Raw genomic sequence first — 144,179 nt, 5'->3', positions numbered from 1 at the left:
TTGCCAGAACCTTCCAGAGGTCTGAGAAAACAAATCTGTGAAATTCTTCCTTCTGTAAACAGTCGGGTTTTTTGGACCTTTGTCATCCAGACCCAACTGTGTTAAAGAAATCCTAAAGTGCCCTCTGCTGGAGAAACTGAGGAATCTATTTACATGTGGGATGCTCCCCTCCCCCCACCCCCCACCCCCAAGTTTTAGCAACACCAATCATTTTCACCTTGGTATTTGCTTATTTTCTTGGTGTTTGCGATTGCCATCACTTTCCATGTTTGCTGAAAAATTCCAAGTTCAGATGCTATTTCCACCACTCAGAAACCAAAATCTCTAGTTGGAGCACTCTGTCACCATTTAATTAATCTGCTAATATATTTTAATATCCTGTTGGTGCCAAGCACCGCACCAGCTCCAGGGAAGCAAGATGGTAGAAACCAATGGCGTATATACAACACTTTGGTTTCCTTCCTGCTATCTCAGCTGAAATTCATATTTTATCTCCGTTCCAGAATGCAATCCTTTTTAAAGAAGATAAAATGGCCATTAACCTGAAAACACTACAAGTTTTGAAATCTCGTTTCATGTGGTGCTTTTCCTTCTCACTTTTTCAAGCTCCAGTTCCTAGTTATTGTGACCATTTTCCAGATTATAATGGAGAAGCGAGGAAGTTTTGCATCTTTCCATTTGTTCTCTCTTGTTCTCTCAAAGCTACTCCTGGACTACTCCAGAGTTTCCCCTTTCGCTTGATTCCAAAGCTCCCGCCATCTTCCTCAGCCTGCAGCTAAAATCTGGCTTTCTCTCCAGGAGAGAGAACTTTCTAAGACCATGACTCAAGTAATTCAATTTTCCTCTTCAATCTGTCTGCTTTCTCTCTTGCTCTCGCTCTCTCTCTCTCTCTTCCCATGAGTTAGAAACAAAATGATTACATTCACAAGCCCTTTCCCTTCCTTATAGTGTGTTTCCTCATGACTGATTGTTCTCAGTTGGATATGTCTCCATTCATTTTGATTATATGGTCCTGCTTGCTTTTTTTTGTTGTTGTTGTTTTTTAACCTTTCAGGGGAAGATGCCTCTCTGATTTGCACCCCTCTCTCCAGATGGCCACCTTCCTTTCTAGCAGACAGTATTTTTTCACCTTCATTGCCCCTGGCAGCATACCAAAATGTAAACTAGCACCGCAGCAAAGTCCATGTGATACATTACTAACAGAGTTTGTTTAAAAGAGGGGGATGGGGTGGGGAAGGGGCTTTCTAAAGCTTAATACTAACCTAAGTTCAAGAAATAATCCAATTTATACCTATAACTTTTTTCTCAAAACCTGAATGGAAAAATGACTGAAAGGAAGGAATAAACAATCAAAACCATATAAACATCCTCTATAACCTCAGGAGTTTGGGTGTGTGATTCTCTTTCTGGACCAGCTCAAATTCCAGCCTGCAGTTTGTCACCAAATGTCCAATTGTTAACCGTGAACATCTTGACTTTACACAAATAAACTGTACAATAACTCTTAACATCAGAATATTTCTGACCAACTATCTAGATAAGTGATTAATATATATTAATATGTGTGTGTGATTTTATCTCTGCCCCTTTACACATTTGATGTTCTTTTCCTGTGCTTATGCTGACTTCACAATAAGACTGTAATTTTCCTCTTTATAAACTCCTGGGACCTAACTCAGTACCCAGACTGGTCAGGTCCCTCAATAAATGTGAGGAAAATGAATAGCCTCAGAATTATTTTATGTCTCATCTACCTCAAGTGTTTACAGAAAGTGGCTGTCTGGATCCTGAGAAAGAATAGCATTGTCCCACGGTTATGATTGAGCTGAGCCAGAAGTGGGCATTCAGGGTGGGAGGTCACTTCCCCTGGTCTGGGTCTCTGGCTCCCTCTGCTGGTGCTCTTTCCACTTGTCCACGAATAAGGCAAATCAAGACTTGGCCTTCTAGGCATGGCCAACCTCAAAGTTTCCTTGGTATGAAGACTTCACACCTGAATCTCAGAAAAAGATTCTGTCTTAGGAATCAGACAGAAAACATTATTTTAGAACATATTAGAGATAGCTGTTGAAAAGAAGCATCTTGAGCATCCCACGTCTTAGAGGAGCCAGAGGGCATGAGCGGTAAATTAAATGAGCCTGTGCAGATCTGTCCTTCCCTAGACCTATTTGAAAAATCCCCAAATAATTGGAAAACTAAGCAGCATTTTACTAAATATCTCATGAATCAAAAAAAAAAAAAAATCAAGGGGAAATTAGAAAATATTTCAAGCCAAGCGAAATGGATGATATATCAAAATTTGTGATATTCCAATTAATGCAATAATTAGAGTTTGGGAAATTTGCTTTAAATATTTATACTGTAAAGGACTAAAATTCCAAAATAAATTTTATAATCTTCTACGTTAAAAACTTAGAAAAAAGAGGGGCACCTGGGTGGCTCACTCCATTACGTGACTATTGATTTCAGCTCAGGTCATGATCTCACAGTTTGTGAGATTGAGGTCCACATCAGGCTCTGTGCTGACAGCATGGAGCCTGCTTGGGATTCTCTCTCTCCTTCTCTCTCTACCCCTCCCCTGCTCACACTCTCTCTCTCAAGATTAATAAATAAACATTTTTTTTAAAAGAAAGAAAAAAGAGCAAAATACCTGATATAAGCAGAAGGAGGTAAATAATAAATATTAACACAAAAATCAATTAAATAGAAACAAAAACCATCGAGAAAATCAATGATACTGAAAGTAAGTTAATTGGAAAGATCAGTAAAATTGATTGATAAGCCTCTAGCTAAAATGATCAGTTAAAGAGAAAGAGGGAGATTACACAAATTACCAACAGCAGGAATGAATGGGAGGGGCGCCTGGCTGGGTGAGTCAGTAGAACATGTGACTCTTGATCTCTGGATTGTAAATTCGAGTCCAATGTTGGGGTAGGGGTTACTTAACTAAATAAAATCTTAAAAAAATAAAAATAAAAGTACTGAATGGGAGCAGCACTATAGATTCCTACAGAAGTGATAATAATGGAACATTATGAAAAAACTCAAATCTAAATTTGACAATTTAGATGAAGTGGAAAAATTCCTTGAAACACAGAGATTATTGAAACTGACTAAACAAAAACAAAATCTAAGTAACTGTAGGTACTACAGAAATTGAATTCTTAGTTAAAAGCCTTCCTACAAAGAAAACTCCAGGCCTCATTGGTCTCATCAGTGAATGCTTTCAAATAGAAAGAAAAAGAAGACCGTTTTATGCAGTTTTTCAGAGGATAAAGGAGAACATATTTTCCTACTCATTTTATGAGAACTTCATTATTCTGAAATCAAAACTGGACAAAGACTTACAAAAAGAAAATAGAAAAGTATAGATTAATATCTCTCATTAAAAAAATACTAGCAAACTCAATGTAGCAATATACAAAAAATAAGATTTATCCCAGCTATTCAAGGTTGACTAAGATTCAAAAATCAGGGACACCTGGGTGTCCACCACAGGGTGGCTTAGTCAGTTGAGAGCCTGACTCTTGATTTCAGCTCAGGTCACGATCTCAGAGTTGTGGGATCGAGCCCTGCATTGGGCTCCATGCTGAGCACGGAGCCTGCTGAAGATTCTCTCTCTCTCTCTCTCTCTCTGTCTCTCCCCCTTTGTTCTCCCCAACTCACACTCTCTCTAAAATAAAATTTAAAAAAATTAATTCATATAGTTCACCATAACAGGATAATTTACAAAAAAAAAAAAAAAGATCTTCTTTGGGGCACCTGTGTGGCTCAGTTAAGCCTCCCACTCTTGATTTTGGCTCAGTTCATGATCTCATGGTTCATGGGTTGGAGCCCCATGTCAGGCTGTCCTGCTTGGGATTCTCTGTCTCCCTCTATCTCTCTGCCCTTCCCCGCTCACACTTTATCTCTCTCTTTCTGTCAAAATGAATAAACATTTTTTTAAAAAAGACCATCTTCACAGATGTAGGAGAAAAATTGAAAAGTTTCTATTTTCTTTCTTTTTAATGTTTACTTATTTTTGAGAGAGAGAGCTTGTGCATATGTGTGATGGAGAGAGGGGTGGGGGAGGGGCAGAGAGAGAGGAGAGAGAAAATCCCAAGCATGCTCCGTGCTATCAGCATGGAGCCCAAAGGGGAGCTCCATCTCACGCATTGTGAGATCATGACCTGAGCTGTAATCAAGATTTGGACATCTAAATGACTGAGCCACCCAGGAGCCCCCAAAAATTCTATTTTCATCAATGCTAAAATCTCTTAGCAAATTAAGAATAGAAGACTTCTTCAAACGGATGAAGAAACATGAAAAACCTAGAGCTGACCTCATTCTTCATGGCAAAAGACTGAATGCTTTCATCCTCAGTTTGAAAACAGGTAAGAAATGCTCTCATAGCTTCTTTTCATCACTAAACTGGAAATTCTAGCCTATGTAATCAGGAAAGAAAAAGAAATAAAAGGCAGAAAAAGTGGAAAGTAAAATTGTCTTTAGTGCAAAGTACATGATCATGTATACAGAAACCCCCAAAAAACCTACCAAAAAGCTATTAGGACTAATAAATGAGATTAACAATGTCTCAAGTTACAAAGTCAATATACAGGGGGGCCTGGGTGGCTCAGTCGGTTGAGTGGCCGACTTCGGCTCAGGTCATGATCTCACGGTCCCTGAGTTCAAGCCCCGCGTCGGGCTCTGTGCTGACAGCTCAGAGCCTGGAGCCTGTTTCCGATTCTGTGTCTCCCTCTCTCTCTGCCCCTTCCCCTTTCATGCTCTGTCTCTCTCTGTCCCAAAAATAAATAAAAAACATTGAAAAAAAAAAATTTAAAAAAATAAATAAACGTTAAAAAAAATTTTTTTTAAATAAAAAAAATTAAAAAAACAAAGTCAATATACAAAAGTCAATTGTATTTCTATATATTAACAATCAGAACTTGAAAAAGTTTTAATAGGCATCCCAAAACATGAATAATTAGGGATAAATTTAAATATAAATATATTAAATATAAATATAAATAAGATTTATAACTGAGAAATATAAAACATTGTTAAGAGAAACCAAAGAGGCCCAGAATAAATGGAGACACATACCATTTTAATGGACTGGAAGACTCAATCTCCCTAACAGGTATCTACAGATATGATACAACTCCAGACAAAATTCCAGGAGGGTTTTCTTGCAGAAATCGACAAGTTGATTCTGAAATTTACAAGAAAATACAAAGGACTTAGAAGCACCAAAATAAACGTAGAAGTACAAAGTTAGAGGCCCTCACTATCTGATTTCAAGACATTATGCAGTAACAGTAATTAAGACATTGTAGTACCAGTGTAAGGATAGACATATAGATCAATGGACAGAAGAGAGAGTACAAAAATTGACCCCCACATATATGATTAGTTGATTTTCAACAACTTGGCAAAGCAATTCAGTGGGGGAAAGTGTAGCCTTTTCAAAAAATTGGACTGGAACAACTGGATACTCCTATTATTCATACGGAAAAAAAGTGAACCCTAGCCTTCACATATACATAAAAATCAACTTGAAGTAAAGCATAGACCTAATACAAACGCTAAAAGCATAGCACCTTTAAAAGAAAACATAAGAGAAAATATCTATGACCTTCAAGGAAGCAAAGATTATTTAGAAAAACAACACAAAAGGCATAAACCGAAAAAAAGAAAAAAAAAAAAAAAAAGAACTAATTGGACTTCATCAAAATTTAAAACTTCTGCTCTTTGAAAGGTATTGTTAATGGAAAGGTAAACCACGGTCTGGGAGAACATATTCTTCATATATGTGTCTGATAAAGAATTGGTATCCAGAAAATATAAACATAAAAATATAAACTTTTAGAAAACATTTTCGTGGGGGCTGGGGGGGGTGACTGGGTGACTCAGTCGCTGAAGCGTTCACCTTTAGCTCAGGTCATGATCTCATGGTTCATGAGTTCAAGCCCCACATCCAGCTCACTGCTGTCAGCACAGAGCCCACTTTGGAACCTCTGTCCGCCTCTCTCTGTGCCCCTCCCTCTCTTGCACTCTCTCTCTCAAAAATGAATAAACATTAAGGAAAAAAAAGACATTTTGGGAATTTCTTACGTTGTTGAGCATATACTTACCATGTGACCCAGCAACTCTACTCCTAAGTGTATATGCCCAAGAGATAGGAAAACAGATTTCCACACAAAGACTCGTACATCAATGCTCATAGCATCTTTGTTCATAATAGCAAAAAAAACACAAAAAACAAAAAACAAACCTAGAAACAACCTAAAATGCCCTTTAGTAAATGAATGGATAAAAAATTGTGGTATATATATACAATCGAACAGTATTCAGCAATCAAAGGAATGAGCTACTGATACAGTAGCATACATGAATCTCAAAAAGATGATGCTGACCCAGACCATACTACACACTGTAAGTTAGCCAATTTGGCAATAAATTATATTTTTAAAAAAAAAAGTGATGCTGAACAGAAGAAGTGAAACATTAAAGAGTACATGCTGTATAATTTCATTTCCAAAAGACAAATTCAATTTACAAAAGACTTCACTTGAATTTACAAAAGACAAATTCAAAAGTCCATGCTAGACTCTCCTGATCCGCTCAGGACAGTTTTCTCCTGGGTGTGGTCCTAACACCAACTATTATTTCCTTCTGAAATCCTGTGAGATCACTCACAGACAGAAAGCAGATCAGCGGTTACCTGGATCAGAGGCAGGGGTTGAGTGGGGATGAGACACAGGGGATTTGGGAGGTAATAGGAATATCCTGTATCTTGGATGTGGTTGTATGAATGTATCAATTTGTTTGAGCTCATTGAAATGGGGTTTGGTGGCATAATAAATTATACCTCAGTAAATTATAACTCAATGAAGTTAATTAAAAAAAAAAAAAAACCCTAAGCAGTCTGGGAAAAAAGAAGGTTTAGAAAACACTAACAAATAACATGAAAAGGAAAAGCACCACTTTATGGAGTCCTGGAGACAGGGGCCAGAAGAAAGGAGACGTAAAGCAAGTGAAGTTCTGTGAAACTCCTTTCCCCTCTCTTGGCCTCAGTCATACCCATGGCACAAGGGACAGGATCTGTGTGCGGTCATCTGTGTAGGTTCTGCTTTTTCTCCATTATCAGGAGATAATGTGTGCCTACACACAGTTACAATCACCATCACCATGAGCCTTTCATAGCTGCATTGGACGGGATGGTCTGTGGCCAGACGTCTTCACCGATGCTTCTTATTCAACCCTCATGTCCACTCTTGGCTAAGAGGCTGTGTGGTCTCCATTACTACAGGAAACGAGACTGAGGCTCGGAGAAATTAATGATTTTCCCTAGATCACACAGAACACGGCAGACCCTGGATTCAATTCCGAGTGCCAAGGAACTTTGTTTTCCATTTTCTCTCACGCTTCGCTGCCCATCATTTTGTCCCTGGAAAAAGTAACTCAGTTGTTATGTAATTGACTAGAATCATCAGAAGCAACAACGTATCATTAACAGAACAGAGTGATAACAGATCTAAGAAGTAGTACTGTGATGTAAGGTTCATTTTCTTGTTCATCCCATTATTTCCCAAAGAACCGAGCGGCTATGACTCTGCTTGTTGTGTTTAACTATGCTTTACTTAGTATTTCAGTTCAACAAATATTCTGCGAGTGAGGCATTATTAGAAAGAAGCTGGGCAGTCAACAATGAATGAGACATGGTCTTTGCCTTCTGAGAGCTCAAAAGTCAGTGCTAGACTCTCCTGATCAGCTCAGGACAGTTTTCTCCTGGGTGTGGCCCTAACACCAACTATTATTTGCTTCTGAAATCCCGCAGAGTCACTCCCAGTGACTCACAGAACACAAGGGGAAGATAAGGGTCCACGTCCGGATTTTCTGTTTTCTAAGAAGTACAACACAGGCAGGATCTGACAAGTGCCAGAGCACTGGTGGCCACCATAGGACAGAGTAATTTAAATCAGACCTAGCGTGCAGAATCCAGAACAAAATGCTGTCCTGTACGGGGCTGTAAGCCTCAAGTCTGACATCCTCAAGCTACTTGAGAATTTCTAATGTTACTTTACAGTTTGGGGTGGTTTTTGTTTAATGTTTATTTATTTTTGAGAGGAGAGCGCATGAGCAGGGGAGGGTCAGAGAGAGGGAGACAGAGGCTCCAAAGCTGGCTCTGAGCCAGATGCAAGGCTCAAACTCATGAATCGAAAGATCATGATCTGAGCCAAAGTCTGATGCTCAATCTACTGAGCCACCCAGGCACCCTGAGGTTGTTTTTTAACATAACCGCCAAATCAAGCAAACACAGTCCACAGGTCTCCTTATGTCTTCCCCTACAAATTTTAAAACACCCATTTCAAATCACAAACATTTCTCTGGGAAAGGAGGTGGTGTAGAGAGAGACACCTTTGTGATAAGCACCATTCCCTTTATTTATGGCCAGGCTTCTGAAGGCAGGGGGAGGAAAGCAGAGGTTGTTATTCTTGTTGTCCAGGGTGAGAAGCTCACATACCAAGAGGTAGTACCATCAGGACAGAATGGACACCCCTTGCTTTTGAGATCCTCGATCCTTTTTAAAGTTTTTACACATTCATCTTTTATTCTCTGATGCCACATCACACACATTCATTTGAAAAATTAAAAAAGTGAACTATACCTAACTTTTTTCCTGTCATAACCTGTAACATTGATAACCTTCAGTGCATTTTCTTCATGTGAAACACATATGGAGAAGACAGCATGACACAGACCTGAGTTTTGGCTTCCTCGGACACACATGGTCCCTGCATAAATGACCCCTTGCTCATGAAACACAAAATTACCTTTGCCTGTCTTCTCACAGCCAAGTTCGGCAAACACCAACCCATTAAATGCTTTTTCCAGTTGGGTCTACCTGATCCACGCTGGGGTGCCCTCTGATGGCAGAGATTTGTATAACTGTCGAACACCAAACTGTTCACTTTTTAAAGTCACTCCGTATTTGATTATGTCCTCCGCCTTGATGTAAGGTCCATGAAAGACATAATCTTTACCTTCTTAGCTCCCTGAAGTATCCCTTACAGTTAAAACAGTGTCTGGCACGCAGTAGGTGTTCTATAAATATTCATTGAACGAGTAACTGAAAGGATGAGTAAGTTCTCCTGCCCGCACTAGGCTGTCTAGTAGGCTCTTTTGTGTTTTGTTTTTTTAATGTTTATTTATTTTTGAGACAGGGAGAGACAGCATGAACGGGGGAGGGTCAGAGAGAGAGGGAGACACAGAATCTGAAACAGGCTCCAGGCTCTGAGCCATCAGCACAGAGCCCGACGTGGGGCTCGAACTCACGAACTGAGAGATCATGACCTGAGCTGAAGTCGGACACTTAACCGACTGAGCCACCCAGGCGCCCCCAGTTCTTTCATGTTTTTGCTCGTATTCATGTGCAGTGTGTAGCTGAAGCCCATCTCCTAACTTGTCAATTGAAACTCAGCCCCAGCCTCTCCACAATGAGACGAGCTTCCCATGCAGCTGCAGTCTGAAAGTACTTAACAGAGAGAATGATCATGTAAATCATATGCAAATCAAATCAGCAAAAATACTTTTCTGTTTCATATCTAAACAAACTGAATTATATGGATACCACAATGGCTTATCAAGAGATATAACTTATTATGAAAATAAACCATCAAATCATTCTAGTAGTTTCCAAATCATGTCTTCATTTTTAGAAGTTTTTGCAGTAATTTCCTTTTTTTTTTTTTTTTAATGGCTACCAGATGACACTCTTGCCTGAGCTATAATTCAACTTAGGGAATCACATGAAACTCTTTCAACAACTTCCACATTAGATTGATATTTGGTGGTGGGTTTTTGTCTTAAAAAGTACATTTCTTGGGGCTCCTGGGTGGCTCAGTCAAATGTCCGACTCTTGATTTCGGTTCAGGTTCATGATCACAGGGTCATGGGATCAAGTCTGCATGGAGCTCCACACTGTGCGTGGAGCCTGCTTAAAACTCTCTCTCTCTCCCTCTGCCCCTCTCCCCTACTTCTGTGCTCTCTCTCTCTCTCAAAAAAAAAAGTACATTTCTCTTAGCATCAACAATTTAGTTTTTGGTGCTGACTGTTCTCTTGGCTTCTACCAAACTAATGGCAACTTCACTAAAGAACTTCTTAGCACATGTAATACTATTTGATATTCCTATTTATTCAATATTTCTATTATCAAACAGCTCATAAAAATGTTTATTGAATTGTCATATTAAAGATTTCGTTTAATTTTGTCAACCATGTTCATCAGCGATTCCCAGAGCTTTGTGAACATTAATCAGCCACACTGAGAGAATTTAAATTCATTACGACTTTTACTTTTGTCATCAAAAATGCATTTACATATAATTCAAGATTAATAATATTTCTCTTATAATTGATAGTTTCTTTTATCTTAAAATGACATACCTCTTCACTGTTTCCTCATTTGTTATATCTTCTGCTTCTCTTATTATCTCTATTTAGATTGACAGGTTAATTATTTTATCATTCATCAAAATAGTCTATCAGCTTTAATACTGGAAATACTTTCCTTATATAGCTGAACAAAGTTTTGAGTTTTGGTACAATATTATTTACTTAAGTCAAATCGCTGATTATAAAAAAAATTTTTTTCCAGGGCACCTGTGAGTAGCTCAGTCAGTTAAGTGTCCGACTCTTGATTTTGGCTCAGGTCATGATCTTGCCATTCATGAGATCGAGCCCTGTGTCAGGCTCCATGCTGCTGACAGGGCTGACTGCCTGGGATTCTCTTTCTGCCCCTCCCCTGCTCGTGCACATGAGCTCTCTCTGTCTCTCTGTCTCTGTCTCTCTTTCTCTCTCAAAATAAATAAACTTTAAAAACTTGTAACCACTCCTATTTCACAGTTTCTATGTAAGTGACTATTTGTACATCTAAATGTGATTTCCAGCCTGCTCTGCAACACTAACAAGTCAGATTATCCCTTAAGGTTATTAAACACTTCAAATATCCCCTCTGCTTGTTAGGAAATTTAAGCACATTATCTGTAGGTCCATGCATTGGAAAAGATTTCTGCTCTGTAGGAACAGTGTAAGTTTCACATTTAGCTCCAGAGTCCTCAGCTGTTAAAGCCAAAGAATCTTTCCCTCCATAAATTGTCTCATCACCAAGCAGTACTCAAAAGCACGGGGCCAGGCCATTTGTATCCACTGCCCTTGCAATAGGCACTGTGCCAATGGACCGATGCTAGGTACCCAGCACCTGGATGTGCCTGATTGCCCTCATATTCGTTCCTCACCCTCTCCCTGCTCTGCTGTGTATTAAGGGGGCATCCTGAAGCCTGCAAGCTTCCTTCTCCACTGTCAGCTGGGTTTACCCCAATGGGAGGCACTAGTAGGGACAGAAAGGTGGGAGAAGAGAGAAGCCAGAGTATTTCTTTCCCTCCATCTCTGCCTCCGGTGCATCTCTAGAAGCACCTGCATCTCATCAGCTGTTCTAGTCCCTCTGGGGCTCAGATTCTGCCAGGGGACCTGAGCCCCTGGCTCTGAGGACCCTCATCACCTCTTCCTTCTGTCCCTTCAGCTAGGGATGGAATGCCTTTCTGCCGTTCCTGTTCTTGTACTGCCCTGCTTCATTTTGAGCCGCTCCATCACCTGGATAACCAATTTTTAAATCTGCATTAAATCTCCTTTACAATACATGCGTTTTCCTGGTTAATCTTTGATGTGTTGCCATTTCAGAGCCAAATAATAACATTCCAGGAGGAGGCTCCGCCTCTCTCCCCTATTGGCCTCATGCTCTCCCTTCCACATCTCCCACAGCTTGAGTCTGCCCATTTACCATTTCTTTCCAACTCTGCCTTCAGCAACATCATGTTTGTGGTTTGAAGCCACCCGTGAAGAGAACAGTCACACCATGGAAACCTGCAAGCGCTATGAACCCGGCCCACGCCGCCCACCCCATTCCACCCCGAGCCAGTTGTTGAACATTTACCAGCACACCGCTAGTGGAGTGCTTGATGAGTAGCATAATGGACACTTGGCCATTTAACTAGGGACAGGGCTTCTCTGTGAAGGTAGGTTTCCAGCTTGCCCCACCTCGTCTTAATTTTTTTTTTTTAACGTTTATTTATTTTTGAGACAGAGACAGAGCATGAACGGGGGAGGGGCAGAGAGAGAGGGAGACACAGAATCCGAAGCAGGCTCCAGGCTCCCAGCTGTCAGCACAGAGCCAGACGCAGGTCTCGAACTCACGGACCGCGAGATCACGACCTGAGCCGAAGTTGGACGGCCAACCGACTGAGCCACCCAGGCACCCCACCCCACTTAGTCTTAAAAGAGAACTGGCCCAGTATGAACACAACTGTATGGCTCTGGGAAGCCTTGGCTAAGTGCTGTCTCTGGAGCAGGGTTGGCACTATGGTGAGATGAGGCAGGAATTTGCTTCAGGCACAAAATTTTAGGAGGCATCCAAAAACTCAGTAACCAAGATGACTGGTATTTTAATGCAATATTTTTCAAAGATCAAAATGAATATCCCCAAGCCCATGATGAACAAAGTAAAAAAATTTTAGGTAAGAACGGGATTGGACAGGTCTGACATTGGGTGAGGTGAGTAGGGTGAGTGATGCTGAGTCTAGGTAGATTTTTGTGTTGGTTATCTTTCGATAGTTGATTCATACAGGGTTTTTTGCATTAATTTTGATTTCCTAGTTGCATTAGCAATGATTTCTTGGCTATGACACCAACAGCACAGAGAACAAATAGATAGAATAGATAAATTAGGGCTCATCAAAATAAAAAACTTTTGTACATCCAAGTACACCATTAATGAGATTAAAAAGACATGCAAAGGGGCGGCTAGGTGGCTCAGTCAGTAAGCATCCGACTTCGGCTGAGGTCATGATTTCACGGTTTGTGGGACTGAGCCCCGCGTCGGGCTCTGTGCTGACAGCTCAGAGCCTGGAGCCTGCTTCGGGTTCTGTGTCTCCCTCTCTCTCTCTCTGCTCCTCCCCCCCTCACACTCTGTCTCTCTCTCTCAAAAATAAATAAACGTTAAAAAAAAAAAAAGACATGCAAAATGGGAGAAAATACTTGCAAATTACATATCTGATAAGGAATTAATATCTACAATATATAAAGAGCTCCTAAAACTCGACAACAATCAACCCAATTTAAAAAAAGGAGCAAAAGACTTGAATAGACTTTTCTCCAAAGAGGCTATACAAATGGCCAAATAAACACATGAAAAGATACTCAGCATCACCAATCATCAGGGAAATGCAAATCAAACTGAAAATGAGATACCACCTCACACCCATTGATTGAGATGACCAGGATTAATAAAGCGATTTTAAAAAAGAAAAAAACAAGTTTTGGAGAGGTGGAGAGATTGGAATACATGTATCGCTGATGGCAATACGGTACAGCTGCTGTGGGAAGCAGTGTGGCAGTTCCTCAAAAAATTAAAACTAGAACTACCAGATGATCCAGCACCTCTGCTTCTGGGTCTGTAGCCAAAAGAGTGGAAAGCAGGGACTCAAACAGATATCTGTACCCCCATGTTCACGGCAGCGCTATTGATGATGGCCAAAAGCCGGAAGCAACCAAGTGTCCATGGACAGATGTGGAAATAAACAAGATGTGGAATATTATTCAGCCTTAAATAGGAAGGACACGCTGCCACACACGGCAACATGAATGAACCTTGAGGACATTATGCTAAGTTACACAAACCAGTCACAAAAAGTCAAATACTGTTTGATTCCATTCATGTAAAGTTCCTGGAGTAATCACATTCATAGGGACAAATCAGAATGGTGGTCTCCAGGGGATGGGAGTGGGCTGTTCGTGTTTAATGGGTACAAAGTTTCAGTTTAGGAAGACGAAAATGTTCTTCACATGGTGGTGGTGATGATTGCACAACAACGTGAAATGTACTGGAAGCCATTGAACTATACACTTTTTACCACAATCTTTTAAATACGTCATTAAAATATGATTCACGTTGGCACTTAAGGGGTTTTTGGCTCCTCCTTAAATTCTGCACCTGAGAAGAGTACTTCATTTACCTCACCCCAGTCCTAGGCCTGCTCTTGAACATATGTCAGGCAAGTGGAAACAATTTTCTGGTTTTCTTGTTAGTAGAATGACACCTCTCCTCTACATGAGCATGGCCATGGCTGCTGGTAACATTCTGCCCCTGATTCCAGCAGCTGGAGAGGAGGACCTGGTTTAGGGTGGGGGCGGGGAGGCAGAGTGTGGCTATGGATTTGGAATGCTGAGTGATGGACTAGCCATGGAGAAATCTTTGAGGCAAGATATAAGGCGCCGAGAAAAGAATGGGCCCATGGGAAGTGACCCATTACAAATGGCAGCGGAAAAGTGGTCTTCAGAGAGCAAGCATGCTGGCCACACAGTGTGGTCAGGACTTTCTCTCAGCCTCAAGCCACTCCAAGAGGTGCTGGAGAGCATGTAGGATTGAAGGAAGGGCTCAGGGACAGGGCCTCAGGGACAGGAAAGGCCTTAGAGCTTCTAGGCCTTTCCCCCTCCATCCATCTCTTACCTCTGTCTACCTGGCTCAGTTCTGAAGACAGCTTTTCTTCCCACATCTGGGAAAGAAACCTCCAACACCGTGGTTCACATTCCTCCAGCTTAGCAAGTTTAACAAACAAAGAATATTCTCTTTCCATTGTCCACTTGCCTTCTTCAAAAAAGGAATTATTAGTTTGCTCAGGTTGCCTTAAAAAAGCACTGCAAACCATGGAAAGAGCCCAAATGTCCATTGACAAGTGAATGGATAAAGAAGATGTGGTATATATATATATATATATATATATATATATATACACACACCCACACACATACCATGGAGTATTACTCGGCAAACAGAAAGAATGAAATCTTGCCATTTGCAACCATGTGGATGGAACTAGAGGGTATTATGCTAAGCGAAATAAGTCAGTCAGAGAAAGACAAATATCACATGACTTCACTCATGTGTGGAATTTAGGGTACAAAACAGATGAACATAAGGGAAGGGAAGCAAAAATAATACAAAAACAGGTAGGGGGACAAAACATAAGAGACTCTTAAACACAGAGATCTAACTGAGGGTTGCTGGAGGGGCTGTAGGTGGGGGGATGGGCCAAATGGGTGAGGGGCATTAAGGAAGACACTTGTTGGGATGAGCACTGGGTGTTATACCTAGGGGATGAATCACTGGAATCTACTCCTGAAATCATTATTGCACTCTATGCTAACTAACTTGGATATAAATTAAAAATAAATAAATGAATAAATAAATAAACAAGAACAGCCAATAATAAATTCAAAAGAAAATAAAAACAAAAGCACTGCAAAACAAGGACCTGGAATAACAGAAATATACGGTCTCCCTGTCCTGGAGACCAGAAGTCCAAGATCAAGATATCAATGGATGGGCGCCTGGGTGGCTCAGCTGGTTAAGCATCCGACTCCCGCTCAGGTCATGATCTCACGGCTTGTGAGTTTGAGCCCCACATCAGGCTCTGTGCTGACAGCTCAGAACCTGCAGCCTGCTTCAGATTCTGTGTCTCCTTCTCTCGCTCTCTGCCCCTCCCCCACCCACAATCTGTCTCTCTCTGTCTCTCAAAAATAAATGAACATTAAAAAAAAAAAAAAGATATCAATGGGGTTGGTTCCCTGTGAGGGAAGGGTCTGTGTCAGGCCCCTCTCCTTGGCTTGTAGATGACCGTCTTCTCCCTGTGTCTCCACATCATCTTCCTTCGATACATGTCTTTCTCTGTCCAGTTTTCCCCATCTTAAAAGGATATCATTCATATTGGATTCGAGCCCACCTTTACGATTGTATTATAATTTGATTATCTAAAGACCCTACCTCCAAATAAGGTCACATTCTAAGGTGCTATACACTAGGACTTCAACATAAAATTTTTTAGGGGGGACCCAATTCAACCTATAACAGATATCATTGGACACCACTGTTGCCAAGGAGACAAGGACACTAAAATGGATCACACAGCATCCCCATGGCAAGAGGTGAGGTACTATGCAAATTCTCCCTTCTTCCCCCAAAGAAGGAACATCGTGACGATAATAAAAACATTGGCCAGTACATTCAACAATAAAGTTTATTGAGCAAATCCTCCCTTTACACTGAGTTAAGGAGATTTTATGCTTTGACTCTGTTACAATGTGAAATAAAATGCACATAAATTATGAGGTGCCTGTCCCGTCTGTCATGTTTGAATTCATAGCCGCTTTTACCCTGCGTCACTATTGGGGGGGTGGGGGCGGGGAACAGCAAAGGAGAGTAGAGCTCTGAGGTGGAAACATTTCCAATTTCCTCATTTTCACTTATTCAGAGATTGGTATCTTTTAGGCCCTGAGCTTGTGAACCAGTATTAATTTTAATATAAATAAGAGAATGCCTGGAAAAAAACAGCATACTAGAAAAAACACTGGTCTGGGGGTAGGAGGCCTGTCTGGAGGCCCAGCTCCAGTGTCAACAACATTTCTTTCTCCAGGACTCAGACTTTTCGTGTATAACACGGGTCTTACGCTGTTCAGGAAGTATCTGGAAGATGCCGTTGGATTAAAAAAAGCAAGGTGCATATCTACAAAAAGAATTGAAAGCAGGGACTCAAGCAGATATCTGTACACCCATGTTCACAGCAGCATTATGCACAAGTCACCCACCTGAGTGGACGCGACCCAAGTGCCCATCACGGGTGAATGGATAAGCAAAATACATACAAATGAGTATTATCCAGCCTTAAAAGGGAAGGAAAGACTGACACAAGCAACAGCATGGATGAACTCTGAGGATATTATGCTAAGTGACATGAGCCAGTCACAGAAGGGCAAATATTGTTCGATTCCACTTACGTGAGGCCCCGAGAGCAGTCAAATTCGTAGAGACAGAAAGTGGAATGGCGGTGGCCATGGGCTGAGGAGGGGAGGGAAGAATGGGGAGCTGTCGTTTAGTGCGTCGAGCATCGGTTTTGCACGATGGAGACAGCTAGGAGATGGATGGTGGTGATGGTGGCAAACCATACGAATGTACCTAATACCACTGAACTATACATCAGAACACGGTTGTGAAAATACAGGAAATCTCATTTGAAATGACTCCGGAAGCCCTGACCTGGGCACTGTCATGCATATACCACTCCCGCATTCTGTACAACCAGCAGGAAGAAGGAAGGTAACTGTCTTGATTAAGGAAGACATTTTTACATAGGAATTTTATCTCCTGATTTTAAGGGGGGAAAAAAAGGAAAATCCACCACCCCCTGCTCCAGCAACAGGGCACTCACCACCGCCGGCAGTCCATGGAAACTGCTACAACCTTGAACTCTGGTTCTTCCCCTATGAACTTGTGATTAAAGCAACCTTCCCCTAATGTCTTCCTAAAACCTAATAAATCTGACCTTCCCTTTGCCTCTTCAGGCCTCCCTATGGTTCTCCAGAGTTTGCTTGTCCCAGAGTGTAATTCCTCTACTATTCCTACATAAGCTCATTTCACTGGTAAAATAACTGGCTATTTTATTGTTAAGATCGACATGGTTGAGATGATAAATTTTATGTTATGTGTATTTTTGCAGTTTTTTTTAAATTGAGGAATAAATGAAAGGTGCAAACCAGTATATGTTAATGGATTACTTTTAGGTTTAAAAAAAGTGTGTCAGGAAGTGGGTAAGAATCTAGTATTTGATTTGCTTGGATTTGCATTTTTTTAATTTTTTTTTCATTTTAGAGAGAGTGTGTGTGTAAGTAGGGGAGAGGGGCAGAGGGAGAGAGAGAGAATGTTTTTTTTTGTTTTTTTTTTTTTTTTGAGAGAGAGAGTGAGAGAGCACAAGTGGAGTGAAGGCCAATGGGGGAGAGAGAGGATCCCAAGCAGGCTCAGCACTAACAGTTCAGAGCCTGATGCGGGGCTCCATCCCATGACCCTGGGATCATGACCTGAGCTGACATCAAGAGTCAGATGCTCAACCAACTGAGCCACCCAGGCGCCCCTGGACTTGCATTTTTAAACCTCTGGAAAGATGCCTACGAAACGGAGAATAAAGTTTACCTAGGGAGGTGTGGGAACTGGGCAGCTGGAGGACCAGGGCAGATATGACACTTGTCACAGTATCCTTTCTGAGAAGTCCTAGTTCTATATAAACAGGTCTCAGAAATCCCCAGCTGCTTATGGAAAAGCAGAAATACCCTAACTCGAGTGTTATATAATGATCACATGGTCTCAGAATGCTAACACTTTCTGGCAGGGGTTTACCTTGACCTGTCATTGCCCAGTGCCTTGTTTTCTACCTTATCTCACTTGAAAACCAGAACGAGCCTTCAAGCCAACCCAGCAAAGCACTTTTCTCTGGAAAGAGTCCCACTCCCTTGAGAGGCGTGGGGCCAGGGGGCACTGAGCTAGCTCAGCCGGGAACCTTCTCTCTGGGGGTAGTTCCATCTTTCTCCTTGCCTTTCTGTCATCTCCATGGACATCTTGCATTCGGGGATCCTGTGCTGGCCAGTTCCCTGCCCTGCTTGCCAAGCTCCTCTTGGACTACTAGGAAGGTTCCAGGGAGCCCTGTCTCGAGTTTTACTGAAGGTTGACCACACCTGTGGTCAGGAAGCAATGAGAAGCCATGCTGAGAACGGACATGCTCGGGGGCGTGCTCCCTTTGCTCCGAAGTAGCTGCTTTTTACCTCTCCCCTCATCTTTCCCTGCTCAGGGAGAGAACCCAAGGCCCCAAGTCCTATTCCACGCCGCCCACCTCTTCTGGGGCCTGGACCTCCAGTCTTGCCCTCCACCTCCCACACTGGAGCCCTGCCCGGTTAGCACCGTCCTGCAGTCAGGAGCTTGCACATGGGTTTGAATTCTGCTTACCAGCTGTGTGTGACCCTGAGGGAGGTATTACCCTACTCGTGCCTGGGGTCCCCCTGTGTAAAATCATAATAAAGTACCATGAATATGTGCACTCTCCTGGAAGGAGAGTTTCTGGGTAATGGCATGGTTCTTCTTGAGCTAGTTGGTGGCCTTGCAGGACTTTTCTTTATAATTATTAAACTACATTTTTGTTTTACGCACGTTTCTAATACGTACGTTCTATTGTACAGTTTCCCCAAAAAAGTGATTCAAGAAAGGCGGACCTACAGAAGAAAATGTTCAGTGTTGAATGAATGCCAGTTTAGTCACCCTCCCTCCCGCTCCATACCAACTCAGTTCTCGTCCTTCTTAAATCCCTTTGATTCTCCACTATTGCAAGTCTCTTCTTTTTCCCAGCCACGCTCCTCAGATGGCTAATCCAAACCTGCCACCGGCACTTGTCTCTCCCCTGTCTTCTTGATGAGCCAATCATGGGCGGCAGGCCATGCCTTGACGCATCTGATTCCCCACCACATTGCTCTCGGCCATGGCTGTCAGGAGAGTGTCTCTTTCCCAACGCTAGTCAGCCTCATCCAGATGTACAAGGGTATTCTCGGGCACAATTCCAGGGGTTAGGCTCTGTAAGTGATATGAAGCAGTATCACCTGCCCTCGCATCAGAATTACCTGGGTGCTTTTTTTTTTTCTGAAAGAGAGAGAGACAAACCAAAAAACCCTCTTTTTTTTTTCTTTTTTTTTTTTTTTTTTTGATTTGTTTATTAATTTTTCAGAGAGAGAGATAGCACATTCAGGGGAGGGGCAGAAGGAGAGGGAGAGAGGGAGAAGTTCCCAAGCAGGCTCCACACTGTTAGCATGGAGCCCAACGTGGGACTCGAACTCACAAATTGTGAGACTATGACCTGAGCAGAAATCAAGAGTCGGTGGCTTAACTGACTGAGCCACCCAAGCGCCCCTACCTGGGTGCTTTTAAAGACACTGATTTCTCAAGACCCACCAGGGAGGGACATGCCAAGAAGAAAACCCAAAAAGAAAATTCTCATCCACCAGACACCTACTATGGTACCAGGTACTTCCATACATCAGCCTAATTCTTCCTTTAGTTCCATGAAGTTGGTGCCATGATTGTCCTCATTCTGCAGGTGAGGAAACTGAGGCTCAGAGAAGGTGAGTAATTTGCAGTGGGTCACATGGGTGGGAGCAGTGGAGTCAGGATGTGAAACCACGACCGTGTGGCTCCCTGGGCCATTTTTCCCCCTGGGAAAAATTCCCTGAGAATTTTTCCCCCATGAAACCATGCTTTTCCATATCACTAACTTAGTATCTGGTAAAGCAGCGTTTCTCAAAAACATTCGCATGCCCTTGATTTGCCTGGGAGCTTGCTAATTCTGACTTGGTGGGTGTGGGGTGAGGCCTGAGAGTCTGCATTTATAACAAGATCCCAGGCGGTCGTGGTCGGTGCACCTTGCTGTGAGTAGTAACACAGGAGAAGAGGCAAAAGTGCACATTACTGGGACCCAGGCAATCACTGGTGTTTCCATTTTAAGGGCGGGTAAGCTAAGGTGCTATAGACTGAATGTGTCCCCGCCAAAATGCATCTGTTAAAAACCTGTCTCACAATATGACAGTATTAGGAGGTGGGGCCTCCCAGAAGTAATTAGGTCATGGGAGTGGAGCCCTCATGAACGGGATTGGTGTCCCTGTAAAGAGACCCCAGAGAGCTCCCTCTCCCCATCTGCTGTGTGAGGACACAGAAAGAAGATGCCACCCGTGAACCAGGAAGAGGGCTCTCACCAGACAGGGAATTTGCCTTGATCTTGGACTTTCGGCTTCCAGAACTGTGAAAAACAAGTATGTGTTGTTTAAGCCACCCAGCCCATGGTATTCTGTTATACAGCCGGATCAGATGAAGACGTAAGGGCAGGGTAACTAGATGATCCCCCTCAGCCTGGTGGTGCCCTCACCATGCTGCCTCTGTTCTGCCAGTTCAATCACACAAAGCCCAGCCCTCTCCCCACTTTCCCTGAGGACTTGAGACCTTGGGAACTTCACTATAGATGTGAGAGGCGACAGGGAGCAAGCTCGTCTCAGGCCACATGCCAGCGTCTCCCTCAGCTCTGCTGCCTTTCTGGAAGGCCACACTTGGGACCTGTAGTCCCCTGGGAGGCATGGTCAAGTCCCTGCTCCCGGAAGTTTCTCTCTCAGGGAGCATCTGCCCTGACTAGGTCTCTGACGTCCTGGGGAATAAATGCTCTTGGTTACCTCTTCCACTAAGAAAAATATTGACAGCCCTTTGCAAATGTTTGTCCTTGTTGTTTTTAATGTAAATTTTCTCTCCCTACATGCCACAGAAAGAGACCAAACACGATCCTTACTTGTCTCTTCCAGGCTTTCTCCAACTCCTTGTCCCATTCCTAAAGATTCCATGGGGCCCTTCTATGAAGCACCTTTTGCGGTATGGCTTCCCGGCTTAGTCTAGGATCAGTGTCGCCCCACTGTTTCCACCTTGTGGCACACAAAGGAGACGAGAATACGCGTGCCACATGGATGCACCCACCGCAGCTGAGGTGTGCTTGCCCCGAGGGTCCCCAAGGGTCCCTGAGGGCCGTGGGTATCCGTATCTCTGCCCATTTGTGTCGCATTTACAACACCTCAGCTGAGAAGCCCTGGGTGGAGATTCTTGCCCTCCCTTTGAGGACACTGGTTTCCCACACATTCTACTGATGCCATCTGTCCTAGTGGTAACTGGTTAAAGCCCACATTTTTAGGGCTTTATGGTGACCTGGAGGTGGATCTGAGTTCCAAGCTCGGTTCACAGAACACAAACCCACCCCGTACCACAGAGAGGGAGCCCTGCCTGCCCTTGTACCCCCTCGGGGGACAGAGAATAGTGAGCTAGAATGGTGAGCTCTGTCTCACCACCCCCCACCAGAATTGTTCATCACTCTGTCCCCTCTCTTGTACCCTGGCCTGAGGCCCTGGTTCTCCACATCTGTGCAACCTGCTACGAGATGCCACACAGCAATGGGCAGGAGCTTCTTCTCTGGGTCCCGGGCGGCCCCTATTTCTAACCCTGCCCCTCCAGGGCCTGCCCGGCGTCAGCAGGAGAGTCTGCCCACAGGCACATTTGCAGGCACAGTCATCAATGTCATCGACCAAAGCAGCAGACAGGCTCAGGCTTCGGGAGGGTTGCTTTCAGACCAGAGGTGGGGACCTGCTGGTCCTCGCTCCCTGAGGCTACCCATTCAGTCCCACTCCAGGAAGCTGAGTATCTTCCACTGCACCTGCCCCCACCCAGCCTGAGCTGGAACCATCCATTCCAAATGGGTCGTTTGGTCTCATTTCCCAGCGACAACCAGTGCAGCCTCCCTCTCTCCCCCTTATGAACTGAGTTTCACAAAGAATGAGAAGTCAGGGCCCTCTCAGATCTCTAAGTTCCGGAGCTATGATTTTGCCACAAATCACTCCCGCGATAACTCGCCCATCCGTGCTGGTGTGTAGCCTACATTCCCCTCAGATGCCTTTGCGGTCAGAACTTGCTTCTTCCTTCTGGCGGCATGGGGTAGGGTCTCTGGTGTGGACTCCTGGCAAACATCCGTCATGTGCTGTGGGACGTGCACGCAGCTGAAGGCCTCTGCAGCGCTGACACCACAGAGACCCCTGAGTCTGCCAATGCTCAGCTAATGTCCGTCTCTTCATCTGCAGCCTGCCCCTGTCACAGTCCAGGGACTTTTGCCAACCATGGGTTCAAAGCTTCCTGCCCAGGTGCCGAGCTGCATTCCTGCATGTGGCTTAGGTGTCTGGAAGCACAGGGCCCTACCAGGGTTCCTGCCAGGGAGGAGAAATGTCCATGGGGCCAAGATTAGAAGAACGGTGATCTTCCTTGACAACAGACCCAAGAGAGCCCGAGGCAGGAAAGAGATGCTGCCCTTGGATCTGCTGTAGGGTCTGGAGGATCAAAAATGAGGAGAGAAGCCAACGGCCCTGCCGAGATGAAGGCCAAACACACCTGCTGCCTTAGCAACACAGCGGCCTTCAACCCCCTCTCCAGGAGCTGCCACCAGCTTCACAGGCCCCCGGCCGTGTTGACTCTGGCAGTAGGGGAGGATGCTATCAGCTCTCAAGGTCTGAGCCTCAAGGCAAGGGCAGAGTGGCTGATAAGCTAAGTGGGGCTTGGGAACCACTCCAGGCACAGGCACACGACCCACCACCTTGCTTTTCTCTGTCCAACAGCTGGGGCTGTGGAGGATCGTCCAGCCTAGGCCTGAGGCCCCGACCAGAGGGTGGGAGAAGACAGCCGTACGTGCCCCTAAACATGAGCTGTCTGAATTTTCTTCCAAATGTACAGGTGAGGATCCCCGAACACCACGTTCTCTACCTTCCGGGGTAGAGGGGGACCTTTGAGAACCTGAGGAAAGCCAACATCTTCTGCCTGAAAAGTGTTGCATCTAATGTGCAGCTGAGTTTGGTTTTCAACTCGTTTGAGACCTGGTTGATACACAGACAGGGTCAAGGGGTGGGAAGGCTACTTGGAGGGTGGGGCAAGAAGCTGGCAAAGGTCTCGGAGAGCCTGGAGAAGGGGGAGTGAAACTGGGAGAAGCCTTAACTAAGGTTAAACCCCGAGACGACAGGAAAGATGGCATTAAAGATGTGAGTAAATTTAAAGATCTAGTTGGCTTAATTCAACCATTCCTGAACCCAGCAGCTTCCCATCTAACAAACAGAAGGCTGCTCTGAGGAGTTCAAACTGGAAGGCTTTTATAGGCAGAAACGAGGACAAGAAAGTAAAGAGCCAAATGAAGGAAAGATTATTTCAGGTGAGCTCACCTTCCCTTAGGGGGAAAGGCAGGGGTCTTATCAAGCAGATGATCTCACTCCTCACTCACGCGGATCAGGAAATTCTGGAGTGTTGGGTTTAAAATTCCTCTCTCCTGGGAGAGGCTAAAACTGCAGTTGGGTAAGATAGGAAGTCTTTCTTTTTAACAATGGGAAGGACTATTTCTCTGACATGGCTGAGAAATAATACAAAATAATAATATAGAAAGGATACTATATCCTAAAATGGTGGGGTTAGGTGTTAGCAAAGCATTTTTGGATGGTCCTCACCTGATCACCTGGCCAGGGAAGACTCCAGCAGAAGATGAAGAAGAACATAATTCAAGAAAGGCTTTGGGAGTAACATGAAGTATCTCTACTTCCTTTTCTCTTTGGGTCTTAGTAAATAATTTATCACGTCACGTTGAACTCCCTATTGTGGCTTTCAAACTTGGCCATTGTAATGGACAGACTATAAGGTGGTACCCACAATCCATGCCTCCTGGGGGAAAACCTCTCCCCTTGAATGTAAGCAAGATCTTGCTTCTAGCCAATAGAAAGCAAGCAAAGATGAAGGAATGTCACTTCCTTAATTAGGTTACATTATGTAAGACTCCAGCTTGCTAGCAGACTTATTCTAGAGACTCTTCCTTACTGGCTGGATGAAATAAGTGGCCATGTTGGGGAAGCCTATGCGGCAAGAAACTTCCCGAAGTCTCTAGGAGCTGGGAGTGCCTTCTGGGAGCTAAGGGTGACCGTTAGCAACAGCTCACAAAAAGCCAGGGCCCTTGGAGATATAATCTCAAGGAAATGAATTCTGCCAGCCATCTGAGCTCAGAAGCAAATTCCTTCCCAGTCAGGCTTCCCAACGAGAACCCAGCCCTGGACAACACCTTGTTTGCAGCTTTGTGTGACCCTAAGCAGAGATCTTTACCTGGACTCCTGACCCACAGAAACTACAAGATAATAACGATGCCTTGTTTTAGCCACTAAGTTTGTTACACGACAATAGATAACCAATATGGCCATGGCCTGAGAAAATAGATAAATGGCTTTCTGTACCTGGGTTGTAGTGATTGGAAGTGTCCATATCAGTTGACAAAAGCAGAGAGATTCCAGGACGCGGATAAATGGTCTCTCATTGTGTCTCAGGAGTCACTATGTTGGCCTTGAGCTTAGCATTTATAAAGTCCTGGACATTATACTGGAAGAGAATTCCTTTTATCCTATGCATTCATTCTATATCTAAACCTTCTCCCTGAAACCTGTTATTACAAGCCACTATCTAGACTTCAGGGGACCTGGATTTGTTTCATCCTTGGAAGAACCCAAGATAGAGATGAGATGTGCAGGAATTACTGATGGTTGCAGAAGCACAGCCCGCAAAACCTGTTCAGGTACTTCAGTAGAGTCTGAGTTGTCCAGATTGAGTAACCCTACCCATCTGGAGAGCTTTTATGTAACTTTGGATTACTTGCGTCAACCTGAATTCTGGCTACCAAATCCTTCTCTGATCTGGCAGTTTTCCCCTTAACTTTCGATTCATGGCATTAATTATTACATAAAGCTAACATCTGTGTAATACTCAGTGATGTATTTCTTCTCTTCTATTCAGCTAGCGTTTATTAGGCATCAACTGTCATGCCAACGACCAGGGGAGTTGACAGATGATGGAAAGTAACCCAGGTTGTTTATATGACTTGCTCGCTCACATAGGTCACAAGTGACAGGGCTGAGGCTCGACTCTGGTCTTCTGGCTGCAGAATGCTTCTGGTCATAATGTGATATTGCAGGAAGATCCCTAACCCCTTTCCTTCAAGGCTGTCCTTAATCTTTCCAAGAACATTCCTTCTTGCTCCTATTCAATTCAATCCAGTAGACAATCATTGAACACCTACCATTACAGTCTCAGAGACAAATACTGGGCTGAATGGACCACCTAAGGAACCTCTTAAGTCTGAATATCAAGGCTTTTGAGAGGCTGTGAAGATGGCAAATGGGAGCTTGTGTCCCTACACATGCCCTGTCTGGTTTTCAGGGCTCCATGTGTGGGTGGAAGACTCCACCCTTGGATGCCCTCGGGCTCTGTTGATCAAGATCAGGCCTTCCATGACAAGTTCCTGAGAGCAAAGATCTTGTGACTGACTGGGTTTATACAAGAGCCAAGGAGAACTAGGACTCTGTGCTGGGCGTCAGGGTAGGGCAGTACGATACTGTGATATGACAAATATATATATATAGAGAGAGAGAGAGAGACCTTCATCCCCAGACCTTGGCCAGAGTTCCTAAAACCCTCATAATTTCCTAGGTGACAAGAGTGACGGGAGCATCTTATTGGTTATAATATTTCATTTTTGTCCTTAGCTCCTGAGATAGCTCTAGACTGATAAAGATGAAAGACACAACTTTTGTTATTTGCAACATGCCCCTGTCAATGCCACCTGAGTTTATGTGAATGACGTGGCTTTTGGGAAACCCCTCAAGATGGGGTTGCTGGCCAGGGAAACCAACCTGTGTCCAGAGGGTTGGAACCTTCGGCCCCACCCAACTTCCAAGGAGGGGACAGGGACTGCAGCTGGAATTGATCACCAACAGTCAATGATTGAATCAGTCATACCTGCAAAATGAAGCCTCGATAAACACCCTACCTGAAGGAGTCTGGAGAGCTTCGTGGTTGGTGAGCATGTGGAGGTCCCGGGAGGGCAGCATGGCTGGAGAGGGCATGGAAGCCGTGCACCCCTTGCCCATACCTTGTCCGCTGCATCCCTTCCATGTGGCTGCTTCTGAGTTGTATCCTTTGTAATAAACCACTAAGAGTAAGTAAAGTGCATTCCTGAGTTTTGCGAGCTATGCTAGCAATTATCAAACCCAAGGATGGGGTTGGGAGAGACCCTTGAAGTCTGGACTTACACTTGACGTCTGAAGTGAGGGCAGGATTGTGGGAGTGGGTGCTTAACCTGTGGGGTCTACACCAACTCTGGGTAGTGTCAGAATTGAACTAAATCATAGGACACCCAGTTGGTCCACAGAGAACTGCAGAGGTACTTGGTGTGGAAAACCCATCTATTTGGTGTCAGAAGTGTTGAGAGTAGAGGAGACAATGTTTTCCCTTGTTGGAGGTTTTTACTTTTATGAAGACATTCCTCCACCATCACCACTCCCGCCAGGCTCAGCTTGCTCTCCTAGAGTTCATTCTATCAGGAACTTTGTCCACAAGAGTGGCAGGGACCTTGGAAGGTTGTTTGGGGTTGAGCACCCAGGGCTACTTCTCCCTTTCCTGCTTCCTGAGCTCCCACAAATCCTCCTGAGTCTCCTTTCCTCCATCTACTGCCTGGCCCCCACCTCCTCCGGGTCCATCCCTTATGCCTCCTGCCTCCTGATACCGATCCCCACTTTGGAGCACCCTCTCTCCTCTTTCTTCCCTGAGCACAGTGCCAGCAAGGACGACATCCTTTTTGGAGCTGCTCTCCTTAAGCCGCTCATCAGGGTGTTGCCTGAGCCTTGCCCCCTCCTGGATGGCTCCTAGAACACCTTTGCACAGGTCCTTGGTTCTGGGGACAGACCTGGAGGACTTCACCGAGTTCTCTCTCCTTTTCCTGAATGTCCCCCTGCCTGTGCAACCCGATCCTGGCCCTTCATCACCTGCCCCACTGCATGCTCCAGGGCTGCCTCCTGTGCTGACACCCTAGACCAAGGGATGGGTACTCCTAAGACCCACATTCTCCTTTATACAGACCTCCTCAGCAGCACCTGCAGCCCAGGCTCTGTGTGGTGCTGGCCGCTATGGGAGGCTGGGAGCAGGTTTCTCCACCTTTCTTTTCTTTTTAATGTTTATTCATTTTTTGAGAGACAGAGAGAGACAAAGCTCGAGCAGGGGTGGGGCAGAGAAAGAGGGAGACACAGAATCCGAAGCAGGCTCCAGGCTCTGAGCTGTCAGCACAGAGCCCGACGCGGGGTTCGAAATCACAAACTGCGAGATCATGACCTGAGCCGAAGTCGGACGCTTAACCGACTGAGCCACCCAGGTGATCCTCTCCAGCTTTCTTAAGGAATCCTGGTGTCTTGACTCCTGTGGCGATAAGTACAAGCCAGCTGTTCCCGAGCATCGCAGAGAGAGTATCAGCACATGGCCAAGGATGAGAGCCCTTGGTGAGGCAGTACCTGGATGGACTTGTTCCCAGGGGCGGAGGGCTGTACAGATAGAGCCTGGCAACCTGTCGCCAAAGGCGGGCAGGAAGAAATATACCCAGACTCTGCCACATCAGACTGGACAAGACTGGCCCTCCTCGCCTCTGAATGCATCCTTTCCATCCTGGCTGAATCAGGTTCGTTGAGAGGCAAAAGTCTTGAAATGCCCCTTTTGGATCCTGCCCTCAGAATTTCACTGGCTCCACTTGGAGGCTGGTGAGTGCCCAGGCTTCCAAAGAACTAACACTTAACTTACGTGCATCTGCTCCGTGGCAGGCACTGTGCTCTCGCAACACTTTTGCATTCCTTTCCCACAGCAATCCTCTCAAACAAATACTATTTTACACGATGTTCATGTAGCACGCCTGTTTCCTGGCATCTAGTTCAATAATGCGTAAATGTGTTTTGGGGGGACTGAGAACACTCAGCTATCAGAGAGCTAGCTCACAGCTCAACAGGAGGCACACTTGTGAATAATAACAATGCTTTTCTTGGGAAGAAGGGCCCATGGTAGTCTGGGTCCTCTGAGCATCTGATATCAAGATGGGATTAGATGTGTAAGAGATGTATTGTGCGGGGGAGGCGATGCCTGTGAGGAAAACAGGGGCTCCCAAGAAGTTTGAGAATCACTGCTTTAGGGAGGAAAATGCTCTTTCCTTGAAAAAACAAAAGCCAAGCATAGTTGTATTTCTCTGGCCCTATTTCTCCATGTAGGGCCCCAACCATCAGGTTACTTTTATAACTTTAACTGAAATAGAAGGCACAGAGGAAACTTCTATTTCACTGAGGAAACTGGGTGGGGTGGGGGAAGGATGGGGAGAAAGGAAGGTAAGAGAGACCTGTTTGTCTTACACAAGCATGTGAGCAGAATGGCAAAGCCCACAACCACACATAATGCAACGTTCTGCAGCCACACGTGTCCCGTTTACGTCTTCAAACAGCAAAAATGAACTCAGCCATTAATATGACCCCAAGATACAGACTCTCTATAGCATAAAAATAAGAAGCAACAGCATATAAAACTAAAATTATGTCAGTGATCAATGTTTGGGTATTTTATTGTGTTTAGACATTATCTAGATATCCAATGGTTATCACTAAACTAATTCAACAATATCAGTCCAAGGTTGTAGATTGCCTTAAAATCTTGGAAAGTTATCTTTCCCTTACAAAAACTTAATTGCAGTTGGAAGAAACAGTTTTTCAGAATAATGATTGAATGTAGTTGAACACAAATCTACATATTTAATAATCCTGTTAAGTAACATTAAATATTAGATTATTTAATAAGTAAGCTTATCTACATTTGGGAAAGATAAAGTAAAATAAAATGTATGCTTGCACTACACCCTGATAAATAAGTGAAGTGACATGCTATTTTTTAAATAAAAATGATTAAGGGCACATGGGTGGCTCAGTCGGTTAAGCGTCTGATTTCAGCTCAGGTCACGATCTCACAATTCTTGGGTTCGAGCCCCGCATCGGGCTCTGTGCTGTCAGTGCAGAGTCAGCTTCAGATCCTCTGTCCCCCTCTCTCTCTGCTCTCTCTCCCTCTCTCTCTCAAAAATAAACTTTTGGGACGCCTGGGTGGCTCAGTGGGTTAACTGTCCAACTTCGGCTCAGGTCATGATCTCACGGTTTGCGAGTTCGAGCCCCGTGTCAGGCTCGGTGCTGACAGCTCAGAGCCTGGAGCCTGCTTCATATTCTGTGTCTCCCTCTCTCTCTGCCCCTACCCTGTCCATGCTCTGTCTCTCTTCGTCTCAAAAATAAATAAACGTTAAAAAAATTTTTTAAAAGATAAAAAAATAAAAAAATAAACTTTCAACAAAAATGATTAAACTAGTCTCATTTGCCAAAGATTAATTTTAATTATACAAATGTGGATTCTAAAATGCTTCTTCTGAATTGGTATTAGATACTCAATTTCCTTATTTACAACAACAACAAACATACAGAGAGCTGATAGGGTTTTTTTGTTTGTTTCCACAATTTCAGTTACAGGTCAAGATCAAATTGCACAAACACAAGAGTATCACTTAACCTTGTACAAAATATTAAAGGGCTGTTCTTCCCAATGATCACAGAATTCTTGACCGACTTGAGCGAAAAAGAGACAAACAGAAAAACTAGAAAAAGACGAACAAACCAGATTCTCTGTTGTCTTTTACTCACTAGAGAACAGATTCAAAAAACTCACAAAATCAAATTCCCTCATTGCTGCTACTTGGGGGAATTGTTTACAGGCCACATGGAAATCAGAAATAAAAAGAAAACACAAGATCAATAGAGAGGAGAAAAAATAAAACTCAAGAAACAAAGAATCACCACAGTTACAGTTCTGTTGCTGTTTGGATTTCCTGGAGAAATCTGGAAAAGACATGCCCAGGCTTATGTCAGCAGAGAGGTACCCTTCTCTGGCTACACAGTTCACCTTGCTCTGTCACGTGGATACGTTGTACATCTAGGTGGATGGCCTTTGATACGATTGAAAGATTTTTTTTTAAAAAGATTAAATTATGACTCTCATACAAACATAAAATACACAAAGATTATGTTTAACTCATTAATGAATGAGGGAACCAGTAAGGTGTTACAGGTGACTCAAAAGAGGGCACACACACACACACACACACGTGTGCATGCACAATAAAGAATGCCAAAATGAATTTAATAGATGCAAAACTGGCTTCCTTTTTTTTTTTTTAACTGGCTTCTTGATGAAGGAACCCAATTGTAACTCCAAGTAAAATCCATTTGCATTTCTATGGACAAGAATAATCTGCATCACTTGCAGTTAATTTACAGAGCTGTGAAATAACTAAAAAGAAATGAAAGGCACAGATAACCCAGAAGAGTGTGCTAATAATCTTCTTGCCCATTTCCAGTCCTTTCACAAATTTTCCTGACAGCAACAAGAGATCTATTGTGGACAATCCAAGTTTGAGATGCCATTTGTATGCCCAACTGGAGATGTTAAAAATTCAGTTAGATGTACAAGTTCGCAGCACCGAGGCTAAGTATTATGTTTCACCTCTTTTTAAAAATGTTTTTATAGGGGCGCCTGGGTGGCTCAGTTGGTTAAACGGCCGACTTTGGCTCAGGTCATGATCTTGTGGTCCGTGAGTTCGAGCCCCGCGTCGGACTCTGTGCTGACAGCTCAGAGCCGGGAGCCTGTTTCAGATTCTGTGTCTCCTTCTGTCTGACCCTCCCCCGTTCGTGCTCTGTCTCTCTCTCTGTCTCAAAAATAAATAAACGTTAAAAAAATTTTTTTTAAAAATGTTTTTATATATTTTTGAGAAAGAGAGCATGATCAGGGAGGGACAGAGAGAGGGAGACAGAGCATCTGAAGCGGGCTCTGCAGTGACAGCAGTGAGCCCAACTCGGGGCTCGAACTCACAAACTGTGAGATCATGACCTGAGCCAAAGTTGGACACTCAACAGACTGAGCCACACGGGTGGGTGTTAGATTTCACCTCTTGAGGAAAAGGCTTCTGACCAACATCCCCCTGGAACCCACCTCACCACAAGACTATATACTCCTTCCTATAAATCATATGTGAACTTTTTTTTTTTTTTGAAAGAGAGTACACAAGCAGGGGAGAGGGAGAGAGGGGCAGAGGGAGAGAGAGAGAGAGAGAGAGAGAGCGAATTTTAAGCAGACTCCAAGTCCAGCATGAAGCCCGATGTGGGCTTGATCCCAACACCCTGGGATCATGAGTCGGACGCTCAACCCATCCAGGAGCCCCATATGTGAACTTAAAAAAGAAAACTATTATTTAGTACCTATTATAGCTTTTTGTAACCGCCTTTTGACTTGTTCCTGTTTCTCTCCACTAGACTCTCAGGCACTCAGGAGAGGGCCCATTTCTTTTTTTAGTGTAGGATCCCCAGCACCCAGCAGAAACCCTTGCCAAGAAAACAATTAAGAGAGATAGGGTTGCAGCCACACTGTTCTACCATTCTGAGGTCTACCTAAGTGTTTGATAAGGAACTTGATAATCCCGTGCTGACGTCACGGTCCTCTGTGTCATACGGTGGAAGTCAGAGAAGAGGTTGGAATGATAAGAATGTAATGAACTGTATCCACTCCAGTCATGAATAAATTAGTTAACAAATTAATGAATGAACTAGTGGCTTGGAAAATCAGGGAAGCATTGAGCTAGGGCGACTGAGCTCGCAGAAGTAGGAATGGCCACGCAGGAAAAGATGTTTTAGGAAAAAGAGAGAATGGATATAGAGGTTCCGAAGCAAAGGAACAGGAAATGTTTGGGAAGCCACAGATTGGTCAGCATTACTTGAGCTGAATGCAAGGGAGCTAGTGGGAATAAACAAGGCTGGATAACAGATAGGAGCAGAAACCTGCAGGGTCCCATAAGCCAGGCATGAGACGTTGTGCTGTGGGCAGTAAGAAGTTAACTGAAGAATTCTGATCAGAGGTATGGCTCAGATTTATTATGCTTATCAGTGCAAATCTTTGATTAGAAGAGGTGAGGGGCGCCTGAGTGGGTCAGTTGGTTAAGTGTCCGGCCTCCACTCAGGTCATGATCTCGTGATTCATGGGTTCGAACCCCATGTCAGAAGAAGATGAAACTAGGAGCAGAGTGATGAAGGCAGCTCATGAGTCTCACACACCACAATCTGGCTAAAATCACTTATTAGTTCCAGTAGGATCTTGTGCATCCTATACATTTTTTTTACATGCTTCTTTCTTTCTGACTTATGTCATACTGGCTAGAACCTCCAGTAGAGTGTGGAATAGTAGTGGTGAGAGCAGTCCTCCTTGTCTTATTCCTATTTATTTATTGATTTTTTTTATTTTGAGAGAGACAGAGAGAAAGAGAGAGCATATGAGCAGGAGAGGGGCAGAGAGAGACAGAGAGAGAGAGAGAGAGAGAGAGAGAGAGAAAGGGAGAGAGAGAATCCCAAGCAGGCTCCACACCATCAGTGCAGAGTCTGATCCGGGGCTCGAACTCATGAACTGTGAGATCATGACCTGAGCCTAAATCAAGAGTCAGACACCCAGGTGTCCCATCTTATTCCTGATTTTAGGGGAAAAGCATTCAATTTTTCACCATTAAGTATAATATCAGCTAATAATATTATATTAATAATATAATAATATTAGAATTTTTGTAAGTATTCTTTGTAACATTGAAGAAATTCCTCTCTATTCCTCCTTTTTGGGTTTTTTTGGAGAGATTTTATCATAAATGGGTGTTGAATTTTGTTAAAGTTGGTGTTTTTTTTTTGCATAGATTGATATGATCATGTAATTTTAATTTTTTAGTTTGTTAATAGGATGAATTACATTGATTTCTGAATATTGAAATAACCTTGTATCCTTGGGATAAACACTTGCAATGGTGTATAATTCTTTCCATATACTGCTTAATTCTATTTGCTAATATTTTGATAGGGATCTTTGAATCTATATTCATTATACATATTGGTCTGTAGTTTTCTTTCTCTGTACCATCTTTGTCTGGTTTTGCTATCAGTATAATACTAACTTCATCAAATTAACTGGAAAGTATTCCCTCCTTTTCTATTCTCCAGAAGAGATAGTATAGAATTAGTGTTAATTCTTCTTTTAACATTCGGCACAATTCCCCAGTGATTGTACCAGAAGATTTCCTTTATGGGAGTTTTTACTCTGCTTAGTCTCTGAGTCCCTGTGGTTTGGTTTCTGACATTAATTTGGGGAAAATCCTCAATCATTATTGTTTAAAATATTTCTTTTGAACGGGAACCGTCTTGCACTGTTGGTGGGAATGCAAACTGACGCAGCTGCTCTGGAAAAGTGCGGAGGTTCCTCAAAAAATTAAAAATAGATCTACCCTACAACCCAGCAATAGCATTACTAGGAATTTACCCAAGGGACACAGGAGTGCTGATGCATAGGGCACTTGTACCCCAATGTTTATAGCAGTGCTTTCAACAATAGCCAAATTATGGAAAGAGCCTAAATGTCCATCAACTGATGAGTGGATAAAGAAGATGTGGTTTATATATACAATGGAATACTACTTGGCAATGAGAAAGAATGCAATCCTGCCATTTGCAGCAACGTGGATGGAACTGGAAGGTATTATGCTGCCTGAAATAAGTCGATCAGAGAAGGACAGATATGTTTTCACTCATACGTGGATCTTGAGAAACTTAACAGAAGGCCATGGGGGAAGGGAAGGGGAAAAAATAGTTACAAACAGAGAGGGAGGGAGGCAAGCCCTAAGAGACACTTAAAAATTGAGAATAAACTGAGGGTTGATGGGGGGTGGGAGGGAGGGGAAAGTGGGTGATGGGCACTGAGGAGGGCACTTGTTGGGATGGGCACTGGGTGTTGTATGTAAGCCAATTTGACAATAAATTCTATTAAAAATAAATAAAACAAATTAAAGTAAAATATTTCTTTTGTTCCTTTTTCTCTTCTTCTGGCATACCCATTATGTGTGTGCTATACTTTTCACAGTAGTTCCACGATTCTTAGATATTCTATTCTGAGGGTTTTTTGTTGTTTTTTTTTTTTTAGTCTTTTTTTCTCTTTGATTTTCAGTTTTGGAGGTTTTTATTGAGATATTCCCAAACTTAGATTGTCTTTCCCTCAACCATGTCCAGTCTACTAATAAGCCTTTTAAAGGTACTCTTCATTTCTGTTACAATGTTTTTGATCTCTAGCATTTCCCTTTTATTCTTTCTTAGAATTTCTCTCTCTGTGCTTACATTACCTATCTGTTCTTGTGTGTTGTCTCTTTTACCCATTAGAACCCTTAACATAGGAATCAAAGTTATTTTAAATTCCCAATCTGATAATTCCAACATCCTCGTCATAACTGAATCTGGTTCTCATGCTCACTCCAGCTCTTTAAACTGTGTTTTATACCTTTTAGTACGTCTTGTAATTTTTTGGTAACTGAGCATTAAGTATTAGGTAAAAGGAAATGCTGTAAATAGGCCTGCAGGAAAGTGCTGGTAAGGTGTGGGGGAGGAAGGAGCTTTCTATAGTCCTGTGAGTAGGTCTCAGTCTTATCTAAGCCCTACCTCTGGACTGTGAATTTCACAAAAGCTTCTTAGTCCCACAGCCCCACCCCCCTTAGGTGGGACCCGCTGGCTAGAGTGGGCTGGAGCTGGGTGTTTCCCTTCGACTATATGGAAGGCTAGAACCAGGGCAGTTAACTGATAGAAGCAGGCTCTGGCTAACCAGTTTCTCCTTGTTAGGAAGAACAGAATGCTCTGGCATATTTCAAATTTGTTCCATTTCCCCCTCTTCCTGCCAGACTCACGAGGGGAATTTTTTCTAATGTTCTTGTGAGAACCCAATCAAGCTCCTGAGTAAAATTCACAAGAGTAGGGGGCCCTTGATGACTAAGTCTACCTGGAGTTTCCAATCTTACCCATGCTGAGCCTCCAGCAGCTCATCAATTCCAGTGCAAGCTTCCTACCTCGTGCAAATGCCATAGAGGTTTGCGCTCCCGGTTTCTGCTCTGGGGAGTTGTAATTCTCTATATTCACCTGTCAGTTTCTCCGATTTTGGAGACAGCAGTTTGCCCTGTGACCTCACTTTTCTGACAGATGTAAGAGTTGCTGATTTTTTCTGTTGTGAGGACAGAGTCATGACTTCCAGCATCTTACATGCAAAACCGGAAACAGGAAGTCCTTATGGGATTTTTACAACTATGAATTCAACTTCCTTAACAATTATAGGGTTATCCAAATTACCTATTACATGCTGCATGAGATATGGTGGTTTGTGTTTTTCAAGAAATTGGTCCATTTCATCTGATTTGCCAAATTTATGTTCGTAGAGCTATTTGGAGTATTTCCTTGGTATCCTTTTGACATCTGCAAGATCTGTAGTGATATCCTCTGTTCCATTCCTTTTTTTTTTTTTTAATGCTTATTTATTTTTGAAAGAGAGAGCGAGAGACACAGAGTGCAAGCAAGGGAGGGGCAGAGAGAGGGAGACACAGAATCTGAAGCAGGCTCTAGGCTCTGAACCATCAGCACAGAGCCCAGCAAGGGGCTCTGATCCAGAAACTGGGAGATCATGACCTGAGTCCAAGGCTTAACTGACTAAGCCACCCAGGCGCCCCTTGCATGTTTCATTCCTGATGCTGCTTGGTTGGGTCTTTGCTCTCTCTTTTTAAATTTGTTACCTTCCTGGAGGATTGCCAACCTTATTAATCTTTTCAAATAACCACCTTTTTGTTTTCTTTCTTTCTTTTTTTTTTTTTTTTTTTCTGTTTTCAATTCCATTGATTTCTGCTCTTATTTTTATTTTCTTCCCCCTGCTGGCTTGGGGTTTATTTTGCTTTTCTTCTTCTAAGTTCTTGAGGTGGTTCCTTAGATGACAGATTTGAGGCTTCTCTTTTTTTCTAATATATGTATTTAGTGCTATACATCTTCTCAGCACTGCCTCACCTGCTTCCCACAAATTCTGATATGTTGTATTTAAATTCATTAAATTGTATCTAAATGTATTTTTTAAATTTTTTTAGGAACACTTATATCTTTTTTTTCTTAAAATTTTCTTAACTTTTTATTTTAATTCCAGTTAGTTAACATACAATAATGTTAGTTTCAGGTGTGCAGTACAGCGATTCAGTATTTCCATACAACACTCAGTGCTCATCACGACAAGTGCTCTCCTTAATCCCTATCACTTATTTCTTTCAAACTTCCTTGTGGACCCATGGATTTTTTAGGAGTGTGTTGTTTCATTTCAAAGTGTTCAGATATTTTCCTGTTATCTTTCTGTTATGTATTTCTACTTTGACTCCATCGTGGTTAGAGATCACATTCTATATGATTTCAGTCCTTTTGAATACATTGAGGTTTGCTTTATGGACCAGGATATGGTCTATCTTGCTAGAGGCTCCATGGGCACTTGAAAAGAATGTGTATTCTGCTGTTGCTGGGTGGAGTGTTCAATAAATATCAATTATGTCCTGTTGGTTAACACTGTTTTTGAGTTTCTCTTATAGTCTGACAAGGGCGGAAGTCTAGGCTTTCCACTTGATATTTGTTCGTGTGGGTGGGAGCTGGGCCACATTTTTTTTCTGCGGCCTTTGCCTTCAACAGAGTGATTATTTTCTTTTTTTTTTTAATTTTTTTTTAACATTTATTTATTTTTGAGACAGAGAGAGCATGAACAGGGGAGGGTCAGAGAAAGAGGGAGACATAGAATCTGAAACAGGCTCCAGGCTCTGAGCTGCCAGCACAGAGCCTGACGCGGGGCTTGAACCCACAGACCGCGAGATCATGACCTGAGCCGAAGTTGGACGCTTAACCGACTGAGCCACCCAGGCACCCCCAGAGTGATTATTTTCTAAATTTTTTCTGTCTTGTTAGGTTGCCTCTTTCCTGATTCTTTGGCTAGAGAGAGCAAGCTTTTCTTGGGCCTCTTTTGTCTGTACCCATTGGCATTTCCAGGTTGCCAGCTTCTCTAGCAAATTCTGATATGTTGTATTTAAATTCGTTAAATTGTATCCAAGTGTATTTTTTAACTTTTTTTTAGGAACACTTATGCAAGGCAAAAAGAAAATCCAGGGAACTAAGCACCATGTCATTCTTTGGTCTCAGGTTCCCAAGTCAGTCTGCCCTCTTCTCTACACCTTTCAGAGTAATCTTATGTTTGTGAGGCCAGCATGATTTCGGTAACAAAAATCTTATGAGGGCATACAAAGAAGGAAAATTATAGACTAATGTCCCTCATAAACATAGGTGCAAATATCCTAAACCAAATATTAGCAAATCAAATCCAAAAATGTAGAGAAAACTAGTATCTCTAGGAATGCAATTTGATTTAACCTTCAAAAATTAATCTATGTAATCGGCCACATCAACAGAATAAAGGAGAAAACTCATGTAATTGTTTTAATAGATGCAGAAAAAGCATTTAATAAAATCCACAGTAAGAACACTTACAGCAAATCAGAAAGGGATTTTCTTTAATCTAATAAAGGATATCTATAAAAAGCCTACAGCAAATATTATACTGAATGGTGATATCTTGAAAGCCTTCCGCTGAGACGGGAACACACAAATGTACCTACAGGTATCCCTTTCATTCCACCTCATGCTCAAAGTTGTACCCAGTGTTAAAATACAAGATAAATAAATGCATAAAGATTGGAAAGGAAGAAAGAAAGTTGTCAAGATTCACAACTGACATGATTTTTTAAAAATAGAAAATCCAGAAGAATCTATAAGTAAACTATAAAAATTAATAAGGAATGTCAACAGGCCAATACACAAAAGTCAACTGTATTTCCAGAAGAAAAACAAAACAAAATAAAAAATTTTAGAAATACTATTTAATTTTTTAATGTTTATTTATTTTTATTTAAAAAATTTTTAATGTTTTATTTATTTTTTAAAGAATGAGAGAGAGACAGAACACGAGCAGAGAGAGAGGGAGACACAGAATCTGAAGCAGGCTCCAGGCTCTGAGCTGTCAGCACAGAGCCTGAGGCTCAAACTCATGAACCTGAACTCATGAACTCATGAACCTGAGCTGAAGTCCAAAGCTTAACCGACTGAGCCACCCTGGCACCCCTAATGTTTATTTATCTTTGAGAGAGAGAGAGAGAGAGAGAGCGAGCACAAGCAGGGGAGGGGCAGAGAGAGAGAGGGAGACATAGAATCTGAAGCAGGCTCCAGGCTCTGAGCTGTCAGCACAGAGCCCGATACGGGGCTCTAACTCACAAACTGTGAGATCATGATCTGAGCCAAAGTCTGATGCTTAACTGACTGAGCCACCCACGTGCCCCTAGAGATACTATTTAAATTGCATTGAAAAAAAAAAGGAGTATCTAGGAAACTAACCATGATAAATCCTAGAACAGTGGTTTACTTTTGAGAGTGGGGGCAGAAGGGAGCCTCTGGGGTGCTGGAAATATTGCATATCTTGATTTGGGTGGTGGCTCCATAGGATATGTGTATGTAAAAATTTCTTAAACTCTAGGAAATAATTGATAGGCAAGAGTTCTTTGAAATTAATGCCTTCCGCTCTGCAAAAGACAATGTCAAGAGAATGAGATAACAAGTCACAGACTGGGAGAAAATATTTGCAAAAGACACATCTGATAGAAGATTGTTATCCCAAATACACAGAGGACACTTAAAACTCAGTGATAAGAAAATGAAAAATCTAACTAAAAAATGGGCAAAGATCTGAACAGACACCTTACTAAAGAAGACCTATGGATGGCAAATAAGTGTATACAAAAGATATTCACATCACGTCATTAGGAAATTGAAAAAGCAAAATGACAATACCACTAACCACCTATTAGAATGGCCAAGTTTTTTTTTTTTTTAATCTTTTTTAAGTTTATTTATCTGTTTTGAGAGAGAGACAGAGAGAGAGAGACAATGGGGAGGGACAGAGAGAGAGAGAGAGGGAGAGAGAGAATCACAAGTGGGCTCCACACTGTCAGCATGGAGTTGAATGTGGGGCTTGAACTCACAAACTGTGAGGTCATGACCTGAGCTGAAACCAAGAGGTGGACGCTTAACCAACTGAACCACTGGGAACCCCAATATGACCACATTTCTAAACACTAGCAACACCAAATGCGGCCAAAGATGTGACATTGATTGCTGGTGGGAACTCAAAATTGTGCAGCCATTTTGGAAAGCAGTTTGGCAGTGTCTTATAATACTAAACATATTCTTACTGTACGACCCAGCAATCTGATTGGTTGGTATTTACCCAAAGGAGTTGAAAACTTAACATCCACACAACAACCTCCACAAGGATGTTTATAACATCCCTATTCATAATTGCCAAAGCTTGGAAGCAACCAAGATGTCCTTCAATAGGAGAATGGATAAACTGTGGTACATCTACACAATGGAACATTATTTACCACTAAAAACAAATGAGCTATCAAGCTGTGAAAAGACACGAAACTTAAGTGCGTGTTATTAAATGAAAGAAGCCAATATGCAGAGGCTACATACCTATGAGTCTAACTATATGACATTCTAGGAAAGGCCAAACTATGGAGACCTTAAAAAAAAATCAGTCATATTTGGGGCCACCCAGGGACACACACACACACACACACACACACACACACACACACACACATCAGTGGTTGCCGGGATGGAGGGATGAGTAGGTGGAACACAGAGGGTTCTTAGGGCAGTGAAACTGTTCTGTATGAGACTATAATGCTATATGCTTGCCATTATACACTTTTACAAACCCATAGAACCTGCAACACCAAGAGTGAGCCCTAATGTAAACTATGGACTTTGGGTCATTATGATGTGTCAATATGGTAGGTTCACTGATTGTGCCAAATGTACCACTCTGGTAGGGGATGTTGATAGTGGGGGAGGTTGTACATGTTGGGGACCAGAGGATATATGGGCACTCTCTACTTTCTGCTCCACTTTGTTGTGAATCTGAAACTGCTCTAAATAATAAATACTATTGAAGTGATTAAAAAATTTTTATTAAGCTCTAAAAAAAAATTTAACCAAGCTCCTCTGCCCATAGAATTTGTACATTCTTGTGCATATATATCTCAATAGAAATTAGAGAAAGAAATAAAAACCACAATGAGGTCTTATTAGTCATTCACCAGAATAACTGAAATTAATGACCCTGCCAATGCTAAATGTTAGCAAGGATGTGCAGAGCTCACGTCCTGTTCGTTGGCACTGTTAGGTAGAATACACCAACAGTGAGCTTACACTAGACCCAGCATATGCTATATAGAGCCTAGGTCTACACTCAACAGAACTGAAAACTTACATTCACCAAGAGATACATACAAGAAAGCTCATGGCACCCCTATTCATAATGGCCCCCAACTGGAAATAACCCAAATGTCCATTAGAATTAAAATTGATTTTTCTGGGGGTGGGGAGGATTTAATGACCTGGTTTTCTCCCACCCATTTCCCCAGTGTTAGTATTATTATTACTACAGGAATAAAGGATTCCTGAGAACCTTCCGCCCTCCCTTCCCTTGGGCCCCCCCTTGACAGGACTCATCCCCACCAACCCCCACCCCTGGATTTTTGGGGAAGAAAAACAAGTGAAAGTCACTGCAGAGGGTAAGGCTCAAGTGTCAGGGAATCTGAGAAGTGGTGCAGAGGCTGGGCCAAGCCCCCAGGGATCGAGGGGGAGTATCCAGGTTTAGCAGGCCTAGGAAAGTCCCTCCTCCTACTCCCAGACCCACTCCGGGGTCTGCAAAAGGAGGATAATCAGTGTTGGGCTCAGAAAGGAGGAATGGAGGGCACACTCTGCCCAAACCCAGAGGGGCATATTGCAAATCACTATAATCCTCAAAAGCCTATTGTCTTTGGGAAAATTGATTTTTTTATGTTGATTTTGTCATATTCTGCAATACTATACAGCAGTGAAATGAACTATTATGTCTATACATAGTGACATGGATGAATCTCATGAACACAGTGTTGAGCAAAAGAAACCAGGCACCAAAAAAAGGACTCTACACTTTTATTTATATGTAAGTCCAAGACAACGAAACTTATCTGTAGTGTTAGAAGTAAGGGTGTTGTTACCTCTGGGGCAAGATTGGTAGTGACAAAGAGGGGGTATGGGAGGGGTTCTGGGAACTCATATATTTTATGTCTTGATTCTACGTAGTGGTTGCATAGATTTACACATCTTTAAAAATGCATCCGTTTGGGGGCGCTTAGGTGGCTCAGTTATGCGTCCGCCTCTTGATTTTGGCTCAGATCATGATCTCATGGTTCGTGAGTTCGACCCCCCACATTGGGTTCTGTGCTGACAGCATGGAGCCTGCTTGGGATTCTCTGTCTCCCTCTCCCTTTCTCTGCCCCTCCCCCACTCATGCTCTCATGCTCTCTCTCTCTCTCTCAAAAATAAATAAACATTTAAAAAAATAAAAATGCATCCATCCAGACACATAAGATTCGTATACTATGTTATGTTATACTTTGATAAAAAGTGTTTAAGAATATTGGGATCTAGTAAAATTACATATGCATTTACCCTCACTAGAGTCGGTAGCAACACATGGCACACAGGTGAATAAAATAAGGGGAAACAAGATTGTAGATATGCACGCATCTTTTAAGTGAAAAGGGAGAAATACCAAACAATATTTTAAAATGTCTATGGGAATAGGATAGGTGTAAGTGATATATTTTTTAAATTATGAAGTCATTCTGGGTTCCCTGGTATTTGTTGTGAAAAATGCTAGCAAAACAGAAGCACTTACTAAAGAGACTATTAAAACACAAAATAAAGGGGTGCCTGGGTGGCTCAGTGACTTCGGCTCAGGTCATGATCTCACAGTCGGAGAATTCAAGCCCTGCGTCAGGCTCTGTGCTGACAGCTCGGAGCCTGGAGCCTGCTTCAGATTCTGTCTCCCTCTCTCTGACCCTCCCCCATTCATGCTCTGTCTCTCTCTCTGTCTCAAAAATAAATAAACATTAAAAAAAACCACACAAAAAATAAAAAACACTGTTTATCTGTGTGAAGGAGTCTTTCCAGGGAATTGTAAATTGGCTTTATTGAAGGGAAGTGTTGGAAACAGTTTCTGTACAATTATATAAACTATTACCACACGACAGGAATTCAACACTAACAGGGACAGTTTTTAAGTCTTTTATTAAAACAGATTCTCAAAAATTATTCATTTCTGCCCTTCAAACAGAATCCCATCTGTTTCAAGACTGACTACATATGTCAGCATAAGTACTTCATTTCCAGAATTTAGTAAACATTGCAAAGTTAGTTTCAAAGCATATGGCAGATTTTTAGCAAATTTCCTTTTCCCGAACAACTCTAGGGCTTAAGGAGGAAACTAGGAATTTTCAAACTGTTGCAATAGGTTCTACCTATTTCACTGAATGGAATCCATTTTTTTTTTTAATTTTTTTTTTAACTTTTATTTATTTTTGAGACAGAGAGAGACAGAGCATGAACTGGGGAGGGTCAGAGAGAGGGAGACACAGAATCTGAAACAGGCTCCAGGCTCTGAGCTGTCAGCACAGAGCCCGACGCAGGGCTCGAACCCACGGACTGTGAGATCATGACCTGAGCTGAAGTCGGATGCCCAACCGACCGAGCCACCCAGGCGCCCCTGGAATCCATTATTTAACAATTATGTATTCCCCAGCAAGACACCAAATAATTTCGCTTTCATAGGAACGTGCTAAATAATTTTAAGAAAAGTATTTTGACACTAATGGAAAAAAAGAAATGGAAATATTGGCTCATCTTTTATTATAACTTTAATGTGTCTCAAGAGAAGTGGCATCCTTAGCAAGTCTGGTGCCCGCCTTACCTGTCCACCCACCAACAATGTCAAAGGCAGGTAGTTGGCCCAACAGTGGCCAACAGTGGCCAACAACGGCTGAGCTTCCTTCTTCATTTCAGCCCTCAAAATGACACCCAGGGCAGGGTGGGGGCTGCCCTTGGACTCCAGTAGGTACAATTGCAACCATATCTATCCATCATAGCTACCTGTGCTAAGACTCACATTGTCTTCCACACTGTAATGTCTTTGAAATCAGGCTGCACCTTATAACTGCTGTTGACTAGTGAAAGTGTTAATAGTGTTGGCATCGCCTACAAGGCACCTTCAAAAGCACAGTCTAGAAATCTGCAGGGTGGGTGTCAGATTTCAAACCCTTGGGAGCCAGAGGGGTGTAGGTTGGGGTGAATCAGATCTATTTAGCCACATTCCTGAAGTAGGTTCAAAAGCACACTAACTTGGTGTAATTGTAAAGCTGATTTACAGCACCAATGATTTTTAGTTTTTATGAATTCTTTTAAGAAATGCCCTATCATCAATACTCCTGTTGGCAAAGAGAATAATGCTGGGTAGAAAAAGAGACACTGAGTCAAAAGAGACGCAGAAAAGTCAGACCCCAAGTCTTAAGTATACCAAAGATGCATTTGACTATTTCTCTTTTTATGTATGCACAAGTGATAAAAATCTGTATCTAGTACAGTCAAAAAGAGTGCTCCAGTAAGATATAAAATAAAAATTCCAAGCAATGTAAAAGCATTGTCTGTTCAGTTGGAAAAGTTTTTTGTTTCTTAGTGGAAAAATGGTGTGTTACAAAAAATAGCATATTCTAATGACATTTTAAAATTATGCTTTTAATGATATATTTTCTCAGTGCCTTGAGTGTGAAAAAATTGGGAAAGCACAATTCTTGGGGGAGGGGAGCTTACCCTGGTGAATTCTTGCACACTGTAAATTATCCTTAAACTTTTCTCAATAATCTATATAGATTCCTGAAGTTACATGAGAAGTACACTTAAATTTATTTTTTTTAATGTTTATTTTTGAGAGAGAGACAGACAGAGACAGAGAGAGACAGAGCATGAGTGGGGGAGGGGCAGAGAGAGAGGAAAACACAGAATTTTTAAAGCAGGCTCCAGGCTCTTGACTGTCAGCACAGAGCCCTTCGCGGGGCTTGAACTCACAAACTGTGAGATCATGACCTGAGCTGAAGTCAGACGCCCAACCGACTGAGCCCTACCCAGGCAGCCCTACACTTAAATTTAAATAAAGAACTGGGAAAAAATAAAAATGCTTGTTTCTTGTTAATAAATTTCCTAAATCTTTTTTTCTCAAGGACTTAAATATATCAATAGAGAATATATTACACGTGCCCCAATATAAGGCAAATTTTTCTTCCAAAAGTATTCCTTAGAGAGGGTCGTTTTATAAATGAGACATCACAAAGTCTTTTCAATACCCTAAGCACCTCAATAACCTGAACAGAATGCTATCTGGGGAAATCTATTTTTAGCCTCAGACGACCTTCAGCGATGCTAATTACCTGGTGCTGGTGGAAGAGACTATAAAGACGGCGGTAAATTAACGTATTTGCGAATGCTCCCTGGGATCATGAAGCTACAATTTCAAGTGTTAGGTGTTTAAAAATCCCTGAAAGCAATACTGTAAGTGACTGTGTGGCAATCACAGGATGGATTTTGAATGGTATTATGCAGAGGAGTACTTGTGGTTTGGGATTAAATTTCCACCCACAGCATCACACATGGATTAAACAAGGCTGCATGTAGGGACGCCCCACTGGCTCAGTCAGTAGAACGTGTGACTCTTGATCTCAGGGTCACGAGTTCAAGCCCCATGTTGGGGGTAGAGTTTACTTTAATAAAACAGAAACAACGCTGCATGTCAAACAAATTGGAACAAAAGATTATTTGCTCTTGACTTGTGAAAACACAAAAGTTAATGTCAAAAGTGAATTTGATATTTGAATAACATTCACGAAAGGTGAATATAACAAGGAAAAATCTCGTTTCTTAGTTAACAGATGAACAAATTTGAAACACACAACTAATATTAAAGGTATATATTTTATAATCTCATCTACAACCCTAAAAGCTATATATTTAAGTTGGGCAGAAAGGCTTTGTGGGATCTTCACAGTGGAAAGATGAGGCATTGCCTGTTTAATTTAGTCCCCTCATGGTCAAGCACACATATTAGAACCACAAAAACTCACATATGTCTATTTTCAAAAAAGTGAGTACCCAAAATTATCTTAATAAAATGTGATTTAAAAACAGGATTACTATCTCATGGGTGGCTTATGGAACCAATACCCCGAGCTAGAGGTAGTTACCCAAGATCTGGTATCTTTATTACATTAGTTCAAATCTCTTTCAATTAGACTCTTAAGATTCTCCAGCAAAAAACTAAGTTTATATTCCCCAAAATTTTTACAAAATAAAACTTTTTTTTTAAAGCAAAACGTTTAAAGAAATGTAGACCATATCATGGTAAATAAATATGTACCACAAGAAGGAATGTTGATGGTAGAGCAGAATTTCTAATTTCATACATTAATTCAATTTTTTCTCAATAGCAGTTTCTTTCATTTTTAAAAAAAGTTCATTTACTTTGAGAGAGAGAGAGTGAGTACAAGTGGGAGAGGGGCATAGACAGAGGGAGAGAGAAAATCCCGACGCAGGGCTCCATCTCACGAACTGGGAGATCATGACCTGAGCCAAAATTAAGAGTTGGACACAGGGGCGCCTGGGTGGCTCAGTTGGTTGAGCTTCTGACTTTGGCTCAGGTCATGATCTCCCACTCCGTGGGTTCGAGCCCCACATCGGGCTCTGTGCTGACAGCTCAGAGCCTGAAGCCTGCTTTGGATTCTGTGTCTCCCTCTCTCTCTGCCCCTCCCACACTCACACTCTGTCTCTGTTTCTCAAAAATGAATAAATGTTAAAAAAAAAAAAAAAAAAAGAGTTGGACGCTTAGACTACTGAGCCACCGAAGTGCCCCTCAATAGCATTTGACTACATAAAATTAAGAGGCAAATAGTGTTCACATACACTGGCCAAGTAATTGTATTTCTAGTTTCCACACTTAGCCAAAAGGCCAAGAAGCAATTGTATTTCTAGTTTCCAAAGAAAAGCAATTAAAATGTAAAATTGTTACATAATTATGGTATTTTATTCAATTATTAAGCAGCTATTTTTTAAGTGGTAACTATTAAAACTACATTTAAGTTACTTGGAACACATATGAGAAGACTGGATGGAAATATTTTTAAAAAAACTAGTATGTTAGGTGGCAAAGGTTGCAAGTGATTCTTTCCCAAGAAGTTTGGCAATGTTGTCTTAGCCCTTTTACAGTTTAAAAAAGAAAAAAAAAAGTTTGATTGTCTGATACTATACTGTAGAAGCACAGGGGGGAAATATAGATACACATTATGCTGTTAACATCATTTATTGATTGGGTTTAGAGAAGACAACTTTTTTTTCATCATATATCTTTAATTGTTTGAATTCTTACTATTTTGAAAAGATCTAAAAGGGTTTTGTTTGTTTTTGAAGACTCATGCCCTTACCATAAAATACAGTAACAAATCGGCAACTTGGCCTATGCAAGTTAAAAAACTATTAGCGTCCACCCTCTTCTACAGGAAATGTCCAAAACAGCAGTAATACTCTCTGCCCAGAGCCTGCTTCTCAATGTTGAACTTTCCTGATGGCAGCCGTGAGCTGTGCCGTCTGTGGAGTGACACAAAGGCACATTGCGGCCATGCCACACAGAAAACATGGCAGCACGACTAACGACCACGTTGGTAGTCTGGGGAAATCTTCAAGATCTAAGACAGCCAAGCAAGCAAAGTCAACCTTTATAGTCTTCCTTTTTTCATCTAAAATCAAAACACTATTTTGTAGTTAAATCCCCACTTTCCCCTTCTAAGAAGCTCTTCAGATCATTTCCTTCTTTTTTTTTTTTTTAAAGTTTAATGTTTTTATTTATTTATTTCGAGAGAGACAGAGACAGAGAGCCTGAGCAAATGCAAGCAGGGTAGGAGCAAAGAGAGGGGGAGAGAGAATCCCCAAATGGGGCTCGATCCCACAAATAGTGACCTGAGCCTAAATCAAGGGTAGGACACCTAACCAACTGAGCCACCCAGTCTTCCTTCCCCAGATCATTTCCAAATGAACCGTAAAAAACCTTTTCTCCCAACAGAAAGGAGTCTTTTATAGCACAACATTGAGTCATCTCCTGGGATCCCAAGATGTGCTCCAGATATTGCATGTTTAAATAGAAAGGGCAACTCTAATTTTAGTCATTTTAAATTATTTATTTTTTTAAATGTTTATTTTGACAGACAGAGAGAGAAGGAGAGAGTGAGTGGGGAAGGGGCAGAGAGAATCCCAAGCAGGCTCTGTGCTGTCAGTGCAGAGCCTGAAGTGGGGCTCGAACTCACAAACCGTGAGATCACGACCTGAGCCGAAATCTAAAGTCAGACGCTCAGTCGACTGAGCCACCCATGCGCCCCAAAATTATTATTTATGAGATAGAGAAAGTGGGGAGGGGCAGAGAGGGGACAAAGGATCTGAAGTGGGCTCTGTGCTGACAGCAGTAAGCTGGACGTGGGGCTCAAACTCACAGACCATGAGATCACGACCTGAGTCAAAGTTGGATGCTCAACTGACTGAGCCACCCAGGTGCCTAATTTTAGTCTTAGAGTGCAAAATGCCAGTGCAGAACTCCTATATTTTTAAGTATTCATTATTCTTTTACACTCCTCTCAGGTTTTCCTCAAGGTGCACGTATAGATTTAGAAAGACTGAAGGAAGCCATTCTAGAACAAATCCCTCCAAAAGGCCCCAATTGTGAGGTCATTCAAGGAAGCTGGTGGAAACACTGGAGACTAAGGTCTCAGAGTCAAAGGTCAGCCTCAAGTCAGTTGCTTCTTCCCTTCTCATGGAAAGAATTCACTTCTGTTCCTTTATGATAATAGAGAGTAAATCAGGGGAGCTTAAGAACTATTTTTCAAACTGTGAACAATAATAAATGAGCTTCAAAACACACTTATCTACACAGATATTTGTAACAGCATTAATCCATAACTGAAGCATGCAAACCAGCTAAACGTCTCCCAACTGAAGGACAACATGGAGTAGACCCATACAACGTAGTACTATGAGCAATGAAATGGATGGAGTATTGACACATGCTACATCATGGAGGAACTTGGATGCTAAAACTTTATGCTAAATTAAGGAAGCCAGTCCAAAAAAGACCACATATTTTATGATTCCACTTATGTGAAGTGTCCAGGACAGGCAAATCCACAGACATGGAAAGTAAAGACATGCTTGCCTAAAGTAGAGAGGGCTAATGGGCACCTTCTTTGTGGGATGTTGATATGGCCTAACATTACAGTGATGGTTGAACAACTCTGTGAAGATACTGAAAAATCACTGAACTATAAAGTCCAGTGGATGCCAACGCAGGTTGTTCCTGACTTTGCTCACCCTCCCTCATAAGAACTAACGACTCTTCGAGAACAAGACGCCACTGAGAGAATCCTAGAAGAGGGCTGAGGCAGTAGCACACCTCTACCTCTCATCACACAGACCAAGACATGCTGCATTAGAAGGGTAACGGGGGCAGCTACACGTTGAACTCACCGCCCCTTCCCCAGGCCAGTGCAGCGCCACACGGAGGGAGGCCTCCCCTGAGCCTCTCGGTTCTTCCAGGAGGAAGAGAACCCAAAGGTAACCACCAGCTACCGCCAGCATTGTGGGTCACTTTGCAGGAGCCTCTACTCTAATGTTGCACCACAGGGATTGCTGGGGAATCTACAGGGCTCAGCCACTGGGAATTTGATTGTGACAGAGGGCAGAGGGGCTTGCAACACAGCAGCACACAGATTTTGGCAGACCAAGTTCATATCTGTAGTCCCCAAGTAGTAATCCCAGCCAGCAGCACTGCTCACCTCCAGAACCAAGTTGGGGATGCACTCTAAGGGCCTTGGCAGGGTGTAGATACATCTGCCTGATATAGATCCTGAAACTAGAAAATTTGCCAGCCTTAGAGCCTGGTTTCCCCACACCCAGGCAAGGCGTTGAATCACAGTCCCACCCACTGGAGATAGTGTCTTGCAGTCCCATCAGACCAGAAGCTGGAAGCTATGTGGTCCAGCGGTGGTTGAAGTGACAAGCAGGTGGGCAGAGCCAATTGCTCCCAGAGCAAAGCCAGTACCATACATGGGACAGTCCTGTGCGTACACATACAGGCAGGGGGATTAATCCATAGCCAAGGCTGAGGATAGCTCCTGGCCCCTCCCACCTGAAAAGCCTTGACTTGCATCTTGATAATGATGTCCTTTTTTTGGATGTGCAGGGACACCTAAAGCTCATGCAGCAAGATAAAAAACATCAAACTAAAAAGCTCTGCACAGCAACAGAAGCCATCAACAAAGTGAAAAGACAACCTCCAGAATGGGAAAAGTATCTGCAGAGCACACATCTGATGAGGGGTTAATGTCCAAAATGTATAAGGAACTCATACAACTCAATAGCAAAAAACCAAATAACTCAATTCAAAAGTGGGCACACTACTTACATAGGCATCTCTTTAAAGACATACAGATGGCCAACAAGTACATGAAAAGGTGCTCAATCACTAGTCATTAGGGGAGTGCAAATTAAACTCAACACTGAGGTATCAGCTCACATCTCTTAGCATGATCATCATCAAAAAGACAAGAGATAACAAATGCCAGCGAGGGTGTGGAGAAAACGGACCCCTTATGTACTGTTGCACTGTTGGTGGGATTGTAAACTGGTTCAGCCACTATGGAAAACAGTATGGAGGATCCTTCCAAAAATTAAAAGTACAACTACCATATGATCAACCAATTCCATTTCTGAGAATAGATCCAAAAAAGCCAACACTAACTTGAAAACACACTTGTACTCCCATGTCCACAGCAGCATCATTTACAAGAGTCAAGACATGGAAACAATCTAAGTGTCCATCAATGGCTACATGAATAAAGAAGTTATGGTATATATACACAATGGAATATTACTAAGCCATGAAAAATGAGGAAATCCTACCATTACAACAGCATGGATGGACCTCGATGGCATTATGCTAAGTAAAATAAGTCAGACAGAGACAAATACTGTATGACCTCAGTTAACATGTGGGGTGTGGGGGATAAAGTTTAGGAATCCCCCAGGTTTACACCAATGGGTTAACAAGGCATAAACAAATACAAAGTCATAAAATGCTCACTCCTGAGTTTGGGTAAATCAGATTGGCACCACAAGAATGGGGGGGGGTGCAAAGACACCCCAAGAGTAGGGAGGAGCAAATGTGCCAGGATTAGGGAGGTGCAAAGGCACCCCAAAATAGAGAGGGGGTGCAGAGCCCCCAAAATAGAGGGAGAGGCAAAAGCCTAAAATAGAAATGGCACAAAGGTGCCCAATATTCAGGTATATGAAATGAACAAGATTAGATTTTCAGGGCAGAAACACCCCCAATTTAGTACTATGGCAGAAAAGCTGCTTTCACAGAATAGGACCAGGTTAGGTAAATTGGTGAATTGGATTACGGACCACTGCGCTGCAGGCAAATCAGCCCAGAGAGGAGATGGTTAACAAAAGAACAGGTGCCTTATTAACACTGAGGTTATTCCCACGGTCTTATCCTCTAGGCTAGCTAAGATAACAGGCAAGGCGCCTCCTGTCTGCCATTAACAACCTTCCTCCCGACTTGCCCGGCGCCCAGATTTTGTTTTATATTGACCCAAATCCCAAACACTATATCTTCAAAAACCCCCTTTCCCCTCACATCCCCAAGTTAATGTTCCCAGTTTGTCTCTTTGTACACGTCCATCACGTTTGTAAGCCTTCTGATCTGAATAAATATGGGGCAAGGACCCTTATTCAGGGGTCTTGTCTTTTCCCAGACATAGCCAACTCTCGCTTTAATCCTGTGTCTGCTCTTTTGCTGGCCAAAACAGAACTTTAGACTTAGAGCCTAGGACAGTGGGAGAAAAAACCCATCCAGTCTCATAGAAAAATCAGTCAGAATTGTGGTTACCAGAGGTAGAAGATGGTAGAAGGGGAAATTGGAGGCAAGTGGTCAAAAGGTACAAACTTCCAATGATAAGAGAAATAAGTACTCGGGATATAATGTGTAATGTGATGACTGTAGTTACCACTGCTGTATGAGCTATAGGACAGGTGTTAACAGTCAATCCTAAGAGTGCTCATCACAAGGAGAACTTTTTTTCTTTATTCGTTTTTATCTTTCTTTCATTTTATTGTATTTCTATGAGATGATGGCTATTAGCTAAACCTATTGTCATAATCACTTCCCAATCAAACCACCATGCAGTACATCTTAAACTTATACAGTGATGTACATCAACTATTTCTCGATAAAACTGGAAAAAAACCCAAACAAAACTATACATGAGTAAATTCAACAGCATATGAAATGTATCTCAATAAAGTTGTAAAAAAAAAAACAAAAACAAAAAACAAAAAAACGGGACACCTGGGTGGCTCAGTCAGTTAAGCATCCGACTTCGGCTCACATGGGGCTCTGAGCTGATAGTGCAGAGCCTACTTTAGATTCTCTCTTTCCCTCACTCTCTGCCCCTCCTCTACTTTCTCTCTCTCAAAAATAAATAAACATTAAAAAAGAACTCATTACTGTTTGGCTTTAGAAAATAATACATGTCAATATAAGCTTCATTATATTAAGTAGGATAAAAAGCTATATCAAAATAACTATTAAAAAATTTAATTATTAAAAAAAAATTTTTTTTAACGTTTATTTATTTTTGAGACAGAGAGAGACAGAGCACGAACGGGGGAGGGTCAGAGAGAGGGAGACACAAAATCTGAAACAGGCTCCAGGCTCTGAGCTGTCAGCACAGAGCCCAATGTGGGGCTCGAACTCACAGACTGCGAGATCATGACCTGAGCCAAAGTTGGCCGCTCAACCGACTGAGCCACCCAGGTGCCCCAATAATTCAATTATTTAGAAGTTCTCCAGTTAAAAGTTAAATAGATTTTAAATCCAGTTATACCTGCAAAAAAGTTCACATTTCTACCCTGCAGTTAAAAATACCACATACAGGGGCACCTGGGTGGCTCAGTTGATTAAGATCTGACTTTGGCTCAGGTCACAATCTCATGGCTCATGAGTTCAAGCCCCACGTTGGGCTCTGTACTGACAGCTCAGAGCCTGGAGCCTGCTTCAGATTCTGAGTCTCCCTCTCTCTCTGCCCCTTTCCCACTCACACTCTCTCTCTCTCTTTCTCAAAGATGAACATTAAAAAAAAAAAATCCAAATACAAAACATTGACAGTAAGCACATAATAGAAATGTCTTTTAGTCCATGACAGCTATTGTCCAATATGCTCATGATTAATCTTGGAATTTCACTCTCCAGTAATTCCACAGGTATCCGGAGGTAGCTGGAAAAAAGTCAACCTGTATATATTTACATAGGAATTGCTTCAGAGGGTATAGAGCAGGTCTTCTGAAAGCTCAGCCTAAGTGTGTAACAAAAAGGCTATCACAAGAAAAGTTCTCTTTAGAAAATAGTGTTTGGACCTGGTCCAGCAGGCCATAGCTGGAATAGAATTACCAGTGGCCTTTTGAAATTCCCACCCCCATTTGTTGAGTCATCTGAAGGGATGGGGCCCAGAAACCTGAACATTGAGAGAAGCTCCTCGGGGAGATTGACAAGGCCAGGTGAGAGAACTACAGTCCTGGTAATCAACACTTAGCTCACGACCGGGAAGGTAATCAAAGTAGGAGGTGCTACCCATTATTAGTTAGATCATCTTTGATACTCCTAATTTCCTACAGATATGTCTTTTTACAGAAAAATAAATGAGAAGTGATAATTGTTGAAGAAGTATTAAAATCTCACGTATATTATGAACATGGGATTATATGTCAAACATTTTTAAAGTCCTGATGGGATAGTAAAGTATACTTATAATTAGGAGATCATCTTGGATAGTCTTTAAAATGTAATCTTTGGTCTCTAGTCAAGAGAATAATGGAGTCTTAGGAGTGATACGAAAATTAAATTTAATTAAAGACAAACATCACATACTTCCACCTTCCCCAAAATGGTCACTTCATCTTAATTAACCTAAATGGAAACTATTATGACTTAAGCCTTCATTCTGTGATATGCGTGTTTGGGCAAGTTTAGGCAAACAGCAAAGATTGAGAACTCCTACCACCAAACCTATAGCACTTTGAAAATGCAAAAGCCTACTTGATTCTCCAATCTGGCAATTCAATATGAGCTGCCAAAATTTCCTCCAATTAGTCCTTCCACTCCTGATAATCGAGGTTCCTTGGGGTATATAACCTTGGGGTCATTATGGTTTTCCCTTGACAGCTGTCCAGGATACAGGAGTTCTCTCTTATGATTCTCTCAGTTAGCTTGGGCAACTCTGGTATCAGAGCCATGGAAGTTCAACATCGTCGTCACCAGCTCTGGAAGATCAAAGTCGTGTTTCCACCCCCAGTCTTTCCGAGCATTGCTGTCATCAAAATTCATCGGCCAACTATCCGCTAGGAAAAGACATGGAACAGAAACTTAAGTTACTCAGGCTCTAGATTTGCAAAAAGGTCTAGAACATTTTATATGAAGGTCTCCTGTACAAGGTACACCAAGGAAATTCACTCTTTGAAATTCTTCCTTTGAGCAGACCAGAGTGGCCATCATGTGCATTCACAGTCACCTTCTCTTAACATGCCTCCTGTCAGACACTGTGAATTGTGACACACTATGAAAATGTGACACGAAGTTGTAAGGTAGGAATCTTATACTCAAACAGTGCTCAAGGGCCACAGTGGCAGAGTCCCAGCATTGGAAACCCCAGGGATATTTTCTTACGCTGTCTGCTTATTTTACGTCTAAACTATAAAATGGCAAAATGCTGATAACCTGTTTATTTGGAACAGAACTATTCCACCCCCTTTAGGTAGGATTTCCCCAAACTGCAGCAACTGTTGGCTCAACAGCAGCACCTTCTACAGAAAGTGTCAGGCCCTCCTTATCCACCACGCTTTGTGTCCTCAGGGGACTCTCAGCCCAGACTGAAGCTTAACTTTGGTTGTCATGGGGTTTGCAACAATGTACCAACCTATGGCCTGTCGAACAGAATCCACATTGTACGTGATCTGGAATTCTGGTATGTGCTTGAGAAGCTCCTGGGCCAGGTCCTCAGGGGTAAAACTCATGGCATTGACATTGTAGGTCCTCATGGACAGGGACTCTGCCGGGGCCTCCATGACTTCCAGGGTGGCCCTGAGGCAGTCATCAATATACATCATTGGGAGCCGCGTGCTGGATTTCAGGTTGCACTCAAATTTGCCATTCTTTACAGCATCGTGGAAGATCTGGACTGCATAGTCTGAAAGAGAATCCTGTCTGTGGGTCTTCTTAAAACAGTGAATGAACCTCTTGCATTAGGGCAGTGGTTCTCAGAAGCCTTAGTCTCAGAACTTCTTTATGCTCTTTTTTAAAAAAAAAAAAAATTTTTTTTTAACGTTTATTTATTTTTGAGAGAGAGAGAGAGAGAGAGAGTGCAAGCAGGGGAGGGGCAGAGAGACAGGAGACACAGAATCTGAAGCAGGCTCCAGGCTCCAAGCTGTCAGCACAGAGCCTGACAGGGGGCTCAAACCCCTGGACTGCGAGATCATGACCTGAGCTGAAGTCAGAGGCTCAACCGACTGAGCCACCCAGGTGCCCCTGAGCATCCAACTCTTAAAAATGTTTTTTTAATGTTTGTATTTATTTTTGAGACAGAGAGAGACACAGCATGAGCAGGGGAGGGGCAGAGAGCGAGAGCGAGAGCGAGAGAGAGAGAGAGAGACACAGAATCCGAAGCAGGGTCCAGGCTCTGAGCGGTCAGCACAGACCCCGATGCGGGGCTTGAACCCACAGACCACGAGATCATGGCCTGAGCCAAAGTTGGACGCTTAACCGACTGAGCCACCCAGGTGCCCCAGAACTTCTTTATGCTCTTAAACAACACTGAGGACCCCCCTCCAGGAGGTCTTATTAGTGGGAGTTACATCAGTACCTACCGCACCAGAAATTAACTGAGAATTAAAAAAAATATTACTACATTTTAAAATGACAATAAACCCATCACATGTTCATATATATATGATATTTTATATGAAGAATATATTTTCCAAACAAAAGAAAATTTAGTGAAAAAAATGGCATGTTTTACTCATTTGACAATCTCTCCGCTGCTTGGTTTAGAAGGAGACAGCCGGGGTCTGCGGCCTGCTTGTGCGTCCAGGCCACTGGGCCACCACACATCACCCAGCCTTTTAAAAAAGTCCTCCGTGCCCTCATAGAAGGGAGTGAAAAAAGGGCAAACAACATCTTAGTACTGAGATGAAAACAGTTTTGACCTCTGAGACCCCCTGAAAAACACCAAAGATCCCGAGGGATTCCTAGGAGAGGCACTGTATTAAGGCAAAAGCTTTTTCAAAAGTAACCCAAACCAAAATCTCCTTTAAAATCCCTCAGATTTTGTCAAGATTTATCTTTTATATTGTATCTCAGGACCCCTCATATAGGGGTTACTGAATATAATGCATGCTTGAGTCCAAATTAATTATAATACTTAAGCTCCTTTTAAAATGCATCTACTGGGGCGCCTGGGTGGCTCAGTCAGTGAAGCGGCCGACTTCGGCTCGGGTCATCATCTCGCGGTCCCTGAGTTCGAGCCCTGCGTCGGGCTCTTTGCTGACAGCTCGGAGCCTGGAACCTGTTTCGGATTCTGTGTCTCCCTCTCTCTGACACTCCCCTGTTCATGCTGTCTCTGTCTCAAAAATAAATATAAATGTTAAAAAAATAATAACAAATTAAAAATAAATAAATAAAATAAAATAAAATGCATCTACTCCTGAAACCAATATTGCACTGTATGCAAAAATTTTTTAAAAATCATAAAAAATAAAATAAAATATGCAACGTATACAGTCCATTTTCTGCATTAAGAAACAAAGCTCTTGGGGCGACTGGGTGGCTCAGTCAGTTAAGCATCCAACTTCGGCTCAGGTCATGATCTCAAGGTCTGTGAGTTCGAGCCCCACATCAAGCTCTGAGTTGTCAGTACTATTTCAGATTCTGTGTCTCCCTCTCTCTCTGCCCCTCTCGTGCTCACACTGTCTATCAAAAATAAATAAACATTAAAAAAAATTAAAAAATGGAAAAAAAAAAAACACCCCAACCCTCTCTGCATGAAGAAACAAAGGGCTGCATTTAAAAAAAAAAAAAAAAAAAGGAGGCTATTTCCTGTCTGGTGTCTTCCTACATTGCGGGTGACAAATATGTCCTCACACCCGATCTGATTCCAGCACTGTGGGTGGCCAATCCTGAGCTGGATTTGCAGCACCAGCATGAGCTGCCCTTAACAAGTTCAAGTCAAGAGGATTCCCTGAGCTTCTCAGATGCACCTCCCAGAGGGGATGTGGGACATCTGTGAGCACACAGCTAAAAGACGGCCAGTCCCTCACCTCTTCACAGCACTAAGAAAGCCCTTCTCACATGGGACAGAAACAGAAAACAACACTTACCAGTTGTTCCTCCACCAGGCTGGGAGTCCGCGGAGATGATTCCAGGGTATCTCAGGCATCGGAAATCTAACCCATACCGGTAATGATAATACTAGAGAAAAGAGAAAAACTACTTTAAAACCAGTCTTTTCAATCAGATAGAGCAAAGAAAACAAACAAACAGAAAAACGCTTTTTTTTGGTGAAAGATCTTTCCATGCAGTTCTATTAAAATATTCCTTAAGGAAAGGAGACTGTAGGATTTCTAAGAGTCACTCATTTTTCTTTAATAAATAATCCTGAGGTTTTTGTCTTCAAAAAATCATCACTCTGGTGACATATTAACACGGTAAATAATAAATCAGCCCGCACTAAGGACTTCTGACTTTGTTTGGAAGCAAGTCACTGCTCATTGTCCTGAACAATTCTCAACGGGCATGTTCCTTCAATGCAGCACTGGAAAGTGCAGGGGGTGGGGGGGCAGGGGGAGAGGAGAGCAATAACTGATATATCAGCTAAAGGAGCAAACACCAATTGACATTTGCTGTAGAGTTATAAAGACAACGATTATTTAAAAAACTAAAACCCAAAGTCATTTGACGTTCTCTAGAACACAAAGTTTTAAAATCACCTCCAGTAACTGCCAGTACCGGGAGCTTTTTGAAAGACTGGACCAGCACACAGAAGAGAGGCAGCAGTGGAGAAGAGAGTGCCATTTGAGAGGCCTCTAGGAAGGGCTGAGTGTTATCATGTGGCCAAGGGCTGAGGAGTTCTTCTGGAGCTATCAGGACCTGCCACTTGGCAAACACAATCAGTTTAGGAGCACTTCTGGGGGCTGGGAAGGGGCGGGGGCAGGGAAAAGTCACCCCAAGGATGAATCAGCAAGTGTTCGAGGCAAAAACGAACAGAAAAGGTAACACGGAGTTATCTTGCCAAGCAATGCTTACTTCTCCCATGAGCTCCGCATGGACCTTGGACACCCCGTAGATAGTCCTGGGCCTCTGAATACAGATATCGGGAGTTGGATTCCGGGGAGAAGTAGGTCCAAAAGCTCCAATTGTGCTAGGCACAAACAATCGCAAATTGTGCTCTGCTGCAACATCCAGGACGTTATGCAATCCTGAAACGAACAGACATGGTCACAGTCTGAAAAGTCTCTTCCCGGTGAACTGTAAACACTGGCAAACAGATCATTTGGGGCAAGAAACTTACCAGTGATATTTACGGCTCTGGCCAAGGACACGTTTGCTTCTCCAATGGCACTGAGCAAAGCGCTATAATGAAACAACCAGGTAATGCGGTTGTTTACCACGATCTCCCGAAGATTCTTGTAATCCAGAATGTCAGAATAAATAAATGGGCCTACGAGGAACACAGCAAGACCACAGATGCGCAAGTTTGGGGTTTAAAAAGCTACTTGAACTTTCTCTCCCTCTCCTGTTGACTTGTGAATTCCAGTAGGGTCAACTTGGTAACTAAACCACTTGGACAATATGCAGCATTTTTCTTATGAAAAGAGTAACAAACCCCAACCACCCCACAGGTACTAATAGCTAATGCTTACACAAGACCTACGCTTGCCAGGCACCATCCTATGGGCTTTCTCTCTCTCTAGCTCTCCTACAGTTTTTCAGGGAGATACCTTTTACTGAGGAGGAAACTGAGGCACAGAGAAGTAAGAACTAGTTAGGATGAAACAGACAGCAAGTGGAAGAACTGGGGTCACAACCAGGCAGCTGGTTCCAGAGTTGGTGCCGTTAATACTACCCGACATGCGCACAGTGATTTCACTCTGTTGAAAAGTTACCTATTTTGAAAGGAATATAAAAGTGGAGTTTTGAAAGAATATACAGCTCGGTAGAGAAGAAACATAAGCAGGAGTTCATCATACCCGGTCAGGCTGGAGGAAGAGCCAGTTTGGTTCAGTGGCAACTTCCCCCACTGCCCCCAGGGGCCACATGATAACACTCAACCCTTCCTAGAGGCCCCTCGAATGGCACCCTCTCCTCCATTGCTGCCTCTCTTCTGTGTACTGGTCTAGTCTTTCAGGCTCCCAGTACTGGCAGTTGGTGGAAATAATTTTCAAACTTGGTGTTATGGTAAGTACCGGTAAGCCACATGCTGACGTGGAGCCACCAAGGACTCGCAGACGTTATAAAAAGGTTTCCAAGGTAGGAGAAAACTTGAGTAGAGGAGTCTGGAGGCCTTGTGTGTATGCCCAGTAATTTAAGAGCAAGCCTATGCAGAAATAGATTAATTTCGATTAATTTCTATAAATTTTTAAAGCTCCCTTTCCTCATTAGAGCACTTGATTTTTGTTTATTTTCCCTCTGAGCCAAGAAGTTAACTAAGCACTCAAAAAGGCAGGAATCAAAGTTTGTATTCCAAAAATACTATCCCAGATAACACCCAAAATATTATTCCAAAACTTTACTTCATGTTCAGAACTCTACTGTTCTTGTAACACTTGAGCAAACAACAGCATCACTGCAGACATTTCCCAGAACTACTAGGGACAAATGTATGAGATTTTTATTCTATTTTATTTTATTTATTTATTCATTTATTATTTTAATGTTTATTTTTGAGAGAGAGAGAGAGAGAGGGAGACAGAGAGAGAGAGACATAGAGCATGAGCAGGGGAGGGACAGAGAGAGAGGGAGACACAGAATCTGAAGCAGGCTCCAGGCTCTGAGCTGTCAGCACAGTCCCACGTGGACCTTGGACACCTCATAGATGATCTCAGGTGAGATCATGACCAGAGCCAAAGTTGGATGCTTAACTGACTGAGCCACCCAGGCATCCACAACATAGGAGATTTTTAACAGTGACACAACTCTGCCTCAAAAGTGCTTTCTTCCTTTCTTTTCTTTTCTTTTTTTTTTTTTTTAAAGTAGGCTTTACTGCCAGCATGGAGCCCAACACGGTGCTTGAACTCACAACCCTGAGATCAAGACCTGAGCTGAGCTTGAGAGTTGGACACTTAACCAATTGAACCACTCAGGTGCCCCAATAATGCCTTTCTTTTCATCACAAGCCTGGTTATGAGCTGTTGTACACAGTGATTCCATGAACTGCTTCTCTAACTGCAATCTGAAAATCAAGAGATAAAACAAAAGCAAGACATATTGATCTCTTACCACCATGGAAGATGTGATCAGGTGGTTTCCTTATGTCGGACAAAATCACATTGTCCTTCCCAAACCGTTTCCTGAAGGACAAAATCAAAACACATGAGTAGGTACATCTAGGATATAACTGGTCCGATGAAAACACTCTTTCAAACAGGGAAAAGGACCAGCGTGGGAGAGGATGAGCCATGGACCTGTTACAAGTGTATGATGTTAAGAGGCAAAATAAAACGTATTCTAAACGGCCAATTAGCTGGGACACCTTTAAAATGGTAAGGGGCAAGAAGGAAGAGAAAAATTAAATAATAAAATGGCACTGAAGGCAAGCTGTACATACTGAAGAATTCAGATTTTCAATCTTAGCTTTTTGGGCTCTTACCTCAAAAAGTTAGCAAGCCCCACTCCAAGCTGGCCAAGACCCCCTAGATGAAGAAGAAAAAAGTGGACCTTTAATCCAAATCTAACCGATTCAATTATTCCCAGAACACAATGACACACGACGACTATATGACAATCTCAGCTAATTAGGGAAAGTGCTAGTCTGACCTGACAGAACTAAATTACCTCCTCCAAGCTAAGACAGAGATCAATGCAGGTAACATTAGTTTCAGAGACAAAAGAAAGCAAGGGTGAAGGAAGAGAAAAATCACAAGAAAGCCGGACAACCTCCTAGCTCCCTGGGCCAGGAATTGCCTCTCATTATTTGATGGGCTCTGATGCTTGTGTGCGACAGGTGCCAAGACATTCAAATATAAGGGTTTGAGGTCAGCCTCCAGTGGGATTATCCAGAAGCCCATCCTCCAGCAGAACTGGGCTGACAGGAGAGGGGAAAAAGGGGACAAACTAGGAAGTCATCTGAAAAAGGGGCAAACATCTGAATCGACAAGGAGCTATGAAGAAAATTAAAAATGCATCTTAGAGCTTCCTGATTAGAGGCTTAAAAATGCCACTGACAGGGGCGCCTGGGTGGCTTAGTCTGTTGAGCGTTGAACTCTTGATCTTGGCTCGGGTAATGATCTCACGGTTTGTGACTTCAAGCCCTGTGTTGGGTTCTGTGCTGACAGCACAAAGCCTGCTTGGGATTCTCTCTCTCTCTCTCTGTCCCTCCTCTGCTTGTGGACATGCTCGCTCACTCTCAAAAGTAAATAAACATTGAAAACAAAATATGCCATTGACAGAAGTGGGAGAGATTGGGGCTATGGGTACATTTGGTGGAATGTAACTGCAAATTCCATCTGAGAGAAATAAACGAGGTGGAGAGATACAGAAAGTGGGGTTTCCTGTAAGCACTTGTTACCGTGGGACTAGAACCAAGCCCACTAACATCACCACTGGGTTCTAGAAGATGCTCTGTTGGTGGAGGCAGGAAGGAGTAAACCAGAGAAGCAGGTAAACCAGGGAGGACAGTGCAGAGGGGAACTGACTACACCTGAAGTCAGTCTCCAGCAGGAGAAGAGGCAGCGGCAGTGACAGAAACACACACACACAGTGTGAAGAAGGTAGGAAGCCAAGGGAAGACAACCTGGCAGGAAGGAGGAAATAAAGCGTGCCCGTCAAATCAGAGGTGGGCTTGGGGGGGCTGGAAGGATGCGGAGCGCCCTGTGAAGCCCAGAGCGAGGAGCGTACATCAGGGGCTGGGTGTACACGAGGCCAGGAGCACAGGATGTGAGTCCGGCGGCGAGATCAACAACGTTGTGCGATGTTGGCAACGGGTTCCTCAGGCCCTGACCTGCCTTCTCTGTTGCCCACACACAAACACGCAGCAGCTGCTTGGGACAGGTGACACCAGGTTCAGGTTGAGGGGTTTGGCCAAGAAAAGCTGTGCCTGATGCACAGTCCATGCCCCAGTCCCTGCATATGACCTATCTGTTAGCCCTCACCCCCCAGGCCATCCCAGCAGACAAGGACACCGGAGCTCCACAGCAGCTTCTTGGCCCCCAGGTCCCTCTATCCTCCCTTCAGACCATAAAAAATTACAACAAGGAGGGGCACCTGGGTGGCTCAGTTGGTTAAGCATCGGACTCTTGATTTCGGCTCAGGTCTCGCGGTTCGTGGGATTGAGTCCCCCATTGCGCACTTCGCTGATAGTAAGTACGTAGCCTGCTTGAGATTCTCTCTCCCTCTTTCTCTGCCCCTCCCCTGCTCATGCTCTCCCCACCCCCCTTTCTCTCAAAATAAACAAACAAACATTAAAAAAAAAAAAAGATTGTGACAAGAAAATGAAGCACCGGAAACCGTGACAAAATAAGGATTTGGGGCTTGCAAGATTCTGGAGGAAGCCAATAGCGGAACAGGTAGTTTCTGATGAATATGTTAGCTGGTGACCTGGCAGCCCTTCCAAACACAAAGTCACACAGAGACAGCACAGAAAAGAAAATAAGAATCAAGTTTCAAATGTGGAAAAAAGAAACAAAAAACAAGAACAAAAAACACCCCAACCTGTAATTAAGACGCGTGGCTGGTCTGTTCCAGAGAAAGAAGAAGAGTAGAAGTTGGCATCTGCTGGAATTTGCCGAGGGGAGGTGCCCAGAAACCGGGCCAGCGGGGCAGAGGTCCAGCAGCCACAGGCTGGTCTCCCCGGCATCTGGCCCACAACCTGCCGCAGCATCCTGGCGACCGGCATCGCTCTTCAAATACCCTGCAATAATAAAGGAGCAGAGCTCACTACACAATCTTCTATTCTCCCAACGCGTCCAGACTCAAGCTCTTTAACTGAAACGAACACTAAGATTGTCAGCTCATGACCCAAAAACTGTTTGGCGTTGTGAACTGAACTAAAGAGGCTACCGAGTGGGAAGCCGGTCAAGAGCCTGCCATGAGCCGTGCTCTGTGAAAAGGGCATCAAACACTGTAAGCAAACAAAAGCCGGGCAGAGATTTAGAACTGAAATCGCACAATGCGGACATCAATGGCATCTAAAGGTCACAGCGGAGGTGACCGTATATACAGCCAGAAACACCAAGTCAGTGGATTCCAGTGAAGACTTCAAATCTTTACAACTGTTACCAGTCTGCCCACGCACCATCACAAGGCACAAACAGGTCCCAGGTTTCATAAGCCAGTGCCCTGTAGATCTTGTGCTAACACTCAGATGTTACCTTGAGAATGAACCAGACTAGAAAAGCAGATGGTTAAGATAAAAAGGCCCTTGGCGATATTTAATAAGCTGTAACTACTTTGTTTACTGCCATCTCCTTAGAAAGGATCATTTAGAAAAGTCATTTTTGGGGCACGTGGGTGGTTCAGTCGGTTAAGCATCTGACTCTTCTCTCAGCTCAGGTCATGATCTCATGGTTCGTGAGTTCCGGCCCTGCGTCGGGCTCTACACAGACAGTGCTGAGCCTGCTTGGGATTCTCAGTCTCTCTCTCAAAAACAGATGAATAAACAACAACAACAACAACAAAAAAGCCATCTTCTCCTTTCCTTCCAGATCACGTACATTTTATTTTAGTCTCCCTCCTCTTCCTCACCAGTTTTATTGCTTACTGACCATGAAATCAGTTCTGGCCTTAGGAGGCCAAGATGGTCCAATCATACGTGGCTTGAGACCAGATCCGCAAGCAGGGCTTCCATTTTCCTGATTCCATGCCCTGCACCCAGACAAGCATGTCACAAGAGTAAATCAGAGCTACCCCACTTGCTCTGCTGGTTCCGACCCTCTAAAGTCAGGCCTACCGCACTCTGCACACGGCCCTGTGGCTTCCACAGTAAGCTTTCCAACAGAGCTGGGAGATAAAGCTTCAGAGCCAATCCTGCTGGCCTGCCCCTTTACAAAGAGCTGACCAGATCTCCACCACCTTCTGTTTTGCATCATACAAGGAGAAAAGGTAGATGCCAGTTTTAGATCTGACCTTGGCCAGCTACCACGCTCCGCTCAGCGCCTTGAGGCAGGAACAGTAACACAGCCCTTAAAGCACGGGGACCCTTAGTCCCAGCCAACTTTGCCAAACAAGCAGAGGAGAGCCTTCTGCTGGAGCCTCTCTAGCTTGCTGTGGGGGTGGTCAGGACTGGACAAAAGGCCCCCCCTCCTCTGGACTGCATTACAGGAAAGGCCCAAGCATCTCAGAAAGACCTTTGGAGAAATCATCCTTTTAGTCATGGTTGTCACCCGACACCAGGTAAGAACAGTTTTCTTCTTCTTTTTTTTTTTTTTTTTTTTTGCGGGGCCGGGTTGGGAAGCAGAGTGGAGTAAATTGTAATTTTTTTTAAATTGGAAACCAAACACACAACTTGGAATGGATTCGAGGCAAACTGTGCCATAGCACTTTAAGTGGCTACACAAAATTTAAAAAGCAAGTGGGGCGCCTGTGTGGCTGAGTGGGTTAAACATCTCTTGATTTCTGCTCAGGTCACGATCCCAGTGTCACAGGATGGAGCCTCGCGTTTGACTCCAGGCTGAGCGTGGAGCCTGCTTAAGGTTCTCCCCCGCCTCCTCTCGCTCATTAAAAAAAACAAAAACAAAAACAAAAAAAAAACGCTCTTCAAAAAGTAAGGAGCTATCAAAAAAATGTTTCTAGTATGGGACCAGTAGTGCAAGAAACAGCGTGTGAATACCTGGATAATACACCCATTTTGCAATAGTGCAACGCTCAAGTACATATTGCTGACTGTCCATACTCCACACTGAGTCTTGGCTCCTCACTTCTACAACATGCTGACATTTCCTAAAGAAAACTACTTAAAAAAAGGCATAACCCAGATCTTTCCTCCTTTGACCCACTCCATCTCAGTTTAGGTGTTCAGAAGGGCCCAGATTAATCCAGAGGCAGCTGCATGCCACATGTGACTAGATCAGTTTTCTCAAGGTTTCAGGACCATGACAGTAAGATAAGGGAAGGAAACACGGTGGAATGAAGTCCTAATTGCTATACATGCATATTGTTGGACAGCAGGGGGAAACCTTTTACAGACAAGTTACCAAAAAAAGGCAAATAACTTGGAACACATTGTGCAGTATCTGCACGTTGCTGTCACCGCGTGTACGAACTCTTCATAGTTGGACTGAATATCTGCTTCCCTGATCGTTTTATCAGCCTACCATCTGCTCACTTTTCCACCAAATTTGTCATCACATGGCCAAGCCCCGCACTCACACAGCCATTGCCATCCTTAACAAACACGCGGACTGCTTCTCCAATTTCTTCTTCACTGTGCCTTTCATTTTTTTTTTTGCCATCATTATCAGAAATTCCAGGAGGTCAAGTGTGTCCTTATCATCAGCATCCACTTCACTGATCGTGTCCTGTAACTCTGCTTCTGGGAGATTCTGCCCGAGAGACCTGGTTACAGTTCCCAATGCTTCTGTTGTTATGGTTCCATCACCATCCTTGCCAAATGGTGGAAAAGCTTCTTGGGATTCTGCCGTCTGCTCCTTGGTGCTGCATGCTGGTCTCTGAGATGCCACCACCCAGCATGCCCCACTCGGACCCAGATCTCTGACGCTTAAAGCTGCTTTTTTCAGCAAGTGGCAAGGGGATGGCAAGGAAGCCAAGAAGCAGATAGATTTGGCAGAACATTTAAATATTAAAGACAATTCTCCATTCCCCATAGCAAATAATGGATGGCTAGTTGAAAAAAGTGGGTTTGTTTCTTTTTTTTAATGTTTATTTTTGAGAGAGAGAGAGAGAAAGAGAGAGAGAGAGAGAAAGAGAGAGAGAGAGAGAGAGAGAGAGAGAGAGAGACAGACCCCAAGTGGGGGAGAGGCAGGGAGGGAGGGATACAAAGAATCCAAAGCAGACTCCAGGCTCTGAGCTGTCAGCACAAAGCCTAACATGGGGCTCAAACTCACGAACCGCGAGATCATGACCTGAGCCAAAGTTGGACGCTTAACCAACTGAGCCACCCAGGCGCCTCTAGTTTTTTTTCTTTTAAGGTTAAAGAAGGGGGGTGTCTGGGTGGCTCAGCTGGTTAAGCGTCCAACTTCGGCTCAGGTCATGAGCCTGTGGTTCATAAGTCAGAGCCATGGGCGGGGCTCTCTGCTGTCAGCTCTGAGCCAGCTTCGGTTCCTGTCCCCCATTCTCTCTGCCCCTCCCCCCCCTCAAAAATAACCCTTAAAGAAATGAAAATAAAGGTTAAAGAGACTGAAGTCAGGGAAAAAGCAAACCTTGAAGATACAAAAGACTTGCGACTCCATTCATCTCTTTCCCCACAAGGAGAAAGCATGGAGGAGGCTCACATTCTTAAACGAATATAAAGCATTTTAGGTTAACAACGTGGACAATTCATAACTGAGTTGGTTCTTCTTATCTCACTACTACTAACAGCTAAAATTTGAAACTCGCACTCCCACTATGTGCCACGGGCCAGGGAGTCAACCAGTTAGTTCTTAAACACCAAGCCGCAGTACTGTCGCCATCATGGGACCGCTCTGACTAACCATGCATGGGCACTGAAAACAAAACTGCCAACCATCTATAGCATGTCGCATTTCCAAGTCAAGATTATCACCTCGCTACTTACGGCCAAGTTCAATTTCATAGTCTTAAGGCAGCAATTCTCAGGTTTTCTGGTCTTAGGACCCCTTTACATTCTTAAAAATTGAAGACGAAAAAGAGCTTTTGTTTATGTGGGTTACATCGGACGTTTGTTGTGTTAGAAAGCAAAATCGAGAAACATTTATCATAAAATTCACTTAAAACCAGTAAACAGATACACATATTTTTATGAAAATAACCACATTTTTTAAAAAACCTAGTGAGAAGAGTGCCACTGTTTACATTTTGTACATCTTTGTTGTTTGGCCTAATGGAAAACAGCTGGATTCTCACACATGCTTCTACACCCCATCTGTGACTTAAACTGAAGTATGTATAAAAAACTCCAGCACACGGCGAAAGAATGGGGAAAGGGAGCAGTGTTTTAAAAGCCTTTTCAGGGGTGTCTGGGTGGCTCAGTCAGTTGAGCATCAGACTCTTGATTTTGGCTCAGGTCACGAGAGTATAGTGAGTTCAAGCCCCACGTTGGGCTCTGAGCTGGCAGTGCAGGGCCTGCCTGGGATTCTCTCCCTCTCTCGGCCTCTCCCGACTCGGTGCTGTCTCTCTCTCTCAAAATAAATAAATAAAACTTAAAAAAATAAAATAAATAAAAGCCTTTTCAGAGAATTCTGGATAGTCATCTTTGCTATCCCAAACTCAACACATGGTAGTTTCTTAAAGGTTACCTGCAAAGTAGAATCTGAAGCCATTATCAATGCACCCATTACATTAAAACCCACTGGTCTATCTAGTGCTTTGAATGGATCCTTTACCCCTGAATGATTTTGTAATCTCATATACTGGTTCAGCAAGTTAAGCAGGGCTTCCAAATGTTAACACACTTCACTATACAATATCAACAAGTCACACTGATCTCATCAGAAAACTTCTAAATACTGGGAAGCTATCAAGCTCGCAGTGGTGGATATAAGTTACTTGGCAATAAATACCATTAGCTGTTTTCTTGAATTGACAAGCTCACTTGGTTCATTTTTTTAGAAAATGTATTCCAGGGGCGCCTGGGTGGCTCAGTTGATTAAGGGCCCATCTTCAGCTCAGGTCATGATCTCACGGTTTGTGAGTTCAAGCCTCGCATTGGGCTCGCTGCTGTCATTGGGGAGCCCACTTCGGATCCTCTGTCCCCATCTCTCTGCCCTCCTCCCCCGCTTGCACGCACATACTTTTTTTCTTTTCTTAATGTTTATTTTTGGGAGAGAGAAAGAAAATGTATTCCAACCATCCAAGTATGAATAGCCCTAGATTTTCAGTTATTCATTGAAACAAAAATAATTTTCCATGAAAAACAAAGGGGGGGGGGTGGGGAGGGAGGGCAGTTCACCTCACAATTCAATCATTCAGGTGCTTTACCTCAAGTAAGCTGTCCCACCTCGACATAGAACAGGTGCATCCACTTACCACATGGCATCCTAAAAAGATAGGTCCTCCAGGGTCAAGATTTAATAAAGCTTCACATTTTTACTATTATATAAAGGGCATTCTTAAGTAAATCTGGCAAATTTTTCTTTTCTTTTCTATTTTTTTATTGAAAGTCCACGAAGAAGACCATCTACTGGTCGTTTGATGCCACGGCCTCGATTCCTGTAAAGGCACCCAGTGGTTTTAGTCACTACTGTTTTTGCCCCAGCAGTGCAAATTCAATGCAGTCGTCCCCAGATAAAGCCTGAAATTTAAAAGTGTTATTCCACGCTGAATACTTTGGCAGCACTTGTATTTGCTGCCAAGCACTTCCTGAAGAGATGCTCGCTGGTGAGCGGTTTGGTGCTGATACCAAAGGGATACAAACTAAATGACAAATCTAGCCAAGGCTGCTAGTTCTTCCATTGATTTGTAAGGTAAAATTCACTTCTGTTAAGATACTAACGTGGTCTTCATGTGTGCAGCGAAAGTTTTAATTTGACAAGCTTCTGTATTATTAGAAAGTGACAGTGCTAATGATTCCTTTCAATGCTTTTTCATCCCAACAAGGCTTTATTGTGTTTCTCCAGCCACCGCAATTGGATAACCTAGCCTGCCCGAAGCTTCAATAGCTTTTTCGTTGCTAGTTTGGAAAGCTGTGACAAATCATTTCTGGCTTTTAAAGAGCTCATCATAGCTACATTTAAGCCATTCAATTCATTTTTTTCTTTAGAGGACTCTGCATGGTTGATCTCAGAATAATGCTACTGGTACCATAATATTATTCAAAAAAGGTTCTGCTGCATAAGACATATAATGTAAATTTCTAACATATGTAAAACTGACACAATCTGTCACATTTTTACGTCTTTTTTAGTTCTGTCTACTTCTCTGGAGTAAATCCCTCCCTTCCATTATTCAGACAATTTTGATAGATCATTTCATTCCCCCCCCCCCCCCCCAGCTTTTATAGACATGAATGGTACATTTTTGAGTAGAAAAAAATCAAGTTTTCTAATATCTTCCTGTTTAGCCAACAATCTATCCTTATATATAAAAAATATATAAATATCCTTTATTTTAGAATAATTTTATATCATTTAAAAATTTAGAAAAGTTTTCAAATCAAGACTACAAAGCATACTTACTTTTTGTGGGTTTTTTTTTTCCATATATGCAAAACTCAGAGATTTCAAAGTAATGACTTAATAAAAGAAAACGAGGTCACAGAGGTGATGGTAGGTATAACTGGATAGCTAGTAAGCATGGAGTAGAAGTACTAAAAATAAACTGAGTTTATCTCTGAAAACACATTTATACTCCAAGCCTACTTACCCTTAGAAAGTTCTAGAAACATGAGATTCTAGAAGACACAAGCACACATTTCATTAGCCATCAGAGGAAAGGCTCATCACAAGTCATGGAGACTCCCACTGTATGCTTGTCAGAGAAAGAATGAAAATGGTGAATAACATCTCAGTCTTATTTTTAAAACAGTTTGACCTCATAGACCCTAAAATCTGTCTCATACTTTGAGGAGAGCTGCTCTAAAGTAAAATTTGCCTTGCCAACCTAGTTATTAAATGTATAAAGGGAAACCATGAAAGATTCTCTGTCCCTCTTTAAAGATCAGATTTATAGTCCGTAGACTCGCTCCCAAGCACCTTGTTTACTTTAACTGCAAAGGGATGAAAAAGAAAAAGGTCAACAACAGACTCCTCCCCAGAAATAATGAAGTGCCTCCCAAACCCAGGCCTCTCCAGGGTGGTTACTATACCACTTTTCCCATCTCCTGGCATGTACCCTATCTGCATGAACCACAGAACTCTAAGACAGCAGTGACATCAGGAAGAGAGTGGGGGTGATACAGATAAAGACTCAGAGCTCAAGTGGCTTTGGTCATTGTACAGATATGGCAGGGCTAGTTAAGGAATTAAGGAGAATAATACTGAGGTCTCTAATTTGTGCTACAGTAAGAATGGGCTCCCTGGAGAAGCAGATCAGGTGAGAAGACAAGGAGTTTGGATTTAGACATGTTGGTTTTCGGTGCCAGGAGACAATATGGCTGTCTCTCTCATAAAGTTGTGAGTGCTTATGAGCAGTTCCTAGGAGTACCTGATGTATGTCAGTACTCACCAAATACCGTGTGGAATAGATAGACCGGAAGGAGAAAACAGGAAATATCAAGGGTTTGTCTACACCACACAAAAATTACAGAATGCCCCTGTTCTCTGAAAAAAAAATTACTTCAGTTTCTCAGGGGAAAAACTTACTTCACTTGTGATTGCTCTGAAGATAGATAATTCTGTTTCAGGAATATTAAAAGAAACTCTAAATTGAAACACTTCAGTCCAACAAAATAGGCCTTTTCCTTGAGGGTACACCATCAATTTCCCTTCATGTGCTTGTTGCCTTGTGATCTCCTTCGATTCTAGCCCTAATCATTCTTAGCCATGGAGATAGTAACTAAGAACTATTAAGTAATAACTCCAGCACTAACGCATGAAGGTAAAAGTATCCAGCCACTGACAGATGAATGGATAGACAAAATGTGGTATATACACACAACAGTATATTATTCAGCCTTGAAAAAGGAGATCGTGCCACATGCCACAACATGGATAAACCCCCAGAACATGGCAAATGGATGAGTCAGTCACAAAAGGCCAAATACAGTATGACTCCACTCTTACGAGTTCTATAAGGTATCTAAAGTAATGAAAATCACAGAAAAAGGAAGTAGAAAGGTAGTTGCCAAGGAGTGGGAGATAACAGGGAAGGAATATCAGTGTTTAATTAATTGACATATGCTTTCAGTTTTCTGAGATGAAAAAAGTTCTACAGATCTGTTGCACAGTAACATGGATATACTTAATACCACTGAATTGTACATTTAAAAATGGTTAACGTGGTAAATTTTACATTATGCAATTGCAACCACAATTTAAAATAAAATTTAAATTCATTTTTTTAAAAAATGTTTATAAATAAGTTGAGAGGGAGCACTGTGTGCAAGCGGGGGAGGGGTAGAGAGAGAATCCCAAACAGGGTCTGGGAGCCTGACATGGAGCTGGAGCTCACCAACCCTGAGATCATGACCTGAGCCGAAAGTAAGAGTCCAGCGCTTAACCAACTGAGCCACCCAGGCACCCCTAAATGCACTTTTAGAAAGTTTCCAGCACCAACAAATGGTCTGCACAGACATATATTGCTGAGGAGCTAGAAAATTTGCCCAGTAGAGATCAATGCTGTCTCCAGAGACCTAACAGTTCAGTTGGTGCCTACCAACTCCAGTCTCACCCAAACTCCCAAGCCCTTTTCCCACTTAACTCCCCAATTTGTTCTCCTCCCTCTGCTGAAACCTCTTTTGTTCTACCGGCTTCATCTTTTCTCCCAGTCTCAGGTGTCTCCAGAACCCACCGGTTGCTCCCAACCTTCATTCCCTACTCCTCAAAGTGGGGCTTCCTAACCCTGCAATCCGGGAAACGGCTTTCAAGGAAGATGTGCCCTAGCCTAGTGGACGATTACTTTCTTTGCTCCAGTAAACTGCTGACCACGCCCACCTTCATTTCTCCCTCTTAGCCTGTTTTAAGGACCAATAACACTTATAAAACACATGCAAGGCAATCTCTCCTTTCAATCTTCCGGTTGACTAAATAATACTAAATGTGTACTCTTAACAGTACCGACCCAAAGAAAAACCAGGCACCTCATAACTACTGACCATTGATCAAACACCTGCTTTCCTGAACTCTTACTGAACCCTCACGGTAACCCTGAAGCTGACATCTTTTCTCCGTTTGGCAGGATGAATTGACCTGTCCAAGGTCAGGCAAACACTAATCAACAAGAAGGGGTAGGAAACCAGATTCGTTGAGTCTCAAACGCTCCTTCCCACCACCCCTACTCTTCTCCTACAAGAAAAGAGATGCGATCAGGTACCCAAGAAGACGACAAAGAGGAACATCCCCGTGGTCGCGCAGAAGGTACCCTCCACATGCCCCCCAAAACCCCCTCCAATGCGGTTCCTCTGCGCCCCTCCCCAGGAGGACACCCGAGCAGCCTAAGGGGTTCAGGACACCGCCAACTCTCTTGCTGTGAGAGCCTGCCTACACGCCTTTGCCAAACTTCAAGTTTCCTCAGTTTTAGAAAGGGGAAAATGATGGGACCACCACACTAGATTACTGAGAGGATTTAATGGAGCAATCTAGTTAGAGCACTTAGCCACACTGCTAAACGCAAAGACTCCATCAACGAGCTGGTAAAATCTGGACTTACTGTGGGGATGAGCAGAAAGCCAGAAATGGTCTAGAAAAAAATGCCAGAGTTTTAAAAAGCATGAGATACAGAGGGTCTCAGAGGGCAGTCCGGCTCTGTAGAGCGGGTGTCCTCCTCCCATGCACACTTGCCGCGGAGAGGGGACCCAAGAAGACGCTGGGGGTGAGCCGCACACGGGTCTCCCGACCTCAGCCTGGCTCCCGGGAAAAAGGGTGAGGGGTCCCATCCTCCCTGGGAGTTGACCGGGTAAACCGGTTTTACAAGAACAGCCGCGACTATCTCTACTCCTTGGTGGAGGTTGCCCTTGCAAAGTGGAAGGGGTCGGGTGTCGCGTCCGGTCGACCGAGCGGCTCCCAGTCCACCCCCGCCCCCGCGCCCCCGGCCCCGGGCTCCCGGCTCCGCGGCGACGGCTGGAGACCCGCGCTCACGGCCGGGTCACATCGATCGGAGTCCCAACGGGAGCCGGGGAAGGCGGGGGGCGGTGGTGGATCTGCTCCTGGGTACAGCCGCCGGGGTAGCGTCCGGCCACCTCCGCACTGACCTTCCGAAGGAGCCTCCCAGAGATGCTGAGCTGCGAGAGCCCACGCTGCAGCAGCACGTGGCCCGAGATCCTAGCGCCGCGAGCGGAAACCCGAGCGCCTTTATCCTCTCTGCGCCCGAACCCGCCCCTCCGCTCACCAATCCCTTTCTTCAGCCGGCGCCCGGGCGGCGGCTCCAGGTCAGCAAGGGGCCGGGGTGCGGGAGGGGTGTGTGCGGAGGGAGGGCTCCCGTTGCCTTGGCAACCCTTCGCCGCCAGTATAGGCCTCCACCTCCGACCGACCCGGTGGAGAATTAAGCCACTGCGAGGGACGCGCGCGGTGTACCGGGCTTCGGCGGTGCCAGCCTGCCAGGCTTCACGGGGCACCCTCAGGGTGCCGGCAGCTCTGCGAGGGCGTCCCACTACACGGAAATCGGCCCCGCCGTACGCCTGAGAACCGGCTCGGGCTGCTGTTGAGCGGCTCCGCAGGGAACCTGGGGATGAAGGCGGGACGCCGAAGAGGAAGCTGGAAGGATTGGCTCAGGAAATACCCCGGGACCCGGAGACAGGAGACCTGGTATGGGAAGACCCTGAGCGAGTCATTTCATCTTGGTTTCCCACATGGGAAACATCAATGTCAAAGTAGATGGCCCCCAAGGCCACGGACCAGCAGAGTCAGCATCACCTGGGAACTTGTTAGACACGAAAATCCGGGGCCCCATTCCAGACCTGCAGAGTCCTGATCTCTGGGGGCGGGGTCCCGCCAGCTGTGTTTTAACAAGTCCTCCAGGTGATGCTCATGCGCGCTAAAGTTGGAGAAGCGCTGGTCTCAGGCCCCAGTTCTCAGACTTCGCTGCCTGTTAGAATCACCTGGGAGTTTTTGACTCTCCCAACAACCAGACGGTACTCTGAATCAAATGAGTAAGAATCTCGTTTGTGGGGTTGGGGGAGGAGGAGCCCAGGCTTAAGTATTTTTTAAAAGCTCCTCAAGAGATTCCAATGTGCAGTCAAAGCTGAGACAAAGCAGTGCCCATCCCCCCACCCGGATCTACTGAATCACTGTCTGCGTTTTAAAAGATCCCCAAGCGATTCTCACGCACATCAGGATTTTGGAAAGCAGCTCTAAGGAAGGTCTCCTCCAACATTAAGAATCTATGACCTCATGAAATAGGTCTAATTTGGTTTTACAGACACTTAGAATGCTCCATTCAACATTTTCTCATATGACATAATCCTCATTATGTCTTTCTCTGTTGCACTTGAACTCTAAAATCTTAATTACAGGCTTTTTAACCTCTCAGGAGACTTCAGAGATTATGAAGTGCACCATACCCCCTTCACAGTGGAAAAGGCAAAGACCCTTCCAGAAGGTAAAGACATTTGCTCAAGGCCAAGGGACTAGAATGCTGCCCCAGGCACTGGGTCCTTTCTAATACATCGTATCATATCACGAGGTTTTGTTTTGTTTTGTTTTTGTTGTTTGGTTTTGTTTGTTTGTTTTCCTCAAACCTTGTGATGGCATCAGAGATCCGGAGCTTGCTTTGAGTGGGGTTGGAGGTGGGGAAGTTGCTGAGTGGAGCAACCCACTGACTTTGCTGCTGATCGGGATCCGGGATGGGGTAGGGGAGAGAGAGGCGTGGCTTAAGCCTTTGTTTCCGAGGACCAGGGCAAGGAGGAGGGTGGATTTACAAGGGACTGAAAGCTGGGTGGTTTCTGGCTACCTACCATCAATTTCCTCTCTTTCTCACGGAAACAGTCTGGTAGTAACATCATCAGCCCTCTTCCTCTTCCAGCCAAGAGAGAGCCACTTCCAGTGGATTTGAATCCTGGTTGGAGTGGTTAGAGAGGCTGAAAACAGCAGAAACAGTCCCCAGCAACCGAGGTCCCCTCCAAGAAGGTCAGTCCTGCCTGGGGGCCACTGCCTGGGGGCTTCCAGACTCCCAGACACCTTTCCAGGCTAATTCTCCAGCTTTGCCAAGTCTGTCTTCCTCATATCCTTTGGATTAAGTCATCAGAGCAGGTTTCTGTTACTCTAATTTAGATTCTGATAATATTCAGACTTTCCCTCCATTTTCAGGGTTGAGGTTTTCATTCTCAGATCACAAACCCAAATAATAAAAAATAATATAAATATCCTCTAGTCTATATTGATATAAACACTGATTAAATAAATGAAGTAGAAGAGACAACTCTTTCTTACAGAAGAATTCCAACAAATAAATGTAGAAGAAATGAGGGATATAGACATTCCCTGTAAGAACACCACAGCAATAGTTGCTTCAGGGAGCAAATTCTCCCTTCCTCTACATTTTGTTCAGGCTCTCAAAGGATTGGATGATACCAACTCACACTGAGTAGGGCAGTCTACTAAACACACTTATTCAAATGCTGATCTCATCCGGAAACATCCTCACAGACACCCAGAAATAATATTTAATCATGGCACCAGGGGCACCTGGGTGGCTCAGTCGGTTAAGCGTTTGACTTTGGCTCAGGTCATGATCTCGCGGTCCGTGAGTTCAAGCCCCACGTCGGTCTCTGTGTTGACAGCTCAGAGCCTGGAGCCTGCTTCAGATTATGTGTCTCTCTCTCTCTGTCCCTCCCCTGCTCATGCTCTCTCTGTCAAAAGTAAAGATTGGAAAAAAATTTTTTTTAATTTAAGAAATTAAAAAACAAACAAACAAAAAAATCATGGCACCATATGGCCCCATCAAGTTAACATATAACACTAACCATCATATAGTCTCCATAGTTTTGCCTGTTCCAGAATGTCGTTAGCTGAATCATACACTATGTAGCCTTTTCACATTGGCTTCTTTTACATAGTAATATGCATTTAAAGTTTCCTCCGTGTCTTGTCATAATTCTGAATAATATTCATTGCTTTTTTTAGCACTGAAAAATACTCCAATATCTGGACATACTACAGTTTAACCATTCACCACTCCCTTGTAATCTTGGTTGCTTACAAGGAATCTTGGTTGCTTCCAAGCTTTCTCAATTGTGAAGAAAACAGCAGTAAATATCCATGTGCAGGTTTTTGTGTGGACGTAAGTTTTCAACTCCTTTGGGTAAACACCCAGGAAAACAACTGCAGGATTGTTTGGTAAGAGTATGTTTAGTTTTGTGAGAAAACTCCCAAACTGTCTTCCAAAGTGGCTGTACCATTTTGCATTCCTACCAGCTAATAATAAAAGTGCTTGATACGTCTTCACCAGCATTTGGTGTTGCTTTTATTTTTTTTAATTATTTTTTTTTTACACTTATTTATTTTTGAGAGACAGAGCGTGAGTGGGGGAGGGGCAGAGAGAGAGGGAGACACAGAATCCAAAGCAGGCTCCAGGCTCCCAGCTCCCAGCTGTCAGCACAGAGCCCCTCGAACCCACAAACCGCGAGATCATGACCTGAGCCGAAGTCGGATGCTTAACTGCCTGAGCCACCCAGGTGCCCCTGGTGTTGTTTTATTTTTTACTTTTTTTTTACTTTTTTTTTTTTAACATGTATTTATTTTTGAGACAGAGAGAGCATGAACAGGGGAGGGTCAGGGAAAGAGGGAGACACAGCATCTGAAACAGGTTCCAGGCTCTGAGCTGTCAGCACAGAACCCGACGCGGGGCTCGAACCCACGGACCGCGAGATCATGACCTTAGCCGAAGTCGGACGCTTAACCGACTGAGCCACCCAGGCGCCCCTCTGGTGTTGTTTTATATATTCACTGTACATGTGTGGTGGTATCTTGTTTTAATTTGCAAATCCCTATTGACATGATTTTAAGCATCTTTCCATATACTTGCTTGGCATCAATCTTCTTTGGTGTGATATATGTACAGATCTCTTGTTCGCTTTTAACTGGTTGTACATTTTCTTATTTTTGGGTTTTAAAAGTTTTAAAAAATACTTTTTGAATAACTGTCCATTATCAGATAGGTCTTTTGCAAATAACTCCTCCTTCTCTGTGGTTTGTCTTCTCATTCTCTTAACAATGTCTTTTGCAGAATAGAAGTTTTTGTTTTAATAAGTCCAGTTTACCAATTGTTTCTTTCGTGAATTATGCCATTGGTGTTGTAACTAAAAAGTAATCACCATATTTAAGGTCATCTAAGTTTCCTCCTATGTAGGATTTTTATAGTTTTGTTGTTTACATTTAGGTCTATAAACCATTTTGAGTTAATTTTTATGAAAGGTGTAAGGTCTGTGTCTATATTATATATTATATATATTTATGTGTGTGTGTGTATATATATATATATATATATATATATATATATATATATATATGGCATATGGATGTCCAGCTGTTTCAACACAATTTATTGAAGACTCTTCTCTATTGTGTTACCTTTGTACTTCTATGAAAGATCTATTGCCTATATTTGTATAACTTTCTGGGGTCTCTGTTCCATTGATTTATTTGTCTATTCATTCTATACTGTCTTGGTTACTGTAGCTTTATAGTAAATCTTGAAGTTGGGTAGCATCAGTCTCCTGATTCTGGCCTTCTCCTTTACTATTACGTTGACTATTCTGCTTCTTTTGCTTCTTCATATAAACTTTAGAATCATTTTGTCAATAACCACATTTTTTTTCCTTGGGATTGCATTGAATCTATAGACCATTTTGTGAAGAACTGACATGCTGCCAGTATTGAATTTTCCTATCATTAACATGGAAACTATCTAGTTCTGTGATTTCTTTCATCAGATCTTATAGTTTTCCTCATTGAGATCTTGTACAGATTTTGTAAATATTTCATTTTGGGGGAGGTGTGAATGTAAATGGTATTGTTTTAAATTTCATATTCCACTTGTTCATTGCTGGTATATAGGAAAATTATTGACTTTTGTATATTAACCTTGTATCCTGCAACCTTGCTATAATCACTTATAAGCCCATTTTCTTGTCAATGCTTCCTGATTTTCTACATAGATTATTATGTCAGCTGCAAAAACAGTTTTATATCTTCCTTTTCTATATGTATACCTTTAATTTCATTTCCTGTCTTATTGAGTTAGCTAGGACTTCCAATATAATGTTGAAAAGCAGTGGTGAGAGGGGACACTTTTGCTTTGTTCCTGATGTTAGTGGGAAAGTTTCTGGGTTTTTTTGTCTGTTTTTTACCAATAAGTATGACATTTGCTGTAGGCTTTTTGTAGATGTTCTTTATAAAGCTGAGGAAGAACTTTCAGTTTTTATAATGAATTGGAATTGCTTTTGGTCAAATACTTTTTCTGAATCCATTAATAGGATCATGTGATTTTTATTGTTTTTCTGTGATGTGATGAATTACATTAGTTAACTTTTGAATGCTGAACCAAACTTGCATACCCAGGGGATCATGGTGTTTTTCAAATTTATCCTTCTATTACCTTCCTTTTATTGTAAATTTTAATCTATTTACATTTAAAATAATTAATGATAAAAAAGAATTTACTTCTGCCATTTTGCTATTTGTTTTCTGTACGTTTTATAGCTTTTTTGTACCTCATTTCCTCCATCATTGCTATCTTTTGTGTTTATTGTTTGTAGTGACTTTAGATTTTCTTCTCATTTCCTCCTCTGTAGATATTGTTTTTGTGGTTACTATGAGCCTCATATATAGCAACCTAAAGTTATAACACTCTAATTTGAATTGACATCAACTTAACTGTAAGAGCTTACAAAAACTCTGCTCTTATGTAGTTCTGTCTCTCACTCTGTTATTGATATCACAAATTACATCATTATACATTGTGTGCTGAATAACATAGATTTATAATTATTTTTTTATGTCTTTGTCTTTCAAATTCTGTAGAAAATTAAAGTGGAGATACAAACCAAAATTACAGTAAGATTGGTTTTTATATTTGTCCACTATTTTACATGTGCTGGAGATATTTATTTCTTCTTATGGGTTTCGTTATCAACTAGTGTTGTTTCACCTCACCTTGAATGACTTCCATTAGTAGTTTTTGTAGACTAGGTCTAGTGGTAACAAGCTCCCTGAGCTTTTGTTAATCTGGGAATATCTTAATTTCTCCATTATTTTTGAGGACATTTTTCTGTATATAGAATTCCTAGTTGACAAGATTTTTTCTTTTAATATATTAAATGTATCATCTACCTGTCTTCTGGCCTCCATGGATTCTAATGAAAGATCAAATTGATAATATCATTGAAGATCCCTTGTATGTGTTGATTCTCTTACTGCTTTTAAGATTTTTTCTGTGACTTTTAGTAGTTCGATTATGTGTTTCACTGTGGGTCTCTGAGTTTATGCTACTTGGAAGTCATTGAGGTTCTTGGATTTTTAAATTCATGTCTGCTTTTCAAATTTGAAAGTTTTTATCCCTTAATTCTTCAAATAATCTTTCTACTCCTTTAACTTTTCTTTCTTTGATTCCCATGTTGGTCCATTTGATGGTGTCCCATCGGTGTTGTAGGCCTGTCCACTTTCTTCATTCTTTTTCTTCCTACTCCTTAATCATTTCAATTCACCAATCTTCTAGTTAGCTGATTCTTTCTTCTGCCTGAGCAAATAATTTGTTGACTCCTGCTAGTGAATTTTTCATTTCACTTGTACTTTTCAGCTCAAGAATTTGTTTGGTTCCTTTTTATAATTTCTATCTTTTTATTGGTATTTGCATTATGTTCATACATTTTCTGGATTTCCTTCAGTTCTTTGTCCATGTTTTCCTTTAGCTCTTTAAGCCTGTTTAGGACAGTGATTTTAATATTTTTTCTAGTTACTCCAATGTCTAGAATTTTTCAGGGAGACTATTTTGTTAAATTTTGTAAAACTTGTTAGTTACTTTGAATGGGTCATACTTTCCTTTTTTTTTTTTTTTTTTTTTTAGGTTTCATTTTTTTGCATGCCTTGAGATTTTTTTTTACTGTTATTGTTAAAAATTAAATGTTATAATGTGGTCACTGGAAATGAGATTCTTACCCTTCCCCAGAGTTTGCTAGGGGCTTTTTGTTTTATTATTATTTAAGGTTGTAATAGTCTATTTGTTTTGTTACTTTCCCAAACTATTTTTGCAAGAACTGTATTCCTTGTCATGTGTGGCCACTGAGGTCTCTGTTCCTTCAGCTCCTGTTAGCTTAATGTTTTGGCAGAGATTTCTTGGAATGCTAAGAGCTTAAAAAAAGAACTGAAAACAAACCAAAAAAAATCCTTCTTCCAGTCTTTGCATATCTGTTCTGTGTTGTGGCCCTCCTCCAACACTAGTCTTGAACTGAGCCTAGGGATCACTTGTAAGTGAAAACTTAAGATCTTCTTAATACTTTTCTCAACATGCATCTTCGTTTAGGTATGTATACAAGTTCTTTTGAATGTCTTGATTTCCCAAAGAATCTTCCCCAGCTTTTCCTATCAGGCCTTAAGTATCTTGACTGTTACATATCTTGACTATATTTTGCCCCAGGTGTTTGCTGGTTGTTAGTTCTCCTTACAGTATTTTGGATCAAAGCCCCACTGCCTTTCAGCCTGAGTTCTGAGTTAGGTAAAAGAAAGATAAACACGTTCTGTTAGCCCTTCAGGTATCCTCTAGACAGGTTACAGCAGACTTAAGTGTATTTTTGACTCAAGTGTACTCTGCTCTCTTCAGAACCGGATACCAGGGTCCACAATGGTTAACATAGGCTGACCCTATTTCAAGACTGCCACTGTGCTGGAGATGGGGTGGGACAGTGGCATGTAAAATGCTACAAATTTTCCCTAGTTTTCAAGTCATCTTTTAATTTATTCAGCATTTGCTTTGTTGCTACAAACCTTTGACTGTTTTCCAGAGTTCTGACAAGCTTGGATCTGAACTTGTTTTTGGACATTTCTGTGTGAGGATACAAGGTTAGATCTGCCTATTCCATCAATTTGTTAATATCACTGTATATGCATTTTCAGTGATTTTATTCCGAACATTGCAATAGTTTAAAAATATTTGTAAACTGGAAAGTAGGTATATTAAAGTCATGTTATTTCATTATACATTTTTAAAATAACATAAAATTTACAATATTAACCATTTTTAAGTGTACAGTTCAGTATTAAGTATATCCAAATTGTGAATTTCTACAACGTGAATATACTTAACAATACTGAATTTTTTTATTTCGCAAAACTGAAACTCTGTATCATTGAACGGTAACTCCTTATTTCCCCTTCCATCCAGCCTATGGCAACCACCATTCTCCTGTTTCTACAAATTTGACTGCTGTAGATACCTTACATAATTGAAATCTTACATTTGTCTTTTTATGACTGGCTTATTTCTAAATGAAATATAATAAAAATGTAATAAAAACAAGTTCCATCCATGGTGTAGCATGTGACAGAAACTCCTTTTTAAACACTGAATATTACATTATATGTATATATCATATTTTCTTTATCTGTTTATCCACTGATAGATATAGGTATTTGGGTTACTTGGCTATTGTGAATATCACTACGATGAATATAGGTGTCCACATATCTCTTATTTTAGATTCTTTTGGATAAATACCCAGAAGTGGGGTAGCTGTATATGGTAATTCTGTTTTTAGTTTTTTGAGGAACTGCTAATACTCTTTTCCATAGTGGCTGTACCATTTGACATTCCCAGCAGAGTCCACAAGGATTTCAGGTTCTCCACATATTATTTAACCCCCTTTCTAACTAGTAAGTATTTTATGGAAAGACACTTTGGGACTATATGCTTTTCCTCACAAACTCACCTGCCAATTTTAGCACCCACAGATGATGACCACCTAGATCAATTATTACTGTGATGCCTGCAAGATAGTGACTTTCTAATTTTGTCATTCTTCCTATATCTCCTAGTTGGCAATCTATTCTAACAGAGAGATTTCTCTTTTTCTTTACTAATTTATTCATATCAATACAAACTAGGTAAATAGAATAAGACATACACCTAAATCTTGAGAGATACCTCTGAAATATTTATGTAGAAAGGTCATGATGTCTACAGCTTACCCTCAAATATTTCAGCAAAATAATAGTAATAACATACACACTCACATAATCAGGAGTGCCAAGTTAAATGTGAAAATTGTTAATTATTCAACTTAGGTGAACAATATATGGGAGATCATTGTACCGTTTTGCAACTGTTTTTGTGGATCTGAATTTTTTCAAAATATAAGGTCTAGACATAGCAGTTTTAATTGAGACACTGACAATACCTTCACGAATATTTGGAAAAAAATTAAAGTCAGCCTATAGGTTTAATTTACCAGCATTTGAATATATTCAAATTTTATTACCATTGTCTATAGACATTTAAACTAGCATCTGTGCAACAGTCCTCTGAGGCAGAGAGCACACCGCACAAATCTTACATACTAAGATAACGGTACCATGTTCAACAAGACTGTTTCATGATTAAGTAAACCAAGCTTGACAAAGCAGCCAACTCACGATGGATGATTCCAGTTTTAGGACATAAGTGAACTTACTACATAGGGAACATTACAAACAATATTAAAATGTTACAGAGACTTTAAAAAGTTTATATTTTTTCCCTAAGACTATATATAGACATGGTTCACATAATAGAAACCTGTACATTACAGCACTCAGAGGTTTTAGCAAAGCATACATTATAGACATATTTGCCATACAGTGCAATTTTATTGTGTAAGACATGAATCATAGTGCACTTAAATCCAAGAGTCACATTCAAATATATCAAGAATACAATCCAAATACCTGGCTATTGAAGAAATACATATTCTTTTTTTATGTAATTAAATTGTGCAAGTACAACATTTTTAGTGTAGATGGTGATAGATCTATAAGGATTCGAAGCAACAGAACTCAGGGTGTATTCATGTAGAATAATCCACGTCTCCAAAGATATGTGCACTTTAAAAGTGAAACAAATGACAAATGTCTTGGGCAGAAAGACACAGGCAGTGTGGCACAACTTGCTTTTATTACAAATTACCAACACAGTTCATCTGTATACTCATAGATGGCTAGACAAAATGGTTCTAGAAGTCCGTAAGCTCCAGGAATTCTTTTTCAGGACAATGTAGTGTCTACAGTGAGCCCCACTATCTTTCACTATACAAACTATAGTTCTACAAAATGGTACTTTCTTAAAGGGGAATTTAGTTAAGTTCAGACTTTCTAAAACCTCATCCTACAGTTTCATAGGGTCTCTTCCCAGCCATTGGTTTCAAAGAAGAAGATGTGGTGGACACTAGATCATAAGGACTGAGTAACGGTAGTTTTATTCAAGAAAAAAAAAAAATCAGAAAACTGATACTGTAAGAAAATTAGCATTTCGTGTCATCTGAGAATAAATATTAATGGAGAAATCAGTCTTTAAATGTTTTTTAAGATGGTGAATTACATAAAAATACTATCTGGTAATAAGTTAGCATATCAGCTCCGGAGAGGGGAAAAGATCTAACCCATGTCAAAGAAAAAATAAATTATCTATGTTATCTTGAGGTATCTTGAGCATAAACCTGTACCAGATGTACTGAATGACTTCATCCTCTGGTAAATTTCAAAGCTGCCAGAACAGGGATCTACTATTCTAAAATTTGCCGATTTTTTTTGTCCAGGAAATAACTTCTGATAAGGGTGCTCATAACACCCTCTTAGTTTTCACTCATTAAATCTGGATATGGGTAAATAGCAAAATTTTGCCTCAGGTTGGGGTCTGGTAATAAGTAACCTGGTTAAGACTGACAATAAGGGGCGCCTGGGTGGCTCAGTCACCTGAGCATCCAACTTCAGCTCAGGTCATGATCTCAATGCTCATGAGTTCAAAACCTGCATCAGGCTCTGTGCTGACAGCTCAGAGCCTGGAGCCTGCTTCTGATTCTATGTACCCCTCTCTCTCTACCCCTCTCCACTCATGCTCTGTCTCTCTCTCTCTCTCTCTCTCTCTCTCTCTCTCTCAAAACTAAGTAAACATTAACAATTTTTTTAAAAAACCTGACAATTAAAATAGCTAATCCTGGGGGCACCTGGGTGGCTCAGTTGGTTAAGCATCCAACTTCGGCTCAGGTCATGATCTTGCCAATCTCAAGTTAGAGCCCCGGGTCAGGCTCTGTGCTGACAGCTCAGAGCCTGGAGACTGTTTCAGGTTCTGTGTCTCCCTCTCTCTCTCTCTGCCCCTCCCCTGCTCGCACTCAGTGTCTCTCTCTCACTCTCTCTCTCAAAACTAAATAAACATTAAACAAATAATAATAATAATAAAATAGCTAATCCCCAAACCAGATTAACTACAAGAGTTACATCTTTCTTTTGTTCTTTTTCTTTCTTTCTTTCTTTTTTGTTTTTGTTTTTTTTTTTGAGAAAGAAAGCATGAGCAGGGGAGGGGTGAAGACAGAGGGAGACACAGAATCTGAAGCAGGTTCCAGGCTCCGAGCTGTCAGCACAGAGCCCGACGCAGGGCTCAAACTCATGAACTCATGAACCGTGAGATCATGACCTGAGCCAAAGTCGGACACTTAATGGACTGAGCCACCCAGGCGTCCCAAGAGTTACATCTTTAAGCAGATTTTTTTTAAATGCAGCAAAATGTTCCTTCTATTTTTCACTTTAAGAGATAACTACTGGTCAGATCTTTTCCATGACACTGATTTTTTTATGTAACATAAATAATGAGTGAATCAAAGACTAAAATATCGCTAAATTTCATCCTTTAAAATGAAAAGCAATGACATATCACCTCTTTAAATCAGGATTCAGAGTTCAAAGAAAAGCTTTTAAATTACCCATATGAGATCTGAAATGATTCTAATCTGTTGTCTTCCAAAGTTTTCCCCAAAATCACTTTGAACTCTTGCTTCAAAGCCTAATTTTTCTTAGAAGTAACATCCATTTTTAAGTGTTTTAATCCTGCTAAATTTTATAATTTCTGCTTTTGTTCCCATTTAATAAAAACAGAATGAAAAATTCTGATCAATTAATTACTGAAAAGTCTTACCACCCAAAAAGTTTCAAAGTCTTAACAACCCACTATGTTCTTCTGATTTCTACAAAAATTGTTAATTTAAAATCTAAGGATCCTTGTATTGCTGACAGAGGACTTTAGCAATCTTTTGTATTTTTAAAGTATTCTTTGTAGGACCTTCATTTGCATCCCAAAAATGTAAGCCAGGCTTTACTATGCATTCATTTATAGTATGCTTAATATACATAAACTTGATTATATCTCACTTGATTATTATTGGCTCCTGTGGGGCAATTTGTTTGCTAATTCTGCCACCACTCTCTTTATTAAAGTTTTTTTTTTTTTTTATGTTATTTTTGAGAGAGAGAGAGAGAGAGAGAGAGAGAGCGAGCAGGGGAGTGGCAGAGAGAGAGAGGGAGACAGAATCTGCAGCAGGCTCCAGGCTCTGAGCTGTCAGCACAAAGCCTGATGCAGGGCTTGAACCACAAAATCATGACCTGAGCCAAAGTAGGACACTTACCTAGTGAGCCACCCAGGAGCCCCTTCATTAAAGTTTTTAAAGCCACGTTTATCAAAGATGATTCTCCAAACTTAATGTTTAGTAAGTATTTTCTCATGAGTATATCCACTGTATATATTCTTCTCATGCAAGGGATGAGTAACTTCATAGTATTACTAAAACCCCTCTTTAAATTATATTGATAATGTACTTTTGACATGGTTCTTGAGTTTGGGAAAATCCTAATATTTGCATTAGATGTCCCCTTTGAAAATGGATACCAAAGTTTGTTTTTATGACCTATAAACGGAACTGAAGGTTACAACCCTTAATTATAAATTAGTACTAAAATGCAAACTTGTCCAAACAGCTTAAGATTGTTGTCTCAATAAGAAAAAAAAAAAAAAGAAAGAAATTGAAACACTATTCTACTATTGGACTCTGGCTCACAAATAAAACGTTCATCAGGAAGACAGGTAAAAATCGATGGCATACAATTTCTCCATGATCAAGCCTAATAAAAACTTCCACCCACAGAAGCCCTATGGCCAATCAATATCATCAGTGGCAGTCACTTCTAAAGAATCACTTAAAAAAGAAAACTCTCTAAATGTTTTTCCTTATGGATCTGTTAGCTGAGAAGAAAAAGGCTCCTTCATATCTACTCTTGAGACAAAAATAGGAGAAAACAAAAAGGTCAGCTGCATGAACAAATGCAGAAAGCAATTTTGAGGGGTGATAAAAAAAGCTAGGATATTTCCTCTTTTAAAGTATTAATATAAACATTTTGTACAATACAGAGATACTGAGAGCATGATTTCCTTTGCTCCTTGCCTTAGCCTTTTTGTGAGAGCTTTCATGCCTGGAGACTCATAACTATAGCCAAGAAAATAAGAGAATAAATATGGGCTTGAAGGAGAAGGCAGGCAAATATACCAAAAGAGAGTTCTGATACGCATGGTTTTCCAAGCCTTTTGCTACAAGTCTGAGAAAACAGAAAAAAAAGATGAAGCTTGGGCAACTGGAGATAGAAAGTACTTTGCTACTTTCTAAGGCTTCTGAATGTGGCCATAGATGATGCTAGAGGTGATTTTTTAAAATTATATTTTTAGCTTAATACACAGCTCTAAAGCAGGGTTCAGTTTTGGTGTGCTTTACACTGAAATGGTTATATACAGATGGGGTGGAAATAGTATTAAACATTATTCTTCAACTATCCTTTTAATGGAAAACTAGAATTCATAGTATTTTTTAAAATAAACTGTCACAAAACAAATGTATACAGAAAGAACTGAACCACAGACTTTTAGAGTAGCAGGCATGAACTAGCATAGCATACGGTCATAACATTGAAACATTTCAATCTGTTTCTGAAGTTTAAAACATAGCTTTGTCATGTTCATAAACTTTCACCTCCACTTCAAGTAGATTTGCCTAACATATAATGGACAAATCAGCAGAATCCAGATAAATGTTCAAAAGGCTCAAGCCAACATGAAAGTTTTAAGCTTAGTATTAGTAAACTCTCAGAATACTTAAAAATAAGACACAATAAAACTTAACAAACACAGATACATAAACCAGTGCAATAAGAATTTCAGATAAGGGCAGTGCATCTCTGGTTTAAGGAAACCGTATTTGTAGCTTAATTATAACAAATTAACATCTACCCTAAATGATGGTTTAATACGATATCCAGCATTTGATATGCACTTTATTATGTACTCTCAAAAACCTGAAAAATCAATTCAACTGTAACAATACCATATCAGTAACAAATTCCTACTTTGTTTCTATATTGCACATACTTTTACGGGTCTACTGTTAAAATTTACTTCTTAACGTAAATATCAGAGGATTAAACCTATAACCCTTGCAAAAATAATTTACCTTGAATAAATATTCAGATTTTCCTTTCTTGACAAACCAGAATGAGAATGAATTCAGCTTTGTTAATCCAAAGCTATTTTAAAGAGAAGGGCAAAGATATTGGAAATGGCGTGTTAATCACAAAATTCTTGGTTTTTCAACCATTTCAGTTTTGAAAAATATTTCTATATTTGGAGTGTTTAAAAGTCTAATCTTTTTTAAAACTACCAAATATTTCCTAAAGAGATTAATCATATACTTGACCGGTCTAGAGCAGTGTTTGGAAAGTAGACACAGAAGAATAAATGGTATATAACGCAAGTGGCATTAAATAGGTCACCTGTTTCACATAAAATAAAATGACTAGCACCTCCTTTCTGCTCCCAAAGTAAAGAGGCCTAACAGGCCACATGAAACATGAGTAATTACAGTATATTTCATTCATAAAGTATTGAGAAGTCCACTACATTTAGAGGGTTCTCACATCTAAAGCCTTAAGTTCAAGGCTACTTTGTAAAAGTGAACTGAAGGGCCAAAGGAAAAAGAGGTGGATACAGGTCCAGGAAGGTCCTTATGTAGGTCATAGGGAGGTCTTTCATGGACTCTCCTGCATCTCGTCCTCAGTTTCCAGTTCTGCCAACTGCCTCCTAAGGATATTTACTTTTGCTTGTAATTCCTTGTTATATTCAATGATGTTAACCATTTCTTCATATGCTTCATCCAGATACTTGGAGGATCTGTTCCAACGTAGGAAAATACCTATTGAATTCCAGGAAAGGAAGACAGAAGGGAAAAAGATACATATGGTGAATTAACATTGACATTATTCCATGCATTATACATTCTTTTCTCTTTACTTTTCTTCTTTTTTTTTTTTTTTTTTACAGTTCACATCTATATTTTACTATACTCTGAAATAAGCAGGAATATTGGTGTACTGAAAGAGTATAATTAAATACACTATTTAAAACATCACTATTTCTATGTACATAATCATTCATTCTTCAACCCCCCCCCCCATAAAATTATGATTTTACAATACCATTTTCTGATGTATTCAGGAAAATAAGCTGATAATTTACAATGCCATAAACTTTACAGTTTCACAATATAAATTTTTTATTCAATTATAGAACTTTACTCAGACCTGTAGGACCTCATACATGTATAAAATCATTCACTGGGAAAATGATGGTTACAGTAACAGCAAAACTACACACACTGTTATTTAAAAACCTAAACTTCCCAACAAACAAATGTTCAGGATCAGATGGCTTCAGAGGTAAATTCTACCAAACATTTAAAGAAGTGTTAATACTTATTTTTCTCAAACCATTCCAAAAACTTGAAGAGAAAGGAATGCTTCCAAGCTCATTCTATGAGGCCAGCATTACCCTTGATACCAAAACCAAACACAACACAAAAAAAGAAAATTATAGGTCAATAACCCTGATGAACATAGATGCAAACATCCTAAATGAAATTTTAGCAAACTGAATTCAACAATACATTAAAAGCTAAAAGCATCTTATGCCACAATCAAGTGGGATTTATTCCAGCAATGCCAGGATGGTTCAATATCCAGAAATCAATCAACACAATACGGCACATTAACAAATGGGATAAAAATAATGATCATCCCAACAGATGCAGACAAAGCATTTTATTAAATTCGACATCCATTTATGATAACTCACAACAAAGTGGATATAGAGGCCATAAATGACAAACCAACAGCTAACATCATATACAACAGGGAAACGTTGAAAGCTTTTCCTCTAGCTCACAGACAAGGAGGCTTACCACTTTAACACAATATTGGAGATCCTAGCCAGAGAAATCAGACAAGTAAAAGAAAAGGCTTCCAAACAGGAAAAGAAGAAATAAAACTGCCACTATTTGCAGATGACCTGATACTATATATAAAAAACCCTAAAGACTCCACCAAAAAACTATTAAAACTAATAAATTCAGTACAGTTAAAGGATATAAAATTAACACATAAATCTGCATTTTTGTATACTAAGAATGAACTATCAGAAATTAAGAAAACAATTCCATTTATAGTTGCATTAAAAAAAGTACCTAGGGATAGGAGGAAGATCTTGCACTGAGGAGGTAAAAGACCTGTACTCTGAAAACTGTAAGACATTAATGAAATAAAATGAAGAAAACGCAAATAAATAGAAGGACATACCATGTTCATGGATTGAAGAATATTGTCAAAATGTCCATACTACCCAAAGCAATCTACAAATTCAATACAATCCCTATCAAAAGGCATTCTTCACAGACATGAAACAATCCTAAAATTTATATGGGACCACAAAAGACTCCAAATAGCCAAAGAAATCTTGAGAAAAGAACAAAGCTGGAGGTATCACCCTTCCTGATTCCAACCTATACTACACAAAGCTACGGTAATCAGAACAGTAGGCTAACAACACAAAAACAGATACACAGATCTATATAAATCAGAATAGAGTCCAGAGGGGTGCCTGGGTGGCTCAGTTGGTTGGGCATCTGACTTCAGCTCAGGTCATGATCTCACTGTGGGTTTGAGCCCCGCGTCAGGCTCTGTGCTGACTGCTCGGAGCATGCTTCAGATTCTGTGTCTCTCTGCCCCTCCCCCCACTCGTGCTCTGTCTCTCTCTCACTCTCTCAAAAATAAATAAACATTAAATTAAAAAAAAGAAGTCTAGATATAAACCCACACTTAGATGGTCAATTAATTTTGAACAAAGGAGGCAAGAATATACAATGGGGAAAAGACAGTCTCTTCAATAAATGACTAATGCTGGGAAAACTGGACAACTACATGCAAAACGATACTGGACCACTTTCTTACATCATATACAAAAATAAACTCAAAATGAACTAAAGATTTAAATGTAAGAACAGAACCCATAAAACTCCTGAAAGAAAGCATAGGCAGTATGCTCTTTGACGTCAGTTTTAGCAATAACTTTTTGAATATGTCTCCCCAGGCAAAGGCTAACAAAGCAAAAATGAACAATAGGACTACATCAGACTAAAAAGCTTTTGCACAATAAAGGGAAGCATCAACAAAATGCAAACTAATGAATGAGAGAAGATATTTGCAAATGATAGAAATGATAAGGGGTTAATGTCCAAAAGAAATAACAGAATCATATAACTCAAAATAAAAAAAAAAAAACAATCTAATTAAAAAACTGGCAGACAACTTGAATAGATATTTCTCCAAAGAAGGCATACAGATGGGCCAAGAGACACACGAGAAAATGCTTAACATCGCTAATTATCAGGGTGAAATGCAAATCAAAACCACAATCAGAAATCAGCTCACACTTGTCAGAATGGCTATTATCAAAAAGACAAGAAATAACAACTGTTGGCAAGGATGCAGAGAAAAAGGAACCTTCATGCACTGCAAGTGAACATGCTAAATTGTATAGCCACTATGGAAAACAGTATGGAGGTTCCTCAAAAAATTAAAAATTGAACTACCATATGACCTAGCATTTCCACTTCTAGGTATTTATCCAAAGAAAATGCACACACAAATCGAACAGATATATGCATCCCTTATGTTCACTGCAGCATTATTTACAACAGCCAAGATATGGAAACCATCTAAGTGTTCATCGATAGATGAATGAATAGAGAAGACGTGGTATACATAAACAATGGAATATTACCCAGCCATAAAAATGAATGACATTTTGCTATTTGCAACAACATAGATGGACTTGGAGGGTATTATGCCAGGTGAAATAAGTCAAGTAGAGAATGACAAATACCATAGAATTTCATTTATTTGTGGAATCTAAAAAACAGAAACAAAACAAACAAAATAAAACAGAAACAGACTCCCAGATACAGAGAACGGTCTGAGGGTTGCCAGAGGGGAGGGAGGTGGGGCGACGGACAAAACAGGGGAAGGGGATTAAAAGGCACAAACTCTAGGTATAAATAAGACAGGGATGCAACATATAGCAGAGGAAACATAGTTAATAATAGTGTAATGCCTTTGATGACAGGTTGTAGCTAGACTTATTGTGGTTATCACTTTGTAACATACATAATGTTGAATCACTGTGTTGTATACCTGAAATTAATATATGTCAGCTACACTCCAATTAAAGAAAAGGATAGAAAAAATAATGCTCTCCCTCCCTGTTTCTTAAGAGGTGGTCTTCCAATTCTACAGGCAAGTCTTCTTTCCCCCATTAATAATTATCCTTTTATTATAGACTAAAAGGAGACATTTTCTCCTCCGTATAGATCTACGTTAACTCTATCAGCCCAACATAATGGCTTAAAGATAGTCAAATAAGGAGGTACAGAAACTTTCCAGGCAGCAACATGTCAGTAGCTGGTAAGTTCACAAAGGTTTTATGTTTCTTTAAAACACTTTTTAGAAACCAAACTGCCAGGGCCTTAAATCCTGTATGTCCAAATGCTACTCTCTATCAGAAAAGGAAAATAGAAACATAGCTTAAAGACTATCTCCTTTGTTGATTTTTCTGTTATATGAACCTGTATTTAAAATCCTGTTCTTCAACCCAGGAATTACCTTAAATTAATGGTTAACTATGATGTAAATATAAACAGGAGAGAGACATTTTAAGGTCAAAGAGTAGTCTCATTATACAATCCAAATACCTACTGTGGGAAGATTTTCCCTAACAAAATTTCTTCCAGTTCTAAGCTGAGGCACTAAACACATATGGAAACTCTGTTCTTTATGGAGCGGTAGGAATTTATTCATGTAACAACAAAGATTTCCTCCAGTCTCTTAATTTCTAAACTCTCAATGAGGTTTACTCATTGTAACTAGTAAACAAGTTAAACTGTCCTTCAGGCCATTCAGTTCCAAAATGTGGCTTTTCTCCCAAGTAGCTAGTCTCTCACTTCAGTTATTAAACATGACAGTGGCTTCTAGGTAAATTGTCCCAGAAATCTTTAACAAAGAAATCACTTATCCTGCACCTGTGACTATCTACAACAACCAAGAAAGTAAGCAAAGAGAAGTTCTGAACAGCCCAAAATTCCCAAAGCACCAAAGCTCAGGCTCAGAGAATCTGCAGACTATCTGAGGCCACTTTCCCCACAATTCTAACTTGGGGACACCTCAACAGATAAGATTAGAAGCATAAATTGAGGAGGAAGGAAGCAGCTAATGACAGATATGCCAAGAGGAACAAGACCTGAGGGCTGACATTCAGAGAAGTGACAGAAACAGACTCAGTCCCAAACTGAGAGAGCAAAATGATCTGAGGCCTTTTTGCACACAAAAGGCAGTTTCCCACACATGGATTTGCCCTGTGGGCATAACATATGAAACCGTGGTATAGTTAACTGACACGTATGGTAATTCAGTTCAATTACCAAACAGCTACCATTCCTGTGTGTAGGCTCTGTGCTGTTTAATACAAAGATGAATAAAGATGCATTACTACCTTCAAGATGATTAAAAAGAAACGGTATTTTATAGTCTTTGTTTAATGGATAGCTAATATAGTCTAGATAGATTTTGGTTATATTTTTAAGAAGAAGCTTTGGTATTTTATAGAACCTTACTAGAATAACTAGCTAATTAACCCTTCAACAGAAAAACCTATCCTAATGGCTGCTTAATAAAGGAAATAGAAACCATCTCCTTGGAGCTTATAATTTATTCCTGTCCCAGCTACCTACCAACTCTCTCAGACAAAAAATAACGTACTTTCCCTCATTACCCATCAGACTGGCCACTACCAAAGGGGGGAGAAAACCAAAAATATAGGAAGTGGTGGCAAGGATGTAGAGACACTGGAACACTTGTGCACTGTTGGTGGAATGTAAAACGGTACAGCTGTTATGGAAAACAGTACAGATGTTCCTTAAAAAATTAAACATAGAATTCTCATATGATCCAGCAATTCCACTTCTGGGTACACACCCAAAAGAATCAAAAGCAGGATCTTGAAGAGGTATTTGTGCACCTATGTGCCAAAAGATGAAAGCAAGCCAGCTGCCCATCAAAGTATGAATGGGTAAGCAAAATGTGGTCTACACATACAATGGAAAACTATTCAACCTTAGAAAGAAGGAAGTCCTCTCATATGCTACAACATGGATGAATCTGAGGACATGATGTGAAGGGAAAGAAGTCAATCACAAAAAAACAAATACTGTATGATCCCACTCATATGGGGTACCTGGAGTGGTCAAACTCAACACAGAAAGCAGAATGGTAGTTAACCAGGGGCTGCAGAGTGGAACAATGGGAAGTTGTTTAGTGAGTAGAGAGTTTCAGATTTACAAGATGAAAAGTTCTGGAGACCTGTTTCACAACAGTATAAATATACTTGGCAAGACTGAATTGTATACCTAAACATGGTTAAGTTGGTAAATTTGTAATCACAATTAAAAATAGAAATGTATCTTTCTATCTGGGGAAAATAACCAACATAAACAGCAGTATCCATTGAATTATCACCGCTAATGTCTGAAATGGGGACTGAACAAAAAAAGTGTGACCAGATCATGGATATGAAAGAGAGAACCATTCCCCACATTGAGAAAAAACAGCAATAACACACAGGTTTGAGGGTCAGGTCCACCACTTACCATCTTCAAATACAAACAACAGCATGTTCACAGAGGATCCTTGGCTACTGATAACAAATTTACAAAGGATGCACAGCTTACCTTCCCATAGCTGAAGACTCTGCGGAGCAACTGAAGGCCAGATGACGAGATTGTTGGCTTCAAAGAGAGGATTGGTGAATTTACTCAGTTCACTGGGCCGATTGACCCAGGACCACAGAGACATCGTTTTCTGCTGCAGCTTTAACTTACATCTGATTAAGGAAGAAAACTGCCATTAAAGCAGTTAAATTATAACCACCACTATTAAATGCTCCTAATAGGACAAGTGCTTCTCTACGTGTGTTAGAAGGCAGAACACAGGACTTTTAACAGAGGAATAAAATATTGCAAAATAAAAATATTTGTGGGATGCCTGGGTGGCTCAGTCCATTGAGTGGCTGATTCGGCTCAAGTCATGATCTCAAGGTTTTGTGGGTTCGAGTCCTCTGCCGGGCTCTGTGTTGGCATCAGAGCCTGCTTGGGATTCTCTCACACCCCACCTCTCTCTCTCTCTGTGCCCCTCCCCCACTCGTGCTGTCTCTGTCTCTCTCAAATAAGTAAATAAACTTTAAAATAAAAATATTTGTCAGAAAGTTCAACCAACATTACAACTCTCAATAACAACAAAACTATTCCACAGGCTCTCAAAGCCAGCCAAAAGGATAAAACCAGAATCTGGTCATGTCAGGTATGGTGTTAAGCAGAACATTACTATACCCAAAAGCCCTTTATTGCATCTGGCATTGTGTTTTAATTTAAAATAGCTAAATATAAAACTAACTCTCCTTTTTGTTTTGACAAGTCTAGAATACAAAGAACAGATTACAGACATACTACAAACGGAGGTTGAGTCAAATCTCAAAACTTAAAAATTTTAGACACTGAGATTTTAGGACAAATAAATTACATGTACATAAAATATACATGGACTGTCAAAGATTAAAAATAAAGATGTGTCTTGTGTAAATACAAATACAGATTTAATCTACATTTATATACAATGAACAGCTTCATAATAACCCTGAAGTTCTGTAACACTCTTTTATCATGGAATAAACTCACAGGGATGGAAAATAAACTGGTACATTTTTTGAAAAAATAAATTTTAATAACAACTGGAAGATAATTTGTGGTCAACCTTACATTAAGCGAAAAGATAGTACATTCAATTTTCACAGGATCCTATTGAAGTTTTACTATAAGATTGGTTTTGTCTCTGAAACTACTTGGCCATTTATAAGGTTCACACAAGTTAATTATGTGCATCCTTTTTATGCCAGCAATAAAAACAATCCACATAATCCCAGAACCCATGTGCTGGAACTTAACTGCTAGGATAGCAAGTCCCGTACTATGTCCCCCGGAACCAGGCATGGAGAGAATAGGAAACCACTGCACCAATTGCTCCTGCAGAAAGTGGTTTGGCCCTGCCCCCCAGCCCTAACCAATCACTGAACTTTTTCCACCTGAGCCCACCCCATACAGCTTTAGAATCCTTCTCAATCAGCCCTACTGGTAGAATCTACCAAATGGCAATCAGAATGTGAGATAAAATGCATTTGTGATGCCTTTATTAAAAGCTAGTTCTGAAGGATGTTAGTAAGTATAATTCCAAAAAGAAATCCATAGTCAAACGTATAATTTAATTTAAATGCTGAATTAAGGGGCACCCGGGTGATTCAGTCGTTTAAGTGGTTAAGCATCCCACTGGATCTGGCTAACTCAGGTCATGATCTCACGGTTCAATGGACTGAGCCCCATGTAGGGCTATGCACCGGCAGTGTGGAGCCTGCTGGGGATTCTCTTTCCTCTCCCTTAAAATAGGTAAACTTTAAAAACTAACTAAATAAATAAATGCTGAATTAAAGTTACGTACATTGCTTTATTGAAGAGTGTCTTAAAGCTTTTAATAATTATTTTGTGACTCTCTGAGAGGGGACTACATTATGCCACATTCCCCAAATTTATCTGTGTAAATCATCAATTCTCTTCCTTGCCCCATCAGAGTATAGTCCAGGGCTGAGTCAAACATGTTTTAAGAAATGGCAGGAGAGGGGCGCCTGGGTGGCTCAGTCGGTTAAGTGTCCGACTTCAGCTCAAGTCTCTCGTGCTCTGTCTAGCTCTCAAAAATTAAAAAAATTAAAAAAAGAAATGGTGGAAGATATTAGATTTCTAAAACATTAAGTGCCATAAAAAGAATTGCCTTTGTGATGATTATTGGGATGTAATTTTTAATCCCCTAAAAAACAGGCTAAAACCAAAATAAAATATCAAAGCCTTGACATACGACTTTGTTCAGTTCTTTTTTATTTTATTTTAATTATTATTTTAACTCAGCATTTTTATAAAAAAGTATTTTTTATTTCAGAGAGACTGTGCAAGCAGGGGAGAGGGGCAGAGGAGGGGAGGCAGAAAGAGACAAAGGGAGAGAAAATCTTTTTTTTTCAAGATTTTTTTTAATGTTTATTTATTTTTGAGACAGGGGAAGACAGAGCACGAGTGGAGGAGGGGCAGAGAGAGAGGGAGACACAGAATCCGAAGCAGGCTCCAGGCTCTGAGCTGTCAGCACAGAGCCCAATGTGGGGCTCAAACCCACAAACTGTGGGATCATGACCTGAGCCGAAGTTGATGCTTAACCAACTGAGCCACCCAGGCATCCCAAGAAAATCTTAAGCAGGCTCCATGCTGTGTGGAGCCAGATGCAGGGCACAATCCCATGAGCCTAGGATCACAATCTGAGCTGAAATCAAGAATTGGAGGATCAACCGAGTCACCCAGGTGCCCCCGTTTTGTTCAGCATTTTGTTTGTTTCTTTTTGACAGACAGCAAGCATGCCCACACAAGTTGGGGGGGGGGGGTGGGCAGAGGATCTGAAGCTGGCTCTGCGCTGACAGCAGCAAGCCTAATGTGCGGCTCGAACTTAACGAACCAGGAGATCATGACCTGAGCCACCCACATGCCCCTTGCTCAGCATTTAAAAAGTATTTCTGACCACGAATCCTTTTTGGTGTAATACCTTTTAACATTGCTTGGTATTAGTGTCTATCAAAGAAACTGTAAATACGTTTCATTTCACGTGCTGACTCCCAACTGCTAAAGGTTACCAATTCTCTTTCCTTTTTTTTAAGCATCAGGTGACACAGAGCACAGTAAATCAGTGGTAAGCTTTGGGCTCATGTCTAAGCAGGTGATAGAAGACTGAAGGAGGAATGAATGAATGAACTGACATTTTTTAAATGCCATTTTGTGAAAGGTATGCTGGGAATTTTCACATGTGTGCTATTTGAACCTCCCTATAACCCAGTCTGGCAGAGATTAATTTTTGCCTTTAACATTAACAGAAATAGATTCAGAGAAGTCACATGGTTAGTAGGTGGTATGGTGGAGATTCAAACTCAAATCTCCTAACTTCAAGTCCTGAACTTTTTCCTTTTAAAGTACATTGGAGAGAATGAGGAAGGGGCTGATGGCAGTGAAAAAGAAAAGTCCCTCAAGTTTCTCGGAGTATATTTTAAAATGTGGCGTTTGGGTGTGGGACTTCTGGAATGGTAGTGAGGATCTCTGTATATCTTCTCTAAAAAGTCATGAAAACAGTGGCAAAAATGGTCAAAATTAATTACTTTTAAAACTCTGGGAATTAACAAAAGGCTTGGGACAATCTGAGGAATACTCATTCAAGAAAAACTAATGAGACTCTGAAAGAACAGCAGGATTTGTGGCATTTTAACTTGGTCAATGCCAACACCCTTTCCCCAGCTCTGCAGTAGCCTTGTAGCCACCGGAAGGGCAGGCCAAGTTTGGAGCTCCTCAAAAAATACCACCCCCAGGGGCGCCTGGGTGGCTCAGTCGGTTAAGCGTCCGACTTCAGCTCAGGTCACGATCTCCATCTCGCGGTCCGTGAGTTCGAGCCCCGCGTCAGGCTCTGGGCTGATGGCTCAGAGCCTGGAGCCTGCTTCTGATTCTGTGTCTTCCTCTCTCTCTGCCCCTCCCCCGTTCATGCTCTGTCTCTCTGTCTCAAAAATAAATAAAAAATGGTAAAAAAAATTAAAAAAAAAAAAATACTACCCCCAGAGCACGGGCACTATTTGATGCGTCTTACAGCTCCCTGGCAAAGCCTCCTTTGCAGAGTGTTGTAGTTATCTGACTTGACTCACAGTTTTCTTGGAGGGAAAAACCCTATTCCCCAGGGTGTTTGTCAAAAATAATGAGCAGAAACTATTTAACATCACAGCTGCTTGAGGCTGCCATAACAACTGGGGCAAATAAGAGCCTGGGAAAAATCATAAAAGTAAGATTTGGGGAATGAGATGTCCATGGGCAACAGGGGATGGGAGTGAGGTGGGGAGGGGGCTATGTGAAGCTCTGACATATTCCTGGGAATTTAAACGGGTGTGCACATGCCCAGAAAAGGCTTGAGATAGTCCCAGTCTTTCACCTCTGGCTGAACCTGGGGCCCTGTACAAGCTGAAGGCTAAAGCAGAGTTGTAAACCACCTGAGAGTTGAAGTCATGCCTAACACACACATAGGGCCCCTCAGCAAAGGGTGAATGAGTTATTCATTCAGAGGGTGGAAGATCTAATTTCCAGATTTGCCATATTATCTAAAACATCAGTTTTCCAAAAAACAAATTATAATGCACATAAAGAAACAGGAATGCATGGGTAAAAAAAAAGGCAGTCAAAAGAAACTGTCCCTTGGATGAGGAAGGACATATTGAACTTACCAGACAAAGACTTTATATCATCTATCATAAATATGTTCGAAGAGCTAAAGAAAAATGCCTGAAAAGTTAAAGTATGATAACAATGCTATACCAAGTGGACAATATCAGTAAAGAAGTAAAAATTATAAAGAAGAACCAAACAGAAACCCTGATTTGAAAGTATAACTGAAATGAAAAAATGACCATAGGAGGTCAACAGTAGATGTAAGCTAGAATTTGAAGATAGGTCAATTGAGGTTATTAATTTCTGAGGAAAAGAAAGAAAAATTGAAGAAAATTCTAAAGAATCTCCAAACCCGTGGAAGACCACCAAATATACCAACATATGCATAATGGGAGTTCCAGAAGGAGAAGAGAAAAAGGGAGCCTGGGTGGCTCATCCAACTTTGGCTCAGGTCATGATCTTGCTGTTCATGAGTTCGAGCTCTGCATCAGGCTCTGTACTGACAGTACTGACAGTACTGATGTACTGTACATCAGGCTGTACTGACAGCCTGTCTCCAGACAGGCTCTGTACTGGAGCCTGAAGCCTGCTTCAGGTTCTGGGTCTCCCTTGTCTCTCTGCCTCACCCCTGCTCGTATTCTGTCTCTCTCACTCTCTCTCTCTCTCAAAAATAAATAAACATTAAAAAAAATTAAAAAGGTCTCAAGTGTGATGAAGACATTATCTACATACCCTAAAAGATCAAGGAACTCCAAGTGGGATAAATTCAAAGTGTTCCACATTAGGACACATCAACGTCAAACTGTCAAAAGTCATAGAAAAAGAGAATTGTAAAAGCAGAGAAAAATGATCCATTATGTACCAGGGACCCTCAATGAAAATAGTGGCTGACTTATCAGAAACCACGAGGCCAGAAAGCAGGTATGACATGTTCAAAGTGCTGCAAGATAAAGACTATTACTTCAAAAATGAAGAGTGATGCCAGCAAAAATGGCAGAGTAGGCAGCTCCAAATGCCCATCCCTCCACAGGAACATTGATAACGCAAGCAGAAACTGTTAAAACCTACTTTGTCAGGAGCGCCTGGGTGGCTCAGTTGGTTAAGCATCCAACTTCAGCTCAAGTCATGATCTCACGGTTTGTGGGTTCAAGCCCTGCATCGGGCTCTGTGCTGACAGCTCAGAGCCTGGAGCCTGCTTTGGATTCTGTTTCCCTCTCTCTCTGCCCCTCCCTGGCTCACACTCTGTCTACCTCTCTCTCAAAAATAAACATTAAAAAAAAAAAAATTAAAAAAAAAAAAAACCCTACTTTGTCAGACTTCTCAGAAATAGTCCAAAGTTTATAGCACACAAGCAAATGAAGAATCAAGAGGAAAAGGGACTTAAAAACAATCACAAAGCTTTATGGCATTTTTATTTGCTCTTGCCTCACCCATTTCCTAGCTCCGGGAGGTCTTGAAGAGGGCAGCCCATGTTCTCAGTATGGGACCCTGGTCCTGGCTCCAGAGGGAACACAGCAGTCCTTATTCACAAAGAATTGTGTCTCTCTGTTCTAACTTATCCAAGGGTTCGGACTTGTCTTTGTCATGTCTAGCTTGGAAACCACCGTGGGCAGAAAGGTGATGGGCGTTCTTAGAAAACATAAGATGAGCGGGCAACCTGCAGTCTTCTAGGGGAAAAGATGATGGGTGAAGGAAACACCAGAGCACCAAAAGCCTAGGGAATAAGATTCTTTGGAAAACCAGAGTATTCAAAGGTGCCCATGTATACTGAGGAATTCAGAAAGCCACATGCATGCCCAATGCAGGACACCTGCTTGCAAGGGCCGAAGAAGATCCCAAGATTTTGGTTCTGGCTGATCTCAAGGCTCAGTGAGAGCCAGAAGTGAAGGCTGAAGCTTAAGCACTGAAGAAATATTCCAGCAAAAAGCCCATCTGCAAAGACTGCAAAAGGATTTTTCCTTTGTCTTGAGTGGTTTTCCCTTTCTCTTTTCCCTCCCTCTTTTCATCTCTCTCTTTTGGTTCCTGGCACTCAAGAAAATTGCTGTCAAACACTAGATGAACACAAACTAAAAGAACAGATACTTCAGAAACCACACATGAAAAAAAAAATACGCTTTACAATATAGTTTAGAAAATGACTAAATAAAGCGATGAATCACGGTAATCTACCCCCAAAACCAAGAGCACACTGTGTTAGCTACCTTGACAGCAAATTATATTTAAAAAAACCCAGAAATGACTAAATAAACAGCTACAGCCCACAGAAAGCAATAAATACAAATGCTGAGGAGTGGGAAGAATCTGATTTCCAGAGAGCCACATTATAATATTTTAAATGTCCAGATTTAAAATTACAAATAATGCAAAAAGAAACCCTAGAAAGTATGGCCCATTCATAGGAAAAAATTAACAGAAACTGTTCCTGAGAAAGCACAGACTTGGGTTTTACTAGATTTTAAATCAACTGTCTGAAATATGCTCAAAGAGCTAAACAAAACAAAACAAAACAAAAAAACTAGGACAAAGAACTAAAGGAAACCAGGAGAACAGGTCTCAAAACCTAGACTATATCAATAGACAAAATTATAAAATAGTACCAAACAGAAATTCTGAAACTGAAAAGTATAATATCTGAAATTAAAAAAAAAAAACAATGCACTAGATGGGTTTTAATTACAGATTTGAGCAGGCACAGGTATAAACAAATTTGAAGACAGGTCAACAAAAATTCCCCACTCTGAGAAGAACAAAAAAAGAATAAAGAAAAACAAACAGAGCCTAAGCAATATACCAACATACGCATAATGGGAGTCCCAGAGACAGAAGAGAGAAAGGGAACAAAAGAATATATAAAGCATTCATGGCCAATTTGTCATTTATACCTCAACACAAACGGGGGAAAAAACACAAACACAAAAAGAACCACACACACACATGCAAATATTAAGGACTGAAAACTCCCCAAACTTAATAAAAGACACAAATCTACATATTTAAGAAGCGCGATAGGCTCCAAGAAGGATAAAAGCAACTCACTGCCCATACTGGACACACCATAATCATCAAATTGTCAAAGCCAGACAGAGAATCTTGAAAGCAGCAAGAGAAAAGCAACTTCTCAAATACAGGGATCCTACATGATCCCTCCAGAACAGGTTTCTCATCAGAAACCATGGAGGCCAGAAGAGCGGGCAATAATGTTTTTAAAGTGCTAAAAGAAAACCAAACTACCTACGAAGAATTCCACATCTGGCAATAAGATAAAAACTGAGGGAGATCATTGCTAGAAGACTTGCTTTGCAAGAAAAATGCAGAAAGGAATCCTTCAAGCTAAAATGAAAGGACACTAGACAGTAACTCCAAGCCATGTGAACATACAATTCGGCAAAGATAATTACATAGGAAAGAATAAAAGTTATTATTGTATTTTTGATTTGTAACTCCTCTTTTTATTTCCTACATAATTTAAAAGACAAATGGATAAAAATAATAATAAATCCATGTTAATGGGCATATATGAGAATATAACTTGGGATAACAACACATAGAGGAGTGGAGTATAGAAGAGCAAAGTTTTGTATGCCATATGCACTGAAGCTAAGTTTGTAGTCAAGTAGATTGTTATAAATTTAGGATGTTAACTGAAATCCACCTGGTAACCAGTAAAAACAAACCCAAAAAACTGTTTTAATATACACAAAAGGAAACAAGAAGGGAATCACAATAGTATACTATAAGGTATCAATTAAACACAAAGGAAGGCAAGTAATGGAGGAGATGAAGAACAAAAGAGTATAAAATAAACAGAACACAAATATCAAACTGGCAGAAATAAGCCATTCCTTTTCAGTAATCACTTTAAATATAAATGAAGTAAATTCTCCAATCAAGATGCAGAGATTGGCAGAATGGATTTTAAAACATGATCCAACTATATATTGTCTACAAAAGACGCAAACAGACTGAAAGTAAAAGGAAGAAAAAAGATTTTTCATACAAATAGTAACCCAGAGAGAGCTAAGGAGGACATATTACATCAGATGAAATAAACTTAAGGGCAAAAGCTCTTACAAGAGACAAAGCAGGACATTATAAACTGGAAAAAGAGTCAATCCATGAAGAAGATAAAATAATTACAAACATATAATTTATGGCACTTTGCACCAGAGCCACAAAATATATGAAGCAAAAACTGATGTAATGGAAGAGAGAAATAGATAATTCTACAATATAGTTGAGGACTTCAATATCCCACTTTTGATAATGTATAGAACTAGACAGAAGATCAATAAGGAAATAACAGGATTTGAATAAAATGTAAAACAAATATATAATACTCTGCTCAACAACATCAGAGTACACATTTTTCTCAAGTGTACATAAAACATTCTTCATGATATATCACATGTTAGTCCACAAAATAAATCTCAATAAATTTTAAAAGTTTAAAAGCCAGCTAAGTATCTTCTCCAACAGCATGAAATTAGAAATCAATAACATAAGAAAAAATGGAAAATTCATAAACATGTGGTATTATATAAAGCAATTTTAAACAACCAATGGGTTAAAGAAGAAATCACAAGAGAAATTAGAAAACACTTAACAGATGAATGAAAAGAAAAACACAACGTGCTAACACAACGTATGGGGACCCAGTGAAAAGCAGTGCTCGGACGGATATTTATAGCAGTAAAAACCTCTATTAAAAAAGAACAAATACCTCAAATCAAAAACTTAATTTTTTTTTTTTAGTGTCTGTTTTTTTATTTTTGAGAGAGAGAGAAAGAGACAGAGTGCAAGCGGGGAAGGGCAGACAGAGAGAGACACAGAATCCAAAGCAAGCTCCAGGCTCTGAGCTGTCAGTACAGAGCCCGACATGGGGCTCAAACACATGAACATGAGAGCATGACCTGAGCCAAAGTTGGAGGCTTAACCAGCTGAGCCACCCAGGCACCCCCAAAACTTTTAAATCGATAACTTTATATCTTAAGGAACTAGAAAAATAGGGAAAACTAAACCAGTGCTAGCAGAAAGAAGAAAAAAATGAACAGTAGAGAATAGATGGACAAAACAGAAAATAAACAGATAATAGAGAGCATCAATGAAACCAAAAGTCAGTTCTCTGAAAAGATCAACAAAACTGTCTCTTCAGCTAGAATGACAACAGAAAAAAGAGAAAGCCTTTTGACTGTACCCAATTGAAATTACCAGTTGATCACCTTTAAAGAGCATTCTGATATGAATCTTCTAAATAAACCTATGAACTTGACAGAGTGTAGGCTGTGAAGTGAGACTGTCACTCTGGGCCTGAGGGCAGTTTCCAGGTGTAATAAAGAAAGTCTGGAGCAGGAGTAGAAGACCTGTATCCTAGCCCTACTACTGGTGACCAACTGGCTGCGTCATTTAACTTTTTGGATACCCTCCTAATCTATAAAATTGGATGGAGGGGCCTCTTCCAGATATAAGATTACCATGATCTTAGATAAGGAAGTTAACATTTTAAATGGTTGCCAAATTTACTCAAAGCTTTTAAATCAGTAGGTAGACTAATTTTAATCTAACAGAACAAAATCTAGGACATGTTCTCACCTAGCATGTGATAGGCTCATAATAAGAACACACGTTATGTAATTTATCTATACTAATTGTAACCTCTACCATCTTACAAATAACATTAATATGGAACCAAATCCTGGTCTCTTTTAGGAGGTGACCAAAACAATTACAAACAAAATGGCCCCCATCCCATGTAAACAGTGTACTCACCTTTCACTTTCATTGTTGCCGAGAAATGTTCCAAACTGTGAGGCATATGCATGCTCAAAGAGCATGATGAGGAAATTCTCATTAAATTCAAAAGAACAGGGAAACTGACGAAGTATCTGCCACACACAGTCCAAGAAGAGAAGAAATACAGGTGACTCCCACTTCTGCTTACTATTACAATATGCTGACTGTGCGCAGCGCTGCTGAAATGGGTGACCAGCCTAAGACAGAAGATGGAAAGGTGACAGTCATAGCCTACTGAGATCACATTACAGCACATTCTATTAACATATTTCACACAGTTACAACAAAACTTATTAAATGGAACATCATGTAATTTGGATGGCTGCTGTTTACATTAATGATTTCTTGGCTTAAAACAATTTTTAGCATCTAAGGAAAGAAACACAACTTCCAAACATGTAACAAGGCCATGCGGTTACGGCATAACCATAAGAACTGCAATTATCCTTGGTGAACTTCATAAAATAAAATTTTCTAGGTCTCTGTAATTGGTAGCAAAGTCAAAGAATGTAAGGTCTTCAAGTACAAAACAAAAGACAGCTATCACATTTTATCTGTCCAAAGCACTGCAGATTGTTGTAAGCTACGTAAGCCTCACTACTAAATGGAAATAAATCTGGGGCTCTCACAGACAAACTTTGTAAAGTCACTCCTGATATTCAATTTTTAATTACATACGGGAAAAAAGTTAGTGTGAAGAGATATTTATGAATACTTTTATATTAGAGATAAAAACTGTCCCTAGCTCCCCTCTTCTCTCAAAAAGAATTGGAGGAGTCTGACATGTACTGACTAAAGGAAATTCAAGAATCATTTGGCTCTCTGGCCCACCCAGAACCTGAGTACTGACCTTGTCCCAAATGACACCCTTCTAGGTATTTCACAAACTTGCTTTATCTTTGGATCCTTATACTACTTTACCAGACAAAGATAATGACATCAGCATTTTCTAGTGGCTAATGGTACTTCGATACTCATTAAAATGGTAATATATGAGTAAGTAAGTCATATTCATTTTATTTGTTTGCTATGCATCATGAGGAATGTGGCTGAATAGATTTTTGCCAAATATTTGGGATGGTCTGATTTGAACAGAGATACAAATCAGTTGTCAGGCAAGATAGACAAGGTATCCATAACAGCATTAACACGCAACAAACCTGAATTTTAACTAGAAGGTCCAGAAATTATTTTTCTCCAGAGATACTTCCACTTTCAAGATATATCTAAACATCTGTTCTCAATCACAATTATTTGCTAAGTTACACAGTGTATATACATTTATAAATTAATCTCTGACTTGGAGGTTTCAATCTATTTCATGAGAACTTTCTTTCAGTTGTCATTCAGCATTACGTGATAGCACTGCATTGTCTCCTAGGGATAATAGAGCAGCTGCGCATGGTTCCCTGACCTCAAAGGAATCACTTTATTTGGGTCTAGGAAACAAATCATGAAGACAATGGATGGATTTTATCTGTGAAGAAGGTTAAGGTCCCAAGACTTCAAGAGAGCAGTGACATTTAGCTGTATCTTAAAGCATGAGAAGGATTTCACCTGGTTGGGCAAGAGGATAGAGGGGAACCAGACAAGCAAAAGGCAGAAAGCACTAAAGCACACGTCTTATAATTACAAATCCCCACATCCCTTTCCTGCTTTATGTTTTTTATCTCTAGCAAAATTAAGCTCTGCAAGACAGAGACTACGTTTTACGCTCTTTGTTCTTTCCCTTGTAGGTAACAAAGTACAACTAGTGAGAGCTTGTTAGGGGAATAAAATGCCAAATGAGCAATATAAGCAAAGACAGGTACAAAATTGAGAGGCAGTAAAGATTATAAACATTTACTGAGAGGAAGACAGATTATTTGCCTCCAGAAAATTAAACATATAATGTAAACATTTTAATCAAGAGGTTCCGGAAGATGGCGGCGTAGGAGGACGCGGCCTGCCGATCACTTAGATTCCACCTACACCTGCCTAAAGAACCCAGAAAACCGCCAGAGGATTAGCAGAAGGGAGTCTCCGGAGTCAAGCGCAGACTAGAGGCCCACGGAAGAGGGTAGGAAGGGCGGTGAGGTGGTGCGCGCTCCACGGACTGGCGGGAGGGAGCCGGGGCGGAGGGGCGGCTCGCCGGCCAAGCAGAGCCCCCGAGTCTGGCTGGCAAAAGCGGAGGGGCCGGACGGACTGTGTTCCGACAGCAAGCGCGACTTAGCGTCTGGGAGGTCATAAGTTAACAGCTCTGCTCGGAAAGCGGGAAGGCTGGAGGACAAAGGGAGGGAGAGCTGCTGAGCCCCCGGACGGCAGAGCTCAGCTTGGCGGGGAACAAAGGCGCCAGCGCCATCTCCCCCGCCCATCCCCCAGCCAAAATCCCAAAGGGAACCAGTTCCTGCCAGGGAACTTGCTCGCTCCGCGCAAACACCCAACTCTGTGCTTCTGCGGAGCCAAACCTCCGGCAGCGGATCTGACTCCCTCCCGCTGCCACAGGGCTCCTCCTGAAGTGGATCACCTAAGGAGAAGCGAGCTAAGCCTGCCCCTCCAGCCCCCGTGCACCTTGCCTACCCACCCCAGCTAATACGCCAGATCCCCAGCAACACAAGCCTGGCAGTGTGCAAGTAGCCCAGACGGGACACGCCTCCCCACAGTGAATCCCGCCCCTACGAGAGGGGAAGAGAAGGCACACACCAGTCTGACTGTGGCCCCAGCGGTGGGCTGGGGGCAGACATCGGGTCGGACTGCGGCCCCGCCCACTAACTCCAGTTATACACCACAGCACAGGGGAAGTGCACTGCAGGTCCTCACCACGCCAGGGACTCTCCAAAATGACCAAACGGAAGAATTCCCCTCAGAAGAATCTCCAGGAAATAACAACAGCTAATGAACTGATCAAAAAGGATTTAAATAATATAACAGAAAGTGAATTTAGAATAATAGTCATAAAATTAATCGCTGGGCTTGAAAACAGTATACAGGACAGCAGAGAATCTCTTGCCACAAAGATCGAGGGACTAAGGAACAGTCACGAGGAGTTGAAAAACGCTTTAAACGAATTGCAAAACAAAATGGAATCCACGATGGCTCGGCTTGAAGAGGCAGAGGAGAGAATAGGTGAACTAGAAGATAAAGTTATGGAGAAAGAGGAAGCTGAAAGAAAGAGAGATAAAAAAATCCAGGAGTATGAGGGGAAAATTAGAGAACTAAGTGATACACTAAAAAAAAATAATATACGCATAATTGGTATCCCAGAGGAGGAAGAGAGAGGGAAGGGTGCTGAAGGGGTACTTGAACAAATTATAGCTGAGAACTTCCCTGAACTGGGGAAGGAAAAAGGCATTGAGATCCAAGAGGCACAGAGAACTCCCTTCAGACGTAACTTGAATCGATCTTCTGCACGACATATCATAGTGAAACTGGCAAAATACAAGGATAAAGAGAAAATTCTGAAAGCAGCAAGGGATAAACGTGCCCTCACATATAAAGGGAGACCTATAAGACTCGTGACTGATCTCTCCTTTGAAACTTGGCAGGCCAGAAAGGCTTGGCACGATATCTACAGTGTGCTAAACAGAAAAAATATGCAGCCGAGAATCCTTTATCCAGCAAGTCTGTCATTTAGAATAGGAGAGATAAAGGTCTTCCCAAACAAACAAAAACTGAAGGAATTTGTCACCACGAAACCAGCCCTACAAGAGATCCTAAGGGGGATCCTGTGAGACAAAGTACCAGAGACATCACTACAAGCATAAAACATACAGACATCACAATGACTCTAAACCCATATCTTTCTATAATAACACTGAATGTAAATGGATTAAATGCGCCAACTAAAAGACATAGGGTATCAGAATGGATAAAAAAACAAGACCCATCTATTTGCTGTCTACAAGAGACTCATTTTAGATCTGAGGACACCTTTAGATTGAGAGTGAGGGGATGGAGAACTATTTATCATGCTCCTGGAAGCCAAAAGAAAGCTGGAGTAGCCATACTTATATCAGACAAACTAGACTTTAAATTAAAGGCTGTAACAAGAGATGAAGAAGGGCATTATATAATAATCACAGGGTCTATCCACCAGGAAGAGCTAACTATTATAAATGTCTATGCGCCAAATACCCGAGCCCCCAGATATATAAAACAATTACTCATAAACATAAGCAACCTTATTGATAAGAATGTGGTCATTGCAGGGGACTTTAACACCCCACTTACAGAAATGGATAGATCATCTAGACACACAGTCAATAAAGAAACAAGGGCCCTGAATGATACATTGGATCAGATGGACTTGACAGATATATTTAGAACTCTGCATCCCAAAGCAACAGAATATACTTTCTTCTCGAGTGCACATGGAACATTCTCCAAGATAGATCATATACTGGGTCACAAAACAGCCCTTCATAAGTTTACAAGAATTGAAATTATACCATGCCTACTTTCAGACCACAATGCTATGAAGCTTGAAATCAACCACAGGAAAAAGTCTGGAAAACCTCCAAAAGCATGGAGGTTAAAGAACACCCTACTAACGAATGAGTGGGTCAACCAGGCAATTAGAGAAGAAATTAAAACATATATGGAAACAAACGAAAATGAAAATACAACAATCCAAACGCTTTGGGATGCAGCGAAGGCAGTCCTGAGAGGAAAATACATTGCAATCCAGGCCTATCTCAAGAAACAAGAAAAATCCCAAATACAAAATCTAACAGCACACCTAAAGGAAATAGAAGCAGAACAGCAAAGGCAGCCTAAACCCAGCAGAAGAAGAGAAATAATAAAGATCAGAGCAGAAATAAACAATATAGAATCTAAAAAAACCGTAGAGCAGATCAACGAAACCAAGAGTTGGTTTTTTGAAAAAATAAACAAAATTGACAAACCTCTAGCCAGGCTTCTCAAAAAGAAAAGGGAGATGACCCAAATAGATAAAATCATGAATGAAAATGGAATGATTACAACCAATCCCTCAGAGATACAAACAATTATCAGGGAATACTATGAAAAATTATATGCCAGCAAATTGGACAACCTGGAAGAAATGGACAAATTTCTAAACACCCACACTCTTCCAAAACTCAATCAGGAGGAAATAGAAAGCTTGAACAGACCCATAACCAGCGAAGAAATTGAATCGGTTATCAAAAATCTCCCAACAAATAAGAGTCCAGGACCAGATGGCTTCCCAGGGGAGTTCTACCAGACATTTAAAGCAGAGATAATACCTATCCTTCTCAAGCTATTCCAAGAAATAGAAAGGGAAGGAAAACTTCCAGACTCATTCTATGAAGCCAGTATTACTTTGATTCCTAAACCAGACAGAGACCCAGTAAAAAAAGAGAACTACAGGCCAATATCCCTGATGAATATGGATGCAAAAATTCTTAATAAGATACTAGCAAATCGAATTCAACAGCATATAAAAAGAATTATTCACCATGATCAAGTGGGATTCATTCCTGGGATGCAGGGCTGGTTCAACATTCGCAAATCGATCAACGTGATACATCACATTAACAAAAAAAAAGAGAAGAACCATATGATCCTGTCAATCGATGCAGAAAAGGCCTTTGACAAAATCCAGCACCCTTTCTTAATAAAAACCCTTGAGAAAGTCGGGATAGAAGGAACATACTTAAAGATCATAAAGGCCATTTATGAAAAGCCCACAGCTAACATCATCCTCAACGGGGAAAAACTGAGAGCTTTTTCCCTGAGATCAGGAACACGACAGGGATGCCCACTGTCACCGCTGCTGTTCAATATAGTGCTGGAAGTTCTAGCATCAGCAATCAGACAACAAAAGGAAATCAAAGGCATCAAAATTGGCAAAGATGAAGTCAAGCTTTCGCTTTTTGCAGATGACATGATATTATACATGGAAAATCCGATAGACTCCACCAAAAGTCTGTTAGAACTGATACATGAATTCAGCAAAGTTGCAGGATACAAAATCAATGTGCAGAAATCAGTTGCATTCTTATACACTAACAATGAAGCAACAGAAAGACAAATGAAGAAACTGATCCCATTCACAATTGCACCAAGAAGCATAAAATACCTAGGAATAAATCTAACCAAAGATGTAAAAGATCTGTATGCTGAAAACTATAGAAAGCTTATGCAGGTAATTGAAGAAGATATAAAGAAATGGAAAGACATTCCCTGCTCATGGATTGGAAGAATAAATATTGTCAAAATGTCAATACTACCCAAAGCTATCTACACATTCAATGCAATCCCAATCAAAATTGCACCAGCATTCTTCTCAAAACTAGAACAAGCAATCCTAAAATTCATATGGAACCACAAAAGGCCCCGAATAGCCAAAGTAATTTTGAAGAAGAAGACCAAAGCAGGAGGCATCACAATCCCAGACTTTAGCCTCTACTACAAAGCTGTCATCATCAAGACAGCATGGTATTGGCATAAAAACAGACACATAGACCAATGGAATAGAATAGAAACCCCAGAAATAGACCCACAAACGTATGGCCGACTCATCTTTGACAAAGCAGGAAAGAACATCCAATGGAAAAAAGACAGTCTCTTTAACAAATGGTGCTGGGAGAACTGGACAGCAACATGCAGAAGGTTGAAACTAGACCACTTTCTCACACCATTCACAAAAATAAACTCAAAATGGATAAAGGACCTGAATGTGAGACAGGAAACCATCAAAACCTTAGAGGAGAAAGCAGGAAAAGACCTCTCTGACCTCAGCCGTAGCAATCTCTTACTCGGCACATCCCCAAAGGCAAGGGAATTAAAAGCAAAAGTGAATTACTGGGACCTTATGAAGATAAAAAGCTTCTGCACAGCAAAGGAAACAACCAACAAAACTAAAAGGCAACCAACGGAATGGGAAAAGATATTTGCAAATGACACATCGGACAAAGGGCTAGTATCCAAAATCTATAAAGAGCTCACCAAACTCCACACCCGAAAAACAAATAACCCAGTGAAGAAATGGGCAGAAAACATGAATAGACACTTCTCTAAAGAAGACATCCGGATGGCCAACAGGCACATGAAAAGATGTTCAACGTCGCTCCTTATCAGGGAAATACAAATCAAAACCACACTCAGATACCACCTCACGCCAGTCAGAGTGGCCAAAATGAAGAAATCAGGAGACTATAGATGCTGGAGAGGATGTGGAGAAACAGGAACCCTCTTGCACTGTTGGTGGGAATGCAAATTGGTGCAGCCGCTCTGGAAAGCAGTGTGGAGGTTCCTCAGAAAATTAAAAATAGACCTACCCTATGACCCAGCAATAGCACTGCTAGGAATTTATCCAAGGGATACAGGAGTACTGATGCATAGGGGCACCTGTACCCCAATGTTTATAGCGGCACTCTCAACAATAGCCAAATTATGGAAAGAGCCTAAATGTCCATCAACTGATGAATGGATAAAGAAATTGTGGTTTATATACACAATGGAATACTACGTGGCAATGAGAAAAAATGAAATATGGCCTTTTGTAGCAACATGGATGGAACTGGAGAGTGTGATGCTAAGTGAAATAAGCCATACAGAGAAAGACAGATACCATATGGTTTCACTCTTATGTGGATCCTGAGAAACATAACAGAAACCCATGGGGGAGGGGAAGGAAAAAAAAAAAAGAGGTTAGAGTGGGAGAGAGCCAAAGCATTAGAGACTGTTAAAAACTGAGAACAAACTGAGGGTTGATGGGGGGTGGGAGGGAGGGCAGGGTGGGTGATGGGTATTGAGGAGGGCACCTTTTGGGATGAGCACTGGGTGTTGTATGGAAACCAATTTGACAGTAAATTTCATATATTAAAAAATAAAATAAAAAAAAATAAAAAAACAAAAACAAAAAAAAATAAATAAAAAAAAAATAAAAAAAAGAAAGCAAACTGAAAAAAAAAAAAACAAAAAAAAAACAAAAAAAACATTTTAATCAAAACTTCATACATTATGTCTGTCCTACAACTAGGATCACACCCATTATTATTAGCAGTTCCTGTGCACATCAAACAGTGTTTCTCACCTGCAGCCACTCTCTTTCTATCAGGGCCTCAAAACCACGGATGGTCCTGCTTCTCGGTTCCAAGATGATCTGGGCCAGGGAGGTAACCTGAAGTGTGGAATCAGTTCCTTCTGTTCCATGAATCAATATGGATGCCCCTTCCCTGATAGGAAAATCCAGAGTACAAATGGGGTACTCCCAACATGGTCAATCAACTCTGTTAATAATAAACATTTCCTGAGTACAAACTCATGCATTCTGCTCTGTCCAGCAGGGTTTAGAGTCTAAGTAAGGCAAATGAAGAGAGCTTCTCTTAGGAGAAATAAATAAATAAAACTATAAGTTCCAAATTTCACATGGCAAGAACCTCTTTAACTTACAACAAGTTTCACAAAACTTTTTAGTTGAATTTTTTCTCCCTTTACAAAACCCAAAAGCAGTCCTTATCATGCACACACAGTAAGCACTTACCTTTTCTGCCTATTAAGTTAACTAAAGCCTTTTCTCATCACACCTAGGAACACACACTTAAAGTTATTTTTCTGTATCTCTCTGACCTTGATTCTATCTTTCCACCTCAGCTGACTGTAAGGATGCCTTCATAAACTGTAATGTAATGAATCTAGGAAACAAGTCCTAAACCACATTTTTAGAAACATGAAAACAAGATACATAAAACAAAACATAAAAATTTCAATCTAGAAACTCAGTGGCAATGATACTATTATACCACAATATTTAGGAGGAGTCTGGGGCCCAATATTCTAAAGAGAGTGGAAGGAAACACCAAAAACTAAACTAACTACATTCTTTCCTCTCCCCTTCTACCTCTTATATTGAAATGACAGTGAATAAAATTTCCCAGAAGAGTCTCCAGTTTGGTTACCATTAATTCTTTTCCCACATACATATATACTTTACGTAGCTATAACATAAGGTAATTTCTTACTATTTCCACTTTTATTATAAACATTTTCCAATGTTTCTATACCACCTTTAGAAGTATTGTATTCATGGTTATATAATATTCTATTAGGTGATCAACTATAATTTGCTGAAATGTCTGAGAATTAGACATTTAGGTCATTGTCAATTTTTGTTACACTACAGATGACATACTTAGCTTTTTGTCTTTTGCTGGATCATTTGAGAGTTCTTAATTTGAAAATAAAGGTCCCTGGTTAGGTTAACAACCTTATTCTAAGAATGCAACCTCATGAGTAGGTAGAACGGTATGAGTAAATAGTTTAAGGCTTCTGATGTATATATTGAATCTATATATCTTAGTTATCTGTGGTGTATTTTAAATTCAATTCAATTCATTTAAGGTCTATTTTTACATTTTGAGCAGTTAATTATAAGGGCAGACTTTTATGGAGGTATAAATAATAAGCCTAATATCAGAAAAGGTAACTCAATCATGGCAAAATAAACCAAAACCTTCAACTCTTGTTAAGAATGTGGAAGTCCTTGTTTAAGGTGGCCAGCTGACTCTAAACAAAGATGGAGATAGCAAATACTGTTCTGCACCTAGGGTTCCCTTAATCTGCAGCATCCCATTATTACGGCTGCAAATTCGGACAACACGGTGAGAAATGTTTATTACAATTTATGGTTCATAAGAAAACAGAAGCTCTGTACTCATCATGTAAGGGGAAATCTTTTTAACTTGGGTTAAAAAGAAACAGAACCTTTAATATCAACACCTCATCATTCTGTAGTATTGATTTGTCTGCCGTAGAACCTCTTCTTTAACTCCCATATTTCGTTAGATAAATGAGCTTTGAGCTTTGCCTAAAACAAAAAACTAGTGACAGCCTGAGAATCCAGACCAAAAATCTCTACCCATTTCTGGTGTTGTCACTAATTCACCACATGACCTTAAGCAACCCATTCTATTACCAATTTCTCACTAACCACAAAAAAATTACATATGTCTATTTCCCTAATTTGGAAGCACCAATAAGACAAGTTACAGTTTCAAGGAAAAGTGTCATCCAACTATGTAGTGGCGATACTTACACCTACCTATTGTCTCAGAAGAATCCCCTTCTTAAAAGGGGCATTCTAAGCTTCTGCAACAACTTATACCAGAGTTCTCTGTTCAAGTCCTCTGCTTCAAGTCTCAAGGATTAGCAACCTTCAGCTGAATGAATAAACTAAAATCGCTTCATATACTTTACGTCACTGCCATCAGGTTTTCTCAACTTGAGATCCTGTTGTAATGGCACGTATCAAGTACTTTGTAATAAGATATCTGAGAGATTAGAAAGAATCATTTTACTGTGTAACAAAATTACATGTTTCCTCTCATTGATATTTCGAAAGTAAGAAGGCAAGCCTGGCCCTCTGAGAACAAATAAGAAAACTTCTTTTCATTCTTGTTCACAGTTTAAGCAAAGGAAAATAGGTAGATTCACAATTCAAGGATTTTATAGAAAAAAAGAGTTCCTTTAGTATTTAAAAGCTTTGTGTCCTTGAAGATGTGTGCCTGTGGTTCATATTTGTTCAACAAATATTAATCACCAATTAAATGCCAGACTCTATGCACACACTTCATTGATAGCACTGAATGGCATTGACCACCTTATACAGTAATTTATGCAATGATCTCAACATAGAATAGAGACTAAAAAACTTTTAACAAATATATAAACACATGTCTGGATAAAAGCAAAGTCTAGTTAGCGCTGCGTGTCCCATTTCAGAACACCGAAATACACTCTACCTGTCAATACACTGAGCCGCTAGACAGGCAGTTGTAAGAATCTCTTTGATGTGAGTCAGCCAGTTAGAAGCCTCCAATTTACTGAGCCATCTGTCCATGTTATGTGTTTGGTCATTACAAGCTTCCACGAGTTTGATTAAGCTCTCCTGAAGAATGTGATACCTTTAAAAAATAAGAAAAAGTAAAAAGAAAATAGAAAACACACTGATGAAGAGAGAAACCAACCAAAACTTCAACCTCCAATATATCCAAGAGGAAAAGTAGCTCAAAATGGTATAAAAATATTTACCTTACTGACAATAACTTGATGATTAAACACTGAAAAAATAATATGTAAACATGGCAGCAAAGATACTTAAAATGCCTGTCATGGTAAACCATTCCTCACCTGAACAGATTAAACCCAGTTTACATAGCTAAATTACCTGACTGGGGAGTGGGCCAGAACACCGCATTTTGTAAGAAGTCACGAGGCCGCACCACTGACACCTGCAATCCTATTTCCACAGATCCAACACTGGATACCCAGTACCTTTAGCAGGGATGCCCAGGGCCAGCTCAGACCCCACTGTTTTATTAGCTCCAACTCCCACCCACCCTTCCAGAAGTCCCTATAAACCTCTAATTGTAGACATAAACAAGATGTAGGTGGAGGAAACAGGGTGGGAGAATAGGAGGGTGTGGGGGAAAGTGTCTAGTCTTCTGACTTAGAAAAATATACTTATCCGTGGCGTATCTGTTCAGTAAGTTTGATGACCACTGATCTTACAAGGAGAGGAGCAGACCTCTGACCTTGCGGAGATGAAATTTCAGAGTTAACTTAAGAGGAAGCATGCTGGATGTAAATTAAAAAAAATAATAAATAAAATAAAAATAAATAAATAAATAAAGCATTAAAAAAAAGAGAGAGAGAGAAAAGCATGCTACCTGACTAAAAGTCAGCTGTGGGCATCCAAGATACGTTTCCTGCTTATCTTATAAAACGCAACAGGAGATCCAGCCGATTTCCGACTCTAAGTTAATGCGTAGGTTCATTTGAGAACTTGTGATTTTTGCAGCTAAGGGCTCACCCATTCTAATTCGCTTCAAATAAGAGCCTACTACTGTCTCCAGAGTCTGTTACCTCTCAATGGACTTATGAATCCGCCTCCACTGGGGATAATGGGCTTCTTGTTCAAAGCCGCCGCCTTTGGCTCTAGCTTGCTGAGCTACATTTAAAGACCGTGTGTCAATGATGTAGCCACGTTTCCCTGCCCTGAGGGTAGCATTTATCAGCTTTTCATCTTCTTTGCACCTTCTCCCATTTGTGCCAGTGAGTGGCTGACCGCTTCGCATGATTACCTAGAAGCACGATGCAGTTTAAAATTTAAGAGTAGCTGCTTTGAAAGTTTCTGAAAATAGAAATAAATTAGCTAGATTAAGAGTATCTCAAAAACAATTGTGTGGCACTTTGAAGATGAATATGATCGTAAAACAAAGAAATATTTCCACATATTTGCAATAGTTAATAACTGTAGAACAAAAATAAGCCTTGCACTTTAACACAATTTTTCTTCCTACTTCTCAAAATACTTCCACATAATAAATTACAATTGCTAAAAAGATCAATTACCACAATTTGTTTAGTTAGTAAATTGTTTACTGGACATGGCCCTGTAACAGAGATAATAATAATGGCTTATGTGCCAGTAAACTTTTGCTTCAACTACATAAAGAGGGTTGGCAGGTTTAATCAAGAATTATAAAGAGAGGGATGGGGTACCTGGGTGGCTCAGTCAGTTGAGCGTCCAACTCTTGATTTTGGCTCAGGTCATGGTCCCAGGGTCATAGGATCAAGCCCTGCATCAGGCTCCATGCTCAGCATGCTCTACTTGGGATTCTGTCTCCCTCTCCCTCCCTCTCTCCCTCCCTCCCTCCCTCCCTCCCTCCCTCCCTCTCTCTCTCTCTCTGTCTCTGTCTCTTTCTCCCCCTCTGTCCCTCTCCCCAGCTCAAGTGTACTCTCTCTCTCTCTCTAAAATAAGAAGAAGAAGAAGAAGAAGAAGAAAAAGAGGGGCGGTTGGGTGGCTCAGTAGATTTGGCGACCAACTCTTGATTTTAGCTCAGGTCATGATACAGGGTCATGGGATTAAGCCCTGCATCAGGCTCTGTGCTGAGTGTGAAGCCTGCTTGGGATTCATTCACATTCATTCTCTCTCTCCCCCCTGCCCCCAACCCCTCTCCCCTCTCATGCTCTCTCTAAAATAAAAATAAAAAAAGAAAGAACTATAAAGAGAGAAAAACTATAAAGAGAAAAGCCACCAATGGTAAAATAAAGTTTATGTACTATTTGTGTTTGGGGAATCATTTTTAATATCTTTAAAGCTGCTTGTCTATTATTTATTCTCCTGTTACCCTCTTTCATCCTGTTCAGTATTTCAGGATTTAGAAACTTATTTCCAAAGACCATCAACTATATATTTTGAAAGGTTTGATTTTGAAACCTTTCATTTTCTCAAGAAATTAATATTATACAGATCTCTTCCTTGGTGAATGGTTTAGAGTTATTTCACTTTCTCCCCATAACATGTGCTGTTATCTTCACTACCTTGAAATTTAACATGATCAAGAAAGGTCATCCAGAGGATGACAATGGCTAACTCCCAGACTGCACTAACCATGTAAATGGACATATAGTATATTTAATATCCCTTTTTAAAATGCTTTGTAATGAACTCTCTAACAAACAGAAATACTACTATGCAAATGGGACAGATGATCTGATGCCAAAGTAGCAAATTTTTTGGAAATTTTTTTACCCTAAATATCCATGCTTGACTTATTATCCAGGGGAAAAAAGGCAACGGAAAATGACCATAACTTATCCACTATTTTACTATTGGTTTCAAAATGAGAAGCCAAGTTTATTGACTGAGAGAAAATAAGAGGACAGAAACAGATTTAGAAAATATTTAGGAAACATACATACAGCAAGCACTATTCAATTACTGACTCCTGTGTTTACTTAAATTGTAACTAATAACGTGACATTCTTCTCCTTTTTGAAAATAAAAATGTCTGCTCAATTTACTTTTTACAGGGAAATTTGGGTAAAAATAATTTTAAAAAAGAATTCTGCCATTATTCTGGTCAGAGAAATTTATTTTTCTACCTAACAGTGTTATTTTAAGTATCAAATAAACATTAGTTCCCTTAGTACTGAGTCCTTAAAATAAACCTGCCTGGCCTTTTTTTTTTTTTTTTTTAAATATTTATTTATTTTTGAGAGAGAGAGAGAGCAGAGGAGGGCCAGACAGAGAAGGAGACACAGAATCCGAAGCAGGCTCCAGGCTCCAAGCTGTCAGCACAGAGCCCCATGTGGGGCTCGAACTCATGGACTGCGAGATCATGACCTGAGCTGAAGTCGGATGCTTAACCGACTGAGCCACCCAAGCGCCCCACCTGTCTGGCCTTTCTAATTTTCAGCAGCATCATGAGAAGAATTCAAAGTCATATCCTAATCATGGAAAACACTCTACTCCTGATTCCCTAATGTTTAAAAGAAGGAAGTTCTGGCAAGGGAGACTAATCGCATCAAGGAACAAGTACACAGAAAGTGGAGCATTTCTAAGGAAAGATCTGTAAACCAAGGCATTCATAGATCAAGCAGCAATACTGTACACATACCATTCCATTTTTCTTATGATAATAGCTGAGTACTGGGAAGCGTCCTCCATGCCGAAACGTAGCTACCTTCCGAAGAGCTTCATCATCAATGGATTTGGGCACTATGACAATTGGCGGGTAAGAAGGACAGACAGCAAATTCCTTATTGACATAGCTTAACCTCCATTCACTGGTCTGGAAAACACAAAATACTTCAAAGCTAAGCAAGTATCTCAATGTTACAAAATAATCTGAAAATTTTAAAGGACCTTAGAGATCAATTTTCATACAATGAAGAAGCCATCTCTGGGGAATTTAATATAAGGATACCCAACCCATACTTAAAGGAGTTCTATTCTTCAGAGTCCGTTTCCTACATTGCTAGGTATTCTCCATTCCTAGAAAGTGCTTCCTTATATTGGGCAAATGTGGCTCTGTAACTTCCTCTATTGTTTTTACATGGCTTCAGTCCCAGTTTCCTATTTCACATGGCATCCTATTAAATATGTGAAAGACAGTTGTTTCCCCTGTAGTCGCCTATTCTCCAAGTTAAATATATTTAAGCATATCCATGCTATCAAGGCCAACATCATCCCATTCATCCTTTTTGGGGTAGCATTTAACTTTATTTTTGGTATTCTTAAGTACAGCAACAGGAAGACTGTAATATTCTAGATAATGCTTAACCAGATGATAACAATAGAGCTACTACCTACATCAAATCCCTTGTTCCCTTCTGTTATTTAAAAATATAGAAAGACTGGTGATATCTTTCTTAAAACAATAACCACTTAATGCTAAAAAAAATTATACTTAGGAATCAATGAAATAATTTCTAACTCAATATACTGAGGACTAAGAGTATACAATATAAGATTATCAAATGACAACTTATTTTAAACATCAAAAATAAAAACCACTTGAAGACAGTAAAAAAAAAACTTTTTACAGTTAAAAAAATAAAGTTATGAATATGCAAATTTTGATACATTCCGATAAATCAGATTTGGCGTGACATACTGGCCAAGAGGTGCAGTACAAGGAAGATAAAATTGAAGCATATTCAACATACTATAGGAAAAGAGAATTTTTTTAAAAACCTTTTTACAAGATACAATATATTTTTTAATTAAACCACTTACACTTTTCGGTTATTCTCTTACCAATTTTAAAGACAGTTTCTAAAAAATTCATTATTTAAAAAAAGAAAAAAGGAATTCACCTGTTTCCTGTTCACCTCCATCACGTAATTCCCTTTCCCCAGAGGTAATCATTTTCAACTCTTATAGCTTTTTATTTCTAGTGTTTCCATCCAAATTTCTTTTTTTTTAATTTTTTGTAATGTTTTATTTTTGAGAGAGAGAGAGAGAGAGAGAGAGACGGAGCACATGTGGAGGAGTGGCAGAGAGAGAGGGAGACACAGAATCCAAAGCAGGCTCCAGGTTCTGAGCTGTCAGCACAGAGCCCAACGTGGGGCTCGAACCCACCAACCGTGAGGTCATGACCTGAGCCTAAGTCGGACGCTTAACTGACTGAGCCACCCAAGCGCCCCTACATCCAAATTTCTAAATAACGTGATTATACTGTTACTTCTTGAATTTCACTATTAGACATTACTTACTGATTTCCTACTCTGGAGAATGGTATGATCATCCATTGACCTGCAATGCCACTTCCGGTATATATTAAGTTCCCATACGTAGAAGGTTCGCTATTCTGTCCCACTGGTTTATTGTAGTAAGTCCCATAGCTTTTAGAATAAACTTGATATTTAGTAGGCTAAGTCTCCTCCTCCCTCTTTTTTGTTCTTCAAGAGTACCTGAGCTTCTCTGTGCAACTTTTATCTAATTTCATGTAAAAACCCATTGTGGTTTTAGTAAGACTGCATTGATTTTATGGATTCATTTAAAGACATCTTTAAAATATTCTATCTCCCTGTCCATGAGCATAGTGTCTCTCACCTTTTTAAAGCTTACTTAATTTTTTCAACAAAGTTGTACAATTCTCTCAATAAAAGTCTTGCCTAACTTTTCTTCGATATATTCCTAGAAACCTTATATTTTTGTTGCATTTTAGTCATATGTTTTTCAAAACTGTGGTTGGTATACAGAAATGCTCACAATCTCAAGACTCTTTCAGTTTCCTGTGTAGACAAACATATAAGTAAAAATGACAGTCTTGCTTCTTTCATTTCAATCTTTGTATCTTTTATTTTTCCTTCTTGTCTTAATGAACCAGCAAGTAGTGGTGGTGGACAAACTTGTCTCAGTCTTGAACTTAAAGAGAATGATAAAAGACTTGCTTTTTTCATGTTTTTGTTTTGGGTAGCTTTATCAGACTTATCAGACAGCATTTATCAGATGATATAAATGCCCTTCAAATCCAATTCTGCTAAGAGCTTTTATCATGAATAGATGTCTAATTCTATCCAATTTTTTTCTATTCTAATTGTATTACACCAATATGTAGTTTCTCTTTTCTCTCCGACTTACTTTGTGATATTCTCTTTGCCTTACGATTTAATAGCTGGACTACAACACATCTAACTAAAGATTTATTTTTTATTGTCTTGCATAGTGCTTCCTGGGACACTTTAAGAGTTTGTGGCTTTCATCAATTCTGGAGAACTCTCAACCATTACCTACTTGAATAGTGCCTTTCTCCCATATTCTCTATTATCTTCTTGAACTCCCATTTAATGAATATTGGATCTTTTCCCTTTATCATTCATACACGTGTCTAACTTTTCTATCATTTTGCACATCTTCCTTGTTTCTCTGCTCTGCACTCTGAGCAATTACTTCAGATCTGTATTCTAGATCACTCTTTGTTTCCAATCAGGTACCTAACCTTACATTAAGTTTTTTCTCTTCTTTTTAATCAATTTTGAGATTTTATTATTTGTATGGGAAAATAAACTAGATCCATTTAGAGTGCATGATTTCATGAGTCTTGACAGCTATATACACTCATGAAACCACCACCACAATCAAGATAACAAACATTTCAATCATTTCCCACAAAAATCCCATGTGTATTTTTGCAGTCCATATCCTCTCCTCCACATCTCAAACTAGGAAATCATTAATCTGATTTCAGTCACTTTTGGTGTTCTATCTAAAAAATCTTTGCCTAATCCAAGGTCATAAAGATTTTCTCCTGTGTTTTCTTCAAGAAGTTTTATAGTTTTAGCTTTTATTCCATTCATCAATAAGTCTGCCCTTATACCAATGCCACACTCTCTTCATTATTATAACTTTACATTAAGTTTTGAAATCAAATAATGTAAATCCTTTCTTTTTCACAATTGTTTTGACTATTCTAGTAACTTTGCATATCCACATAAATTTTAGGATAATTTTGTCAATTTCTATTAAACACACGTATTGGAATTCTCATAGGAATTGCACTGAATCTATAAAGCAATCTGGAAACAACTGTGATCTTAATGAGAGGTCAGCAAACAATAGTCCACAAGCCAAATCCAGCCCACTGCCTGTTTTTATAAATAAAGTTCTATTGGAACATAGCACTACCCATTGTTGCAGTAGGCAAATAACTTCATTAGATTTAAACTGCAAATTCTGTCACACCTGAGGTGCATGGCAGCTCAGATCTTGGTTCTGACTGATCTCAGTCTACCCCATGCAAGCAAGGTTCGAGATCAGCCCGAAGTTCAAGGCTGCACACAAAATCAAGGTTCCCCTTCTCTGGCTCTCTGGTTGCCCCAAACCGTTCACCCGGCTCCTCCCACCAGAAGAAGGTGGGCTTTCTATTGGAACGTTAGCTGTTCCACATTATCAATCCCACAACTATGCTGACCTGAGGACAAAGCCACCCAAATAGAAATCCCACTCTGGCCTTCACTGTCTCTATGTTTTGATTCCTCCAAAATATGCTGCTTTCTGTACAATTACCAGAGCTTTCAGATGGCAGTTTTTTGTGTTTTATTCATAGTTTGTCATCTATCTCTGCAGGAGGTCTTGTCAGATAGGAGCTACTCAATCAAAAGTAGGACTTCATCACCTTTTTATATATAATTTCTAAAGTGGTAGATTAGGTGAGTACACATATACTGTGTATGTGTACTTCAACAAAGTACCTGAAATAATCTTTCATGATATCCTAGAATAAAAAGCATGCTTAACATAGGAGGAAATCTAGAGATCACTTTGTTCAATACTTTCATTTTGTAGACATGGAATCGGAGTCCCAGAAAGTCAAGCAGCCAATAATATATCTGGGATGCAACCCACAATATCCTGATAGCTAGCTTTAGTACTAATTCAATACCACACATTTCTTTTGGACATAATAATGAAGTAGGGACTGGCTAATATTATAAAGTTTTTACATGGTAAAAAAAAAAAAAAACTTACTCAAAGAATATTAAGTGATAGATGTCTAACCTGGCAGAGGATTTTTAATGATACATAGAAGGCTTTCCTGTCCTTCTACCCTATCCTGAATAAATACACATTCCTACATTCATTCACTCAACAAATATTTACTCTTCGTTGATCATATGCTAGCAATACAGTAGAAAACAAGAATGACATTGTTCCTGCCCTTGTAAAGTTAATATTCTAGCAGCTTATATTCTACGCCATGAAAGAGAAAATAAACAATGAATAAGAAGCTGTCCACACTGTTGACTCCCTCCTATGTGAAACTTGCTCTTTTCTTGGATTTTTCCTCCATTTACTTCTTAAATGGTTCAATCCTTAGCATCCTTTTTACTTTAGATGCTCCTTAGGCAATCTCAGTTTCTCCTCATGGTTTCTACAATGTATTTGCTGGTTAGTCTCAGTTTTTCATTTTTAACACATCCCTCAAGTAAGCTCTAGACTATCTCTTGTATACATTCAATGACATGTACCATACAGGCCATTCGAATTGCCATGCCCCAAACTAAACTGAACTCATTCCCTCTACACATATTTCTTTTTCTGCCTTTCCTATCTCAGTGGTAGCATCCTTTTCACATCCAGTAAGTGGGTCACCAACGCCTTTTAATTCTACTTTCTGAATCTTTCTGTGCTATATCCAACCACCTTTATATTATTACAGTAGCCTCTTAAGCAGTTTCTTGGCATTTTGCTTCAGAATTGATTTTCTGTAACACAAATTTAATTATGTCATTTTCCCTGTGCCTTGTGGATACTTTTGTCAGCACTTATTTTTATTGTACTTGATTACTTAAATAATTGCTAGACTTTGAACAAGTAGAAGGAAGGAACCATGCTTTGCTCATCTTAAATTTCCATAATCTAGTAATACCTCAAACAAGGCATTGAAGATGTTCTCATTAAATCTGTGGATTACAAAATTTGCAGGAAAATACCAGAACTTCAAACATACAAATTGCTTAAATAATTAGCTGAGCCAAAAAGAAAATGTCTACAAGGAGAAGTATTGAATCTGAGTAAAAATTAGTACGTAAATAAAATAACAGAAACATAGGGAGGATCCCTTAGTAACACATGTGAGATGCAGGAATTTTCACTTATTTCATTAGTAACTTAATTCTCAAAAATGCTAATTCAAACTTAAGCTGCCTTAAAGTACCAGCCATAGTTCCAATCTACACCAAGTGTTATGGGTACCATATGTTTAAGAGAATAAATGACAAACTGAAGGCCCTGTTGAGAAGAGCAACCAGGACAGTGTGGGGACCTGAGGTCACTGTTACTAGAAGAAAAGTTGAGGTAAATACTGACATTTAATCTACAGAAAAGAAAACTTCATGGGGACATAAAAGTTCTTAATTTGAGGAACAGTTCATGGTAGAGGAATAAGATAAATTGGGTAACACAAGGTAACATCAGAAACATTGGCTCTGTGTACAGGGAGACAGAGCTCAGCTCAGCATAAGAGCTGTCCCCAAACGGGGCATCATTGTGTTTTTGTGAATTCTCCCACACTAAGAGTTCAAGCAGAGGCTAAACAACAACATCATGGTTGTTTTTTCGAACAGGAGATTTCTGCACAGAATAGGAGACTAACTTGAATGTTGAGTTGTAGAATGTAGAATTACACTGGTTCACTCACAGCACCTATCTCCAAGATAAATCACAGGCAGGTCATCTGTATGGACAGTTTTGGGTAACCAAGCAAATCATCCAGACATCTCTCTTTCTGACCACCATGTGACAGCCATTTGCCACCTAGGAAATAATTGAGGATTCCCCTAAGGTAACCATTAGGTGGCAGCTGACACAACAGAAAAGCATCATGCATTTAAGAGTGTTTACTATGCGGGCACCTGGGTGGCTCAGTCGTTTGGGCGTCCAACTTCAGTCAGGTCATGATCTCACAGCTCGTGAGTTCGAGGACTGCGTCGGGCTCTGTGCTGACAGCTCAGAGCCTGGAGCCTGCTTCGGATTCTGCATCTCCCTCTCTCTGCCCCTCCCCCACTTGTTCTCTGTCTTTCTCTCTTTCTCTCAAAGATAAATTAAAACATTAAAAAAAATTTTTTTTTTAAAGAATGTTTACTATGCAGTTTGTAATGCAATAAAAACACTAAATGTAAGTGTAAATACAGGTAGTTATCCACAAACTACACAAAAATGCCCCATAAATAAGAATGTGAACTTCCTGTTCCTTTGACACTTTGCTTGCCATGAACATCTTTATTCTTTAAATTACATAGCACCCTGGTCCCTACTTCTTCATCCCCATGCCCCGCCCCACCCCCACCGGGTCCATTTACATAGGTGTGACGGAAAAACAAAGAAGTAAAATAGTGAAGAATGAGAAAGAAAACCTGGTTCTAGTAACATGGTCTTAATAACCCAAGTTCTAAAAACATAAAAATTATCCCACAGAAACAAACGTGATCTATGTTTCTCTAATGCTGTCTTAGGTACACAGTGGGTTCAACAGACTTCTTTGGGATAGCTCAGACCCTAATTACTACATATAAAATTGTATCTATGGAGACACTTTTAAAATAATCAACAATTAATTCAAACATGTCAGGATTACCTTTATGAAGATCTTAATGGTTTATCAATGTCATTTTCGAAATTAAAAAAGTAGTATTTGGAATACAGCAAATCCACTAGTGGAAAAATCACTTGAGCTACAGCATTGAAAATAAATTACGCAAATCTCTGAATGGCAGAAGTTGCATTACTAATCACTACCAGAAATTTCTTTTAGGCATAGATAAGCCAACAACACCTTATTACTTGTCAAAAGGAAGTGATCATTTTCACAAGTACGGTGCTGGGTTATTTCTCATTACATATAGATCTCTCAGAAAAGTTAACTCACAGCTGAAGAGTAGAGTTCAAACTCTTGCTCAGGAAGGAAAGAATGCCAGCCATCTTCTATCACTTCAAACATGGGTCGGTAAAAGAAAGGGTACATCAGAGTGATAGAGTCCAAGGTAGACAGTGCCTAGGGCATAAAAAGGAAGTTAAAGAAAGGAAAAGGAACATACTGCAATTTCAACACTTTCTAACTGCCAAATTGGTATTAAATATGATCAATAATGATACACATCCAATATATTTCTTTAACGTTGTACTTACCACTAGATGTATAGTTTATCGAAGCTAATTTCCATGCCTTTGGCATCTAACAAGGTATGTATCTGGCACATAACATACACTCAGTTACCATTTGCTGAATGAACACAAGGACAAGAAAAGTATGTACACCTATTCTAGGAGAAAAACTAAATAACTCCTTTTGATACCACTTAACAAAGCCTAATAAAAAGGTCCAAATATTTCTGGAAATCAGAAAATAAACACGTTTTGTTAGCAAGCAAGGTCATGGCTCAAAATCCCAGCTATCAACTGTATCAACATATGTAAATTACATAAAATCAGTGTCTGTTAATAACCATAAATAAGGGTGTCACAGGTAAGTGGCCAAAGAGTCAGACTAGAGCCAAACTGCTAGACTCAAATTCCAGATCCCAGTGCAATAATGGTTAACTAATGTAACCACTCTAATGCCTCCATTTCCTCAGCTCTAAAATGGGGGGAATTAAAGTACCTAACTCATAGGGCTATTGGTAGCATTAAGAAAGATAACGTATAAAACAGGCCTGTTAATAATAGTGCCTGGCACATGATAAACCCTGAAATTGATCTTGGCAATTATATGCTTCACATATATGCACCACATATGCTCCATCAATGTTCATGTTCTACCTCCTTAGAATGATATGCCATTTGGTCATGTATCATATTATCTTTATGTTACAATGAATGACCCATTCTCAACCTGCGGCATTAACTCTGTGGTCCCCAAAAGAGCCTGTGTTCATCTGGAACTCTTGAATTCTGGGTAACACCACCAAGAAAATCTGACTAAATGGGAGGAACAGACAGATGAAATAGCCTCCAGGTGATGGAGGCTATTTCAACCTTCTGACAGGGGAGTTATGAAAAGCACTTCTATGGCTGCAAAAAAAGGCACCAAAATCAATTAGCATAATTCAAATTCCAGGAATTATGGAGACACTCTTCTGGAGGAGGGCGGGGCCCCAACATCATGCTAGCTCCCCAAAACTCTCAGAATAAAGCTACCTCCCTCTAGGTCACAGAAGGATCAGTCTCACAAAAGAATGGGCCCAAGCCTTAGTAAAAAATAGACTGGACATGTAGTTCAGCAGCTTAACAAAAACATCCCCATCCAAAGCTATTCTTCTGTCTGTTCATAAATCATGACACCTTCCCCCCAGAGCTCATAAAACAGAAAATATGGAGAAGCAGGGCTGGATAATCCATTATCCACTTCTGTAGAGTCTTTGGCTTCCAATCACACTAAACAGACACAGAATGGCCAGTGTCCACATCTGACCTAGGCCAGAACTGTCATCGTTCAGGACAAACATTATTTTATTTAATTGGTTTACTTTTTTCATTGGTTTAAGATATTTTTTGCAATATTTAAAAAATCTTTTTCATCTTTGCTGAGGCAAAACTACCAAAACTAAGAGATATTTCAAGTGATGATCTGATACACCGTGAAAGGACTCCCCCATTGAGTCAATTAACATGTCCATCACCTCACATATTTACCTTTTGTTGTTAAGAACATTTAAGTGCTACTCTCTTAGAAAATGTCTGTTATACAATACAGTGTTATCAACTGGAGGGACCATGGTATATATTAGATCTTAAGACCTTATTCATCTTATAACTGCAAGTTTGTAACTTTTACCAACCTGTCCCTATTTCCCCAGCCCCCAACAACCACTTTTCCACTCTGTTTCTATTAAGTTTTGTTTTTGTTTTTTAGGATTCCACATATAAGTAATAACATGCAATTATTTGTCTTCTCTGTCTGATTTCACTTGACACAAAGCCCTCCAATTTCATTCATGTTGTCACAAATATTAGGATTGCTGTTTTTTAAGGCTGAATCATATTCCATTATATATATAGATACGTGTCACATTTTCTTTATCCAGTCATCTGTTGACAGATACTTAGGGTATTTCCATATTTTGGCTAATATGAATAATGCTGCAATGAACAGTGGAGCACAGATACCTCTTTGAGATAATGATTTTGTTTTCTTCGGCTATATATCCAGAAGTGAGACTGCTGGGTCACATGGTAGTTCCATTTTTAATTTCTCAAGGAACCTCCTACTGTTTGCATACTGGTACAATCATGATTTTTTTTTCTAATTTTTTAAAATGTTTTATTTATTCTTGAGAGAGAGACAGTATGAGCGGGGGAGGAACAGAGCAAGAGAGGGACACAGAATCTGAAGCAGGCTCCAGGCTCTGAGCTGTCAGCACAGAGCCCGATGCGGGGCTCGAACTCACAGAGGGTGAGATCATGACCTGAGCCGAAGTCGGATGCTTAACCAACTGAGCCACCCAGGTTTCCCGTGATTTTTAATGCAAGTCAGCAGTCACTTTAGCAGATAATAAGCACTCATATTCTGACTTGTTGTGATCACAATTTGTATCGCTAGAGGTAGGACTTTTCCTTTAAACTCATTAACGCTGAAAGAACTGAAAACATTTCAACTCCAAAAGACAGTAGAAACTACATAGAAAAAAGCTTCATCAGCCTTCCTACTATGATTTAGAAAAACGAGCACTTGCAAGTTATTACTCCAGTGGGATTCTATTTATGGCAGCAGAATATATTTGGGTATATGGATTCTTGATTGCAAAGAACAGTTCAACTGTGTTATATAAGAAATTCACTTATTACTTCCAAGTTATATCAAGATATATAGGGGAGATGGGAAAGAAATTAGATACCAGCAAAAGGCAAGAGGCCACGTTCACTATGGACATTTACTACGTTGTAAAAATAACCAGTAGAGCATTCACTTCCTAAGGTCAAATTATGAGAATGGCTCGTAATTCATAGCTTCTTTTCAGCTGTAAGGGTTTCTATATAATCAGTTTCTAAAGGATTTTAGGTACTATATACAGCTAATGAAACAACTGATTAGTGTCAGATGCTAACAAAGCTAAGTAAATGCAATCAGAAAGTGGGTTAATAGCTTTGCCCTATATTTTCTTCACCACTATCCTTCACCATATGCAATTTCACTGACACCCACCAACCAGCTATCTTGTAACCCATAAAACAGATAAAAAGAAAAATGCAGACTGGCCAGTGAAAATCCAAACCCACAACTGAAATGAAATGGGTCAGTAGCATTTCCTTGCCCAAAGAGCAGGACGGTATTTCAGCTTAACAGCCTAGAAACCACAGTGTGTTTCTTACCCACGTTAGCGAATGTGGCCAAATCAACATTACTCTGTCACTTCCAAATGACAGATAGGTAAGACAAACAGTTCAGCTCATCTTCTCATTTCCTTTAAGGAAAATTTAGCAAAGGCAGAAGGTAAAATGGTTACATGCCATTTTCTCAGCACCACAACAGTTGTTTTTTTTATTTCTCTATTCTTGTTTAGAAACCAAACATGATCCTAGTTATAGATTTTTAAACCTTTCTGCCTCCTTTTAATAGTTAAGCCACTAGCATTTGTTTTGGATACAAAGACCAGATTAGTCACTCATAGACGGAAGGAAAAGAAATCAGTGTGTCTATAATTATCTAGAAAATACCATAAACATAAAGTTAATTACTATAATTTAGTAGCAATGATTTAAAATAAGGCAATTGAAAATTTGAGTGTAAACCAAAATAGTTGGTTTGAATGGGGAAGAAAATGAAGTGAGCTCCTCAATTTAAATATTAAATTATCCAAGTAAAATTTCTATTATTTGAAATCTGAAGAGACAGTCAATACTGTTTATACAAATATAAAACAAACACACTTTTTAGTCTTAGGCAAACATTTGCGTAAGACAAGCAAACATTCTCTGTTTGCTTCAGACTTGCTAAAAACAAACACAGGGCTATAATCATTGGTATAATTATTTGCTTTGATAAAAGAAGTAACTTCTAACAAAAGCCTTACCATATACACATACAATGGATTATCATCCAGCCTTAAAAGGGAAGGAAATTCTGTCAAATGCTACAATGAGTGAACCTGGAGGAATAAGGAACCCAGAACACTAAAAACTGCTATAAGTCAATAAAATCCTAATACATTCCTATAACAATGAATCCGGGTGAGGCTTTTCCTAACAACTTTCAATATGTGAGTCATAGAACATGACCAAATATCTAGTAAAACAAACATAAGAGCTATACTGAGTAAGAATATAAGGTTCTTTTTTATTACTATTTACTTTCACCAGATTTTGCTTCTGAAACATTTACCTCAATGGAACTGGCAATATTCAAACATTCCTCCATTCCAGGAATATCCAACTGAATTATTCGAAAGTCTTTACATTTTATGATGATGGTACCCAGTGGTCCCACAAATCTGTAAAAAATTACAAATTATGCTTAGGAACATATACATTTTTATTTTTTTTAAAAAAGTATATTTATTTATTTTGAGAGAGAGGAAAAGGGAATCCCAGGCAGACTTCACACTGTCAGTGTGAATCTCAATACAGGACTCAAACTCACAAACCAGGAGATCATGACCTGAGCTGAAATCAAGAGCTGGATGCTTAACCAACTGAGCCACCCAAGCACCCCCATATATGTCTCTATCTTTAAGCATATGATTATTTCCTTGAAAAAAGAATGTAGAAAAAAGAATTACCATCTACATTCACCTTTCTTCTCCCCAATTAGTCTAGTTAGGGAAGAGGCAAGCCTGCATTACTAAAATGTGAGCCATAAATTATTTTAAATATATGTACTTAAAAACATTTCAAATTCATAAAGTAATTCATACTAGGCCAATTCATTTAATGAAAATTATTTGGGACCTTGCTTCAAAGAATGAAGAAAAAAGATCTGTAATTAATGTGGTAAGTGTTTGTACAGAGGTATTTCTGAAACGTAGAAAAACACTTCATTTCAGATTTTACTTACTTCCAAGTTTAATAGTTGATTTTAAATATAAATATCTCTTTTTCAGTCTTTAAAAACTATTAGCTTGCAATATCTATTCTAAACCAATGTCATATCTAATCACAAATTTTGTATCAGTAAATTTTGTGCAAATGTAATTTTACCTTTATTGGAATTTTTGTCTTTTATTGTAGTTGTTTTGTTTTGTCAGTACTTGCTAACAGCTCTGATTTTTCTTTTGCTTTGCCACTGGTTGGCCCTAAATCTTTTCCATTAATAGTTCTGGGTATTCCTTAACTAGGAATTCTTAGATTGTCCAAATGCTGTTCATTTAACCTACTTTTGCCCAGTTTAGAAAGACATCTCCTACAGCCACTCTTCTGAACACCATCTGAATTGTAAGCATCCCTATGCCTCTCACCACTGCGTTGTTAATTTGGACAAGCAGACGTTATCAGCACGGGTCAAATCCCAGTAAAGATAATTCCACCAGACATTCACAACCTATCAACACACTAGAATGCCGCTTATAGAATTTATTTTGAAAACTCACATTCTTGGCACTTCTACTTCTGGCAAAGGTAGAGTAACAGGGACCAGACTTACCTTCCCACCTGAAACAACCAAAATAACTGGACAAAATATAAGTAAGAACTGTTTTCAAGACACTGGACATCAAGCAACAAAGAACAGAGATCCCTGGGAGATGGGAAACAAGATGAGTCCTACAAATACCCCAGTTTACTGTTTTGAGTTTCCAGGCCACAGGAGAGGGAACCTGGGTGGGGCTGATAGTCTGAGGAAAGCATCTATATTAAAAAAGAAAGTTTCATAATAGTGACTTCAGATTCCAGGATACTAGGAAAAGAAGGGCAAATTAAATCCAAAGCAGAAGACATTAAATAATAAAGATCAGAGCCAAAATCAATGAAAAGAGAAAAAAGAAAATTATAGGGAACAAGAAAAGCAAAAATGATTGCTTGAAAATAATAAAAGCAATAAACCACTTGTCAAAGTGATCAGGAAAAAAGAAAATCTGTCTCAATTTACCAATACCAGTAAGGAGAGAAACGAGAATCTCTACAGATTCTACAGGCATTAAAAACATTAAAGGAAATACTAGTAACAACTTTATGCCAATAAATTCAACAAGGGAAATGATATGGACAAATTCCTAGAAGACACAAACTCAAGGAGAACCTAATTAGTTTTATAGATATTAAACAAACTGAAATGTTCATTAAAATCTCCTCCCTACCACCACCAAAACAAACAAATAAACAAACAAACAAACAAAAAACAAAAACAAAATAACCTTCAGGTCTAGGTGGCTTCACTGATGAATTCTACAAAATGTTTAAGGAAAAAATACTATTCAAGACAAACTCTTCCAGAAAGTTGAAGAAAAGGCAATTATTTATCAATTCATTCCATGGGGCCAGCATAACCCTAATATATATATTAAAAAAAAAAAAGACATTACAAGAAAACTACAGACCAATATATTTCATGAACCCAGATGCAAAATTTCTAAACAAAATATTAGCAAATTAAATCCAACAATACATGAAAAGGATAATACATCATAAGCAACTGGGGTTTATCATTTGAAAATCAAAGCAATTTATCATATTGCCAAATTAAAAAAGAAAAACACCACATGATCATCTCAATAGATATAGAAAAAGCATTTGACAAAAGTCAACATCTATTCCTGATTTTAAAAAACAAAAACAAAAAACCTCAACTCTCAGCAAACTAGGAACAAAAGGAAACATCTTCAACAGCATTTACCAAAACAAAACAAAACAAAAACAAAACAACCCTACTACTAATTACAGACTTAACAGTGAAAACTAAATACTTTTTCACTAATATCAGAAATAACAGAGATGTTCACTCTCACCACTTCTATTCAACATTGTATTGACAGTTAATAGCCAGTGCAATAAGGCCAAAACAAAAGAAAACAAAACAAAAAAAACCACAAAAAAACAAAACCAGAATGAATAAATGGCATCCAGATTGAAAACAAAGAAATAAAATGGTCTTTAGTTGAGGATGACATGATTGCCTATTTAGAAAAGCCAATGAAAAATACATAAAAGCTATTAGAATTAAAAGATGAGTTTAGTAAGGCTGCCAGATACAAATTCAATACACAAAAATCAATAGTATTTCTATATACTATCGCAACAATTGTTTAAAACGCCCAGGATTTGGTTTTTATTCAGGATGGTGAGGCTGATAACCAGGAGATAACTGTCACTGAAAAGTTATTTTGTTACTCACATTTCCCAACAGGAGAGGCAAACTATGTCACTCAGAGCCACATGGGGAAGCATCTGGGACAGTCAGGAGGCAGACAGAGCGAGAGGAAAGGATGGGCCAGAACTTCTGTGATGTTTCACAGAAAAGAATGGGAAAGGCAGGGTAGGTGAGCTGAGCAAGTTTAGGATTAGAGTTTGAATAATTCTGTCAGGCTCTGGGTTATACCAGTGATCCCTGGTTGTCTGCCAGGGATCTGTCTGGCCCTGGAAGAATTTAGGACAGGAGAATAGTGGTCCTGACTGCAGAAGCCTGATAAGAGGAAGCAGATGCGGGTATGGACTTGAGATTGGTTGGTCTGCATATCAAAGGTGTGCTTGCAGGCAATTTTCTTGCTATCTCTAGGAAATAGCTAACCCTGAGTGGAAGCAGTCCCACTCCAGGTCTGCAAGGGGCTTAAGACATCAATGTATTATAAAATACAAAAAGTAAAAAACATAATTAATACATATGAGCAATTAGAAATTGAAATTTTTAAAATACCATTTGAAAGAGCATCTAATAATGTGGACTAGAGGAAAATCTGTCAAAAGATGCCTAAGATGAATGAATGAAAATTACAACACATCACTGAAAGAAATTTAAGAAGACCTAAATAAAATAAATGGAGAGATTCACTTTGTTCATGGGGCAGAACACTCAATATTTAGATATCAGATGTTAACTCTTACCAAATTCATTTATCAACAGATTGAACACAATTCTCATCAAAATCAGAGGCTTTTTTTAAAGAAATTGACAAGCTGATTCTAAAATTCATATGGAAATGCAAATGACCTGAAATAGACAGAACTTTTAATTAGAACAATTATGTAATACTACATAATTTCAACTTAATATAAAGCTACTGTAATTAAGACAGTATGGTAGTGTGGTAACAGCATCAAGATAAACAGATCAATGAACCAGAAAAAAGAGTCTAGAAACAGTTCTATTTATATATGGACAAAGATGCAAAGACAATGCATTGAAAAAAGGGCAAAACAATCAGATATCTATATGCAATATACATACATACACACATATACGATAAACCATATATAAAAACTCAAAATGTATCATATACATAAAGATAAAACCTAAAACTATAAAAGTGCTAGAAGATAAAGAGAAAAAATCTTTGTGACCTTGGGTTAGGCAATGATTTCTAAGATAAGACACCGCAACCCCAATCTATAAAAGAACTGGTAAATTGGGCTTCTTCAAAATTTAAGTCATTTTCTCTTTGAAAGACACTGCTAAAGAGAATGAAAAGCCAAGCCACAGACAGAAAATATTTGCAGATCTTATATAATAAAAGACTTGTATCTAAACTATATATTTTTAAAAACACTCAAAACTCAGTAAAGGGAAAGATTCTGGGAAGATGGTGGAATAGAAAGCACCAGGAATCTGTCTCCCAACCTAGACAGCAATTTCATTGGCATGATGTGTTTGATGTGACTGTTTTGTAACTCTAGAGTCTACTAAGGCTTGCAACTTCCAGAGTTCCAGAGACCTGGATGGTAAGTTTTGGATAAATTCAGCTCTTAGCAAAACAGCAGCTATGCATCCTACCCATGAGGTGGGCAGCTGTGCACACGTTCCTGGAGCAACTTACAAACAGCTTGCAGAAGCTAGGTTGGGCAAAAAAGACCCTGTCCTCCAAACATCAGAGAAAAGAGATCCTGTCCTACAAATATCAGGATTTGTGTGCTAGCTGATTGCTGCTTCTGATCACAGAAGAGCAGAGGCCAGTGGACATCTGGTTATTGCATCTGTTATTGCATCTTTCCCCATTGTTGTAAGCCTCTCCCCAACAAGTGACTTCCAGAGTTTTAAACAACAGTCCCCTTTCCCCTCCCTGCCTGCATTTCATTTTTCACTCTTCTCCTTTCAGGAGACAGACATTAAAGACTAAGACATTCAAAGACAATTACATAAATCAGGAAAACTAGGATTGGAAATGCCCAGGGAAAGGCTCAAAAAAAACCCTAAGATGACCTTAAATTTATACTCTAGGCTGATCCTTGGCATAGAGAAAGCTTACAACAATAAATAACAACATCAACAACAACAAAAGTAAATAACAACAACAAAACAACAACAAAAAAAGAGCAAACCTTGGGGAAGGAGAAAAACATGATTTCCAGAATCACCACATTATTAGATCAAATGTTCAATGTTCAACCAAAAAAAAAAAAAAATCACAAAGCATACAAATAAACAGGAAAGTATGGGACAGTCAAAGGAAAAAAATACATCAACAGAAACTTTCCCTGAAAAAGACCTGATGGCAGATACACTAGACAATGATTTTAAAACAATTGTCTTAAAGATGCTCAAAGAACTAAAGGAAGATGTAGAGAAAGTCAAGAATGTGATGTGTGAACAAAATGGAAATATCAATGAAGAGAGAGAAAACCTAAAAGGAAACCAAAAAGAAATGCTGGGGCTGAAAAGTGCGATAACTGAAATGAAAAATTCACGAGAGGGATTCAAAGGCAGATGTGAACAGGCAGAAGAAAAATCAATGAACCTGAAGATAAGAAAATGAAAATTATTGAGTCTGAGGAACAGAGAGAAAAGATTGAAAAAAAGAGAACAGAGCCTAAGGGACCTGTGGGATACCAACAAGAGAACCAACATACACATTGTGGAAGTCCCAGAAAGAGAAGAGAAAGGGAGAGAGAGAATATTTGAAGAAATAATAGCTGAAAAATTCCCCAATTTGATGAAAGACATGAATATAAACATCCAAGAAGTTCAACAAAATCCAGATAAGATAAACTCAGAGAACCACATCAAAACACATTTTAATCAAACTTTCAAAAGACAAAGAGAAAATTTTGAAAGCAGCAAGAGGGAAGTAAATTGTCACATACAAGGGAGCCACAATAAGATAATAAACAGACTTCTCATCATAAACTTTGGAAGCCAGAAGACAGTGAGCTAATATATTCAAAGTGCTAAAAGAAAAAATTGTCAACTAAGAATCTTATATCCAGCAAAAGTGTCCTTCCAAAGTGAGGGAGAAATTAAGATAATCCCAGATAAACAAAAGTTGAGGCATTTATGACCACTAGAGCTATCTTACAAGAAATACTCAAGGGTGGGGTACCTCAGTGGCTCAGTAAGTTAAGCATCTGACTTTGGCTCAGGTCATGATCTCATGGTTCCTGAGTGTAAGCCCTGCATCAGGCTCTATGCTGACAGTGCAGGGCCTGCTTGGGATTCTCTCTCTCTCCCTCCTTCTTTGCCCCTCCCCACCTCATGCTTTCTCTCTCAAAATAAACTAAAAAAAAAAAAGAAAAAAAAAAGAAATGCTCAAGGGAGTCCTACAAGATTAAATGAAAGAACACTAGGCAGTAATTTGAAGTTATATGAAAAAATAAAGATCTCAATAAAGGTAAACACATGGGTAATTATAAAAGCTAATATGTAATAATGGTGTGTAATTGTACTTTCTGTTTTCTACATGATTTAACAGATTAGTACATTCAAAGAAAAGATTATTAGTATAAAAGTTAATATTACTGTCTTACTATAACTTTGGTTTATAACCCCAAATTTTGTTTACTACATAATTTAAGAGAGTAATGCATTTTCAGTAATTATGAGTTTATGTTTGGGGGCATACAATGTATAAAGATGTAATTTTGTGACATTAACAATGAAAAAAAGTAGGGACAGACCTATAAAGAAGTAGATTTTTTGTATGCTATTGAAGTTAAGCTGGTATAAATTCAAACTAGAGTGTTATAACTTCAGGATGTTAAATGTAATGCCTATGATCATCTTAAAGAAAATAGCTACAGAATATACATAAAAGTAGACAAGAAAGAAATTTAAATATTTCACTACAAAAAATCAACTACATACAAAATAGAACAGTAATTAAGGGACTAAAAAGCTATAAGGCATATAGAAAACAAACAGCATAGTAACAGAAGTCCCTCCTTATCAAAAATTACTTTAAATGTAAATGCATTAAACAAACCGTTCAATCAAAAGACAGAGACTGGAAGAATGAATAAAAACATGGTCTGGGGGTGCCTGGGTGGCTCAGTCGGTTAAGCATCCTACTCTTGATTTTGGCTCAGGTGGGATCGAGCCCTGCATTGGGTTCCGCGCTGAGTGTGAAGCCTGCCTCGGATCCTCTCCCTCTGCCCCTCTCCCCCACTCACACACTCTCTCTTATCAGAATAAAATAAAAAACTTTTTTTAAAAATGTGTTTAGGGACACCTGGGTGCTCAGTCGGTTGAGCACCTAACTCTTGATTTCAGCTCAGATCATGATCTCGCAGTCGTGGGATGGAGCCCTGTGTCAGGCTTTGCACTGACAGCATGGAACCTGCTTAGGATTCTCTCTCTCTCTCTCTCTCTCTCTCTCTCTCTCTCTGCCCTTCCCCTGCTCTCTCTCTCTCTCTCTTGCTCTCTCTCTCTCTGTCTCCCTGTCTCTCAAAATAAATACACATTTAAAAAAATGTATGATCCAACAATATGCTGTCTTACAAGAGACTCAAGATTCAAAGACACAAAGGGGTTAAAAGTGAAAAGACAGAAAACAGATATTCCACACAAACAGTAACCAAAAGACAATAGGTACAGTTATACTAATCTCAGACAAAATGGACTTTAAATCAGAAGTGGTTACAAGAGACAAGGAAGGACTTTATATGCGAAAAAAGATTCATCACAGCAAGAAGATATAACAATTATAAATATTACACACTTAATTACAGGCAACCAAAATATATGAAGCAAAAACTGACAGAAATTGAAGGAAAAAATAGTTGGAGACTTTAATACCCTATTCATGATAGTGGCTAGAACAACCAGACTAAAGATAAATAAGGAAATAGACACTTAACACAATAAACCACCTAGACACATCAGACATGTACATGCTACACACCAACAGAATACACATGGGACATTTTCCAGGATTGACATATGTCAGGTCACAAATCAAAGCCTCAATAAATTTAAAAAGATAGATATCTTACAAAGTACCTTCTCTGAACACAATGGGATGAAATTAGAAATCCACAACAAAAGGAAAACTGGGAAATTCGCGAAATTATGGAAATTAAACACTACACTTATAAACAACCAAGCCATGGGCACCTGGGTGGCTCAGTCGGTTGAGTGTCCGACTTCGGCTCAGGTCACGATCTCACAGTTTGTGGGTTCGAGCCCCACATCGGGCTCCATGCTGACAGCTCAGAGCCCAGAGCCTGCTTCCAATTCTGTGTCTCCCTCTCTCTCTGCTCCTCCCCTGCTCACACTCTATCTCTTTCTCTCTCAAAAATAAACATTAAAAAAATTTTCTTAAACACATAAACAACCAAGGGATCAAAGAAAAAAAATCACACAGTAAATTAGAAAAAATAGAAACAAATGGAAACAAACACATAACATTACAAAACTTATGGGACACAGAGAAAGCTATACATATATGAAACCACTTGATATATGTTATGATGCATCAGTCAAGAATGGGTTGCTAGACAATGGTATTAAGAAAACTGGCTTGCTACATGGAGAAAAACACTTGAAATTAAGGTAGAATCCAAATGAATTAAAGTACTAAAAGTGAAGGGTAAAAGTATAAAGCTAATCTGGAAGAAAATGTAGAGAATATCCTAGTGATCTTCTTCAGTATGACTTAAAAAGCACAAACAATAAAGTAAAAATTGATGAATTCTGAATTAAAATTAAGGCCTTTTGTTCAACAAAGAACACCACAGAAAAGTCAACAAATGGGTGAGAGACTAGAAGACATTTGCCATGTCCAAGTAAAGAATAATACCTCAAGAGTATACATGGAACCAGTGCAAATCAATTCTAGAAAGACTTTTAAGCACTTTTTTTTTTTTTAAGAGAGAGAGAGGGGCGCCTGGGTGGCTCAGTCGGTTAAGCATCCGACTTCGGCTCAGGTCATGATATTGAGGTTTGTGAGTTCGAGCCCCACGTTGGGCTCTGTGCTGACAGCTCGGAGCCTGGAGCCTGCTTTGGATTCTGTGTCTCCCTCTCTCTCTGCCCCTCCCCTGCTCACGCTCTGACTCTCTCTTTCAATAATAAATAAACATTTAAAAAAAAATTTTTTTAAAAAGAGGGAGAGAATTTACACATGAAGCGGGGGAGGGGCAGAATATGTCGTGACAGCAGGAAGTTGGAGGTTTTCTGGAGGGTCAGAAAAGTAGAATGTGGTAGATAATTTGGGATTCTATTCTGCCATCAGAAACAGTGAAATGGATGTACACACAGCAATAGGAAGAGATCCTGAACAAAGAGTACTGAGTTAATGTTGAGAAATAGAACAAGATCTGCAACATACTCATACTGAGGGAAATTAAACTCACACATGATAGTGCTATATATTTTATAGGAATATACATATATCCAAGGACAAATAGCAACACTCAGCATTACTTGCCTATAGGGACTGAGGATGAGGTAGAAAACAGGCATGAAAATTAGGGCTTGAAGACGAATCAAATTAAAAAAACAAAAACAAAAACAAGAAAACCTTGTAATGAATCCATCCTGAAAATGACAAGTCATCAACTAAGTAGGATTAACTCAACTCTCTACATGTGAGGTCCATGAAAAGAAAAAGGTATAATTGTAAAACCTGTGTAACACCTTGCGTGCTGAAAGGACCACATCAAATTATGTATGCAACGTGCACGACAGCACTACATGAGCCTGTGACGTGTTACCCAAATAGAAGTTACTACTAGATACGAGAAGGGCTGTCTTCCTCTGTGTGATAGAAGTGATGTTCAGAGAGGTTAAGTGGCTTGTCCAAGGACACCTACCCCACCAGAGGCAGCACTAAAAGAGGCATCCTTAATACTGCTCTTCCTCTCACATCGCATTTGCAACTCACTCACGAGGCATGGCAGCTCAGCCTTCAAAACACACCCCAAACTGGCCTGCTTCTGATCATGCTACTACTGCTTCCACTCCTTTTTTTATTTCAAGTTTATTTATTTATTTATTTATTTATTTATTTATTTATTTATTGAGAGAGAGAGAGAGAGAGAGAGAGAGAGAGAGGAAGGAGCAGAGAGAAAGGGAGAGGAAGAATTCCCAGCAGGCTCTGCATCACCAGTGTAGAAACTGATGCGGGGCTCGAACTCACGAACCGTGCGATCATGCCCTGAGCAGAAGTCCGACGCTTAACCTGCTGAGCCACCCAGGTGCCCCTGCTTCCATTCTAAAGTCACCACTGCCCTTTCCCTGAACTATTCAACAGTCTCCTAACTGGGCCCACTGCTTCCACTGTTCCCCCTCTGCAATCCATTTTCTGCCAGCGGCTGGAATCATCTACAAAGTCTGTCTGCTCTTACTTCCTTGCTTTCAACTCTCCAGGGGCTTCCTGTGAAAACCATCACACCGGCAAATAAAGCCCTACACCATCTGGCCCCTGCTTATCCCTCCAACCATTTTCTGCTATGCCTCTAGCCTCTACTCTTGCTCACTGCCCTCCAGCCAACTGGTCTCTATGTTTTTTCTTGTCTAATCCCAGCATATTCCTGTCTTTGCATTCCCTGATCCCTCTGGCTGGAATGCTCCTTCTTCCCATATTCACACTGCTAGCTTCCTCTCTTCATTCAGATGTCATTCATTTAAATGTCACTTGTCTTCTCTGAAATTCTTTCTAAATACACAGGCATTCTCTACCCTGCCATCTTTCTTTATTTTCCTTCCCGGAACTTATTACCTGACATCGTTATCTACTTATTTGTTGATTTATTTGAATGTCTATCTCCTCCACTGGTACACAATTTCTTCAACCACCTTAGTTACCACTGTACCTGCAGAGCCCAGACAGTGATCAGCACATAGAAGACACATGGAAGTATTTCTTGACCACAACAATTAAACAAACTCTGGTCTGACCACCTAGCTCGTGCTCTTTCCATCACATCGTGCTGCTTCCTGGAGAAAAAGGTAAATGTATACACAATTTGTCATTTCTGCCCTAACAGGTTAAAATGTCATGTTTTATATACTTTGTTAGCCTTACCAGGCCTGGCATGTAGTAAATGCTACGTAAATATGATGAAATGAAAGTGTGAAAAGCAACCATAGAAAAAGAAGAAAAAAGAAAAGGGAGTTGGTGGTGAGGAGAAACTCTGCTTCAGAGGCACCTGGTGGCTCAGTCAGTTAAGCATCCAACTTTGGCTTGGGTCATGATATCGTGGGTTCGTGGGTTCAAGCCCTGCGTCAGGCTCTGTGCTGACAGCTCTGAGCCTAGAGGCTGCTTCATATCGTGTCTCCCTCTCTCTCTGCCCCTTGCCTACTCACATTCTGTCTAATTCTCTTTCAAAAATAAATAAAAAACATTTTTAAAAAATTAAAAAAAATAAATAAGTAATTTGTATTCTATAGCGCCACAGACCATTCGGGGGTCAATCCATCTTATACTTCCTATATGCCTATCTGCCCACGTTAGGAGTTTGGAAAGAGATAAAAATTAACCAAATGTTAAGTACTGACTTCAAGGAGCTAACATCTATGTAACTATCAAAATACAAATGGTAACATACACTTATTAAAGAGGTATAATTAAAGAGCTAAAGCATTTCAAGGTGAGAATTACTTCTAGTTGTGGAAATGCCTTCTTTGTAAGAAGAACCTACAAAAAGAGGCGGCAGTTAACAGGGTTATTGATAGACGAATAGAGGTTGGATGATGGCCTATGAAGTCCTGAAAGACAAGCACTATATTTTATTCATCTCGATGTTCTTAAAGCCTCCCAAAATGTCTAGACCCTAAGGACATTCAATAAATCTTTAACAAACTTGGGAGGAACACGGCATTCCAGGCAGAAGGAAGAGCATCGATAAGATATACACAAGAGAATGCAGGACACGGCAAGCAAAAATAAAGAGTGAGGACTGGCTAATAAAAAGGGTTCGTGAAAGGGAATGGCAAGAACCAAAGTGGGAAAAGTAAGTTAGGGCCAGACACGGAGCACCACAAATGATAGAGTTAAGAGGTTTATGCTTTATTATGCAGGCCAGGAAGAGACCATCGAAAACTTTTACACAGGAGAAGGTTGATCTGAGGAGTCTAGCAAGAATCCTCTGCTTGAAAAAAAATAAATAAATCTGTCACCAATTCATCCATACCATTCAAATTCTACCACTAGAAATTATTTTCTTTTAAGGCATAACCTCTCTAGGAATCTTCTTAATATCCAAGTTTTCCTGAGAGGTAATAAAAAAGGCTGTTGTCATTCATTTATACTTTAGTGTAAACTGGATGATCAATTCACCTTCTCCTGGCTAGAGTTAAGTACACAGAGCCATTGGGGAAGTAAGAATTTTGACTGCAGATGGATGTATAACTTTTTGACTCTGAGACACCACCTTGGAAAGACAGAGTCTGGGGTGCAAAAAGAAAAAAAAAAAGAGGTTAACGAATTAATATTTTTGATTAAGAGCCAATTCTGTTTCTTCCAAAAGCAGACCTTAGTAAGGATAAATAAAAGATATTAAATCTCCTATGGTAGGAAGTATTCAATTGATGACCCAGAAGGTAAGAAATAAGGACAAATATGATCAACCAAACATGTTTGAGGCAAAGGAAAAAAAAAAGTTTTGTGAACTTTAGACACTACATACGAAGTTCTTGGAGTTTTCCTCAAAAGTGGCAACTAAAGACTTTACCTAAATCACACTCAACCACTTCAAGAACTGTGACAGGCAATCAATAATCAATAATACAAGGAATATGATGGTGCAAGAAGAAATTTTTTTTTAAGGTTGAAAATCCACCCAAATGATGTTATGTACCAAAAATGATAATCAGGATAACCATGTGACAACCCTGGAAATTCCACCCAGATTTAACGGAAATCAGGCATCTCGTTTGAATGGTTTTCTGCTTTCTAAAATTCCTATCCTCAATCTAGGCCAGAGAGGGCTCATTTTGCTGGAGGGTTAGGCGATGGGGCGCAAGGAAAACACTGAATCGCGTGGCCTCAGACGTCCACCTAAGGACCCCCAAGCTCCCTACGGGAAGGGGGTGGGATGGGCACTCACCGCTTGTCGATGGCGTCGATATTTGAATGGAGAAGCCACAGCTCCTCGGTGTTGTCCTGCCGAGAAGACAGGATCAGGTGGTGACCAGTCAGACACAAGGTCCCTTCGACGGCGGGATAAAAAGGCCGGTGCAGCACCACATTGTCCACCCGCGGGGTCTTAATCAGCTCCGCAAACTCCATGTTGCCCCGCGGCCGGAGCCACGGGACTGCCGAGTCCCGGAGGTCCGAGGCGGTTACACCGCCGCAGGGCTGGGGACCAGACTGACCAGGCTCGGGGCAGGCCGGAGGGGCGGGGACGGGGCGGGGAGGCCGGGCCCCGCCCCAGGCTAGGGTGGGCGCGGCGAGGCCTGTGGCCACCGTCACTGGCCGCGGGAAGACGGGGGCTGGGGCTGGGCCAGGCCTGGGCGTCTCTCTCGTGCTCCCGGTGCCCCAGGTCCAGGTCTCGGGCCGAGAGAACGCTCCGCGACAGGCCCAGCAAGCCTCTGCCGCCACCTGGGGACCCGGCCTCAGGTGGGCAGGCTGAAGGGACAAGGAGGAGGCCGCTTTAGGGTCAGTTTCCGAGACCGAGCTGCTTGGGACTCCTGGCGGAAGTAGCTGCTCGGAGCCGGAGCCTAGGGCAACTCTGGGCGGAAGCGGTGGAGCTCGAAACTCGAAAGGCAGGGAAGTCAGAGCCGGAAGTCGGTCCCCTCCCCAGGTCCGAAGAGAATGTTTCCGGAAACAAGGACCCGAAGGTTTGTGTTCCTACCAGGAAAAAGAGCCTTTCTGCCTTCACGCCCACCGCCGTCCCTCTCACCCCTTCCAAATATTTATCAGAAAAGGCCAGGGAAGAAGGGACGACGAGAAGAGGTCCTTGCCTGCCTCCCTGCACTTTAGTAGTCCCTGCAAGGGCTCGTCACAACGTGGGGCTGACGTAAAGTGTGAGGATTTTCTTCCATTCTCCGTGAGATGGCAAGTGTGCGATCGAATCAGTGATTGTGACCGTAGAGAAACCGCAGGTGTAAGGGAGGAACCCAGGGCCGGCACCGCAGACTCCCAGAGAGCGCCGCGCCAAGGTTCTGTGACCTTGAACGAGAGTAAGAAAAAGCATGCAAACACCTATGAGAGGGACCTAGGTAGAAATAACACACAATGCGCAGAAGAGGAAAAATTTAATCCTATCCTGTGAGGAAGCTC

The 144,179-nt window shown here is 40.5% G+C and overlaps 2 protein-coding genes, 1 long non-coding RNA gene and 1 pseudogene across 6 annotated transcripts; 1 reads left to right on the top strand and 3 right to left on the bottom strand.

Annotated features, from left to right (window-relative positions):
* Nucleotides 1–53,215: 53,215 nt before the first annotated feature.
* LOC109262385 (L-threonine 3-dehydrogenase, mitochondrial) lies at nt 53,216–72,678 on the bottom strand. The gene is made up of 9 exons (XM_019440935.2): nt 72,576–72,678; nt 62,306–62,504; nt 60,246–60,288; nt 59,876–59,946; nt 57,948–58,097; nt 57,683–57,855; nt 56,758–56,848; nt 54,303–54,572; nt 53,216–53,727 (listed from the first exon to the last, which is right to left on the bottom strand). Exons 2-9 carry the CDS (start codon nt 62,487–62,489, stop codon nt 53,588–53,590), a joined length of 1,122 nt encoding a protein of 373 aa, XP_019296480.1. The 5' UTR covers nt 62,490–62,504; nt 72,576–72,678; the 3' UTR covers nt 53,216–53,587.
* On the top strand, nt 61,214–75,768 carry LOC109262386 (uncharacterized). Of its 3 annotated transcripts, XR_002077734.2 has the most exons (6): nt 63,391–63,985; nt 71,564–71,742; nt 72,585–73,128; nt 73,836–73,921; nt 74,345–74,448; nt 75,445–75,768. It is a non-coding gene; the product is annotated as an uncharacterized LOC109262386 (long non-coding RNA). The 3 variants fall into 3 exon arrangements; XR_008421618.1 differs by lacking the exon at nt 63,391–63,985 and adding an exon at nt 61,214–61,365 and having other exon boundaries at nt 74,345–75,768; XR_008421617.1 differs by having other exon boundaries at nt 74,345–75,768.
* On the bottom strand, nt 64,013–65,493 carry LOC128776522 (calmodulin-A-like; annotated as a pseudogene).
* A 5,983-nt stretch (nt 75,769–81,751) lies between the features above and the next one.
* MTMR9 (myotubularin related protein 9) lies at nt 81,752–143,575 on the bottom strand. Of its 2 annotated transcripts, XM_019440933.2 has the most exons (10): nt 143,005–143,575; nt 129,983–130,091; nt 125,534–125,659; nt 118,277–118,450; nt 115,737–115,954; nt 114,614–114,775; nt 111,907–112,048; nt 103,863–104,083; nt 93,489–93,640; nt 81,752–87,569 (listed from the first exon to the last, which is right to left on the bottom strand). In XM_019440933.2, the coding sequence occupies exons 1-10, from the start codon at nt 143,184–143,186 to the stop codon at nt 87,406–87,408; spliced, it is 1,650 nt and encodes a 549-aa protein (XP_019296478.1). In that variant the 5' UTR covers nt 143,187–143,575; the 3' UTR covers nt 81,752–87,405. The 2 variants fall into 2 exon arrangements, with proteins under 2 accessions (XP_019296478.1, XP_019296479.1); XM_019440934.2 differs by lacking the exon at nt 93,489–93,640 and having other exon boundaries at nt 87,404–87,569.
* Nucleotides 143,576–144,179: the final 604 nt, after the last annotated feature.

This window comes from Panthera pardus, unplaced genomic scaffold (genome assembly GCF_024362965.1).
Source record: "Panthera pardus isolate Hobbes unplaced genomic scaffold, ASM2436296v1 HiC_scaffold_13, whole genome shotgun sequence".
In the NCBI taxonomy this organism is placed as follows: Eukaryota; Metazoa; Chordata; class Mammalia; order Carnivora; family Felidae; genus Panthera; species Panthera pardus.
The sequence above is the reverse complement of the archived record's forward strand: the minus strand, read 5'-3'. Positions and strand labels throughout refer to the sequence as shown.

Bases quoted from the DNA above. Each gene is read 5' to 3' on its own strand.
- MTMR9 (XM_019440933.2), bottom strand. From the start codon at position 143,186: ATGGAGTTTGCGGAGCTGATTAAGACCCCGCGGGTGGACAATGTGGTG. The intron at 125,660-129,982 runs GTAAATGTTTCA...TTTATGCCCTAG, and splicing joins ATATTGCCAGTTCCATTGAG to GCACTGTCTACCTTGGACTC. The intron at 93,641-103,862 runs GTGAGTACACTG...TTCCTTAATCAG, and splicing joins GGCAACAATGAAAGTGAAAG to ATGTAAGTTAAAGCTGCAGC.
- LOC109262385 (XM_019440935.2), bottom strand. From the start codon at position 62,489: ATGCCGGTCGCCAGGATGCTGCGGCAGGTTGTGGGCCAGATGCCGGGG. The intron at 59,947-60,245 runs GTAAGAGCCCAA...TTTGTCCTTCAG, and splicing joins GGGCTTGCTAACTTTTTGAG to GAAACGGTTTGGGAAGGACA. The intron at 58,098-59,875 runs GTAAGAGATCAA...TGTTCCTCGTAG, and splicing joins TGATCACATCTTCCATGGTG to GCCCATTTATTTATTCTGAC.